The 133,646-nt window shown below is 36.7% G+C and overlaps 5 protein-coding genes across 5 annotated transcripts; 2 read left to right on the forward strand and 3 right to left on the reverse strand.

Annotated features, from left to right (window-relative positions):
* Positions 1-2,423: 2,423 nt before the first annotated feature.
* Positions 2,424-17,052, forward strand: LOC128246641 (uncharacterized). The gene is made up of 5 exons (XM_052964943.1): positions 2,424-2,515; positions 4,734-4,910; positions 6,152-6,618; positions 8,029-8,148; positions 10,646-17,052. The coding sequence occupies exons 2-5, from the start codon at positions 4,808-4,810 to the stop codon at positions 11,189-11,191; spliced, it is 1,236 nt and encodes a 411-aa protein (XP_052820903.1). The 5' UTR covers positions 2,424-2,515; positions 4,734-4,807; the 3' UTR covers positions 11,192-17,052.
* Positions 17,053-19,385: 2,333 nt separating this feature from the next.
* LOC128246643 (uncharacterized) lies at positions 19,386-27,270 on the reverse strand. The gene is made up of 4 exons (XM_052964948.1): positions 26,680-27,270; positions 26,280-26,318; positions 25,244-25,328; positions 19,386-21,253 (listed from the first exon to the last, which is right to left on the reverse strand). The coding sequence occupies exons 1-4, from the start codon at positions 27,104-27,106 to the stop codon at positions 20,743-20,745; spliced, it is 1,062 nt and encodes a 353-aa protein (XP_052820908.1). The 5' UTR covers positions 27,107-27,270; the 3' UTR covers positions 19,386-20,742.
* Positions 27,271-50,234: 22,964 nt separating this feature from the next.
* LOC128246059 (transmembrane protein 209-like) lies at positions 50,235-63,615 on the reverse strand. The gene is made up of 9 exons (XM_052964266.1): positions 63,480-63,615; positions 60,078-60,161; positions 59,238-59,395; positions 58,814-58,876; positions 58,245-58,327; positions 57,908-58,001; positions 56,336-56,450; positions 55,670-55,764; positions 50,235-50,346 (listed from the first exon to the last, which is right to left on the reverse strand). Exons 1-9 carry the CDS (start codon positions 63,613-63,615, stop codon positions 50,269-50,271), a joined length of 906 nt encoding a protein of 301 aa, XP_052820226.1. The 3' UTR covers positions 50,235-50,268.
* Positions 63,616-75,194: 11,579 nt separating this feature from the next.
* On the forward strand, positions 75,195-90,645 carry LOC128246060 (protein melted-like). The gene is made up of 11 exons (XM_052964267.1): positions 75,195-75,433; positions 84,070-84,153; positions 84,505-84,638; positions 85,780-85,968; positions 86,221-86,335; positions 86,670-86,787; positions 88,399-88,502; positions 88,714-88,848; positions 89,065-89,214; positions 89,415-89,519; positions 90,454-90,645. The coding sequence occupies exons 1-11, from the start codon at positions 75,383-75,385 to the stop codon at positions 90,643-90,645; spliced, it is 1,377 nt and encodes a 458-aa protein (XP_052820227.1). The 5' UTR covers positions 75,195-75,382.
* Positions 90,646-102,550: 11,905 nt separating this feature from the next.
* On the reverse strand, positions 102,551-117,748 carry LOC128246639 (uncharacterized). The gene is made up of 4 exons (XM_052964941.1): positions 117,152-117,748; positions 116,405-116,563; positions 108,882-108,939; positions 102,551-105,882 (listed from the first exon to the last, which is right to left on the reverse strand). Exons 1-4 carry the CDS (start codon positions 117,701-117,703, stop codon positions 103,583-103,585), a joined length of 3,069 nt encoding a protein of 1,022 aa, XP_052820901.1. The 5' UTR covers positions 117,704-117,748; the 3' UTR covers positions 102,551-103,582.
* Between the last annotated feature and the right edge of the window lie 15,898 nt (positions 117,749-133,646).

Consider the following 133,646-nt stretch of genomic DNA (forward strand, 5'->3'; position numbering starts at 1 on the left):
TAAATCATTTTTTCGGGCCAGTAACTAAAGAAAAGGGGACCCGTCATTTACTGGTCATATTTGTCAATTTTTAATTCTAATGCAGATGAAATAAAAATAAAACATTTCTTAAATAAATTATTTCTTAGCCAATATTTTAAATAAGAGTGTTATAAATATAATTGTGATACTATTGTAACATCCAAACAATTATGATTTTTTTGGTAATTCTAAATCCTACGTATAAAAGTGAACAGCACTGTTATATATTCAAACTGTAAATACAAAATCATTGTATCATTTATGATAAAAAAAAGTAAATGTGATTTAACAAAAGAAAAAATGCATGCGGTTGAAAAAAGATCTTGCCTTAATTAGAATAATTTAAAAATAGTAGCTCAAGCTATTTTTCAGATTTTTTTTACGTAACTATATTCACGATTTATTTCATTAACTTTCCATAAATAAACATCTTTAAAGCCTAGTTTTAGCATTTGATACTGAATATATCTATTTATCTTTTTCTATAAAAATAGCACAAAGGGAATTGTCCTACCAAATGGCCAACTAACCAGGCATTAAAATTAATTGAATATCAGCAAAATGATAAAATGCTTATTCATACTTTTGTAATGAGATTACCCATTGTAACAGTGTTAGCCCCAATAGGTCAGAGCCAATAAACAATACACAGGAAGTATCAGGAACCCTGCTGTGATAACATTCAAAATGGCAAAAGATGAAATTATCCTATGCATTCAAGCATTAACCAGGCATTACAATGAATATTATTTCATATTAAACTTGCTATTTGATGTTAAAATTCATGATATGCATGGTAAATATTAAATATCTCCACTCTTAATAATTTGATTAACAAATGATGAAAAGTGTCATTTAAGATGCAGAATAAGATTTACCAAAATTAATAATATTGTTTTAATATTCCAAAAAGGATGAATAAATGTCAAAAACAATGGTTCTTATAAGGGTACCGAATTTAATTTGAAAGAAATGAGCATAAAACACGCTATCTCTACCTTATGAGACTATTGTAGACTACAGTAGTGTACAGTAAATCTTTTAGCATTCACCAATCATTTAATATTTTTTGCGCTTTCTGCTGTTAAATTCACGGTTACAATCTTGTTATCAGTAGTTAATATTTTCCATTAATGCCTTATTTAGTAGGTAGTTAATGGTTTATCAGTCAAAATTTATGTTTGTTATTCATTCATTGATTTTGAATAAAAGTGTCACTTTAAGAAATAGTATTTTTATTTTATTATGCAGTTGCAACACAAAATATAATAAAAATTAACTATTTTCCATCTTTTATTAAAACATATTTGTTTGCATAGAACTCTTCTCTAAAACAAAATTCGTAAAAAATATATTGAGTTTCCTTCAAAGGCCTAGTTTTAGGAATGGTGTCATGTTAATTGTCTGCTGTGTATCCCTTGTTTATTGCACTAGTGTCATTGCAGGGGCCAATTTCCTGTGTATTTGTTTATTGGCTTGGCCATTTAGAGTTGACAACATTTAGAGTAGAAAATAGCATGAGCTCATTAATACACAACCACTTCTTGCATAAACATATATGCATAGCAAATGTATTAATTTGACTGATTGGGAGTAAATAATAAACAAAAAAATAAAAAGGGTTTTATTCCATTTAAGTTGTAAAATATAAATAATTTTAATGGGATATTATAAATAATACTACCCATATTCTTATTCTAAAGCATTTGATGGTTAGCAAGAGGCAATAAAGATAAAAATCAATACACAGTGTACTATGGGGGGGGGGGGGCTCTTAAAGAAGGCTTAAATTAGCCTTCAATGGATAGTATTTCATTAAATAATGGAGCAGCATAACCAATAATACAAAATGCCTAAAATATACGTTTATCTATTATGTGTATCAATAATATCTACAAAATTTAGTGACATTTTACCTAAAATAACCTAAAATATATATATTACTCTATAATACTCTATTTAGACAAATCGAGATTTTCTGAATAAATAGACAAATCGAGATTTTCTGACTTTGTAAAAGTGCCGTAATTCATAGTTATTTATGCTAGATAGTTGGTATGAGTGACCCTTTGATGAATCTGAAGAAAAAAATTATATATTTTAGGTTATTTTAGGTAAAATGTCACTAAAGTTTGTAGAGGTCAAAATTCAGCACATTCCCTTCAAGTCACTGTGCATCCGGCACATGTGTATATGATATAGTTTACTTCCGTGTAATAGAAAAAAACAAACAAGTTATGCATGAAAAAAAAGAAAGTAAGTAAATTATTAAAAAACTTGGTGTAGATCGATATTACCACCATCTTATAATTCAGTAACCATATTATTTCGTCGCCTATTTCAAGGTAAGAACACTGCGTAGGGGGTCGAATTTTTGTAACGAGCGCTACCAGTCACATTGATCATCAGAGTTACTTCCCCTGATAAATCGAGAAATTATTTTTTTCTGTATTTTCTTCCCTACTTTGATTCTATAGAGGATTAAATTTGCGAGGTATGGCCACGAGTATCTTAAGAACATGTTTGAGTATTTTGATTACCATTGCACGTGTCCATAACTGTGATTTAAATGCAATCGTATTTCTAATTTGTTTCGGACACGGAGCAATTCGGATAACACTTGATGTTAAAATTGTTAAGTAAATATAAAAGACACTATTTGCTATTGGTGGACTGTAACAGGGAAAACCCACATAACAATTCAGTAATACCTGTGACAACCAGACATTAGTCCAAATAATTGTATGTTGACTGCCTTTTTTTTACGATTTTTGATATGGCAAATCCTTCACATATAAATTGTTTTGTACCAAAAGCGGCTAGTTATTCCGATCAGGATTCCGGGTTAAAGCATATTGCCTCTATAAAATATTATATAAACAAGAAAAATTACGAGATAATGTTATTAAACATTAGTTCCGTAAATAAAAAAAAATAATATTCAACAAATAATAATGAGTTTGATGGGTTTTCTTCATTTCATTCTGTCATAAATTATGAAATATACTTAAAAGGCACCTGCAAGGCTGCAGTTAACAGTTTTAAAACAATCAGAACAATTCGCCCATGGCTGAGTTGTAGTCCAAATAATTGTATGTTGACAATATTTTTTTTACGATTTTCGATATGGCAAATCCTTCACATACAAATTGTTTTGTACCAAAAGTGGGTAGTAATTCCGATCGGGATTCCGGGTTAAAGCATATTGAGTCTATAAAATATCATAAAAACAAGAAATATTACAAGATAATGTTATTTTATATTAGTTCCGTACACAAAAACATAAATATCCAATGAGTACTATGAGTTTGATGGGTTTTTCTTCGTTTCATTCTGTCAAAACATAATGATATATACATGCAAGGCTGTAGTTCACAATTTTACATCAATCGGAACACTTTGGCCATGGTGCATGTATTTACGTGGTCTATCTCGAAGCTTGTCACAGGTGGCCGAGTTATTATGATAGTGTCGATTTGTTCTGCTTGGCATAATTGTTGTCTGTGTCAGTCAAGATTTGTTTTATTGGAAAGCTTTGCACTTAATATAGATATAAACCTTTATTATCCAGTTCAAACATAAAATACTTCACTAAATACAATTTCAATATTCTTCAAACCCCCTGGATTTTGCACAAACCCGTTAAGACTTAAGGGATTGGAAAAATTCCGTAAAACAAGTCTATTATTTTAGACTAAACCAGACCTCTGCTAAGAAAGCCTTTATCAGTTGAGCAAGCCTTGCATCAAATGTCAAAAAGTATCGGTATTGGTAGTAACAGGCATAGGCTAACTGGTTGAATGCCAGAATCTGAACATTTTTAAGACTATTGTCTTAAAGAGTTTTGTCAGGAAATTTATCCAATTTTAATTGAGATATTGTGCAAACAAACAGATATACAGAAAAACAACCTCGTGAAGTGTCCGATATTGCTTACACAACCTGTTAATACTTGCCCCTCGAAATCACATGTATATGAAATCATGATTAATACCAATATTAATTCAATTTAACAATTACCTATGGAGTTAGAGTTTGTTTCTCAAAAGTTCAATGCTGTTTTTCAAACACAGAATTCACAAAAGAAGTGAAGTGAAGTGAGATTTCTTATTATAAAAATGTTGAATGTAGGTCAACATAACGTTGAAGTGTCATTCCTGTATGATTGACCATGTATAAGGTCATGATGACTCATCTTATCCAGTGCTCCAGCCAGGTTTTGAAAAGGGCAAGGTGATACATCAGAAAGGGCACTTGAGATGCACATTGAATGAGCCTTAAATTGCGGCACTTGCATGGGCCAATGTTCAATTTTTATTTAATATGTGCTGTATCTACTTTAAATACTAAATAGTTTGTTATGAATATCTTAGCTGTTTTCTTACTTCAGTGTCAAAATTATGTACATTTATTTGTTTATACCTATTTCTGAAAACTTACTCTGTCAAACAAAAGGGCATAGCAGGGTGTAGTAAAAAGGCAGCAGAGTGCTGCAAAAGGGCAGCGGGGGTCCCTCATCCTGCTATTTAGACCGAGCCAGAGCGCTTATATCCTGTAAAAGTTTACAACTTTTGCAAAGACCATTCTCATTCATCAGAGGTTTGATAAATGAATGATAAATCTAAAGCATAAAGCATTTCTCGATTTATCACTCTGGTGTACGAGATTGGCAAAGACTGACTAAGATTTTATTTCAAATGTTTTTCTTTCAGGTTGCCTAACTTCCCAGTAGTTTTATTGCAATCAATGCAGTGGTTCTTCCTATCACACTGGCTAAAGAGAATGCATGTTGGAGGACACACAGCGACCCAGTGAGCAGAAGGGTTCGGTGCAGAGAGTTGGAGAATTCATGTTGAGGCAGGCAAAGGTGTTTTTTGGATCGTTCAGAGGTGAACATATCTTTTTTATATATTTAGGTGTACAATTGATAAACTGGTAAAAGGCTCTCCCAACAGCACTTTGTTTCTGAAAACAAAGTCCGGGTAGACATGGCTTGATGTGGGGATTCTACTAGAAGTCACTTGGTGAGAGGTCTGGGTTGTATTGTGGATGTTGTAAAACTCCAAGACTGTACTGCAGTCATCGGCATTAGTCTTTTTGGATGAATATAAGCCCGAATTCATATATATATATTTCTGCTTGGCATCACATTTTTGAACAAGCCCAGCTGTATAAAACCCAGAGTTTGAATTTGAATTTGCAGGCTTGTGCTAATTTTGACCACTGTTACTGTTGCAAATATTCCATAACTACAATAGTGCAGAGTAGTGTGTGGATGCAACAAGTTGACCCCAGCCACCCTGGAATGTTGGCACCCTGGGTCTTGTTATTATTGTGGTCCAGAACATTGATCTCTATAAAATATCATTATGCCTGTGGCACTCATGTGCTCTTGGACTTATACCGTAGCCATAAAAAATAGATGCATGGCAAGCCTGACACTTACGCTTCCATTATATTCACCAACACACAACGCAACATCGTGCCAACAAGAGTGACTTTGTATAAGTTATCATAATTTTCTTCAAAATTGTTGTAAAATATATAATGTTATTAATTGTATGCTTTACCTGTAACATGTGCACGAGGAAACCATGATTTCGCAGGTATGATGCCATTACTAATTAGTTTAACTATCCTTTCAGCCTTAACATATACATTTGGTTGAGGTTACCTGACCTTACCTACAAAATAGGCGTCAACTCTACCGTTTTTGTAGTCAGGTGGAAAAAAAAAAAAACTTTTTTAGTGTGTGTTTCAATTTGTTGTTGAAAACCTTTTAAGCTTCTGACCCCAATTTCTTGAAACTTCTTATGGTTAACAGGCTTAAGTACAATGTAGCTTTAATTTCAATAGGCCAAAAGACATACATGTACTTAAACTTGATTTGGATTAATAAAAAAAAAAAATTGTTATTATCATAAAGATAATTCCTATTTAAAGTCTAAAAAATCTTAAAGAATGGAAATATAACGCAAATTTTACAAAAACAAAATTAGTGAGCTTAGCTTAATCCTGTTATAGGAGACTTGAGAAGTTTCGAGAAATTGGGGTTAAAAGATCACTTTAACAACATTCCCAAAAGATGACAATATCATTGTTACATAAAGCCTTTGGTTTTTGCTTTCAGGAAAGTCATTCAGGGAACAGATGAAGACAAAGAACTTCTATGTTTTGGTGTTGTTTATCCTCGCAACATTAACAACATTATACATCCTTGTCGACCCGTCACCCAACCTCCACACCATCGTCACAGAAACACATCGTCAAATATCGAACATCCATATTCCAACAAACATACGTCAAACCAAGAAAGAACTGCTTGAAGTTGACAAAAAATATCTCGACATTTTGGATTTTCCATATTCAACGATTAAACCCCCTTTAACAGTTGTGCCAAAAAATGTCACAAGGGCTGTTAGAGCTAAAAGACTTCTGGATGCCGAAGTTCTAGCGAAAGATCCCGTGATTGTCGTTCCATTGTTATCTGGCTGTTATGACGAGGCAGTCAGGTTCCTTAATTCCGTAAAGAAGTATGTTCCGAAGAAGCTGGTTGTGTTCTACGATCTTGGGATCAGTGGCAAGGAAAATACTATGGTAAGGCTGTGTAGCTTAAAGATGCACTCTTTCTCCTAAATAAAGTTTACCACAATTAATATTTTTTTTTTGATATTCCAAAAAAGGAAGAATCAATGTCAGAAACAATGGTTCTTATAAAGGATATCAAGTTTAATTTGAAAGAAATTAGAATAAAACAAGCTATTTCTATTCCACCTTATGAGACTATAGTAGACTACAGTAAATCTTTTAGCATTCACCAGTCATTTAATATTTTTTGCACTCTCTGCTATTATTCACAGTTACAATTGTGTTACCAGTAGTTAATATTTTCCATAAATGCATAATTTAGTTAGTAGTTTAAGGTTTATCAGTCAAAATTTATGTTTGTAATTTACATGTGTAAGTATTGATTTCGAATAAGAGTGTCACTTTAAGGAAATCCATCCATCATTAATACTAAAAATATTGGTTAAGTTTTATTTTAATGTTACAATATGTTATGTTTGATAAATTTGAATTATTCCAGAGATCTTGTTATTTAAGGAACAAATTAATAAAATTACTATAAAATCATGGTAAATTAAAATAACTATATAATCCAGTGATTTTTTTGGAATTATTTTTACTGCCTGTGCCTTGCAAATTGGGAAAACAAGTCACTTTGGAAAAAATACAAAATGAGGCCAAAACAAATAATTGCAAATAAGCATGTTTTTAACTTTTTTATGTATACAATTACATTATGCTGTGAAATTCATTGCTTTTTTATTCATTAACGAAAATCTGCATTGATAAATTGGGAAAAAATTAGATCAAATAGGGAAAATATTATAAAATTTTGGGAAAAATGGACAGATTTTTGCAAGGGGAAACAGCCTTTAGAAGGCAGTAAATTGCACCAAAATAATCACTGTAATCATGGTAAAATTACTAAATAATAATGGTAAAATAACTATATAATCATGATAAAATTTTGTTCTAACACCTACATGTAGCCTATTTGTGGAAAACTTTTCCTTGTTTGAAGAAAACTTCTCCCTCTTTGTGGAGAACTTCTCCATGTTTGCAAAAATCCTTTCCCAGTTTGTGACAAACTTCTCCCTCTTTGTGGAAATATTCTCCCAGTTTGTAATTTTAAGACCTCTCACTGTTAGTGAAAAACTTCTCCCTGTTTGTGATCAATTCTCCCTGTCTATTGAAAACTTCGGTAATAAACTTCTCCATTGGTGGAAAACTTCTCCCTGTTTGTGGTTGGAACACTTCTTACTGTTTATGGAAAAAACTCCCTGTTTGTGGAAAATCTTCATGTTTGTGGTACACCTCTCTGTTTGTTGTTAGCATCTCATTGTTTGTAAAGGATTCTCCATGTTTTCAAAGTCGATCTGTTTTCCTTCCAGATAATATTTCAGTGGTTACTTTTTACATGTGTATGACCTTTATTTACAGCTATCAAAAGCGTGCAATGGTAGCGTATACAACTGTGAAGTGAAGACGTTTGTCTTCAACAGATACCCTTCACATGTACGCTCGAACAGTCTGGGGGCGTATGTACCTCTCCTTTTACAGGTAAAATATCAAATGATGTCAATTACTGCCTGAACAAATTATGTCTCCCCCTCTCTGGGGGAGACATATTGTTTTTGCCCTGTCCGTCAGTCCGGTAGTCCGGTAGTCCGTCAGTCCGTCAGTCCGTCCGTACGTCACACTTCGTTTCCGATCGATAACTGGAAAACCGCATGACCTAGGATCACCAAACTTGGTAGGGAGGTTGGTCATGAGGTGTAGAAGATCCCTATTGTTTTTGGGGTCACTAGGTCAAAGGTCAAGGTCGCGGCGACCCCCAATGTAAAAAACATTTCCGCTCAATATCTTGACAATGGTTTGACCTAGGTTCACCAAACTTGGTAGGGAGGTTGGTCATGAGGTGTAGAAGATCCCTATTGTTTTTGGGGTCACTAGGTCAAAGGTCAAGGTCGCGACGACCCCCAATGTAAAAAACATTTCCGCTCAATATCTTGACAATGGTTTGACCTAGGTTCACCAAACTTGGTAGGGAGGTTGGTCGTGAGGTGTAGAAGATCCCTATTGTTTTTGGGGTCACTAGGTCAAAGGTCAAGGTCGCGGCGACCCCCAATGTAAAAAACATTTCCGCTCAATATCTTGAGAATGGTTTGACCTAGGTTCACCAAACTTGGTAGGGAGGTTGGTCGTGAGGTGTAGAGGATCCCTATTGTTTTTGGGGTCACTAGGTCAAAGGTCAAGGTCGCGGCGACCCCCAATGTAAAAAACATTTCCGCTCAATATCTTGAGAATGGTTTGACCTAGGTTCACCAAACTTGGTAGGGAGGTTGGTCGTGAGGTGTAGAGGATCCCTGTTGTTTTTGGGGTCACTAGGTCAAAGGTCAAGGTCGCGGCGACCCCCAATGTAAAAAACATTTCCGCTCAATATCTTGAGAATGGTTTGACCTAGGTTCACCAAACTTGGTAGGGAGGTTGGTCGTGAGGTGTAGAGGATCCCTATTGTTTTTGGGGTCACTAGGTCAAAGGTCAAGGTCGCGGCGACCCCCAATATAAAAAACATTTCTGCTCAAAATCTTGAGAACGGTTTGACCTAGGTTCACCAAACTTGGTAGGGAGGTTGGTCATGAGGTGTAGAAGATCCCTATTGTTTTTGGGGTCACTAGGTCAAAGGTCAAGGTCGCGGCGACCCCCAATGTAAAAAACATTTCCGCTCAATATCTTGAGAATGGTTTGACCTAGGTTCACCAAACTTGGTAGGGAGGTTGATCATGAGGTTTAGAAAACTCCTATATTTTGGGGGTCACAAGGTCAAAGGTCAACGTCGCTGTGACCTCTAATGTAAAAAAATATTTCCGTGCAATATCAGGAGAATGCTTTGATCTAGGTTCACCAAACTTTGAAGTGAGGTTGGTCATGATGTCTAGTTGATTTTGCAATCAGTTGGTCAAAGGTCAAGGTCACTGACCTTGAGGTGAAGAACCGGTTTCTGCTCAATAACTCAAGAACGTTTACACCCAGGAACTTCATACTTGGTATGCCAGTTAGTCATGACTAGTTGATGGCCCCTATTGATTTTGGGATCCATCATTGATTATTTCTCACCTACGACCACACAATGGGGGAGACATGCGCTTTTTCAAAAAAGCAATCTCTAGTTGTATTTCTTTTGCATGCCAAATAAGAGGGTAACCTATTTATGAATAAAAATTAACCTTGGCCATAACTTAGATAATGTTCAAGATATTGTGATGAAACTCACATGTTGCCAGTTACAAGATGTACATTTATCGCAAGGCTCACTTTAATAATTATAGAGTTGTGCACCTTGTTTAGGAAAAAAGCAGACTAGCATTGGCGTTCACTCCACCGTTGTATAGTAAAATTTCGACAGGATCGAGTCATTTAGTGTGGATGCTGCTTGTATCAAATTAAATATTATACAGGGTACACATGCATCTATTGACATTTTGTGTTTTAAGAGTTTAATGTTTTTTTTATTGGCATGAAGGTAAATACTTATTTTTTTGAATATTTCAAATTCTTATATTTTCAAGAGCAGAATACCATGTGTTAATGAAATAATTAATTAAATTAAGCCCTTTCCAGAACTTAGGAGTCTGAATCAGTAATTAAGCTTATTAAAGCTGATCTCTCACAGATTTACCGTCTTGACAACTTTTTCAATTTTTGTCTTGTAATGAGCCAATTTTTGCTTAAATATCTGCAAACCAGTGATATAAGGCTGCTGACAAAAGATCAGATCGCAAATTTTCATTTCCTTTCGAAAATGAATGTTTTATGGCTTAAAGCGTTACTAACGGTTTAAGAAAAATGCATAAAACATCAAATTTTGAACTTAAATATGAAAATCTGCAATCTGTTTTTTTGCCAGCAGTCTTATATCATTTGTTCCCATGCGTTGTAGCATAAAAAAAGTTGTCAAAACATGCAAATTGTGAAAGTGCAGCTTTTAAGACCTGATATAAATCAGACAGATGATTTCGCATTCTACGGTTGAATACTGACCTTGTTTTCTTTCCAGGAGAGTCTAAACTCTTACCACGCTGTTATATGGTCCAACCCACAGGAATACTTCATCAATGGAATGCAAAGTATCGCCGGTGTGATTTCAAAGGCCAGGGAGATTGGAATAGTCGCGTGGTCAATCAAAGATACAACATCTAGTATAACTTATTTCAAGATGTACACATTTTTTGATGTCAAAAAGGAGCAGTATTATTTCCACAGGGCGGTGAAAACTAGCCATCTAGTTGTGTTTAATACCGAAAAGGTTCGGACGAAAATAATGCTGCCATGGATAAAATGTGCGTTAGTAGAGGAGTGTATTAGTCCTACCGGTTCGCAAAACTCTGGTGGATATTGTAGCGAAAAACGACCAAGGTATTTGTATTCGGGATGCCATCATTACGAACAGTCGGCGCTTAATTTGATCTTAGGGAAAGAGTTTAGCTTTGTGGAGACACCTTATATCGCTGATGAAGAAATATTCGGGGTGGAAAGCACCAACAAATCTGTGACTTCATCGATAATGGTGACGAAAGAGGATGATGCTCAAACCATATCTTAAATATCTGTTTGAATTAAGTTCTATTTTAATTGTAAAGTTTATACATGTATGTACGAACTCTGTTTGTACATGTATGTATCAACTCTGAGCTATGAGTTTTATTTGGCTCGCTTAACTTATTATGATTTGAAAGAGAAACACATTAAAGCTGCACTCTCACAGATTGAACCTTTTGACAACCTTTTTATTTTGTGTCTTGGAATGAGCCAATTTTTGCGAAAAATGCATGGAAACCAGTCATCTAAGACTACTGACAAAAAATTAGGTCGCAGGTTCTCATATTTATAATAAAAAATAGAGGTTTTATGCATTTTTCTTGAAGCGTTTAGTACTTACTTAGTAACGCTTTTAGCCATAAATAATTTCTTTTTGAACAAACATATGAAAAAAATGTGATCTAATCTTTTGTCAGCAGTCTTATAGTCTTATTTCACTGGTTTTTTAGATATTTACACAAAATTGGCTCATTCCAAGACAAAAAATAAAAAAGTTGTCAAAACGTTCAATATGTGAGAGTGCAGCTTTAAAGGCTGTCAGAAAATTTTGGGTGATGCCAAAATTGTCTTTTTGGATTTTAATGCATTATTTTGTTTACTTCATTTGAATGTATTAATCAAATAAAAAAAGCAGGGGATTGACTGATATAAAAATAAAGCGATATTTTGGCGCTTTTTTAACTTGGGACTTTGTGGCTTAATTCACAATTATCAAATATTACATTTATTTAAATTTTGTCATACTTTTTCCATGTATAAAGAGTGTAGTGGCGAGGCATATTCATAAGAGAACAGTATTTTTCTCGCCATTTTAGAACTGAGGCTGGGGCCTCTTTTATTGCAAAAAATGTGTCATTTTTACTGTTAGTGATTTTAACAATGGCAAAAAATGGTGTATAAATTATAGTTTGCAATAATTTATTATAAAACATAAATTATTTAAACAAGTTTTGTGAGTTGTAACTAATATTATAAGTTATGGGGTTGAAGAGTGACCTGATATGGGGTATTATTTTTTATGCAGATTTTTTTTTTTATGTCTGACCCTTTAAAAGATGACCATTTTCATTGATGTATGTGCATTTGCAGGATGAATTATTTTAAAATGAATATATATCCAAAATTCCATACCTTAAGGACTGATAGTTATTCCCTCAAAACCCATGGTTATGAAAAGAAAACAAATACCCTTGTATTCAAGGGTATGTATTCAAGTGGTGTTAAAAATGAATCACTGATTCAGAGCATAAAAAGAGACTATTTTATTTGTGTTTTAATATTAAAGACTGTATATATTTTATGTACTTTTGATGCCGATTGAGCTTAGATCAAAACTTTTTTTTATTCAATGGAGTAAAACATGTATCTAGTAGATGGATTTTCCTATTTTATGTCACTCTAGCATAATACAATACAGTCGAACCCTTTTGGCTCGAACTCACAGGGACTGGCGAAAATACCTCGAGCCTCGCAAAGTTCGAGCCAGACGTGAATGCTTACGTTGAGTATGAAGAAATTGGTCCTTCATATCAAGTTCAAGCCAATAAGGAGTATGAGCCAAGTGATTTCGAGCCAACGAGGATTGACTGTATTTCCATTTATCTCATTACATAACTGGTTTTGTGTGTAATTCAACCATTAAATATTTTCTTTGTATTATTGACATTTCGCCCTACTAATTTAGTGTCAAAATATTTACCAAAAATGAGTAAAATTTTCATTGGTGATGTGATCTAAAGAATGTTACATTTGTTGCCATTTAATGCAATACTATATGATACTTTTTTCAGTAAAATTGTACAGCTTGACAAAAACTAGCTTTTTATATGCCCGTATATATAATGAAATAATCAAGGCATAAAATCTTGGACAAGTTCGATAATCAGCCATTAAATATCACCCTGGTCACTTGAGAGTAATCACCCTTTTATGATAGAAACTACCTTTATATGAATCAGAATGTGTATGGGCGTAAGTATTGGACAAATTTGATAACTAGCCAATTGGTTCTGTAACTCAAGAGTTATTGCCCTTTAATTATTGAAAGTACCTTAAATTGGTCTTGTCAGATCAATAACTTTAGCCCTTGTCAAATCATCGCTTACTTTGGTACAAAATGTGTATGAATGTAATATTTCAAACAAGCTTGATAACCAGCCATATTTCTTGGTCATTCGAGAGTTATCGCCCTTTGATTGTAGAAAATACCTAAAATCAATGTTGTCTGATTAATAACTATAGACATCTTAATCCAATAATCACCAATTTTTGGCAGAATATGTATGGGCATAATATCTCAGACAAGTTCAATAACCAGCTATATTGTTCTAGTCAATTGAGAGTTATCACCCTTTGATTATAGAAATTGCCTTATATCAGTCTTGTATGATAAAAAAAAACTTGAGAATTAAGCTTTTAAGAAATGATCATCAAATTGGGTCAGAATGATGTGTATGGGCATAATGTCATGTTCTGTTATAATAAGCCATTTGTTCAGAATTTTGTTAAAGTTAACAGCATTGTTAACTTTAAAGTTGTTACTGCTCCGGAAGTTTAATTGCTACACTTTTGATCCGCTGTATTTCTAACAATACATTGTATTTGAGACATCGTTTCAGCAGTTGATGTTTATATTTAAATGTGTGAGCAAATCCTGAAATGATTCACGTTTAAAAAATGTCCAACGACGTGGTTAATCTAATCAGAAGGTCTGAACAATCAGTGCTTTGTGTAATAATAACTTTTAATTAATCAGTTCACAGTAATATTAATTAGTTTGTTTATGGAATCATTATATATATTAATTTCAATGATTTTTTGTTTATTAAGTAGATGTGTTCTTAATGTCTAGATTCAAGTTTGTAAACATTTTCTTACTGCTATTTCAACTAAGCCCATTAAATCCATGTTTGCCGGGAATTATTGACACTGAAAATCTGTTTTCTCTGGTTATAAATGATGTGTTATAAATGATATCATAGATTGAGTATATGAGCTATCATAACATTGCCATATTCAAATGTATATACACATGTATAAAAACATATATATATATATATATATATATATATATGTAACAGGACATTGTATGCTATTGATGGGAGTTTTTTTTGTTTTTATTCCATTATACATGTATTAGTATTTAAAAGGTATTTTCATAATTATCATATCATAAGCGTGTTAAAATTAAATTAATTTTTTTATGTTTAAAAAAGCATATTATATTTAGAATGATACCTTTGTTATAGCCATCACTTTGTATGTATATTATCAATGCCAAGAATAATCCAATGAGATAGATATTTAGTTCATTGTTTATTTGAAGAGAGAGGTTCATCTGTCAGAGCCTTGGTGTTGTTGTTGCTTTGGTGTTGTTATCGCCATTGTACACAAACTTTGACCTTACGCATAAAAAACGGTCAATATATTACAATGAAAGTTAGTACACATGTTGCTAGAAACAGTACAAATATAAAATTATGCACAGTTTTTTCCACTTTTTAAGGGAATGTTGGCAGTGCCATTTGATAGAAGAAAAATAGTGTCTTTTTGTCAAAAAGGGGAAAATTACTAACTTGATTCATATAATGTTCTTTTTACTTTGGCTTGGGAAAATATATACTTTTTATACGCCCATCTTACGATGGCCGTATTATGGGAACACTCATGGCGGCTCCACAATGTTGTCCGCTCTCTAACTTGAACATTTCTCATCCAATTTCCACCAAACTTCATGAAAGTGTTTGTTGGTGAAATATCTAGGTCAAGTTCAATAACCAGCCAAATCGCTTTAGGCACTCCAGAGTTATGGCCCCCTGAATTTGTCAAAATTGGCCATTTTAGCTTTGTCCGCTCTCTAACTTGATCATTTCTCATCCAATTTCCACCAAACGTCATGAAAGTGTTTGTTGGTGAAATATCTCGGTCAAGTTCAATAACCAGCCAAATCGCTTTAGGCACTCCAGAGTTATGGCCCCCTGAATTTGTCAAAATTGTCCATTTTAGCTTTGTCCGCTCTCTTACTTGAATATTTCTCATCCAATTTCCACCAAACTTCATGAAAGTGTTTGTTGGTGAAATATCTAGGTCAAGTTCGATAACCAGCCAAATCGCTTTAGGCACTCCAGAGTTATGGCCCCCTGAATTTGTCAAAATTGGCCATTTTAGCTTTGTCCGCTCTCTAACTTGATCACTTCTCATCCAATTTCCACCAAACATCATGAAAGTGTTTGTTGGTGAAATATCTCGGTCAAGTTCAATAACCAGCCAAATCGCTTTAGGCACTCCAGAGTTATGGCCCCCTGAATTTGTCAAAACTGTCCATTTTAGCTTTGTCCGCTCTCTAACTTGAACATCTCTCATCTAATTTCCACCAAACTTCATGAAAGTGTTTGTTGGTGAAATATCTAGGTCAAGTTCGATAACCAGCCTAATCGCTTTAGGCACTCCAGAGTTATGGCCCCCTGAATTTATCAAAATTGGCCATTTTAGCTTTGTCTACTCTCAAACTTTTTTTTTTTGAACAGTTTTTATCCGAATTTCACCAAACTTGCTACTATAAATGTTTGTTGGTATATATTCTTGGCAAAGTTCTATAACCAGCCAGGCTCTTCAGGATTATGGCCCTTGAATTGGTCAAAATTTGCCATTTTTGCTTTGTCCACTGTCTAATTTGAACAGTTATCATCTGATCTTCACCAAACTTGCTGAAAATATTTGTTGGTAAAATAAATCGGTCAAGTATGATAATCAGCCAAATGCCCCGAAGCACTTCAGGATTACTGCCCTTGCCATTTAAGCTTTGTCTACTCTCTAACTTGAACAATTCTCATCTGACCTTCACCAAACTTGCTGAAAATGTTTGTAGCTATAAAATCTTTACCAAGAATGTTGTTTGCCGGTATAAATGCTTTGCCAAGTACACACTGATTGTCTCTTGGGTACGATTAAGGATGAATCATCTCTTGGAGACGATTTTTACATGAATGTTGTTTTTCAAATCCCGAACACGTTGATCGTCTTTGGGAAATCATTTGCTTCTTGAAAAGCTTGCTTCTCAAAGGGCCAATGTGACAGTAAGTTGTCTTAGAATCCAAGAAATTATTGATGGGCGTATTTTGTGAGTGTCACTCTTGTTCAGGAGGGGAATCGGGCGGAATCTCGGGCTGAAAATATACTTCAAACATTAAAGGAATGAATTGTGGGGTTGGTGTCTTTATTTGGGTATGAACACAGTTGGTCTGTTTAAACTGTGTGGAGTCAGAAGCTGTACTGTTGTTATTAGCATTTCAATTTGAAGTTAAAAAGTGTTTTGTAGTGATTTTTTTCAAGCATTATTGTGACATCATATGATAAACTGTTTCCGGTTAAAGTCATGTTGCTCTATTTACAGAATAGGTGAAAAAAAATACTGTAAGCTTTTAAATGAAATAAATATTCTTTTAACAATTCTTGAATGAAATATTGGTGTAAATACAAGTTACGAATTGTGGATTGATGTCATTATATGGGAAATGAAGGCAGTTGGGTGTGGTTAAAGTACGGTGGAGGCCTTGACTCCACACGCATTAACCAGCCCAACTGCGTTCATACCCCGATAATGACACCAATCCCGCAATTCATTCCTTATATAAAGCTATGCCTTATGAAAACAAAAGCAGAGCATTGGCAATTGTGTAAGTAAGCTTTTAGCTACAAAACATCGAAATTAGACTCCAAAAGTTAGTGAATACGGGGCTGTTTGATATCTAGTGTACATGTGTTTTATCTCTTTACTGTCTGTTATCCATGTTTGTTATTTGAAACAAGTTTTTTATTTATAATAAATGTACTTAGGACAAAAGAATAAAGAAAAAACAACATGTAGTTTATGATGTTATTGACTGATTTCCCCTTAAACTTAAGGAAAACAACACGAAAAGAAATATCATTTCTGGTTAAGGTGTCTTAATTTATCTCAATGAACAACGGAAGGTCCCCTGCAAAATTTTGTCACAAAGCCCTTAAAAATGGCTAAACTAGTTGTAAGTAATCAAATTAATGAATATAACATATAAAGTACAAAACATGCATTTTAAACTCTCATTGCAAGAACAAAACAGCTATGATAGGGATCGGAAACAATATTAACATGTTGAATTTATGTGCAGTTGAATTCAAACCTTCAAACATAAAAATAAAGTTTATTAATCCCCCTCCACAGAGTGGGGAGGGGATCATAGGAATACACTTCGTCCGCCCGTCCGTTCGTCAGTCTGTCCGTCCGTCAGTCTGCCTGTCTGTCTGTCTGTCTGTCCTCATAGAGACGATGTCACGGTCATTGTCACGCGAGAAATTTAAAGGTCAGAGAACACATTTTCGTGTCTGCGCCATAATTTACTTATGCATTGATGGATTACAATATAACTTGGTACACACGTTGTCCTAATTGAGATGATGTACAGTGACCTCGACCCAGGTCTATACCTCAAAGGTCACCCCATACATTCAAAGGTCACAGTGAAAATGCTCGTGTCCGCCCTATAACTTACTTATGCATTGATTGATTACCGTATAACTTGGTACAAATGTTGTCCTCATTGAGACGATGTACAGTGACCTTGACCCGGGTCCATACCTCAAAGGTCAAGCTAACACGAGACATTTAAAGGTCAGAGTTCACATGCTCGTGTCCGCGCTATAACTTAATTATGCATTGATTGATTACTATTTAACTTACAACAAATGTTATCTAGATTGAGACAATGTGAAGTGACCTTGAACCGGGTCCATACCTCAAAGGTCAAGCGCCACGAGCCATTTTAGGTCAGAGTTCACACGCTCATGTCCGCGCTATAACTTACTTTTCTCATAGTTGGAGTACCATATAACTTGGTTCAAATAGATCTCATTGAGAGACCTACTTATTTGAAACTTTTTTATTACAACATAGACCATTCTCCTGGATCTCATCAGTTTCATTATGTTAGTATTTACAAAAATAAAATGTTCCTTCCTCTAAGTCAAAGGTCACACATGCGGTTTGTTTACTATGGAATGCTGCATACAGTATAGACATAGGGTAAAAGTGGTCATGTTTTGGCTGTAACCTTTTTCTTTTATGGAGATATTTTAATATACTTTGCCAAAAGTGTTTGAAATATCAAGATGACGTGTCGCGTGCAAGACCTGTGTCCTTACCTCTAAGGTCAAGGTCATCGTTACTGTTTGTCACAATTTAATGCTGCATATAAGGAAAAATGAGTATAGATGGTCGTGTCAAGGCTGTAACTTTCTCTTGTATGGGCAGATTATAATATAATGTTCGACATATCAAGATGATGTGTCGCTTGCACAAACCGTGTTCTTACCTCAAAGTCCAGTTCATACTTACTGTTCGTTAACGATTGAATGCTGCATATAAAGGCATAAGAGTAAAGGTGGTCGTGTTTGGGATATAACATTCTCCTGTATGGACAGATTCCAAAATTACTTGCCACAAGGGTTCGACATATCAAGATGAAGCGTCGTGTGAAAGGACATACCAAGACGAAAAGTCGCATGCACGACCCGTGTCCCTAATGCACCAGTCAATTGTAACCACGCCCCCAAGGTCCGGGGAATAGCGGGGACCTTGACTTTCGGTCCAGCCACTCCCAGGTAAAATTCCACCCTGCGGAGACAACTTCCTAGTAAAATCCCCGCCAAATGCCCCCACCCCCAGGGACTCTAGGTAAGGCCCATTCTCCGCTATTTTTGGCGTGAAGACAAAACCACCGCATTCACCCGGCACTGCGGGGACACCTGGAAGGTAAAAACACGGCCCATTTCCCCGGCTATCCCCGGTAATACCCCCGGACCTGAGGAGGGGGCCGTGGTTACAATTGGCTGGTGCATAACAGAAGGATTCACCTTTCAATGATTATAAATTAGTTTGGAAACAATTTTGTGTATATTTGTGCTTGTTTCAAAGATAGGTTTTATGCAAACCAGCCGTTTTTTTTTTAATTGAATTCATTAGCAATTTCAACAAAAAGTCAAACCTCGATGGATCGAGCTCCCAGGGACCGACAAGAAATTCCTTAATCCTCGGGAAATACGAGCCAAGCAGGAATGCTTACATTTAGTAGAAAGAAATCGGTCCTTTATATCCAGATCGAGCCAACAAGAAAATCGAGCCAAGCGAATTCGAGACAACGGGGTTCGACTGTAGTAACATATCCATTACAAACTATAGTTTAATTTTCTTATACATTTAAGGGTATTTCACAATACAAAAAGTTGTTCGGGAAGGTCATCATTCCAACAGTTGAAAGCGTCTTGAGTTACACTTTTTTAGGTAAAACATAATACATGATAAATACTTTGATACACAGTTTATAATTAAGCGCTTCAAACCATCTTTGTACTGAGGGGATCTCGTAAGTTAGTATTACATTAATTATGTTAGAATTATTTATACTTGTAGTATTTCTATTACACTACAGCTCAGTTTCATCACTACTGTCAAACTATTCTCGACGTCTGTCCGGTTTATAATTAAGCCCTTCAAACCATCTTTGTACTGAGGCGATCCTTTATGCTATTACATTAAGTATGTTTGAATTGTTTATACTTAAGATTTCTATATCACTACAGCTCAGTAACAACACTACTGTCAAACTATTCTCGACATGGCTCCGGTTTATAATTAAGTCCTTCAAATCATCTTTGTACTGAGGGGATCCCTTAAGCTAGTATTACATTATGTATGTTTGAACTATTTAAACTTAGATTTTAATTACACTAAAGCTCAGATACATCGCTAATGTCAAACTATTCTCCACATGGCTCCGGTTTATAATTAAGCCCTTCAAACCCTCTTTGTACTGAGGCGACCCCTTAAGCTAGTATTACATTAAGGACGTTTGAATTACTTTTATATTATATTTAATATTATGATTCCTATTACACTATAGCTCAATAATAACACTACTATAAAACTATTCTCGACGTGTCTCCGATTAATAATTAAGTCCTTCAAATCATATTTGTACTGAGGCAACCCCTTAAGCTATTATTGCATCAAGAATGTTTGATTTATTTATACGTGTAGTATTTCTATTACACTAGAGCTCAGTAAAACACTACTGTCAAACTATTCTCGACGTATCTCCGGGTTATAATTAAGCCATTTAAACCATCATTGTACTGAGGCGACCCCTTAAGCTATAATTAGATTAAGTACGTTTGAATTATTTATTTATTATATTTATTATTAAGATTTCTATTACACTACAGCTCAATAACAACGCTTCTGTCAAACTATTCTCGACGTATATCCGGTTTACTGTGTAGTCATTCAAGCCCCCTTTGTTTTGAGGCGATCCCTTAAGTTATGAAACTACATATGTTTGAAATATGTATACTTAAGATATCCCTTACACTAAATCTCAGTTACTATACTACTGTCAAACAATTCTCGACTTATCTCCGGATTATTTTTAAGTCCTTCAAACCCTTATTGTTTTGAAGCGACCCCTTAAGTTATGACACTACGTATGTTTGAATTATTTATACATATGATCTCTAATTACGCTAAAGCTCAGTAACAATACTACTGTCGACCTGTTCTCGGAGTATTTCTGCATCGATAGTTTCTTCTATTAACTCCTCATGACTCAATAACACGTGGCGATCAAGCTTATTCCTCTTCCCCGTGAAAGTTGACGCACGTGCTCGGTATTCTAGCGTTCTCGCATGCTCTGCGGACATAGTCATACCTTTATTACTAGTATTTTCTGACAGCGTTGCCATATCTAACCTCGCAAGACCATCAGGAGCACTATAGGTATTCCTTCTCAGTGTTCCGCTGTCAAATTCAAAATTATCGGGGTAAGCACCTTGTTCGAATTGTTCCCCTTGGCTAATTTGATTTGATTGGTCAGAAATTTTGGACGACTTCCGCCTGGTACGTAATCGACTGTTTCTAATATTGGCGGGAGAGGCAAGTTGGTAATCCATGAAGTTGTCGTTAATGATCGTGTTGCTGTAGGCTGTAGCCGACCACAGATCTGTAATTCTCTGCTCGTCTTTTATCTTTTCTATCCTGTAATTAATAAGAGTTAGTTATATGACAATTATGCTATTTCTTAATGTCGCACACAGCACTGTGAAGTTGTAATGTTGTTATCTGTATGTAAATGCAGGCGCGTAGCTAGGGCCAAATTGGGATTACGCAGAACGATGACAGACAAAATATTAACCTATTCATCCCTTAGCCCCCCCCCCCCTTCGGATTTAATTTCAAATTCGTTTTTTTGGGGGTGGTTTTGGTATGACAAAAACTTCGACCTGTCAAAATTTCAATACGCAACTGCGTATTTGCGTACAGTCAGCTACGCGCCTGAAATGTAACTACGCGCCTAAAATGTAAACTGTAACTAAAATATGTTCTATTCTTTGATATTCTGTTCGTTATTCAATATAAAACTGTACATGTTTATACATGAAAAGGAAGTTTTAAGTATGAACAGAAGGAAGAATAATGTAGGCGCAAATCTTCGATGTTTGCATTTGTAGTTGAATAGTTTTTTTTATTAATCCTTAAACAATTATTTTCAGATTGTTTGTATTTATAAATTTCCGTATAATTAAAAACTTTTCAACATCAGCTCTTACGTCTTTGATTTTGTTTTAGTATTGTGATAGACTTGGTGTATAACCGAAACACCGTTCAAGATATTCAGATGAAACTTGGTACACTTGTTCCCAGAGACTATAAGTGGCCGAGAGTGTAAGATAGGTTCCATGGCCGAGAGTGTAAGATAGGTTCATTCCGACCCGAGCGTAGGGTGTTTTGCGGAAACGAGGTTTACCGAGTTTCCGCAAAACACCCTGCGCGAGGGTCGGGATGAACCTATCTTATACGAGCGGCTATGGTAGATGCTTTTTCTTCCACCTCAGTTAAACAAAATTAAGTAAAAATGTATTTTTTGCTGGAACTCTTTTTTGCTTAGTGAAAATAATTGCGTATGGATATGCGCTAGCACGTGGTTGTCATGGATAAACGCGCAGTGATCCAGTTAATATTAATAGTCAAATCGGTCTTTTTAAATAGTTCTAAGGAGAATGAAGCATTATTTCTTGAATGGTGCATGAAAACTGTTTTATGGTGACATTTGAAACGAGAAATAATTAATTAGTGTTCTAAATATTACCATAAGACAAGATTTCCTTGATGCTACTGACGACAGTCTTCAACAAGGGAGGTAATTACAATGTGGTAAAAGGAGTTCCATACGGGCATTTTATCTTCGCCCGTGGGCAAGAAAAGAATATCTAGCATGGTTAAATGATTGGATCTACTTATCTGAGGTGGGAGAAAGTACGCACCTGTATAGCAAATCCCATAACTCTTACTTTAATCATTGCTCCGTTAGGCCCCTTTTTCTAAAATTGAAAAAAAAAAACAACACAAAAAGCGTTTTATAGCGTTTTTGCTCCGCTTGGCTCTTGTCTGAGGTGTATACACCGGCCTTAAAGCTGCACTCTCACAGATTTACCGATTTAACAACTTTTTTTATTTTTTGTCTTGGAGAGAGCATTTTATTGCGTAAATATCTGCAAACCAATGATAAAAGATTGCTGACAAAAGATCAGATCGCAGATTTTTATTTTTCCGTTCGAAAATTAATGTTTTATGACTTAAACCGTTACTAACGGTTTAAGAAAAATGCATTAAAACTTTATTTTTTCAACTTAAATTTAAAAATCTGCGATCTAATTTTTTGTCAGCAGTCTTATATAACTGGTTTCCATGCATTTTCGCAAAAAATGGCTCGTTCCATGACAAAAAAAAATAAAAAAAAGTTGTTAAAACGTTCAATCTGTAAGAGTGCAGCTTTAAATTCAATAAAAAATGAACAGCAATTTTTATGAAATTAGATAACAAAAATCTTGTTTGCTAGTGCTAGTAATTGCGTTTATATCGAATCATTCGGAATATCTCGGCCATTTTCCATAAAAAACAACTTCGGCTCTATATGGATGTCGGAATTCTTTACATTTAACCCCGCTGCAAGTAGATCGCGTTGTAATTTCAATTTAGCAGTTAAGGCTTTTAAGCAATTAACTCTAATGAATATTTATCATTGATGCAATAAAACACTTCACTGGGAATCAATTTGAATTTAATCATATACATTTCACGCTTAAACATAACAATTAATTAAAATTATAATCATTATTTTACGAACTACTTTTACTCATGCACCGACGAACATCCTAGGCTCGATGGAAAAGGGCCAAAGTGCTCCGATTGATACCGAATATGTACAGTAATTTATGTGAAACGACACGTGTACGTCTACATTAGGACTATTTTTTACGTTATCCAGGTCTGTGTTCATATTATAAGTCTAAAATGGCATGTTAAACACGAGGACAGAAATTAATGAGAATATCAGTTCACCTTTAAATACAAGATAATAGAGAGATTCCACGAACGACTGCAACTATTACATGTACATTTGGCGTAGCTTAGAGATGTACTCTTACTCCCAAATAAGATTTACCACAAATAATACAATTGTTTTATTATACCCAATATTAATAAATGTTGAAAACAATGGTTCTTATGAAGGATACCAAGTTTATTATGAAAGAAAGGTGCAGAAAACACTGTACTTCTACCTTATGAGACGATAGTAGATCACAGTAAATTTTTTAGCACTCACCAATCATTTAATATTTTTGCGTTTTCAGCTATTAAATACACGGTTACAACCTTATCATCAGTTATTATTATTTTCCATAAATGCATTATTTAGTAAGTAGTTGAAGGTTCATCATTCAAAATTTATGTTTGTTATACATGTGTATGTATTGATTTGGAATAAGAGTGTCACTTTAAAGCTTCCTACGCATCCTCTCTCAACTCGGCGAGGCTACAAGACTTAGTTTACAAACAACAATGGTGCATTGTCAATGTTATGAATAATGTTAGCTCAAATGTTAGCTTAAAGATGCACTCTTACTTACTAATAAGATTTACCACAATTAAGAATATTGTTTTAATATTCCAAAAAGGGTGAATAAATGTCAACAAAATTTGTTCTTGTGAAAGATACCGAGTTTAATTTGAAAGAAATGAGCATAAAACAGGGTATTTATACCTTATGAGACTATAGTATTATACCTTATGAGACTATAGTATTATACCTTATGAGACTATAGTATTATACCTTATGAGACTATAGTATTATACCTTATGAGACTATAGTATTATACCTTATGAGACTATAGTATTATACCTTATGAGACTATAGTAGAACACAGTAAATCTTTTAGCATTCACCAATCATTTAATAATTTTGCGCTTTCTGATATTCAATACACGGTTACAATCTTGTTATCAGTAAGTAATATTTTCCATAAATGTATCATATAGTAAGTTGTTAAAGGTTTTTCAGTCAAAATTTATGTTTGTTATACATTTGTATGTATTGATTTTGAATAAGAGTGTCACTTTAATTAGTGAAAGCGAAATACAAATTTAAAGCCAAATTTATAATATAACTTATAACTTTGAAGACATACTATAATATAACTACCGAACACCAACTGTCGCTACAACCGGTGGTATTCCTGCGCGAATATTATGTTTTAGCATAATGAATACTTATCACATTCTAAATGTATCCGGGTCCATAACCATTCGGAACTCCTCGGCCATTTTCTATCGAAACAACCTCGGATGTATATGGACGGTTTACAATGTCAAAAATCGGTACACTTTAACTACGCTGCAAGTAGATCGCGTAGTAATCTCATTTTAGCAGTTAAACTTAATGACTTAACTCTTTGTAATCTTTATTATGCTTGCATAGCACTTCACTGGCAATCAATTTAGACTTAGATCTACAAAAACAAGCTAAAACAATACATTTTATAAATGAAATTATTCAAAATATTACGAACTACTTCTACTGATGTACCGGCATACATCCGAGGTTGTTTTCGATAGAAAATGGCCGAGGAGTTCCGAATGTTTCATAATATGACACGATGTACAATGATAAATTCCCGTATTACATACCATTTTCGTCTCTTCAGTAGAAAACAAACTATAGACACCAGGATAACGGCCACTACGACGACCACACTAACTCCGACAGTGATGCCTGAAAGATATCACGCAACGGTGTTACCTATGGAAGCGCATATCGTATATACTGATAATGTGGTATTGTAATCTTGTCGACTTGGTTAAAGGAGACTTGATAAGTTATTATAAGTAACGGGGTATATCCCGTATCGGGTCACCTACTTACTCCGTAACGTATGTATCACGTCTACAACCTGTTTACATGTTTAAATGTTTCATTTATTTATCGGAATATTCATCGGAATCGGAAAATAGACGCCATTTTGGTACGATATAAATTTGGTGATATATGGAAAAATATGGGGTCACCGCGTGACCAGTGTTGGACCAATGGCGTTGCGTCATTCATGCTGGAGGCGTGATATAGCGATATATTTTTTTCAACAATAATGTCGACTTGTTCACTTATTAACTGAGTTTGTTAACTAGGTTTTTACATCCCAGTATGTTTTTTTGTAATATATAATATATTATACCTATAACGTCTGTTTAATATTGATAAATAATTTATAAGCAAGGTAGCCATAACGATTTCTAAAAATATACCAAAAGAGGAAACCCAAAACCGTGGTGCAATCGTCATCTTGTCACAAGACTTAAGCTATGGAAGCGTATACCGTTTATACTGATGATCTTATCAAGTAATCTTGTCGGGGTTTTTTTATGCCAGTATGACGAGTTCTATCACGACGCGTTGTCAAAATTATGTCGACTCTTTCACTTATTCACGTCAAGGTTTATATGCTTTCTGTTGACAAAACAAGTTGTCTTGACGAAAACAATGTCGACAAAACGTGTTGAACCTTTTTTGTCGACTGTCAATCGAAGCAACATAATTATTCAGTTGAGGAATTGAACAAATCGACATAATTTAACAACATATAATGTAATAACACGACAAGACAACAAGACGACACAGCCTCATATCCTTATTATATACGATATACGCTTCCATAACTGTACTTACCGATGTATATACTGCAGTTTCCGGTCTGTGAATGGCTATCTGCAGTTAAATAAGTATTACGGTAACTACTGTTCGCATTAATCACAACACAGTATTATTCGGATACTTTGTCTTATCTTTGAAATTGTTATCCAGTCATTGTAACACAATATTCAACGTTTTTGTTAAAATTGTTATTTTGTAACTTGATAACTGCATGCATTCTGTATGGAATGTTACTGTTTTAAAATGTTGTAATGGCCCATGGGGATGGCCCCGACCCCTAGGTCCCTATTACGAGGCAAATAAAAGGGGTCCTCGAGATCTCAAAAAGGAAAAAAAAGAATCAACGTTTTTTACTTTGTTTAAAACTGAACATTTTGCCAATTTAAATAATCATGTAATATAGCAACTGGAATACCTATTACTGATGTGCCTGTTGACGCAATCGTTGACGAAGAAGAGCTCACACCAAGCGTTGATGAATGTCTGCTTGATGGTTCAGATTTAGTCCGAGTAGAAGTGGAAGTTTTAATGTCTGTATTTGTCTCTGGCGACGGTGTCAATGTGTTGGTCCTTGTTGTAGTGGCACTGGCTGTTGCGTTGCTAAAAGATCGCCCGATGGTCGAAGCAGCATTTGTCTCCTTGACAAAAGTTGTGGATGTTGTCGTATTTTGCTCAGATACTTTATCTGTTGATGTAATTGTTGCACCTGCGGTTGAAGACCTAGCTGATGTTATTCGTTGGTTGTCTGTTGTTGTTGGTAGATGGGTAGATGCTGCTGTATGTTCTGATTGCCGTCTAGTAGTGTTCGTATTGTTGGAGTTGTCCATAATAGTGGCAGACATTTTGCACAATTACTCGTGATATTTCATAAATATCTAAATTAGTTATCCACATATGAATTCGACCTGTCCTTCAAATAAATTCATTTCTGAAACTGCTTTATCATTAAGTGCATACTTTATTTAATTAAAACGTAAAGTGAGAGCATGTATAAATATAACCAGAAAGCAAACATCCTGAATATCAAATGTGGAAAGGAAGTTTATCTTAAGTATATCAAAGTGTTTACATATTATCATAAATTTCGTTGTGGACGATGGTGGATTATGAAATAAAAAAATAATAATGATGACATTATTAATAACCACTTTTAATAAACAATTATTTACATTTATATTGCAGTTATCGGCAAATCCGTATATGCCGTTCATGAAAAGTACATGATTTATTTGTTCATTGGCTGTTTCTCTCAAGTTTCTGATATATGGGCCATTAAAATTTGTTTAAAGGCTTCTTAACGTCTGGGTTTTGCTACGATATAATTGAAACGTTATTTTAGTTTGTGACTGTAAAATTACACCACGCTTTTACACAAACAAACACGGTACGTTTACTTTCGTTTTTAATCGACGATAAATTCTATTATAATACAGTCGAACCCCGTTGGCTCGAACTCGCTTGGCTCGAATTCCCCGTTGACTCGAACTGGATGTAAAGACCCGATTTCTTTATACTGAAGGTAAGCATTCCTGCTTAGCTAGAATTTTCCGTGGCTCGAGGTATTTTCGCCGGTCCCTGGGAGTTCGAGCCAACGGGGTTCGACTGTACATGGCCGTATTGACATTTTCACTCCCTAAATTTGCATCCTCTGTGATGTTTAACTCTCATATCGATCATGCATACATGTTAATCCATTCATACTCGAATACTTTGTACTTAAAGTGCTTTTTCAAGTAATCAGTCACATCATATTTTTAAAAGTAACGTTTTTATGAGTATTTATTACGGATATTAGTAATTCCTAAAAATAACGAAAACAGCAACAATTGTTTTAAAGCTGAATAGAGCTGTTTTTGTACTAAAAAAACATCATCCTTTGACGTCATTGGCTTGCTCCGTCTTGCTCTACCATTCGGAACTCCTCGGCCATTTTCCATCAAAAACTATCTCGGATGAATATGGGCGGTTTACAATGTCAGATATCGTACATTTAACTACGCTGCTAGTAGATCGCGTAGTATTTTCATTTTAGCAGTTAACCTTAATGACTTTACTCTTGGAAATTTTTAATTGCTTATACAATTAAACACTTAACCGGCAATCAATTTAACCTTAGTAATAAAAATACACATTAAAACACTACCATTTATTAATACTGCTATTAAAATGTTCACGAAATACTTTCTCTGCTAACGGCATAAGCTTTATGCACCAGTCAATTGTAACCACGTCAAAGTCAAAGTCCCCGCTATTCCCCGGACCTGGGGGCCGTGGTTACAATTGACTGGTGCATTATTCCCTCGGGAATCTAAAAGTGACACTCTTATTCAAAATCAGTACATACTCATGTATAACAAACAAAATTTTGGTGATAAACCTTTAACTACTTACTAAATAATGCATTTATGGAAAATATTGATTACTGATAACAAGATTGACACCGTCTGTTTAATAGCTGACAACGCAAAAATATTACATGATTGGTGATTGCTAAAAGATTTACTGTGATTTACTATCGTGTCATTTTATAGATTTGCCGTGTTGCAGCATTATTTCCAATTAAACTCGGTATCCTTTATAAAAACTATTATTTGTGACTTTTTTCATCCTTTTAGGTATAATTAAACAAATCTATTAATTGTGATAAATCTTATTTTGGAGTACGAGTGCATCTTTAATGATTTATGCAAACTCTTCATTGGCAATCAATTTAAACATAAATATTCTAAATACATGTTAAAACACTTCAAATAATCATATTATTAAAAAATACGAACTACTTCTACTGATGTACCGGCATACATCCGAGGTTGTTTTCGATGGAAAATGACCATGGAGTTCCGAATGTTAGGAAAATAAGCAAATCGTTTAAATTTTCTTACTGAAAGCAGTATTGAAAGCATCGGTGGATTAAAAACATCCTACTTGCCATTCAATTGCTGATCTATTTAAGTAAATCCGCACCTTGGCCACTATTTCTAAATTTTCTTAACATTCGCTTTCTTTAAATATTCTTAGTCAAATTAAAAATTAAATTATAAGTACAGGTGATTTTAAAATAAAACATGTTTTATCAACAATAATAGTGACATTAAAATATTTCAAACATTATCTAGTTGTAAAATCAAAGGACCAGATATACAAAGCTTCGGACAATGACTTAAGTAAAGGAATGCCGTAACATGGCAAATAAATTTCGGTCCTGCTGTCAAATAAAGCCACAAGTCTGACCATCAGTATTTCGCTTTCATTATCTTACCGAGCAGCAATGGAACCGCCCCATCGACATTAGTTTAAACTTCAATAAATGTACAACGACTGTGGAAGCGAGTGCGCTGATAATCCCGCAACATTGGCTTCCCAGCAGTGTAGCAACAAGGTAACCTCACCAGAACATGTTACCCACCAGCAACCAAGTTCCCTCACCTTTCCGTCCCATAAACAGCAATGCACCCTAACCTGCCCATGTTACTGAGCTAGCAACCAAGTAGTTGCTTCTCAGGAGCAAACATGAACCGTCACATGCCCATGTTAATAGCGTTGCTCTTCTCACTACCAACACATTACCCTAACCTGTCCACCTTAACAGCGATGCTCTTCTGACCAGAAACCAATTACCCTCACCCGCCCGTGTAAACAGCGTTGCTCTTCCCACCAGCAACCAAATACCCTTATCGGTCCGTGTAAACAGCGCTGCTCTCCCATTAGAAGCCAAGTACCCTCGTCTGCCCTTGTTTACTATGTAGCTCTTCCCACCAGCAACCAAGTACCATCACCTTCCCATGTTAACAGCCGCGTTACTTCTCCCACCAACAACCAAATACCCTTATCGGTCCGTGTAAACAGCGTTGCTCTTCCCACCAGCAACCAAATACCCTTATCGGTCCGTGTAAACAGCGTTGCTCTTCCCACCAGCAATCAAGTACCCTTATCGGTCCGTGTAAACAGCGTTGCTCTTCCCACCAGCAACCAAATACCCTTATCGGTCCGTGTAAACAGCGTTGCCCTTCCCACCAGCAATCAACTACCCTTATCGGTCCGTGTCAACAGCGTTGCTCTTCCCACTAGCAACCAAATACCCTTATCGGTCCGTGTAAACAGCGTTGCTCCTCCCACCAGCAACCAAATACCCTTATCCGCCCGTGTAAACAGCGTTGCTCTTCCCACCAGCAACCAAGTACCCTTATCGGTTCTCGTAAACAGCGTTGCCCTTCCCACCAGCAACCAAATACCTTTATCAGTCCGTAAACACAGTGGCTCCTCCCCCGAGCCAAATGTCCAAACGCGTCATCTGTTGTAGTGCCAATGATGGGGAAAATGACCCAACGCTTCATCATCTGAAGTGCCAATAATAAGAAAATATTCCAAAGCGTCTACTGTTGTAGTGTCAATGATCGGAAAAAATGGTCCAACGTGTCGTCCTTGGTAGTGCAAATGATGGTGAAATGCCCCAACGCTTTATCGGCTATAGTACCAATGATGGGGAATATTGTACCAACGCTTAATCCGTTGTAGTGCCAAATATGGGAAAAATAACCCAATGCTTCATCCGCTGTAGTGCCAATGATGGGATAAATGACCCAACGCTTCATCATCTGTAATGCCAATGATAGGGGAAAATCCCCAACGCGTCATCCGTTGTAGTGCCAGTGATAGCGAAAATGTTCCAACACGTCATCCGTTGTTTTGCCAATAATTGAGAAAATGCCCAAATGCGTCACCCGTTATAGTGCCTATGATGGAAAAAATGTTCCAACGCGGCATCCGTTGTGGTGCCAATGATGAGGAAAATGTCCCAACACGTCATCCGTTGTAGTGCCATTGATAGGGAAAATGTTCCAACGCGTCATCCAATGTACTGCAATGATGGGAAAATGTACCAACGTGTCGTCCTTGGTAGTGCCAATGATGGGGGAACATGTTCCAACGCTTCATCGGCTGTAGTGCCAATGATGAGGAAAATGTTCGAACGCTTCATCGGTTGTAGTGCAAATGATTGGGAAAATGCCCCAACACGTTATCCGTTCTAGTGCCAATGATGGGGGAAAATGCCCCAACGCTTTATCCGCTGTAGTTTGTTAGGGACAACATGATCTGCTTGATCTGCTTGAGTACGACAATGATATTGTTTAGTGCAACGGTGAAAAAGTGTAGTGTTGTTGTTTTTTATCTTAGCAAGTGCCACTATGATAGTGTTGAGTGCTACAGTGATCTTGTTTAGTGACAATAAGGTCTCATAGAATGCCTCTTTGATCTAATTTTGTGTCATGATGATATACTGTAGTGCTAATATTGTGTTTAGTGCCACGATGATGAAGTGTATTGCAACTCTGATATTATTTTCGTACTACGATGATTTAGTGTCTTATGTCTTGTTTAGTACCACGATGATCTTGATTAGTACCACGGCGATGTAGTGTAGTGTCACTCTGTTTTAGATTCATGCTACGATGATCTAGTGTAGTGCTACTGCGATCTTGTTTAGTATTACCGTGACCTAGTGTTGAGGTACGATGATGTAGTGTCCTGTAACTGCGATCTTGTTTAGTACTACTGCCATCTTGTTTAGAGCGAAGATGATGTATCGTAGTGCCAAAGTGATTTCAATTCATGCTACGACAAGCTGGAATAGTGCTACTCCGATCCTGTTTAGTGCTTCTGTGATCTAGTGTTGTGGTAAATTATCAAGTGAAGTGTCACTGTGATCTTGTTTAGTGACAAGCTGATGTAGTTTAGTGCCACCATCAACTAGTTTATTGCACCCATGTTATAGTTTAATGCTACTGGGATCTAATATAGTGCCGCGATGATGTAGTGTAGTGCTAATGAGATCTTGTTTAGTGCCATAATGATCTATTGTAATGCCACAATGCTCTAGTGTAGTGTCACTGTGATATTGTTTAGTGCCACGATGATGTAGTGTAGTGCTAATGTGATTTTATTTAGTGCAACGATGATCTAGTGTACTGCCATAATGCTAAGTGTAATGCCACCATGTTCTAGTGTAATGATACAATGCTCTAGTGTAATGCAACAATGCTCTAGTGTTATGCCACAATGCTCTAGTGTAGTGCCACAATGATCCAGTGTAGTGCCACGATGCCCTAGTGTTGTGCCACAATGCTCAAGTGTAATGCCACAATGCTCTAGTGTAATGATACAATGCTCTAGTGTAGTGCCACGATGCCCTAGTGTTGTGCCACAATGTTCTAGTGTAGTGCCCCGATGCTCTAGTGTTGTTCCACAATGCTCAAGTGTAATGCCACAATGCTCTAGTGTAGAACCACAATGCTCTAGTGTAATGATACAATGCTCTAGTGTAGTCCCACGATGCCCTAGTGTTGTGCCATAATACTAAGTGTTATGCCACCATGTTCTAGTGTAATGATACAATGCTCTAGTGTAATGCTATAATGCTCTAGTGTTATGCCACAATGCTCTAGTGTTGTGCCACAATGCTTCAGTGTAGTGAAACGATGATGCAGTGTAATGCCACAATGCTCTAGTGTAGTGTCACGATGCTCTAGTGCTGTGCCACAATGCTCAAGTGTAATGCCACAATGCTCTAGTGTAGAACCACAATGCTCTAGTGTTGTGCCACAATGCTCGAGTGTAGTGCAACAATGATCGAGTGAAATGCCACAATGTTCAAATGTAATGCCACAATGCTCTAATGTATTGCCACAATGCTCTACTGTATTGCCACAATGCTCTAGTGTAGTGCCACGATGCTCTACTGTTGTGCCACAATGCTCAAGTGTAATGCCAAAATGCTCTTGTGTAGAACCACAATGCTCTAGTGTTGTGCCACAATGCTCGAGTGTAGTGCCACAATGCTCGAGTGAAATGCCACAATGTTCAAATGTAATGCCACAATGCTCTAGTGTATTGCCACAATGCTCTAGTGTAATTCCACAATGTTTTAGTGTAGTGCCACAATGCTCGGGTGTAATGACAATGTTTAAGTGTAGTGCTTCAATGCTCTAGTGTAATGCCAAAATGTTTTAGTTTTATTGCACAATGATCTAGTGCAATGCCACAATGTTTTAGTGAAGTGCCACTATGCTCTAATGTGAGCCACAATGCTCTAGTGTAATTCCACAGAGCTCTAGTGTAGTGCCACGATGCTCTAGTGTTATGCCACGATGCTCTAGTGTATTGACACAATGTTTAAGTGTAGTGCCACAATGCTCTAGTGTATTGACACAATGTTTAAGTGTAGTGCCACAATGCTCTAGTGTAATGCCACAATGTTTTAGTGTAGTGCCAAAATGACATACTGTAGTGCCACATTCCTCTAAAGTAGTGCCACAATGCTCTAGTGTGATGCCACAATGCCCTAGTGTAATGCCACAATGTTTTAGTGTAGTGCCACAATGCTCTAATGTAGTGCAACAATGCTCTAGTTTCATGCCACAATGCTCTAGTGTAATGCCACAATGTTCTAGTATTATGCAACAATGTTTTAGTGTAGTGCCACAATGCTCTACTGTTGTGCCAAAATGCTCTAGTGTAATTCCACAATGCTCTAGTGTAATGCCACAATGCTCTAGTGTAGTGACACAATGCTCTACTGTTGCGCCAAAATGCTCTAGTGTAATGCCACAATGCTCAAGTGTAATGCCTAAGTGCTCTAGTGTAGTGACAAAATGCTCTACTGTAGTGCCAAAATGTTCTAGTGTAATGCCACAATGCTCTAATGTAGTGACACAATGCTCTACTATAGTGCAACAATGCTCTAGTGTAATGCCACAATGCTCTAGTGTAGTGATACAATGCTCTACTGTAGTGCCAAAATGCTCTAGTGTAATGCCACAATGTTCTAGTGTAATGCCACAATGCTCTAGTGTAGTGACACAATGCTCTAGTGTAGTGACACAATGCTCTACTGTTGTGCCAAAATGCTCTAGTGTAATGCCATAATGCTCTAGTGTAATGCCTAAGTACTCTAGTGTAGTGACACAATGCTCTACTGTAGTGCCAAAATGTTCTAGTTTAATGCCACAATGCTCTAGTGTAGTGATACAATGCTCTACTGTAGTGCCAAAATGCTCTAGTGTAATGCCACAATGCTCTAGTGTAATGACACAATGCTCTAGTGTAATGCCACAATGCTCTACTGTAGTGACACAATGCTCTTGTGTAGTGACACAATGCTCTACTGTATTGGCAAAATGTTCTAGTGTAATTCCACAATGCTCTAGTGTAGTGACACAATGCTCTACTATAGTGCCACAATGCTCTACTATAGTGCCACAATGCTCTAGTGTAATGCCCAGTGCTCTAGTGTAATGCCACAATGCTCTACTGTAGTGCCACAATGCTCTAGTGTAATGCCACAATGCTCTAGTGTAGTGACACAATGCTCTACTGTAGTGCCACAATGTTCTAGTGTAATGCCCAGTGCTCTAGTGAAATTCCACAATTCTCTACTGTAGTGTCACAATGCTCTAGTGTAATGCCACATTGCTCTAATGTAGTGACACAATGCTCTACTATAGTGCCACAATGCTCTAGTGTTATGCCACAATGCTCTAGTGTAGTGATACAATGCTCTACTGTAGTGCCAAAATGCTCTAGTGTAATGCCACAATGCTCTAGAGTAATGCCACAATGCTCTAGTGTAGTGACACAATGCTCTTGTGTAGTGACACAATGCTCTACTGTATTGGCAAAATGTTCTAGTGTAATTCCACAATGCTCTAGTGTAGTGACACAATGCTCTACTATAGTGCCACAATGCTCTACTATAGTGCCACAATGCTCTAGTGTAATTCCCAGTGCTCTAGTGTAATGCCACAATGCTCTACTGTAGTGCCACAATGCTCTAGTGTAATGCCACAATGCTCTAGTGTAGTGACACAATGCTCTACTGTAGTGCCACAATGTTCTAGTGTAATGCCCAGTGCTCTAGTGAAATTCCACAATGCTCTACTGTAGTGTCACAATGCTCTAGTGTAATGCCACATTGCTCTAATGTAGTGACACAATGCTCTACTGTAGTGCCACAATGCTCTAGTGTAATGCCACAATGTTCTAGTGTAATGCCACAATGCTCTACTGTAGTGCCACAATGCTCTAGTGTAATGCCCAGTGCTCTAGTGTAATGCCAAAATGCTCTACTGTAGTGCCACAATGCTCTAGTGTAATGCCACAATGCTCTAATGTAGTGACACAATGCTCTACTATAGTGCCACAATGCTCTAGTGTAATGCCCAGTGCTCTAGTGAAATGCCACAATGCACTACTGTAGTGCCACAATGCTCTAGTGTAATGCGACAATGCTCTAGTGTAGTGACACAATGCTCTACTGTAGTGCCACGATGTTCTAGTGTAATGCCACAATGCTCTACTGTAGTGCCACAATGCTCTACTGTAGTACCACAATGTTCTAGTGTAATGCCACAATGCTCTAGTGTAGTGTCACAATGCTCTAGTGAAGTGACACAATGCTCTACTGTAGTGCCACAATGTTCTAGTGTAATGCCACAATGCTCTACTGTATTGCCACAATGCTCTAGTGTAATGCCACAATGCTCTAGTGTAGTGACACAATGCTCTAGTGTAGTGCCACAATGCTCTAGTGTAATGCCCAGTGCTCTAGTGTAATGCCACAATGCTCTACTGTAGTGCCACAATGCTCTAGTGTAATGCCCAGTGCTCTAGTGTAATGCCACAATGCTCTACTGTAGTGCCAAAATGTTCTAGTGTAATGCCACAATGCTCTAGTGTAGTGACACAATGCTCTAGCGTAATGCCAAAATGCACCAGTGTAATGCCACAATGCTCAAGTGTAATGCCACAATGTTTTAGTGTAGTGCCACAATGCTCTAGTGTAGTGCCGCAATGCTCTACTGTAGTGACACAATGCTCTAGTGTAATGTCGCAATGCTTTTGTGTAACGCCACAATGCTCTAGTGTAGTGACACAATGCTCTACTGTAGCGCCAAAATGCTCTAGTGTTATGACACAATGCTCTAGTGTAGTGACACAATGCTCTACTGTAGTGCCACAATGCTCTAGTGTAGTGCCACAATGCTCTACTGTAGTGACAAAATGCTCTACTGTAATTCCAAAATGCACCAGTGTAATGCCACCATGCTCAAGTGTAAATGCCACAATGTTTTAGTGTAGTGCCACAATGATCTAATGTAGTGACACAATGCTCTACTGTAGTGCCAAAATGCTCTAGTGTAATGCCACAATGCTCTAGTGTAGTGCCAAAACGCTGTGCTGTAGTGCCACAATGCTCTACTGTAGTGCCACAATGCTCTAGTGTAATGCCACAATGCTTTAGTGTAATGCCACAATGCTCTAGTGTAGTGACACAATGCTCTACTGTTGCGCCAAAATGCTCTAGTGTTATGACACAATGCTCTAGTGTAGTGACACAATGCTCTACTGTAGTGCCAAAATGCTCTAGTGTAATGCCACAATGCTCTAATGTAGTGCCAAAATGCTCTACTGTAGTGCCACAATGCTCTAGTGTAATGCCAAAATGCTCTAGTGTAATGCTACAACGCTCTAATGTAGTGCCACGATGCTCTAGTGTAGTGACACAATGCTCTAGTGTAATGCTACAATTCTCTAGTGTAATGTCACAATGTTTTAGTGTAATGCCACAATGCTCTAGTGTAGTGACACAATTCTCTAGTGTGATGCTACAATGCTCTACTGTAGTGCCACAATGCTTTCGTGTAATGCCACAATGCTCTACTGTAGTGCCACAGTGCTCTAGTGTTATGCCACAATGCTCTAGTGTAGTGACACAATGCTCTACTGTAGTGCCAAAATGCACCAGTGTAATGCCACAATGCTCAAGTGTAATGCCACAATGTTTTAGTGTAGTGCCACAATGGTAGCGCTAATGTGATATTGTTTAGTGCCACGATGATGTAGTGCAATGCTTTTGCGATGTTGTTGAGTGCAATGATGATGTAGTGTAGTGCCATTGTGATAGTGAACAGTGCCAGTACGATTTCTTTCAGTGCCGAGGTGATATTGATTTGTGACTCGATTATCAAGTGAGGTTCTATGATCTTCTGATGGTGTATAGTGCCACTGTGGTTTTAGTGACAATTTGATCTGTCTGATTGCCATTGTGATCTTGTGTAGAGCAAAGGTGATCTAGTGTTATGCTGTTGTGGTCTTTTTTAGTGCCAAGATGATGTAGCTTATTGCACTTCTCTGATCTTTTTTCGAATTAAGATGATCTAGTGTAAGGCTTCTGTGATCGTGTTTAGTGCCAAGATGATGTAGTGTATTGCAAATCTAATCTTTTTTCGTACAACGGTGCTCTAGTGTCATGCTACTTTTGTCTTGTTGTCTTGTAGAGTGCCACAATAATCAATAAGACAAGTATGATATGAAGTTTCAAGTCATAACCTCAAGGAGTTATGCTTCGAGCATAAAATAAGTAAACAAATCACAGGGCAATACTTATAAGCGATACTAAGAAGAATATGTTTCCTATGAATCGCACCCTCAATCACGCAAAAAACAAACCTTTGACGAATTAGAAAACTGATGCAAACTGATGCCTTCACCACTCGGCCACAAGGACTTATTGAGTAACTGATATATTTTTACCTTTATCGAGTACATTGGATTCATCACGTGACAGTATCAATCAACCAACCACTTGACAACAATTTGCAGAATTGCGTTACTAACAGTAACTGTGATATTCAAAGACAATATTGGAGTAAATTTTAACATTTGATGAAGGGTTCCAGTAGTCATTATTTTAGTTTAACGCTCCTGAAAATTTGTCATTCTTTATTTCGTAATAAATTACTTCTTTGTAAAAAATGCATTTTACAAACCATGAACGCCTGCCATAAATATATCCCCTTCGCCTTTCGGCAGAGGATCATACACTTATTTTGGAAACAACGCCGTATGGGTCTTTGAATTCAAGTTCCACAGTCCAAACTTTTGAAATCGTTGTAGCTTACTATCATGTGACACAATGAAATTATTATGCACGACCACAACGTTTCGTCTTTGCTCGCTGCTATACTTTTGAAAGTATTTCTGTCCGTCCGGAAAATACGCGCTGTCGAGACCTTTGATTCGTGTTGCGGTAAAGCCCTCCGATGCCAGCTCGTTAAAAATATTTGATCATTTTTTCCTCGTTTCAACCGTAAACGAGTGCCCCATTCTTTTATAAATCCTAAAGTTCTGTTTGTTTTCCAAAATGCTAAAACTCCTGCGCAAAAACCACCGCCGTCCATCTGAGCTAAAATGTCATAACTTTCTACGGAATCGTTAAGTGTAGATACGGAAGTGGATTTGACTTCCACACCGTATCAACATCGTTAAACGGCACATACGTTGATTCTTGTAATGGTGCTAAAATATGTCCAGGTCGTTCCCTCATAAGTTGTATTCATTGATATGTATTAAAATTCAGGGCCACTTTTAAATTGAAATCGCTTCTTCTGCTTAACCAGACTTTGATATTGTCCCTTGTTGTATTTTGTAGTTCATGAAACGCCTGTTTATCTTCGGCTATCACGCTTATGTTGTTCCGTAAAGTAAGTCTGTCGAATTGCCAAAGCCAATTGTAGAAAAAATCTAGAAATGCGTAATTCACAGTAACAACAATAATCTTTTTTAACTCCGTATTTTGCACTCACCGCAACTTCTTAAAATACTTTTATTTAAAAGTATCATGGAAAAGCCCAAAGTTCAACTGCTACGATTTCTACTACAATATTTTCATTCTGGAATGGAACAAGATATCAGATTATCAAATAAAATAACATATACGAAGAAATGAATTTGCAATTTTAAAGAATACAAATAACATTTTTAAAAGGCGAGGGACAGGATCACGATGGCCCTTAAATGATTCTTTACTGAATACTAACAAATGCCTGTTTCATTACAGATCTTTGGGCCTTAGGTTTAAGAGTTCTGTATTCTTTATTTCCAATTACTGAAGTTGATTAAAGTGACACTCTTATTTAGAATCAATACTATTACCTACACATATGAAACAAACGTAAATTTTGAGAGATACACCCTCAACTAATTACTAAATAATGCATTTATGGAAAATATTAATTACTATTAACAATATTATATCTGTGTATTTAATAGCAAAAACGCAAAAATATTAAACGATTGGTGAATGCTAAAGATTTACTGCGATTTCAAATGGTCTCATAAGGTAGACATACCCTGTTTTCTGCACATTTCTTTTAAATTAAACTCGGTATCCTTCATAAGAACCATTGTTTTCGACATTTGTTCATCCTTTTGGGTATATTAAAACACTTGTACTAAATATGTTAAATCTTATTTGGGAGTTATAGTGCATCTTTTAATTTATTTGCCATTTTTTGATGTTGAAAAAGTTGATGAAATTTAAAAAAACCCACCGTGTTGTCAACTGGGAAGCTTCTACAGATTTCAGATTTTCGTAGTATAACGACTAAGATCCTTGGATGAATCGGGCCGCTGATCTGGTAGGGAGGATAAGACGAAATTCAAAGTAATGGATGGAAACGGTGTACATACTGTCATGTTATCAGCCAACTTATTTTAAATACAATACGTAATTGACGTCAACATTATTTACACGCATTATTTTGTGACCAATCGTTATGCATGTATAACGTGCGAGCCAAACAAACACCAACAGATCCCTTCAGAGAAAAGCATGCTCGACCCTGAAGGGGTCTGCTGGTCTTTATATACACCAACTTCTCTATTCACACAGACCCCGGGCTTTGCTCATTTGCATATTACCAAGTCAACATACGTTCTAAGAACGTACTTCCGTTAATAACGGAATATTATTACGAACGCACATCCGCCGCCTACAGCGGACCGTTACACTATGAACGCACATCCGCCGCCTACCGCGGACCGTTACACTATGAACGCACATCCGCCGCCTACAGCGGACTGTTACACATGTTTATCCCTGTAAGTTACAATTTTATAACCAACAAAAATGAATAATATATTGCAACTATTATTTAAAAAAAAATACATTGCCCTCCTGTTCCATGTGCGTTTTTTTGTATTCTATGTCTTTGGCGTTTACACATTGCCATTGAACCGGATTTATGTTTAAACTTTTTGCTACTGATCTTGTTTCTGTAGCTTTCCGCATAAATATTTATGCGATTCCATCAAGACGTAATCGACTTCACCGGTCAAAGAGTATTTTCACTTGTATATTTGCATGTAGTATATGCATTGTTTGACTTGAAATAACACGTTGTTCTCCGTGCTAAATTGCATAAGTGGCAGATCTATCACATATAACCGTTGAAAGGGCAGTATTTAATGGTTCTAAAATAAGTGATACTATGGAGGAGACAAAAACACGGATATGTGAATCGAGAATGTATAAAGGGCGATAAAAGGCGAAGGCGGCATTTAACCATCTCTGTGCCAAGGGCCTATTTTGGGCCTATTTTTATATACTACGTTGAGTGCCACGGGCCTATTATGGTCCTACTTTGGGTGTGTCATTAAAGTTGCAAATATTATATACACGGCAACAATTACCAAGGAAACCGTCACAGTATATAAATTGTTTATTGTCCATTACGTCAGATCCGCCCGTGCTGAACCGCTCCAAGACGCACGCGACGTCATTTCGTTTCCCGCGTTTTTCGTTTCCCGCGTTTTTCGTCATTACTATTTTTGGTACCTTTAAACATATTATATTAACTACATGTTATGCTACATATAAATATAAATAATTTTATAAACTGTACGACGTCATTTTAGGCACTTATAAAGCACAAATACGCACACAGCAATCTCTTCGTAATAATAATAATAATAATAATAATAATAATAATAATAATAATAATAATAATAATAATAAAAATAAAAAAAAAAATAATAATAATAATAATAACAGTAATAACAGTAATAATATAATAATAATAAAAAATAATAAAAACAAGAATATCATAATTAAATGCAAAACCTTTTTCCTATTGAGCTATTTCGACATTATTACTAATAATCAGATATAAAAAGACATAGTTGGATAATGGTTAATTACTTGAGTTTCAGGTGTGGAAAAAAATGCTACTCAACAAAGTATTTCGAATGGCGCTGAATGCTTATTCACTGTTTCATCAAACAGTTCCGAGACCAGTAGACAGGCAACGTTTTTGGAATCATTAGTTGAAGAACTCGCGTATGCCCAAAAGGTCCACCGTCGCCGACATGGTGACCTGCTGCAGAACAGAGTGCGAGCTCGGCGAGTGGTGCTTCTTGGTGGGTAAATCAAACGTTATCATGATTCGCCATTATAAATAAGAATGTGTATACGATATAAACTAACTAAGTCAGTACAAAAAAACTACAGTTCGTAGAAATTCACTTTAGATTTGAAACCAGGGGATAGTAAAACTATATATGTAAAGCAGATTAAAATATATATCAAATGTTCGATATAATTTCAGACCGAAAACGACATGTTGTGTATGCAGCAATAGGAGATCGGACAGGCGGCGGTTTGTATGTGGCACAGATAGACGGGGTTGCCACAAACAGTGTTTCCTTATGCATGTTTGCCAAGAAGTGACCGCTCATTCGTTCGCTCGTTCGTTCGTTCGTTAATCCATCCATTCATTCTTCATAAAAACTCTTATTAAATTGTTGAACACGTCACCCGTTTGTTGTTGACAAGTAACTTATCAGTATAATTTATGGCGTTTCTAGTGGTCTATATATATATATATATATATATATATATATATATATATATATATATATATATATATATATATGAATGGGGATGGGAATATGATCATTCTGGCCCAAAAAAGACATTTTGAGATATTGTAATCTTTGTGATGCCAAGTATTTCTATAACAGAAGTCCAAACTTTCGAGTTAAAATTCACAAAACGTAAAAAATAAAGTACTTTTCGTAAAAGAGGTGTAGAAATCAAAATGAACAGAATGTCTGGTCAAATGTGTTTATTTGGAATGAAATATCCATGACAGATGAGTACCATGTATAGAGTGATTAACATGTAACATATAAGTTTTAGCATAAAAACATAGGGTTGACCAAATCGTTGTCTCACAAAATACAGAAGTAATACATGACCCTGAGGTAAAGACGGAATAAGGCTACAAACAACCAATTTACATAGTTCCACAGGCAATGATTTCTCCAATTTTTACTCTGAAAACTATCAGTTTTTGCAATACAGTGTCAAATTATGTTAAGCTCTATGCAAAAAGGCCACCAGAATCTTCTCTTTTATTCAACTTAAATAAAATATTGATATTTGAACATAAACACGTTTTTTTCTATATTCACATCCAGATCTTGGGCAACGGTGGGAGATGAGGTCAACGGGGTGCAGATTATTGTGGTCTTGAGCCATCGACTACATCACTGATACCCACTGAGGTGAATATATAATGAGTTCACTTTACATCGAAAGAGGTAAACCAAATGACTCAACACTGATTATACAGTGCTCTATAAGGTCGTTCGACTGATTGCACATATCAGGGATATTGGAAATACTTCAAGCATATTCGCTAAAAATCATATCAGTAACTTATAATTTCAAGAATGGCGTTGTGTGAATTATTTAAATAATGTTTTCTGCGTCGTATGATTATTACATTTTAAATCCCATCTTGCAGGCTTCATGGGCTGTATCTAGTCCCCAATATGTCCACGCTTTTCGCATTGGGTAGAACTTTGATAAGTGTGCAGAAAACATGGTCTTTCTACCTTACGAGATCACAGTAGATCACAGTAAATCTTTTAACACTCACCAATATTTTTTTTTTTGGCGTTTTCACCTATTAAAGCTGCACTCTCAAAGATTTACCATTTTTACAACTTTTTATATTTTTTTTGCGTAAATATCTGCGCACCAGTGATATAAGATAGCGGACAAAAATTCAGATCGTACTTTTTCATATTTCCAATCGAACATTAATGATTAATGGCACAAACCGTTACTAACGGTTTAAGAAAAATACATAAAACTACAATTTTGAGCATAAAAATCTGCAATCTAAGTTTTTGTCTTAACTGGTTTCCATGTTTTTTAGTAAAAATTAGCTCGTTCCAAGACAAAAAAAATATCAAAACGTTCAATCTGTGAGAGTGCAGCTTTAGATGAACGGTTACAATCTTGTTATCAGTTACTTATAGTTTCCATAAATGCATTATTTAGTAAGTCGTTAAAGGTTTATCAGTCAAAACTTATGATGGTTATACATGTGTATTTTGAATAAGAGTGCCACTACAAGGTCCATGTCGGCTTTCTTAAAATGAGGTAACTTTCCTTGCTAGATAGTGGTTGCACGCAAACATCTCTCCTGTAGGGTAACCAATCACATTTGTACCTTACTCAATACCTTAACTTGGTTTTCCCCAAAACTGAAATATTAGTTCAAAGAATTAGACATAACGAAACAATATTTTTAATATTTATTGCGTTCAAACAAAAATCAATATAGTTTGATACAATAAAATACTGTAAAAGATAGTCTAAACGTCCCTGCGCACAAAAGACAAACACATGTTTAAATGGGGCAAGAGTTCGATATTTATTTTGGCACATTTTGACACACAAACGCATACAAACAATTTTCTTTTAAAGCAAATTTTCTACATAAATACTTTAACAACAGTGAAAAGCTCGAACATACTTTTTCATTCTGTCTAAATCGGCACATGCCCTGATCAAACCTGTATACTACCAGTCGTCCAAAAAATAATAATAAAGTTTCAAAGAGTCTTAATTACGCCTCTTAATGCTTACTAACGGTGATACAGATTTGATCATATATCCTTCATAGGAATGAAAGCCGCCCACGAAAAACACCCGGTGGATGAAACGTGTTACCGTAGCGATGCACGCAGGGCTTAAAGGCCTAGTTTAAACCTTCTATAAAGCATTCTCCACCCCCTTAAAAAACGTGTATTTATACACAACCTCTGTTAGTTAATCTTAATCTTATTGCCTTATTGTCTTATCAGATCTCCAATCTGAGTATCCTGCAGTGCAGTTTTCGATGTTTCAAAAAAATGGACCCTAAATGGCCCTGAGCCAATAAACGAATATACAGGAAATTGGCCCCTACTGCGACACCAGTGCAATTAGCAGAAGCTGCACAGCAGGGAATTATCATGCAAAACATTCCCAAAACTAGGCCTTTAATTTAAACAGATAACCCCTAATTCATTCCTCAGAATATAGGAACTACGGAATCCATCCGGGCACACATGCATGTATGAACACATATCAATCATATGTATACAAACATCTTTTTTTTCGAATTTGAAATGAAATCGAAGTTCTCTGTTAGAAGTCAAGACTAGAACTGATTTGCCCGCCATTGTAACCGACTACCCTAGCTCGAAAACCACGTGACCATCACGCTCAAATGACCCGCGCATTTGCGCCCACAAAACACGTTAAGATACTCGTTCTGCCCTATGCTTTGTAACACCCAACTATCAATTCCAATTAGGTTTTAAGTTGTTAAGTCGGGTCTCATTTGCTGAATAACTTGATAAAAACAATGCACAATATCATAAATAAGGGTGTATATAGCATGAAGTCGAATGACAACATAATAATTTACACCTGTTTCTTAAAGAACTCGCGCAATAACTTACTGTTAAAGTGCCAATGGGACAATGGGAGAATGTCACATCACAATTAGAAGGTTACATTATTGTATGGCTGAACCATCAACACTAGAACGTCACATCGATATAAGAATGTCTCATCAATATGAGAATGTCACGTCGATATAAGAATGTCACATCAACACCTTAATGTCACATCAATATAAGAATGTCACATCAATATACTAATGTCACATAAATATTAAAATGTCACATCAATTTAAGAATTCACATAACATTAAAATGTAACATAAGAACGTCAAATCAACATATATAAATTATTTCGGTCACTTCTGCATAAGAATGTAACAGAACCATTATAGTGTCACATCAATATAAGCTGGTCACATAAATGTAAAATTCTTATCGATCAGCACAAGGCCCAAAAATAGAGCGTCAATGTATTGAATATTTCATTTTCCATTGTGTTTCCCGCGAAAAGGCCTGATCCAGTTTAGCAACCAAGCCATTGTGTCATCAGTGAGGTGTTATCCATTGTGTCATCACTAAGTTGGAAGACAGGCATGTGCGGCCTTCGGGCTGAAATCGTATAAAAACAACTAACTATTAATCATGTTTAGGTATCTTGATGACAAAATCATTATCATAACAAGATCAGCATCATCCACAACAGCACCACAATCATCGTTTTAACCATCTTCATTATAATTATATAATTAAAGTTTATATCTTTGTTGTACGAATGCAATTCGCACGAACTAGAGTGATATTTCAATTAATTATTATCTTTATTTAAGTTCTAAAACTCCAACAGGCAATGTTTCGTACCATTGCAAATGCCACTGATGAAGCATAGTTCAGGTTGCAAGAGGTATCACTTCGAGTTGCAAGGTGGGTTACTTCCGGTTCCCGGGCCACTGAAATATTGAACAACATATGCGTCAAGTGATGGTTAATTTAAAAATCATCATCATGATTGAAAATAAAGCCGATCAAGGGTAATAATTTGTATTTAGGATAATATGGAATTATGTAATCTTATTGTTAGATTGCCGATTACAACTGTTAAGAATGAAATCCATTCAATGATCGTTATTTCATATCTTAGTAAAAACCCAAAAGTTCTAAGGCGATAACATGGAGGAATGTAACGTTATTGTTTGATGGCCATAAACAGTTGTATCAAGTCAACTGAATGAAGAGTATAAAAGTTATTTGTGAAAATCCGAATTTCTCTTAAACATAAACAAGAAAACACTGTACCCAAAACATAAACCCAATGTTGATCTATAGTCTATCTGGGGTCATAAGTTGTATTTAGTATGCTATTGAGGTATGTCATCTGATTCAGTGATAGTTCTGAACAACGCTGTAAAGTATAAACACTGACAACAATGATAATACGATAAGTATAACCCTCCTAACTCTTCGAAAGGTCAAGCTAGAATCTATACCATTATTTTGCAAGACCGAATTGACAATCAATAACATTAGTATCCCCTGTACAGTGACTGTAATCATTTTTCATCAATATTACAATTGGCCATGTATAACCGAATCATTATAATATCATTTATATCAAACTCAAGTTTTATACACATTGCTCACCTGCTCCGGTCCAAGTACCAAACGTTAAACGTCATCTTAAGCTTAATGCATGGAACATCGATTCCAAACCGGATGGTGGGACACACACTGAAAAAATGAACGAACGTAGTCACGTCGTTAAGCAAGATTCAATGTGTTGTAAGCGATGTGAGACGTCGTTAAGCAAGATTCAATGTGTTGTAAGCGATGTGAAACGTCGTTAAGCAAGATTCAATGTGTTGTAAGCGATGTGAAACGTCGTTAAGCAAGATTCAATGTGTTGTAAACAAACAAACAGAAGTATTTTCACCGGTCCCTGTGAGTTCGAGCCAACGGAGTTCGACTGAAATTGACAATTTTCATTAAAGGGACTAGACACCAGATGGTCCGATTGCAAGAAAAAAAAGAAAATTATCAAAATCTTACTTACAATTAATACCGTTGAGTACAACACATTGAATCTTGCTTAAGGACGTCTCACAGCGCTTACAACACATTGAATCTTGCTTAAGGACGTCTCACAGCGCTTACAACACATTGAATCTTGCTTAAGGACGTCTCGCGGCGCTTACAACACATTGAATCTTGCTTAAGGACGTCTCACAGCGCTTACAACACATTGAATCTTGCTTAAGGACGTCTCACAGCGCTTACAACACATTGAATCTTGCTTAAGGACGTCTCACAGCGCTTACAACACATTGAATCTTGCTTAAGGACGTCTCACAGCGCTTACAACACATTGAATCTTGCTTAATGACGTCTCACATCGCTTACAACACATTGAATCTTGCTTAAGGAAGTCTCACATCGCTTACAACACATTGAATCTTGCTTAATGAAGTCTCACATCGCTTACAACACATTGAATCTTGTTTAACGACGTCTCACATCGCTTACAACACATTGAATCTTGCTTAACGACGTCTCACATCGCTTACAACACATTGAATCTTGCTTAACGACGTCTCACATCGCTTACAACACATTGAATCTTGCTTAACGACGTCTCACATCGCTTACAACACATTGAATCTTGCTTAACGACGTCTCACATCGCTTACAACACATTGAATCTTGCTTAAGGACGTCTCACATCGCTTACAACACATGTACCTTTTGCAGTTTTTGCCTATTTTTTAAAATTGGAAATTTACTTGGGTTGTCTATCACGTAAATCTCAGTAAATCTAAAATTAACGTCGGTATATACATCTGTTCCAATCACGTGTTTTAAGCTAATAATGTATTTGCTGAATTTTTGTGACCATCTGGTGTCTAGTCCCTTTAAAACTGATGTTTACCAGAAGAGACAAGTGCCTCTGTGACCTTACCCAAGAGGTTTAAACATGCCAGTCAAATATTTATTTCTAGCTATATCTAGAAAATTGTTCAACCACAGTGTCCCGAAAATGTTGATTTAACGGAAGATACAAGAACGTTCTATAGCACAATTATCATCGCTTCAGTTGCATTTAACGGTGGCAGAATACCCCTCAAGTTATTCTAAGTCAATCTCGTTGGCACGATATTACACAGGAGTTTGATATTGAGGGGATAACCAGAGCCCACGAATATAGGGGGACAAAGAGATGAGATAGTGGGATGGTTCCTGTTTTTTATTACAAATAGTTTTATTCAAGTTTAAAGCTGCACTCTCACAGATATACCATACAACTTTTTTATTTTCAAGTTTAAGATAAAAAAAACACAAAATGAAGTCAATGATACAATGTTGCATAATTTAAAATAATATAATAACATATTTAAACTTACTGTTTCTGAAGCAACTAAGTATCAATTCTTATTTACAAAAACATTTGTACATTTTAACGACAAATAAGACAATTTTCTACTTTACTTAACTAAAGCTAATCTTTTTCCAACAAAGACATTACACTCTGTACATGTATATCTCTCTTGGATATTCATCATTTAATTATTCTTGTATTTTTTCCATATATTGTAGTCTTTCCTACAAAGTACTGTATTTCTGTCTTTTCTACACCATGATTTTCTTGTTTTGCTACCAAAATATTTGGTTATATTATTTTCACTCTTCTGAGCATTGAAGTCCATTTAATTGTGTTAAAACTTGTTCACGAATGTCTCACGAGTTCCCCCTTTTCTAAACACTTTTTCACAATATCTCATAAGTCCAGTCATCATAAATGATGGTATATAACTTTAACCACCATTAAACAGGCAAACACCACTACCATGTCGAGAGTTATCCCCATTATCCAAGTAGAGTTATCACCCTTAAAGGCCAATGATCGTAAGCACCCAACGTTCATTTGTTCAGGACACATAGTAGGTTGACCCCCGACATTCCAAAATTCACTCTCTTGAAAAAAGAGGGAGTAACAAACGTTACTAAGGCAACTATGATCAATTGACAAAGCTAGTCTGAAGTTACTAAGGCAACTATGATCAATTGACAAAGCTAGTTTGAAGTAACTATGGCAACTATGATCAATTGACAAAGCTAGTTTGAAGTTACTAAGGCAACTATGATCAATTGACAAAGCTAGTCTGAAGTTACTAAGGCAACTATGATCAATTGACAAAGCTAGTCTGAAGTTATTAAGGCAACTATGATCAATTGACAAAGCTAGTTTGAAGTTACTAAGGCAACTATGATCAATTGACAAAGCTAGTCTGAAGTTACTAAGGCAACTATGATTAATTGACAAAGCTAGTCTGAAGTTATTAAGGTAACTATGATCAATTGACAAAGCTAGTCTGAAGTTATTAAGGCAACTATGATTAATTGACAAAGCTAGTCTGAAGTTATTAAGGCAACTATGATTAATTGACAAAGCTAGTCTGAAGTTATTAAGGCAACTATGATTAATTGACAAAGCTAGTCTGAAGTTATTAAGGCAACTATGATTAATTGACAAAGCTAGTCTGAAGTTACTAAGGGAACAATGATCAATTGACAAAACTAGTTTGATGTTTTTTAGGTAACTATGATCAATTGACAAAGCTAGTCTACTTTTCTTGATTGATCAGGGGACAAAACTTAGTAGGGATATTTAACAAGGTAAAACAGCGTCCAACGTCAAGTGTATCTATAATGTTAATATTAACATTTGCACTATTTTCTTTAAGCAAGAGTGCAGCAGGATAAATGCTGACACAGGGGCATAAATCATCAATAATTGTTGCCAGAGTTACGTACCTTGCTACTCATTTTGCCTGTCAACATGTGTATTAAGTTTCATTTGAATATCTTGAATGGTTTAAGAGTTTTGCGTTTTTGCACAACGATGACTCGTCCAATAATACTAAGGCTACCACAATACAGTGAAATTTTCTTGAGCTTTAAACTTATATACTTCCTAAATGCTTATTTTTGTCTTAAAATACTTTACCATTGACAAGATTGTTCAATACATTGTTAAAGTTAACAACGTGATTAACGACTTCATTGTTAACGTTCAAACATTAACTATTTGATGATTGGTTATATGATTATAAACAAGAACAGCGGAAACAGTTGTCTCAAATCTTCTTAGAAATTCAGCAGATCACAAGTGTATCCATTACACTTCATGAGCAGTAATTTTGAAAGTTAACAACAATGTTAACGTTAATTTAAAAAAAAATAATCTAACAATCGCGGGAAAAACGATTTCTGAACAGTCATTAAAAGATAGACAATAGGATGAACAATTTAAGACCTATTTATGAAAAGAAAATCAAGCCTATGTCAATAATGTAATTGAGTTTCATATCACATACTTATTATTGAAATTACCTTTAAATGAAGCACATTAAAAATCAACAGCCAAGTAAGCCTACTCTAACATTCCATTTTCCTTGTGCTGTATGTGGTACAGGAAAAACAGGATGGCATGGAACATGTTGTTTCTACCCTGAAAACATACAACTGAGATTTACAAATTGTAGATTACTCTTATTGGTGAAGGTTATTCATCACAATTTTTATGTTGGGCAATATTAATAGTTTTAAAGATAGGATGGCGAGACGCCTCTATTGTATCTGGAACACGTACCTGGAACACGCCTCTATTGTACCTGGAACACATACCTGGACACGCCTCTATTGTACCTGGAACACGTACCTGGAACACGCCTCTATTGTACCTGGAACACATACCTGGAACACGCCTCTATTGTACCGGGAACACGCCCTGAAACACGCCTCTATTGTACCTGGAACACGTACCTGGAACACGCCTCTATTGTACCTTGAACACATACCAGAAACACGCCTCTATTGTACCTGGAACACGTACCTGGAACACGCCTCTATTGTATCTGGAACACGTACCTGGAACACGCCTCTATTGTATCTGGAACACGTACCTGGAACACGCCTCTATTGTACCTGAAACACGTACCTGGAACACGCCTCTATTGTACCTGGAACACGTCTCTATTATACCTGGAACACGTACCTGAAACACGGCTCTATTGTACCTGGAACACGTACCTGAAACACGGCTCTATTGTACCTGGAACACGTACCTGAAACACGCCTCTATTGTACCTGAAACACGTACCTGGAACACGCCTCTATTGTACCTGGAACACGTCTCTATTATACCTGAAACACGTACTTGGAACACGCCTCTATTGTACCTGGAACACGGCTTTATTGTACCTGAAACACGTACTTGGAACACGCCTCTATTGTAACTGGAACACGCCTCTATTGTACCTGGAACACGTAACTGGAACACGCCTCTATTGTACCTGGATCAAGCCTCAATTGTACCTGAAACACGTACCTGGAACACGCCTCTATTGTACCTGGAACACGTCTCTATTATACCTGAAACACGTACTTGGAACACGCCTCTATTGTAACTGGAACACGTACCTGGAACACGCCTCTATTGTACCTGGAACATGTACCTTGAACACGCCTCTATTGTACCTGGAACATGTACCTGGAACACGCCTTTATTGTACCTGAAACACGTTCTTGGAACACGCCTCTATTGTAACTGGAACACGTCTCTATTGTACCTGAAACACGTACTTGGAACACGCCTCTATTGTACCTGGAACACGCCTCTATTGTATCTGGAACATGTACCTTGAACACGCCTCTATTGTATCTGGAACATGTACCTGGAACACGCCTTTATTGTACCTGAAACACGTTCTTGGAACACGCCTCTATTGTTACTGGAACACGCCTCTATTGTAACTGGAACACGTACCTGGAACACGCCTCTATTGTACCTGGAACATGTAACTGGAACACGCCTCTATTGTACCTGGAACATGTACCTGGAACACGCCTCTATTGTACCTGAAACACGTACCTGGAACACGCCTCTATTGTACCTGGACCACGTACCTGGAACACGCCTCTATTGTACCTGGAACACATACCTGGAACACGCCTCTATTGTATCTGGAACACGTACCTGGAACACGCCTCTATTGTACCTGGAACACATACCTGGAACACCCCTTTATTGTACCTGAAACACGTACCTGGAACACGCCTCTAGTGTACCTGGAACAAGCAACTGGAACACACCTCTATTGTACCTGAAACACGTACCTGGAACACGGCTTTATTGTACCTGAAACACGTAACTGGAACACGGCTTTATTGTACCTGAAACACGTACCTGGAACACGACTTTATTGTACCTGAAACACGTACCTGGAACACGCCTCTAGTGTACCTGGAACAAGTAACTGGAACACGCCTCTATTGTACCTGAAACACGTACCTGGAACACGGCTTTATTGTACCTGAAACACGTACCTGGAACACGCCTCTATTGTACCTGGAACACGTCTCTATTATACCTGAAACACATACCTGGAACACGCCTCTATTGTACCTGGTACAGATACCTGGAACACGCCTCTATTGTACCTGAAACACGCCTGTATTGTACCTGGAACACGTACCTGGAATACGCCTCTATTGTACCTGGAACACGCCTCTATTGTACCTGGAACACGTACCTGGAATACGCTTCTAGTGTACCTGGAACACGTACCTGGAACACGATTCTATTGTACCTGGAACATGTACCTGAAACACGCCTCTATTGTACCTGGAACACGCCTCTATTGTATCTGGAACACGTACCTGGAACACGCCCCTTTTGTACCTGGAACACGTACCTGGAACACGCCTCTATTGTACCTGAAACACGTACCTGGAACACGCCTCTATTGTACCTGGAACACGTACCTGGAACACGGCTCTATTGTACCTGATCCACATACCTGGTACACGCCTCTATTGTACCTGGAACACGTACCTGGAACACGCCTCTATTGTATCTGGAACACGTACCTGGAACAGGCCTCTATTGTTCCTGAAACACATACCTGGAACACGCTCTATTGTACCTGGAACATGCCTCTATTGTATCTGGAACACGTACCTGGAACACGCCTCTATTGTATCTGGAACACGCCTCTATTGTACCTGGAACACGCCTCTATTGTATCTGGAACATGTACCTGGAACACGCCTCTATTGTACCTGGAACACGTACCTGGAACACGCCTCTATTGTACCTGGAACACGTACCTGGAACACGCCTCTATTGTATCTGGAACACGTACCTGGTACACGCCTCTATTGTACCTGGAACACGTACCTGGTACACGCCTCTATTGTACCTGGAACACGTACCTGGAACACGCCTCTATTGTATTTGGAACATGTACCTGGAACACGCCTCTATTGTACCTGGAACACATACCTGGTACACGCCTCTATTGTACCTGGAGCACGCCTCTATTGTATCTGGAACACTTACCTGGAACACGCCTCTAATGTACCTGGAACACGCCTCTATTGTACCTGGAACACGCCTCTGTTTTACCTGGAACACGTACCTGGAACACGCCTCTATTGTACCTGGAACACGTACCTGGAACACGCCTCTATTGTACCTGGAACACGTACCTGGAACACGCCTTTATTGTACCTGGAACACATACCTGGTACACGCCTCTATTGTACCTGGAACACGTACCTGGTACACGACTCTTTGTACCTGGAACACGTACCTGGAACACGCCTCTATTGTATCTGGACCACGTACCTGGAACACGCCTCTATTGTACCTGGAACACATACCTGGAACACGCCTCTATTGTATCTGGAACACGTACCTGGAACACGCCTCTAATGTACCTGGAACACGCCTCTATTGTATCTGGAACACGTACCTGGAACACGCCTCTATTGTACCTGGAACACGTACCTGGAACACGCCTCTATTGTACCTGGAACACGCCTCTATTGTAACTGGAACACTCCTCTATTGTACCTGGAACACGTACCTGGAACACGTACCTGGAACACGCCTCTACTGTACCTGGAACATGTACCTGGAACACGCCTCAATTGTACCTGGAACACGTACCTCGAACACGCTTCTATTGTACCTGGAACACGTACCTGGAACATGCCTCTATTGTACCTGGAACATGCCTCTATTGTACCTGGAACATGCCTCTATTGTACCTGGAACACGTACCTGGAACACGCCTCTATTGTACCTGGAACACGTACCTGGAACACGCCTCTATTGTACCTGGAACACATACCTGGTACACGCCTCTATTGTACCTGGAACATGCCTCTATTGTACCTGGAACACGCCTCTATTGTACCTGGAACATGCCTCTATTGTACCTGGAACACGCTCTATTGTACCTGGAACATGCCTCTATTGTACCTGGAACATGCCTCTATTGTACCTGGAACACGCCTCTATTGTACCTGGAACATGCCTCTATTGTATCTGGACCACGTACCTGGAACACGCCTCTATTGTACCTGGAACACGTACCTGGTACATGCCTCTATTGTACCTGGAACACGCCTCTATTGTATCTGGAACACGTACCTGGAACACGCCTCTATTGTACCTGGAACACGCCCTGAAACACGCCTCTATTGTACCTGGAACACGCCTCTATTGTACCTGGAACATGCCTCTATTGTACCTGGAACATGCCTCTATTGTACCTGGAACACGTACCTGGAACACACTTCTATTGTACCTGGAACATGCCTCTAGTATACCTTCAATACTGAACAGGTATCAGTAACAATCATTAAAAATTGTAGATTATTCTTATTGTTGTCAGAAGGTCCTTTATCACATTTTTTATGTTAAGCAAATTTCACTTAGTTTTAAAGATACATGTACATGTTGGATAGCCAGACACTAATATTTTATCATACACACTGGATATAGATATATAAGCTATCAATATTTCGCGAAGTTTAAAACTCCAAATCTAACAATTTGTGGAAATTGTGAATATTATACAATGTACCTCAGGGAAATTGAAGTAAAAAAATGATCTGAATAAACAAAGGGAAGTAACTCTCAAAACATTAAGAAACTTGTAAGACTAGAGGATCACCTCTGCCTCACAAATTATACGTCAGGCCCCTGTTATTCCCAAACCCTTGTGTGTGCCTAATTTCAGGACAACCTGTTCCCTCCACAAAACAGAAAGAGCTTATATGTTTACATAAAGTGAAAGGGCACATACATTTTTAACAAGTCACAATGGCTAATGGTAAAATATGTTAAGCACTGAAATAAAACATTTTGATCCACATTCCCAACAACCCAACAACTCTAGAGCCTGACATTTCTACTAGGCATGAACAATTGCACCAGGGGCTCCTGTGTGAATTCAGATTTTGAACACTGAATGTGTAAAAAGTTTCAGAACATTTCATCTTAAATTGTCAACTATTTTGAGCCAAACATTTTACAACAGACCCTCTGAATAACCAACAGCATGATTCCATTATATCTCCTCCAAACTTATAATGACATTACCAGGACTAGCAGTAGCTGAACTGTACCAGTAAATATCTCTTTTATACACATGGCCTTTCACCTCCAAAAAGGTGTATAAATATGGGGAATTATTTAAATATTAAACAAGAGTGCAGCGGAGCGGACACCAATGCTGGCCTGTTACTGTTTATTAGTGAAAAAGGTGGCAAATTACATATAGCTCTACAAATAATTGAGTCAGAGTTATGGACCTTGCAATACAAGCTATCTTTTGCAGCATGTGTACCAAGTTTCATTTGAATATCAAGTATACAAAATTGAAAATTACACCAAATCAAGAACAAAACTATTTTTTCCTTCGAAACAAGATGATGTAAATAAAAAATATAATAGGACGTAATAGTAAGCAATAGAATACCTTGGGCAGGTTGAACACAGTGTCTTTATTAACCACTTGGAAATGTGGTGGGTTAATGCTGGTCTGGTATAGCAGTAAGTTTTCCTTCTCCATGTCTGAAATAATGGGCACCATGGCATTTTAACAACATATTTCATTTCACCATAGAAAATAGTATCTTTTTAATTGTTTTCATAATAACCAACAAAACTACTTTTATATAGAAAATGAGCAAGGTTTAGCAATCAATCATTTGATCTGAGAAACACTTAATATATAACTGACATTAATAACCATTGGAAACCACAATCCACAAAGGATGGGTATTGATGGGAAAACAGCACTGCGATATATCACAATATTTCCGTAGCGTACTGTTTGAATAACAAAACGAAGAACTTGTGATGAATTTATACAATTGTATGCTAATTTTCATCATTATTTCTCACTTGGATAATTTCCTTCATATTTGCCAATGGATAGAAATGATGAAAAAAAAAATGTTTGCCTTTTAACTATATTGACTTTTTTATGCTTTTCTAACTTTGACAACCAAAATTGATGAAACAAAAACAAATCAGATACTTCTATCATATTATACAAGTGGAAAAGGATGACTTGTTCAAAACTCATTGATGAATCTGGTGGTCAAGTGTTATTAAAACATCTAAGGCTACATATCCTTACTAGGTTTGTCTGGAGTCTTAAGGAAGTGTTGGCTGGTGAACGTTTTCCCATCGGGGTACCTTAGGTCTGGGGGAAGCCGGGAATCCAGGTACGTGCAGAACATGTGCATCACCAACTGGAGAGAAACCAAAGTGTAAATCAATGACAATGCTTGTCGGTGTCAAAACTGGGCAGCACAGAACAAATATATGACTGTCAAAAGTGGCCATAACTGATCAATTATAAGAGTGTCAAAACTGGGCATAACTGAACAAATATTAGAGTTAGTGTTATACGCCTCATTGTACAAACAATGGGTTTTAAATTAAGAGATATAGGATGGTAATGCAGCCTGTCCTTCTTTGGTATCACGATTCTGCACACATGGAGACCAGCATGGGTACCCTTCTGTCTGGCCTTTAAATGCTATGGATAACTAAGTATTTGCTTTATTCGGTTCTAAAGTTTATTTTATGTAAATAAATATATTCACACTTGGTATCTATGGTAATTGGAACCTGAAACTGTTCAAGTAAACACATTTCTGTTTTTGTCAAATTCTTAATATTCAGGTTCATCACAGCCCGGTACAATGTACCCTTTCCACCCTAAGCGCCCTGTCCCTTCATACAGCACACTGCCCTTTTTAAAACCAGGTAAAAACCATAATATGTATATTGCCTCTGGCAATATGTGTACCAAGTTTTATTTGAATATCTTGAATGAAAAAAAAACAGAAGAGCATGAAAATGTAGCCAATATTCAAAATTGACCAAGACACAGTGCAGATGGTCTGAGCATGTTTCATGAGAAATGATTTAAACAGTTAGCTTCCAGAGTGTTCATAATGATTTTCTTAAATTTGACCACCAAGATTTTGACCACCGTCTTAAGCTAGACATACATTTCTCTAAATTTCTCACCTGAGTGAATGTTTCACTGAGTGAATGTTTCATAATACCACTGAAATATCTCATCCTAATGAAAGTTTTCACCCAAGTCAAGGTTTACATTTGGGTGAACGTTCTAACCCAAGTGAAGATACTTTTTCGAGATAAAGTTCTCACCCAAGTGAAGGTTCTAATCAGAGTGAAGGTTTCCCACCCAAGTGAAGGGTCTAATCAGAGTAAAGTTTCCCACCCAAGTGAAGAGTCTAATCAGAGTGAAGTTTCTCACCCAAGTAAAAAATTCATCCCAGTGAAGTTTCTCACCCAAGTGAAGTTTTCATCCCAGTGAAGTTTCTCACCCAAGTGAAGTTTTCATCCCAGTAAAGTTTCTCGCCCAAGTGAAGTTTTCATCCCAGTGTAGTTTCTCACCCAAGTGAAGTTTTCATCCCAGTGAAGTTTCTCATCCAAGTGAAGTTTTCATCCCAGTGAAGTTTCCCGCCCAAGAGAAGTTTCTCACCCAAGTGAAATTTCTCACCCAAGTGAAAGTTTTCATCCCAGTGAAGGTTCTCACCCAAGTGACATTTCTCAACTTCTCACTGGAGTGAATGCATTTATCGAAGTGAAAGTTCTCTCCAAAGTTAATTTTTTTATCCGAGGGAACCAGACCAAGTCAATGTTCTAACCTCAATGGAGTTGAAGTTCTCACCTGAGTATCTGTGGGCAAGTGTTCGCTCCATGGTTTCCCGTACTGGCCCCCACCACCGCCTTGAGTCCACAAGAACTCGCTGACACACCCATCACTGCCCAAAATGTACAATGGTATTGATCCATTACAATGCGTTTGGTGAATTTATTTTTCTTATTGTTGCCCACTGAGCTACTAGAATTTAACGCAGGTAAAACAGAAGAATATAATAATATTATGTCTACCCTTAATCCTCTTGATAAGGTCTTCCTGGTTGGACATACAATCTAAAAAAGTCTCCATCATACTGAGGTAAGGTATATATACCACTATGGCCAACAGTAGAATAGATGACTACCCTTCTTCCTCTTGTCCAGGTACTCCTTGTTGGACGTACAATCTAGAGGGGATACTGGCTGGAACACTGTTTGCATCTTGTTTCTGGCAACATTTTTACCAAGTTTCATTTGAGAATCTTGAAAGTTAAATGTTTTGACACAAAAACACTGACAATAACTAGGCTGACAGCGACAACATTAGGCTAAACCAGACAACCTTATAAAACCCACATCTCTAGGTCTACAACAGTGTTTCAGTACTTTTAAAGGCAACGATGTTGTTCACAGTGATTAAATGAATACAATTGGTTTGTTTTTCTACTCTCTTTCTGTGATGATTGAGCTATTTATGAGTCTGTGATTTCGAATGAGGATTTTTTTATTTCTTAAATAAATGCAAACATGAAGGTCAGGAGGAATTAATCTACCTTAAAACAGAATGGTCCAAGCCTCAGATTAAGAAGCAACGTATATATATGCCTCTCATAATATATGTTTTATGTTAATATTTGTATCCTTGGCTAGTGACCTTGAATTTTTTTAAATGATGGTCAATATAAAGAAGAATCTTTGCACATGTCATACAGACCTTTCTGAGGCGCTCAATCCAGAGGAACAGGTCGTCATCTGTCACTCCCAGAGGCCTCCAGACCTGAAACATGCAACTAGTACATTTTAAGCAATTAAAACATACCTTTTTGTGCATTTTTCAATTAGTTTCGGAGAGGAGAAAAATTACATTTACACAAATTCACCACTTTTATTGACTATTAATAGTTGAAGGGAAGTAATTCTATTTAATATTTATGTATAATATGCTTGTACTGATGCTTTCCCCTGATTCAAGTTTTCATGCATTTATGATGTATTCTATGTATTTTGGATTGGTGGCCTTTTATAATAAACTAAACAATTGGCTTTAGATTGACTTGACAGCTCTTTGTTTACAAAAGCTTATAATCCTTCATAAACGATTGACCCCACTAAAACCCTGTCTCGATATTGTATATTACCTCTTCTCCCATATTATCGCTATCATCCGTCCGTGACTTATGGCTCTGTGAGGATCGACTGGCGAGCTTGTACTGGTTTTTACGGATCAGATCCAGGCTGGGACGGCCGTAACTCCAGAATGATGAACTGTTCAGTGACATAGTGATCAAGTGAATATCTTATCAACCAATGCAACTTCATTTGATTTTTAGAATCAATTGTTTTTATATATTTTTAAATAATTATTTTCCTAAAACTAGATTTGTTAGAATTTGCAAGTTTAAATCTCAATTCAGAGGTTTTAATTTTCATTTGATTATAGACAACCAAATAGGAGTTTTCATTAAAATCAAAAAATGCTTATCCTCAATAATATGAAGAATATACATAATACAGGCTTTCAAGTGCCCTAAAACAACAATGCTTTTTAAAAAAGAAAAAGAGAAAAAGTAGTGGATTTAAGGGCAGCTTTGGTAGGGAACATATCGGTCTTTATTTAACTTTTTTCAAAATAAATAAATGAATACTGAACATTTCTACCAGTATTATATTGAGAAACATATACATGTTTTCAGGATTCTAAAGATGTTTGTGTTGTACTTGCACAAATGTAAAAGTAATTGGGCAACTAGGGGGATTTGGTTTCAAGCCAATATTTTAAAATTGAGTGCTGTATTTCCCGCATTTTCAGCCATTCTAAGAGCATTTTATAAAACACTTGTATTCTATTATTTAACCAAAAAAGAAGAAAAAGTAGGTATTTTCCCTGACGAAGGTTAAAGTGACCCCACTTGAAAGCCTGATTTAATACGGAAACAGCTAAACAACAATTATAGATATTACATAACTCGCGGACTTACTGAGAGCTGCCTTGTAGTATTTCTCATCCTGCTCCTTTAGGTACGTTGACAGGGACTGTAAGTCTGTCATCTTGTCAGAGGGGGCTGAAAATTTGATTTTGTTGGTTAAACAAGATAAAAAACTTCAATAAGAAAACACCAAGAGCATTGCAAGTCTATGACAACACCAAGAACAATGCAAGTCCATGACAACACCAAGAGCAATGCAAGTCCATGACCACTCCAAGAGCATTGCAAGTCCATGACAACGCCAAGAGCATTGCAAGTCCATGACAACGCAAAGAGCATTGCAAGTCCAAAACAACGCCAGGAGCATTGCAAGTCCATGACAACACCAAGAGTATTGCAAGTCCATGACAACACCAAGAGCATTGCAAGTCCATGACAACGCCAAGAGCATTGCAAGTCCGGAAGCAAACTTTGGTTTAGTCATACAGTCAAACCTGGTTGAACGGTCACCTGCTTTAAATGGCCACCTGCCTTAACGGGCCACTCCAAATTCCCCCCGTACGTTTTTACTATATAATGTACATGTATTAAGCGGCAAACTGTCTAACGGGGCACGGCCACTAAAATTTACCCTTAAAACAGGTTTGACTGTAGTTTATAGCCAAAATCTTTATTGATCGGTCAAAATTTATACAATTTTTTATTAACCAATCAAATAATTCAAATATACAAACAAGCTTTAAGATGATCTGTGAACAACTTATGCAAGTTTTGTAAAATTTATAGCATGAAAACAAACACTTTTAACATGAATCAATTACTGCAATTTACAGGTACGCTAAGTGCAAGTAATCACAATAAAGCCACTACTTTTATATAAATTGGTTTACAAAACCGGCGGGTGTAATTTTCCGAAAAGTACAAAAAAAATAAAAAATGAATTTCACTATTTTTTCAAAATTGTTTTCCCGACCGTATTGATCTTGGTGCGAAACGAAAGAAAAACGCTCAGATAAGCGTACGAATGCAGTATATCTCGACTGGTTTGTTGTTCCGTGGCCGTATTTGCCAATTTATAGTGATAGCATGTGAGCCAGTCAACTGTTATGGCAGCGCCGATGGCAATGGCGGAGTTGACGATAGCAGTCATTCTTTGTATGAAATTAATTAATTAAAATATGCAGGAGTTGTTAAAATAACAAGAGCAATAAACAATGGCAAATTTAACAGCCGACTCAAACAATAACTGTCACGTGATTGTTGTTATTACCCGCCAATTTAGGTCATGAAAATATTGTTGTTTATAGATAAAAAATAAAATTGTCAGCGGCTGCCATCGAATTAGTAGACACAAATATCTGTAAATTATGTGTGAGAATTTTTTTTATAACATTTTATGGTTAAATATCAAATAACAGTGCACTGAGTGGTGAAATAGAAAGTAAAATTTCTAAGTTGACACCGGTGACCTAGTTTCACAAGTTCGGTCGATGGTGTTTATGGTTTGAAATCACAAAATGGTTTGGAAATACTTGTTATTGAATCAATGTAAAGCTTGTGTTTATTCTAGATTACATGTTTATTCATGTTTGGGTTAATAGTAGAGTAAAAACAATGAAAGAGTTGAACACATGTCTCAATGACATTTTAATACTAATGCCAGGAGTTGTGTGCAAAACATTTAGATAAAACAACACGGAAAACTATTTTGAATAAGTCCATTTCAATTTGTAATGAACTTGATATTTCACTATAAATGAGATTTGTTGTTGTAACCAAGGAATACTCTTTAAAATGAAAAATAAACAAGCATGAAGTATAGATACCCTGTGAACTCATGTATACACAAAATGGCGGAATTGGGAGAAGATGAAAATATCCGATACATAATTATGGATTTCTCTGTTACTATCATTGGTACATAAAGTTAAGTCACATGCTAGATTTATTATTTTGTTATGTGATTTTTATGTACTGATGTGGTAATTTGCTGCAAGATTTGAATTTGAAATGGATTTGGTGAACATCCCATGGTAAATATCCCGGTCCGAAAATATCCGAACTAAGCATGGATCGGGTTACAGGTTACACACCACCATTGTTATTCCCTATATAATTCAATGTAAAATTATAATTTTTAGACAACATTTAAAGGCACTTCGAGCGAATGCAGGCTATGATAACCACATATATTCTTAAAGTACAAGCTTTAAATTACCTTTTAAGCCAATAAAAAAGGGGGGTCAAGTTATTCCTAAGAAAAATCACACCACTTGAAAAACAAACTCTAAAAATTGCACCGTCCGCCATGACAGATCTTCCAAAATGACCTTTCGACTATAGGGCAGCGGTTTATGCTTTAATCTCTACTCTAAATGATAAATCAAGCAAGAATAGATACTTAAGGTATAAAAGTTTCAGGAATAATGATAGTTTTGATTTACAGTGTATTGAGCATGTGAAAACATGTCTATGAATCATAAGAACATTTTTTTTTATTGAGAATTTTCCACACAACGGAAGTACATATGACGTAATGGTGACGTCATTCCTAAACACAACTAGGACCCACCATGGTAAAGGGTATTAAAACTCAAATCTAGGTCTAGTTTGGTTTTTAGTTTTTCAGGAATTGCTTTCACAATGTTAAAGCTCAAATGTCTTCATAAAATGTTACTTCCTTATTTACAAAATTGGTAATTATTTCACTTTATTGGCATTTTCCAATATTGAAATAACTGAAACAATGTTTAGAAAATATTATGTATTGTTTTAATACAGTGCAATTTTTTTGTATTTTGATGCGTAAAATTGCCTTCTCTTTTTTCAATTTAATATTGTTCAGTTTTTAAGTGCTCTGCATTCACTTTTGCTTTAGCATACCCTTGAAGCTTAACAAATGTCTTGCTGAGTGATATTCAATGTATCTTTGATAAAAAGTATAGTTTATACATGTAAACATGTTTTATAGTCAATTTCATTGATGTTTTATATGCACAGTATGTAAGATTTAAACTGTGTGTTTAATTAGAACTTTGAAACTTTGAGTGTATTAAAACATGCATTAATAGCAGTTTAAAAATTTAAATGTCATGTAAATGATATAAATTTTCAATGTTTTTATGTTTTTCTCTGATTTTTACCCTTTAAGAGTATGCTTTGTGACTGTTTTCCTTTTTTTTCTTTTTTTTTCGACCGCCCGGTGGACATAGTCCCCAAAATTTCTTGTAAACCAAAAAATAAAAAAGGAGTGGCCTTAGTGAAAGAAGCAAGAATGAAGCATCTAGCCGTCACGTTTGCCAAGGTATACAGGACAAACAAGATGGCTGGTACTTACAAGGGGATCTAAATGATGATGAGAGTGAAAGTCTGGATTGAAGTCCACTGCCATCCAGACTTGACAGTGACGCACCGGGCGAGTACGAAGGAAATGAAGAATCGGAAAATCCTGACAAGTGACTACCACTGGCTTGGAAGCCACTATGGTCTGTTCCCGCACACAGTTTGCAGCCCGCTTCAACAGACCTTTTGGTCGTGCCACGTTGTCCTGTCCATGGTGCTGGGGTAGAATATCTTCTGCAATTGTCATCGCTGGTTGGAACACGGTATCGCATGATGCCTATTTTACCTGTTTAATGTTATAACCTTTTATCTGACTTTTATCTGACTTACTGTGGAGTGCACTATGTAAATACTGTAAATTTAATTCTTGTGAAACACACTATACTCACATAACAAATTACCTTGGAGTACACCTGTATGTGAGTTTTTGGTCTGGCACACTTGGATGCATGTGCTTGTGCAACTGGGCAAAGGCGTCCCCAACCTGCCTGACCAGCACCTTGCACTGGATGATTTTCATAGTCAATCAGGGGCCATGATTTGTATAAAAGATAATATGGAGTTATCTAACCTCATTATGTGATGGCTCTGAACATCTGTGTGAAGTATTAAGTCAAGTGAATGAATGGTATTGGAGTTTTAAGTGAAAATCCCAACTTGCCTTAAAACTTTAACCTGCCCTAAAACTTTAACCTAAGTCAATCATGGGCCATAACTTGAATTTAGGATAATATGGAGTTATGTAACCTCATTACGTGATGGTCTTGAAAAAATGTGTGAAGTATAAAGTCAATTGAACAAAGGATATAGAAGTTATTAATAAATATTCCAACTTGCCCTTAAACTTTAACCTAAGTTCCATAGTCAATCAGGGGCCATAATCTGTGTAAAGAATAATATGGAGTTATCTAACCTCATCATGCGATGGCCCTGAACAACTGTGTGAAGTATTAAGTCAATTGAATGTAGGGTATTGGACTTATAAGTGAAAATCCCAACTTGCCCTAAAACATAACCGGACGCTGACGCTGGGGCGAGTAGTATAGCCCACCTATTCTTCGAATAGTCGAGCTAAAAAATGCATATCACATATATCATGTCAAAGAAATTCTGATCGAAGCGGTTCGGATGTGGATGGAGTCAAAATATCAAAAACATCTTCAATGTCATCACCAGATCGTTTCTTCGTCACCAATGGTGTTCTTTTGTACCCTTTGGCTCTTGGAGAAATTATCTTCGAACACGTAGCACACTGCATTTTTTAAATATTATCCATTCAATATATTTCTTGCAATATTCCGATTCTAAGAAATCTTAAAGGAACATGAAAAAATAAATAATGTTCAATGTGATCACCAAGATGAAAACTATCGGTGCAGGTATCAGCATCAAACAATTTTGGCATGTGAAGCGAATACTCTCCAGTGTTCATTTTTTGGCGGCTGCTTCTTTAATCAATAGGTACCACTCGGCCATTTGTAGTGGCCAATCTTTTTGTATGATAAGCCCGCCGCTGGCTAACAGTTGCATGTATGTTGATAGTTCAGTTATTGATTGGATTCAAGATCATGTGCGTATGAGTATGAATGTAATAAAGCTATATTAAACTATCCCGTTTTGGGTCTGTTAAATACATTACACTGACAACATTACACCATTTGCCATGGAAACCGTTCGCGGCTCCCGCTTTGATCACCCCGGGCCCTTTCGTGGACAACTTATGTTATTTCATTATCATTGCGATTGCTGATACTGTTAAAATATTGTACAATTCTGTTAGGTAAAAGTTTAACTTTGAACTTAAGAACGAACAAGTAAATATTATTACGGCATTGTTGAAAAACAGTGATGTGACTGCTTTGCTGCCAACTGGATATGGAAAATCCATGTGCTACATTATTACAAGACCAGCAGGTTATCATTACAAATAGATATGTACATTATTATTATTATTATTATTATTAGTAGTAGTAGTAGTAGTAGTAGTAGTAGTAGTAGTAGTAGTAGTAGTAGTAGTAGTAGTAGTAGTAGTATCAATAAATTAATTAATTACAAATTGACATAAAACTATGTTAAAAGAAACATGCGTGTTCTCGTTGAAGTCATTAATTTTCACTGCGTATTTGCACAAAATCATATTGATAATCCGATATGTTTCACATAACGTGTTATCCATTTCTTATATTAAGTTTGAATATATTGTATAATACTAGACATAGTAAAGTAGTAACCTGCAGGGTTCGAATTTAGGCTCGCATACTCGCAAAATGCGAGCGACATTTGCAAATTGCGAGTGACTTTTATTCAAGCTCGCGAAATTCTGCGAGTGGCTTTTTCTAGACGACTAAATGTCAAAACGAAAGTAGAATAAACATAAACTTTACTCCGCTACGTAGCTTGGTGTAAACAGCTTATAAATAGCATGTTTACACTACCAATATGTAAACGCAGCATGAAGTCGCGCTTGAATAATTATTGGCGCCGCACTGAAGTGCGCGCCTATTATGGAATGGGAATTTATTTTAGTTAGTGGTAGGAGCGGTTTTTAAGTTGATTGACAGTTGGGTTTTACTGTTATTTTATTATGATTAAAAAATGCAAATGGGTGGCTATTTATGGTTGAATAGATTGTCTTCAATTTATCTTCAAAACATTATATCGGAAGAACGACAAATAAGTTTAATAACTGTTCCCGATTCGTTTACGTTTTCCGATTGGTTACCTGTAATATCATGTGCCGGAAATGTAAACATTCGGAGGAGTTCCGAATGAAATGTAAATATGTGGACCGGTAATTATGTGAATGGGAATAATTATATTTTATGTTGTTTTGTTATGTTTACTGCATTGATAAACCATGAGGCAAGCTGTTTTCTTTAATTTAATCGATATTGGAATTTTTATGTTCACCTAACTTTATTTGTTAATGTGTTGAAGGTGGCAATAGTAAAATTTTATTACGATTGCCCCCGAGTTGTTTTATTTTTATAACACTACACATATCTGGATGTTGCTATTTTTAGAACCAGAAGGTATTTCCCCGCTATTCATAGGTCAATAATGGAATTTCTACATCGTCGTTTAATAGTTGGAAACTAGGTGATGTTTTTTCATGAATATACGTTTAAAATAAGTAAACACTAAAAGTGCACACTGGCAGTTGATTACGATACATCTAACAATTTGAGTCATTACAATAAAACATGGATTATAAGTGAATTATACGCGTAAGAGAAGATTTCCTGTCGAAAAAACGAATGTCAAAAAACAGCATGGAACTGGGATATTCGTATCAAAGGGCTATTCATGTAAGTATCCTTGAGTAGTTGTGTACGTGTATGTGTTAAAAAATGTTTGTTTTTTAATTTATCTTTGGAATTCTTAATTCATTTTTATTTGCTAAATGTTACGACAGCGTGTTAATATTTTTACATGTACTATAAATATACACATTCGGTCCAGCCAACCCCGGATAAAATCCTCGTCCTGCGGGGACGAACTGATGGTCAAATCCCCGCCATATATTTTGCTCAAAGACAAAACCACCGCATTCACCCGGCACTGCGAGGCCACCTGTAAGGTAAAAACACAGCCCATTTCCCCGGCTATCCCCGGCATATCCCCAGACCTGGGGGCCGTGGTTACAATTGACTGGTGCATTATGTACATGTTAAATATTTTTAAATGTACTTATGTACATCATTTATGTATATGATATGAGTATGTAATCTTTTATTTGATTGTTTTATCTTAGAAAAATATTAGACTTAAAATTTTGTTTAAAAATGATGAGTTTTGGTATGTGACCTATTTCTAACATACCATAATACATGAACATACCGAATATTTTTTTACAAACTGCATATTTTCAAAATAAACCTGTAAGAAAAGATGTACATGGTTTCGGGCTGGAAGCCACTACAGCTTGGACACTAGCGACATTCATTTGCTTGGTGTAGGTCTCGTTGAACCCCATACGGTTGTGAATCATTATCAACCATATGCACAACAACTACACATTTGTGCCTACCAACCCTTACTCTTGGCTAAAATGGATATTAGTGCAGAATGTATAATTAATACATGTGCATTTGTATTTTATGGTTGTAGTTTCTGTTGGTTGATAATCAGAAGTCTATATTTCTTTCAGGCAGGAAAATGACTGAATATTACTAAGTTAACAAATCGGGGTTATATGAAGAATTCCAGCCTGCATTAAATACTTGGTTGGATCATTGAGACAGATTTGACATCCATGTCTATCCACAAGGCAGTCACATCTGATAGAGATGATGTGAGTATTTCATATAAAACATATTTAAGTTGGTGTTTGTTGTTTTATAAACTCACTGTATTCAATAATCCGGTGGTGGTGCTGGTGGTGGTGGTGGTGATGGTGATGATGATGATGAATTTTATTGATAAATTTAGTAATTTTCTTGATATTATATACATGTATGTATCAGCTTGTTGTTGTTGTTTTTTAAAATAATGTTGAGAAATATTAAACTGTTTATATTTTATTTTGTATAGGTATGGCAGTATTATTATCCATACTAATTAGTTAGAAAGTGCTTTTTTACAGCACTAAACATTCTAGATGGGTAAAGAACCTAAAGGGTCATGCAAACCAAATCAGCATTGACTCAGCATTGAGTAATTATCATCTGTGCACACACTACAAGTACAAACGCATGGGAACAAACCAAACTGACAAAATGTTGAAGAGTGAAGAATTATTGTGAAAATTTCTAAATGTAAGAATACCATTCACTAAATAAAACAAATTGACATCGATTACCCACAGAGACTGTTTACATGTTATAATATTAAAAAAAACATTAGTTGAGAACTCTGACATTTTCTGAGTTAGTATCATAAGTAAAATTCATTTATTTGAATGATTACATTTTATGAATAAGTCCAATTAAGCTTTATCAATTTTTACAAGAAAAAGGTTGGTTTTTAAGCATTATATTAGCTATAAAAATGTATAGTTACATGACATTATGTATATTTTCGTCAAAACTGAACGGTAAACTATCATAAATTGTCTTTTAAATTGTTCATTAGACATCATAGAAAATATTCAAAATGATTTCAGCAGGTTGTCTTTTTATAAACTATTTTTTATGAATTGATAAAACTGCTATATATTTTCAAACATCGAAATACTGCTCTGTTCCGAAGACTCACAAGATCAATCAAAATGATTTTTTTCCATGTGTATCAATAATATGTTTGGTTGAACTTAAGTTTTCTGTTAACTGAAGTTTATTTTACCAGAAACTGTTGTGTTTATTTCATAATTTCTGATAATGTGAAAAAAAAATCAAATATAGACAAAATATTTTTAATTCACATTAAAAAATCTTTAAAATTTGGATATAAGTCCCATAGTGTACCATGATAATAACTTTGGCCGGGTAAAAGCTTTATAAAAGTGTGTATTACTTATAAATACCTTAATTCAGTTTAAATAATTTTTGTTTTCATATAGATTTCCTGTTATATTGAGCTTTGTCAATTTTTGTTTTTGTTTTGTATTATGTACAATTACTACTTCTATTTCCTTACTTATTTTTTTTTGTCTCATTTGTCAAATTGAATTGTTACATATTTAAGTGAAAAAATAACACACTATTTTTAAAGATGCACTCTTACTCCCAAATAAGACTTATCACAATTAATATTATTGTTTTGATTTTTTTTTAAATGGGTTGATAGATGTCAACAACAATGTTTCTAATGAATTAAGGAACTTGAGTTCAATTTGCTAATAAGAATGAACATAAAACATGGTATTCCTGCCTTGTGATACTATAGTAGACCACAGTAAATCGTTAAGCAATCACCAATCATTTAATATTTGTCATGCTTTCTGTTATTATAAACAGGGTCACAAGCTTGTTATCAGTAAACAATATTTCAGTAAATGCATTATTTAGTAAGAAGTTATTGTTTTATCAGTCACTTTGATGTGTGTTATAAATACAATTATATGTATTGATTTCAAATAAGAGTTTCACTTTAAAGATGCTCATTTAAAGATAATGAACAGACACACAAAAACTAGACACATTTGATACTAATTATATGAATGATTATTGTTTAGGTGATCTCTGATTTGTTTTGGAGATATTCATAAATGGGTGTTATTCTTGGTTGTCTTCAGTTTCTTATACATTTAAGGATTTTTATAATTGCTTTTCTGGTATATATTACAATGTAATTTAATGCAAATGAAAACACACTTTAAACTAGACACATTTGATACTAATGATATAAATGATTATTGTTTACATCTACTCTGATTTGTTATGAAGATATTCATAAAGGGGTGTTCTTCAAGTTATTATACATTTTGGACTTGATTTAGTATTGCTTTCCTGGTATATATTCATTTAATGCACAAAGAAATTATTTTAAGTGTTCAGTATCACTTTCACACATTATTTACTATTATTTTTTTGAGTATTAGGCCTATTTATGCTTATATGTGCATTGTTGTATTTCAAAACCTTTGTGAAAAATAGAAACAGTATTATTTCTTTCATACATATTCAGTTTGAATGCGTTATTTTTATCATATTTGAAAAATTTGCCATTGTCCAATAAGACACATGCTGTTTTTGTGTTAATATCATTATCAACTAAAATCATCCATTTTCAACTCTTCTTTACCATGTAAATGAAGAAGTTAACATTATAACTCCATTGACCAGATTTTTATGCAATTTTACATTAAATTTTAGTATTATTAAACAGCTTAAAAAAGGCATGTTATGTTATAAATGCATTTCATCTAGTAAACAATGTTCACTTTTTATGTAACAGTTCAATAATTATGTTCAATTTATGTTTGCAACTTTCAGACGAAATGATAATGTTTATTAAAGTACTACAAAAATTGTTATTTTAAATTGTTTTTTTTTTAAATCACTTCTGTATGATGAATGAGGAAACTTATTCTGCCCTACACGTTGTCATTCCAGCATGGTGACGTTGCCCCCTCCCCCTATATGATTAGAACTGCAGTGTACATGAACAATAACTCTATTTCAGTGTATTGCAAGAGTTATTCCCTTTGTACCTTTTCCTGTCCGGAGCATAACTAGAAAACTACTTTTTTGGAATTTCATTAAACATCATTCAATGGTATTTAGCACAACGAACGGAAGTGCAGTGCACAATGACTATAGCTGTATTTCAGCGAATTACATAATTATTGCCCTTTGCCGCTTTTTCTTGACCAGAGCATTACTTTAAAACTACTTATGGTATTGAAATAAAACTTGGTATATGGATAGGTGGCAATGACAAAAAGTACAGTGCACAAGTACCCTAATGCTGTCGTGTTCATTAATGTACCACACCCCTAATGAAATGTTCAACTTGAAACTCTTCAATTTCAATGCTTTTGCCTATGTTGTCAAGCAGAATACTACAAACATTTTGAGAATTTCATGGATGCGGTTCGATGCACCATGATATGCTTGTTGGCCTTGACATTCCTTTTTTTTCAACATATAACAAATGCATAAACTATTAAACGGCGCCCTTTGATGCTTTGCATCAATGGTCTTTCTTGTTTTAAAAATAGAACGAATACGGAAAAGGTGACGTAATCACCTAGCTCAGTCATTGGCTAAAATTAGTGCCTTCGCACACAATATGTAAACCCTATCAACATTTAATATTTCCGCCCAACTGTCAAAGTTAACAATGTCAATGGACAGCTTCGTCATAAAAAGGCGACCAGCCGCATCTGATGAGTCATCAGAAACACCCAAAAAGAACTAGCCTTCCACCAGTACTAGTATTGGAATCACTTATGCTAGTAAATATGCCGCTAGTGAAAAAACCGTTCGAAAGTGGATGCTTGAATTTAATATAGATTTGGAGCTTGCGATCGATAAAGGCATGGTAAACTGCATGACCTGCAAGCTTTGAAGCATGCCTTCGAATGTAAGAGCCATTCCCAGTTTTGCAAAGTTTATTTAACATAACAACATTTTTAGTATTACAATAATTTTCTAACAATCGGCACGAAACAGGTTTTTATTTTCACTATTTATTGTACCAATATTTACACCTCAACTTCCATTCCTTAAATGAACTGCCTTTCGGCAATTGCGTCATCAATCGATAAACGCAACATCTTCGGATAGGTTCGGATCGTAATTCATTGCATAACAATATACATGAAGCTATTGATCTTGTTATTGGTTGTATTGTGTCTGAGGTCCCTTAAAATATAGAGCAACATTTTTAAAAGTGTTTGTTTATTATATTTTAAATATATTGGTACCAGAAGTGTTTCAATTTTACGTTTTAAAGTGATTTCAAGTAGTTCATCTTTTCCCGCGTTATTGTGACGTCATTTGAAAAAAATGTTTACGGTTATAGTCGGGTCGTTCTATTTACAGAATGGGTAAGAACGGATTACTGAAGGGTTTTCTACAATGAAATGAAGTATTTTTTTAACAATTCTTGAATGAAATAATGAACTATTGGTGTAAATATAAGGAATGAATTGGGGGGTTGATGTCATTATCGGGGATATGAACGCAATTGGGTTGGTCAAAGTACGCGTGGAGTCCTTCGGACTCCACACACATTGACCAATCAAATTGCGTTCATACCCCGATAATGACATCAACCCCGCAATTCATTCCTTAAATACTACCCAAAGTCTTACTCCATTTAGACTGTATCAAAGTATTATGACGTATTGGAAATTCCCACAGTGATAAAATCAAGAGGCTAAATATGATAACGCTAAGTTGTTTTTGTAAACATTCGGCAGGCCCACTGGCACCGGATTTTCAAACTCAAACATTTTTTTTTTAAATAAAAAAAAATCTTATAATTCCTCACTAAAAATTATAATACTGAATATGTAAATAAATATTTTTTTGAATTTTTTTTTTGAATATGCACTTTGTACGGTATAATATACTAAGTATAATATACAGTAGAAAGTGCATATCTAAAAAAATATTTTTCAATATTTTTTCACATATTCGGTATTATGATTTTTAGTGAGGAATTATAAGATTTTTCGTGATTTTAAGAAAATGCTTGAGCTTGAAAATCCGGTGCCAGTGGGCAGGCCTTCTTAATATTACGACTGTTTATAAACTTATCATGAGAAGTGGTCATTTTCTCATGGTCAGAATAAAATAAATGTATTATCAAATGATGTAGATTAATTTTGCAGAGGAAATAAAAAAAGTGTTTTTTCAGTTTATCACTGATAATAAAACTGTGAAGAGGCAGTCTGTGGTGTACCATGTCAAGTCGGAAATGCACACGAGAGCGTTAAGTGTTAAGGCTGCATGTGACACGCAAAAAAGGGGTGAACCTGGAGACCTAGAAAAAGGGTTTAAAAACATAGAAATGAAAAACTCTGATACACTTAACAAACTTTTTAAAACTGCCTATTATGTTGCAGCTGAGGAGAGGCCATTTTCTGATTTCCCTAGTCTGTTGCAACTGCAGGAGAGCAATGGGCTTTCACTGGGGGACACCTATCACAATGATTAAAGTGCCAAATTTTTAATTGAAAATATTAGGGGTATTTTCCATGATCAAGTAGTGTCATTACTGGATAAAGCAGATTATTTTAGCATATTTTGTGATGGCTCTACAGACCGGTCTGATTCTGAAAAGAAGGTCATAATGATCAAAGTCTTGGAAGACTTCTATCCGAAACTAAAATATTTTAAACTCGAGGAACCTGAAAATACAAAGGTGAATGGAAAACAAAACACCGTAGGATTCTGTTCCGATGGGGCTAGTGTCATGATGGGGGCCAGAAGAGGAGTGATTCAACTAATGAGAGAAGAGGGGAATGCAGGGTGGATCTTGCCTGTGTGGACCTCTCCAGAGATTTTTCACCTTCTTTGCTAGGGGCCGAAATTAGGCTACTTCACAATAGGGAAAAATGGCATATATTCCCAATTTCCAGATATTTCTTTCACAATTCCCACATATTTTTCCAAAAAAGGAAGATCTTACTTCAAAAAATTACAATGAAAGTTTGTTTGTACACATTTCATAATAAAAAGGTCATAATTGAAAAAAAAATCAGTTAGAAGTAGACTCACTTGTAAGATATGAGCCTGTTTTTTGTAACATGAGTTTTAAGTTTCATATGGATACCTTGACTGGTGTTTAAAAGGTGTCTTCAATCCTCATATGTGGAATTTCCCATTTTGAGATGTTTACGCATTTTAATTTCCCAATTTGCAGAATTTCACACGTTTAAATCTCACAAAGTGAAAAGGCTAGGCCTCTTCACAATATTTGGTGAAAAAGCCCTGGTCTCGAGTCTGCCAAAGTCTAAAAATCGTCAAAAGACTCTTTGACTGCCATTAAGGTGGACTAGTTCCCTTCTGGACCGGGCCTTTCTGGTACTGGGGCTTTTTGACCCGCCGCCCTTACAAACGCATGTTCAGTTAAACAAACTAGTTTGTGGAATATAAAAGTACAACGCATGACTTCGTCTTGTTCTGCAGTGAAAATTTTGTGAAAGAAATGTGAATATGGATTAACCACTTAGTACTGGGAATACATATATATATAGGACCTGGGCTCATCGTATGGCAGTGGGATAGAGACAAGCAGCACAAAATAAGGTAATATTTATTATTTAGAGTTACTTTGTTAAAAATTACATTTAAAAGAACCTCGAAAATGCATGACAGACTTCATCAAAGTTGAGACATTGTCAAGAAGGGTATCTTACAACTCATGAGACCAAATGGAAGCTTTAGATATAAAGAAAAAATACAATACAATACAATAATCGATTTTCCTCACATGACCTATTAATTGAAACGGGAAGACATCATAACATCCCAAGAACAGATAGAATATGTACCTTTTGTAATATGAATGCCATCGAAAATGAATATCATTTTCTTTTAGTATGTCCAAAATATCATAATCTTCGAAAACAATTCTTTAAACCATACTTTTGCCATTGGCCAACAAACAAAAATTTATTACCCTTTTGTCCTCAGACAGCGGAAAAACTATGCACTGTGTTAGTAAGTATTTATATCATGCATTTTTGTTACGGTCGAGAACCTAATTATGTTGAGAATTGATATGATACATGTATATAGTATACTTCTCTATTGACTATGTCTTTGCTCTTCACGATGATTTGTTTTATATGATTTATTTCAGATGTTTTGCATTTTGGCTATAGATGATATGCCATTTAATGCTGAATAAATGTTATGTTATGTTATGTTATGTTATGTTATGTTATGTTATATAGTGTAACTTTTTAACTCAACAATTAAAACATAAAGTTAAACACAAATAATAATGATAACAATGAATAACAAATACACCAAAAGTGCAAAAACTAACCTGTATTGCACGTGCGGTGCTGACATCTCCCGCACTGCTCGCATTCCACTCCATGCTGCCTATGCACCTCCTTCTCACATTCTACACAGGGATAGTCCATTTTTCAACCAAACACTCACAATTAATAGAAATGATATGACTTAATAAAAATGAAAAAAATCCAATATATACACTTAAAAATTGTCAATACGACTTAGGCCACACCAAATTGATTTCTAGGTCATCGGATTTCCCGCACGATTTTTTTCAATATCAAAAAAAATATATTTCAATTTGCCTTCCGCCCGCATCATTAAAAATATGTCAAAATGTATTTTTTGGAGCGGGCATTTTTCCGTCGTATCGAACACAAATCGCCGACGTTTTTCACATTTTAGTGCTTTGTAACCCATAATCGATTAGCCGTACATCGGTCAATCGAATGTATCCAGAAGAAAGATGGCAGCCTCCATGAAAACTGTTATCGCGTGCATAAATCCCGGAAAAGTGGGGAGCAGGCGGCTTGCGGTACAAACAGCAAAGATTGATAAATTTATTGACATATATACGAAAGCGAACACACTTGCCAAGTTAAACTATACCCCTGAATCGCTTACCTCAATAAGAATCCAGTACGTAATGTGACGATGTACGAAAAGCTGTCGTTCTTGCAGGAGGCAACACTAGTCCAAATAATTGTACGTTGACGGATTTTTTTTAGATTTTTGATATGGCAAATCCTTCACGTACAAATTGTTAAGTATCAAAAGTGGGTAGTTGTTCCGATCAGGATTCCGGGTTAAAGCATATAGCGTCTATAAAATATCATAAAAACAAGAAATATTACCAGATAATGTTATTTGATATTAGTTCCGTACACAAAAAATAAATATCCAACTTATAATTATGAGTTTGACGGCTTTTCTTCATTTCATTCTGTCAAAACATAACGATATATACATGAAGGGCACCTGCAAGGCTCTAGGGCACAGTTTTAAATCGCTCGGAACATTTCGGCAATGGCCGAGTTGTTACGATTGTATAACGAGGTCTATCTCGAAGCTTTGTCGGAGGAGGCCGAGTTATTACGATTGTATCGAGTTGTTCCCCTTCGTATAAGTGTTGTCTGTGTCAGTCAACTTTCGTTTTATAAGAGAGGTAAACAACTTGTTTTAATGCATTAAATGCTTGTTTAGTGCAAAATAACATTTCACTTACATGGTGAAATATGAATATAACTCTTTATGATCAATTTCAACCATAAAATACTTCATTTAAAACAATTTCAATATTTTTAAAACACCCCCCTTTTTTTGCACATTCCCGTTTAGACGTTAGGGATTGGAAGAATCCCGTATAACACGTCTATTATTTTAGACTAGACTAGAGCCAACACCAGATGCAAGTGGGGCACATTATTTGCCATTTAAGGAGGTAAAATGTTTTGTAAAACATTACTCTATAATAGTCTAAATAGTAACAGGGAATATTTTTTCATTGTTGAAAATAATCTTTCACATTAAGTTTAAAATGTGTGGTTAAAGAAAGAAAAATAGCATTGTTTATTTGTTTAATTTACACATGCTTTTAAGGTTTTAGTTTTATGTACCACAGCTCATTGTGTAGGCTCTTAGAATTTGATTTTGGAGCAACTATAGTAAAACTTGAGCATTGTAGATAATGAGACACATAAAAAGCCTTAATAAATGGGAGACAATAGCAATATTTCAGTACCTATACTATCTGAAGAAGTTTGAAATTCTAACAGTTTTTGTATTGTCACAAGTGTTTTACTGAGAAAGTATTTGACTTATTCTAACTTGTTTATTGTTAAAGGTGTACGGAAAACCTTTGACTGTTAATAATTCCGTCCCTCGGCTAGAAGCACGGACTTCGATGATGAAGTTGTTGAACAGGACAAGAAGAATAGAGAAATTCTAAAGGTATTTTACCAGTAGTAGCAACTGACAAGAAACTTGTTTGGCTGTAAAGGGAAACTACAATGTAAAACTTGTCCATAAAAGTGTATCATGTCATATGTTACAATATATATCACTGACTGTAAAGTTATTGAGGTTTGAAAGGCATTAATTTTTATGCATGCCTTGTTTTGAGTTCACCGGTTTAAGATCCTCATGTATAAAATATTCACTTTTTCTTTATGCTTTAGAATAACAGAAATGAATTTCATTTACAAACAAAACTGTTGTATTTATGAAACCATGCAATTCCATTCCCTAAATTCTAAAGGTGTTTTACAGTTTTATTTTTCAAGCAAAATACTTGTATGTTGTCTTTAACCAAATGGTTGTTTCTTATTGCCTGAAGGAAAACAAGTCATTAACATGTGTTTATATTGATGTCCAGGCTCCTAAGGTTCGTGATGTGGTCAGGTGTGCCGAATGCCGTAAACCCAGGGTTGTGTACAGTCCAAGTAAAACAGACAGAGAACAGGTAACCATAGTAAAGAAAAATGTGTTTATACTGGTTAGTTCATTGGAATGGATTTACATAAGAACAATTTTGTATACCTGTTAAAAAAATTGAAAACAACATTTGTAAAGTTATAAATGTGTACTTGTTTTTGTTATGCCCCTTTTGGACCTGGCTGTATTAATACTGACTGACCCACTGACTTATAGTTTTATTTATTGAGATTTAGTACATAATTATACTAAGTCACTAAGTTGGAACGATGTTGCGCAACAAGAGTGTGGATTGTGATGTGTTTTTGGAAAACCAGAGTACCTGGAGAAAACCCACTTTTCTGACTTGGTTACCACCAACAAAACACATGCGCCCAGGCCAGTAATCGAACCCGGGTCGTCTTGTATGTAGTGTTCGACACTAACGGGGTCCCGAGGACACCAATTTTTCAGGAGGGGCACATGAACTTCAAAGCCCGGTAATTTCGGACACTTAAATTTATGACTGATAAACGCTAAATATCAATAAATAAGTAGCATTTAATTAATTTATTACCTAAATTCGGGCTCCCCTAAATTTCTTGACAGCACATGTCAAAACGATATTAATAATTATCATTATCGGACTCATCAAAGCGAAAGTATAGCTGACTATTTGACTATAGTTACGTCATGAATCTATAAATAAACGATTTATTATTGGTAAAATACTTATGTGGAATTGTTTTGCTAATGTGTCAGAACCGCCCAAAAAAGATGCCAACTCTGGTGATACCTTCTATATAATATGATACGACCTTTGAGTATTTACAGTAACATTTACGACACAAAAGAACAGCATCCTACATTCAGCATTCTTTGTTAATTGGCATTCAACTTATCAATATTCTTTGTTAATTTTAAAGACATATATTTGATGCTTTGATGAAAAAATAATAGAAATAAAATTTGCAGGGTTTTATTCATTAATTCAATCAATTTTTTTTTTTTTTTTTTACTTTTTGGCACGAAAATTAACATGTATACACAATTTTTGGCCGTCTGCTCTTCCAGTATGCACTACGACTGTTAGGCAGTCTGATTGATTTATCAACAGCTCGACTAAATATTGATTGGAGTTTTCACAAGCCAGATGTAATATTCCTACAGTTTCTTAATGAAAAGCATTTGACAAGACCCTGAACCATGATGTATTTTATGCGTATTTTCCAAAAATCTAAAAATAGTAACAACATCAAGTTTTTGTTTACATTGTATCCATCTCTGTTTATGACTGAAAACAAAAGGGACTTAGACATTCTCCCGCTTGTGAACCCAATCTACCAACTTAGAGACCAAAATATACCTCACTGCCATTCAGTGATACTAACCTGTCATTACATGCTGCTAAAAACATGTATAATATGGTGGTGTATACTTGCATTACAAATTGAAAAGTAAAAGGATGCTGAATTTAATATTAAAACAGGCTCAACAATGAAAAAAATGTAAAAAGTGGAAGGGACTCCTAATTTCAGGAAGAGACACCTGATTTCAAATGTTGGTGTCCCTTCGGGATCCCTTGGGAAAATAGTTAGTGTCGACCCCTGTGTATGGTAAGCATAGATTTACCAGGAGTATGTGGTTGTGACAGGTGACAATATAGTGACATTATTCTGCTGGTTTCTGTTAGATCCAGGTCTTTTTTCTAAGTTGTTATTGTTCTCATGCAGGATGCTCTACTTCGAAGGATGAAAGAGGAGAATCTGTACGTATGTGGTGATCCCATGGCAGATGATTCAGGTCTGGTCACACTGAGGGAGAGTAACTGCACGTCAGATGTTGAAATTGCGTATTACAGTTCAGGCTTCAGCAAAGTTGTGCCACCAGTATGTTGTTATTGTGGAACTGAAGATGAACTATTGGATGACAATCATGTCTACATTCAGGATATGTACACAAAATTCTCCAAAGTGCGTCCACTATGTAAATTATGCCATGAAAATGGCCGTGTTGCAAAAACTTGGGGAAAGAAATTCATTAAGAAGAGAAGGATGTAAAAACATTTAACTCAACTGCAGTGTAATTAATTACTTCACATTCTTGATTGTGTACAACAGTTAAATTTAATTCTGACAGATTGTATTGTAATTGTCATTGCTTAGTTTTTAGTCATCTGTTGATACAATGTTTTACGTTTGTGAGCATATCTTGCTCTGTGGCATTCATTTTATGTATAATGGTTCTAGTCATGAGGCTCTAGTCAATGATTAAGTTTTGATGTTGAACAGGATTATTATGTTTAGGTTTATTGAAAATCTAGTCCCCTTAGTTTTATAAATGTTTGGTGTTAAGAGGTGAAACATTTTACAAACTTGTCAAGTATTAAAACAATAGATCAGTGATACATGTATATGTTTAGCTCAAAACATTTTAGTGACTTAAAAATGTGCAGCTCATTCAAGTTCTATTTTTTCCAGCAGAGTCTGGATTTTTATTATCTCAATTTTGGTGATTTCATTTAAATTTTGTGGAATTTAAACTTAAATACTGGAATTTAAGATGATTTTCTTTCAAAGTTTGTCATTAATGTTCTATATTTTCCAGGAGTCTCTCGATTTGTATGATTCCAATTTTGGTGATTTTATTTAAATCTTTTTGGTCTTAGACTAAAATACTGGAATTTCAGATGATTTTCTTTCAAAGAGTGTTTATTGTTTAACTAATCTCCTGGTGCCAATTTCTCAAAACTACATAAGTCTGTTATAACAGGATCAAGCTATTCTGACTATTTTTATTCGTCTATATTTTGTGTAATATTTACGTCTTTAAAAGTTTTTATACAGTTTATGGAAGTTATATGTCTGATAATAAGGAAAAACTAAGTTTTATTCAATAATTAATATTGCTGTACAAAATAAGCTTCTTAAGCCTGTTAAGCTTAAGTTGTTTCGAGAAATTGGGGTCAGATTTTTAAAGGCAGATTTCCTTGAAATGCATTTTAAAAAACTTAGCATGTATGGTGATTGGGCAAGTTTCATTCACTTTTTTTAAGAAAATGTGCACATATTTGGGTTATGTTTGGAGAATTGGCATAAATTGGATGATCAGATTGTTTGAATAAAATGTTTTTATTCTAAAATGTCAATTTTGTTACTTGCAAGTCAGCATTTATTATACTGCATTCAATCATAAAGATAGACGATTAAAGAAAATTGATCGAACAAAATGTACATTGACTTGCTTTAATAGTTGAACATCAAAACTTACATGAGCTATACAAGCTAAGCAGTAGCTCGTTTGGAAGGACCTTTGGTGTATTGGTCAAGTCTCTGACATTCATTTTTTATGAATTTTTGCTTTCATTTAAGCATTAAGTTTTTATTCAGGAATAAAGTAATGGCATTGTATAGACATATCTTTTTTATGTTCATGTTGCATTTGTACTATGTTTAGGTGCAAAAATATATTTTTTTTACCAGATCGCCTGTCGCTCGCTCCAATTATGAAGGAAAATCTTGTGCAAACTCAATTATTTGAAGCCAGTTATTAAGCTAAGTGTGAACCCATAGGTGATAATTTAGATGCCCTATTTTCTCTAATTAATAAGTCTTTAATATGTGCAAGTTATTTTTATATGTTTAAGCATTCTTAATATCAACAGATGTAATTGTTTGGTTAGCAATTATGTAAATGCAATGGATCTTAAAAATATTACATCTTACCTTCATATGTATATATATATACAAAAATCATGAAAATATTACAACATACCTTCAAATATACATTCAAATATCTTAAAAAATAATACAAATTACATTAAAATATTTTAAAAATATTACAAGTTGCCTTCAAATTTAATTTCAAATAAAAAAATAGTGGGGGCTATTTGACCAAAATGGGGGCGTTTTGACCACATTTTTCGTAGTGGGGGCCATTTGACCAAAAGTGTGGGGGCTATTTGACCAAAATGGGGGCTATTTGACTTGGGGGCTATTTGACCAGGTACCTTTGGAGTTCCTTCCCCTAACACTATCGTTATCGGGACGTACTGTATGGAATATCAGTAAGCAGGGAACCAGACTACAGGACTACAATAATGTCGGAGAAAATCATCTGATGCAGCACATTGACTGCAAAAAGTGGAAACATTATAATTTTACGGAGCTTCCACCAAATCAATTATACATTTACCAATCTACCAACAGATGGGATTCACGCAAAGCAATTTAAGATGATATTTTTCTATCAATAATATAAGGTACTAAATTTAATAAAAAAAATATAACATCTTTAATATCATTTAGGCTCACTATAATAGTCCTAAATGGTACATTCTGGTTTAATTGATGCATGTTTTTCTGCTACATGATTGTATTTTAATATGCAAACTTCACTTGGTTAATTTTATGGGGTGGGGGCGTAGGAAATTATGATGATTGTGGTGGTGGTGGTGATGGTGGTTGTGGTGGTGGTGGTGGTAGTGATGATGACGATGTGTGTGCTGATGTTGTCTTTTCATGCCTGATGCAGATAGCTCGCGTTGGCCAAGTATCGCGAGGCGCGCGTTCATTACATACTCATCAGTGCTTTAGTTACACGTTAAAGCTGGGTTTATAGCGGTTGCGACACACTACTTGTAAGGGTTCGTATACCTATGGGGTATTTTGTGCACTACGTCATCAATATATGTGTACATTGTATAAGCTTGGAATGACCTGTCTGACGTACGACGCAAGAGGGAAGTGATTTATTCGAGTACCAGCGATGTTATCAGTAAAATGAACTGCAACCTTTACATCTACGTGTACCCACACGTACAAGTACACGTGCACTTTGAGTTTTCTGCAACCTCTCTATTATGGGTACATTATTGTGACAAATTTATGATTGATGAATTTCCGAAATTTATGGCTTGTGTCTCGGCTTTTTTCATGACAATACAATGTTACCAGTAGAGTACGTACTTATCAAACATGCACTGGGTTGAGTTATTTTTGAATCCCGGCTCGGGTGTTGGGTTACCAGTAAACGTACGTTAGGACGTATTCGTTTTTCACCTTCAAATATGTACGAACCAATCGCACGTTAATATTTCTGATGGCTGTTGACGTCAATTTCACACGTTATTAAAGGTGTTAAAGCTGCACTCTCACAGATTGAACGTTTTGACAACATTTCATTTTTTGTCTTGGAATGAGCAAAATTTTGCTTAAATTTCTGAAAACTGGTGATATAAGACTGCTGATAAAATCAGATCGCAGTTTTTAATATTTATGCTCTAAAATTGATATTTTATGACTAAGGGCGTTACTAACGCTTTTAAACAAAAAGGAAATTTCGGCAGTTTCCCAAACAATTGAGATATTTCATATTGTGTGTTATCCTAGCTTACTGATTTGAAAACACTGACGTCAAAATCAGCTAATTCCGAGATAAAAAATGATAAAGTTGTCAAATTTGTCAATCTGTGAGAGTGCAGCTTTAATACCTACGTCTACATGTGACATACTTCGCGCGTCCCCTCTAAACTGTTTCAAGATTACCTTTTAATTTACAATGGGAGGAAAAAAGTTATTATATACGTTAAAAATGCACCATTTCTAAATACGAATGATAATAAATTGCTTGAGGGAGTAACCCCAAGCCCCTATTCAAACAGTTTATGCAATGAATAATCGTTTCCGAGGGAGGGGTGCATGACAAAGAGTTATGCCCTAAGTAACGCCCCCTTTAAAGTAAATTCCTTAAACCGCCCCTGTATCATGTGTTCCAAATTCCAGTTAAATACAAGCAGTGCTAAAGCAGTAGGTGCAAAGTCTCATTGTAATGTTTAGTAGTTTCCATGGCAACCAGTTAAATACAAACAGTGCTAAAGCAGTCGGTTCACTGTCTCATTGGAAGGTATAGTAGTTACCATGGCAACCAGTTAAATACAAGCAGTGCTAAAGCAGTCGGTGCAAAGTCTCATTGGAAGGTTTAGTAGTTTCCATGGCGACCAGTTAAATACAAGCAGTGCTAAAGAAGTCGGTTTACTTGGAAAGTTTAGTAGTTACATGGTAAGAGATCAAATACAGGCAATGCTTTATGTGTCAGCTCTGTCTCAATGGTAGGTTTAATTGTACCAATGGCTACTGGTTAGATAGCAAAAAAGCAGTGCTTCAGTTGTTGGCATTGTCTCAATTGTTGGGTTTAATGGCTACCATGGCAACCAGTTAAATACAATTGCTTAAGGTGTTGGCACTGTCTCAGTGGAAGGTTTAGTAGTTATCATGGCAACACTTTAATTACAAGCAGTGCTTACTGAATCGGCGCCATCTCAATGGATGTATTGGTTACCATGGCAACAGGTTGAATTGAGGCAGTGCTTGGGGTGCAGGTGCACTGTTTTAATGCTGGGTTTACTATGGCAACTGGATTCAAAATCATATGTTTAAGTAGTGTTGACACTGTCTTGAGGTTAAGTAGTTTCCATGGCAAATGGTTTGATATTCATTTGTTTACCAATATATTGTCAAGTTATGCAGTAATGCACATTCGGCAGAATCGGCACTGTGCTCACAGGTTAAGTAGTTGATTTTTCAGCATAAGCAGTTGCAATTGTACATGCATATTGTGGGAGCTAATGGTTGGTTCAATTATAGCTGAACATGAGACGACATTTGTATGTCATGTTTGTAGATATTCATTAAGTGTTACACATTCAATGTTGATCACGTTGTAATCAGTTATGACAGTTACATTGGCAGACTGTTAATTACCATAAAAAACTATTTTAAATTTAGAATTGTTAAAAGGAGTGGAAACAGCTTGATTTCACGTGCGCTTCAACTTTAAACAAAGCTATTCTGTTGGTCATTACAGGTTTCATACCAATAAATATTGTAATCCTGCGTCACATTGTTAATTATATTATTCTTTTATTTCAGCCACACGCCGTGAGGACAAAGGGTTATCTGGTCAGCCTGTTGTCTGGTTTGTCTGACCAGGCCTCTCTTGTGGTCTTCCTGCAGGTAACACACAACTAAATTCTGCTTGGCTTTGTTTCATTATATTATATAACACTATGTCAACTGCAACAAGAAAATATAGGTCTCATCTGAACCGTTTTCATCACCTTGCATTTTATAGAAAAATAAAAAAATGAATATTCATTTATCTTTATGACCTTCAATACATGTGAAGGCATGGGGGGCTTCATTATGACATCATTTACTGCATACGTCATATTTAAATATAAGACCATTTTAAATTACAACCATTCTTTTGTGTATGTGAGATGATGATACACAAACTGGTGGGATGGTTACAACCTCAGGTATACATTTCCAATGGTTTACAGACAAAGCGTCATGTATTTTCAGGAGATAAAGGCCCTGGGCTTGATACACCACAGTCTATTGGCTGACCACATGCAGGAGATCAGTCGCCTGTCCCAGAGTGGATCTAGCAGTGTGCGAATCCTTGTCCATCAACTGAAGGATGACAGTAAAAAGTAGTATGTGTACCGAATTTTATTAATTCAGCTTGAAACTTAAGTCAAAACTTAAGTCAAAAGCTTTCCAGACCTGGGGCTATGATTACAAACAGTCTAAATTGTAAGTCAAGACATGTGTTCTGGATATATTAAGTCAGCCTGATATTTTAGTCCAAAGCTTTACTGGCCATGATTATGAACAGTCTGAAGTGTAAGTCAAGACATGTGTTCTGGATATATTAAGTCAGCCTGATATTTTAGTCCAAAGCTTTACTGGCCATGATTATGAACAGTCTGAAGTGTAAGTCAAGACATGTGTATCAGATATATTAAGTCAGCCTGATATTTTAGTCCAAAGCTTTACTGGCCATGATTCTGAGCAGTCTGAAGTGCATGTCAACTTATATTGTATCCTTTTAACAACCTATAGTATGCCCTCAATCAATATTATTTATATATATATATATATATATATATATTTATGTAGTGTGCCCCTTTATATTTTATAGTTTGCCACTTTATTAACATATATTCTGACCTTCAACCTATAGGGTGTCCCTACATCAACAAATAGTGTGCCCCTTTATCAGCCTATAGTGTGTCCCTTAATCAACCTATAGTGTGTCCCTTTATCAACCTATAGTGTGTCCCTTTATCAACCTATAGTGTGTCCCTTTATCAACCTATGGTGTGTCCCTTTATCAACCTATAGTGTGTCCCTTTATCAACCTATAGTGTGTCCCTTTATCAACCTATAGTGTGTCCCTTTATCAACCTATGGTGTGTCCCTTAATCAACCTATAGTGTGTCCCTTTATCAACCTATAGTGTGTCCCTTTATCAACCTATAGTGTGTCCCTTTATCAACCTATAGTGTGTCCCTCTATCAACCTATGGTGTGTCCCTTTATCAACCTATTGTGTGCCCCTTTATCAACCTATAGTGTACCCCTTTATCAACCTATAGTGTGTCCCCTTTTCTACCTATAGTGAATATTATAGTGCCCCTTTATCAACCTATAGTGAATATATAGTGCCCCTTTATCAACTTATAGGGTGTCCCTTTATCAGCCTATAGGGCGCCCCTTTATCAACTTATAGGTTGCCCCTTTATCAACCTAAAGTTTGCCCCTAAATTGTCAACCTCACATATTTCTACTCTAGCTCGGGTCAAAAGGAGATGCGGTCCGTATCCAGCCAGACGGAAGGGACAGTGACCATTATCACTGTTGGCAACCCAGCCTACCCCAATAATGTCGTCGGTGTGAGACAGCAACAGCAGCAGCAGCAGCAACAACAACAAGTCCCACACAGCAACACATCCAGTCAGCTTAGTCTCACACCATCATCAAGGTTGGTACCTTTCTTATCGTATGCGAAAGGAGGACACATGCCTTTGAAAATAACTTATTAACATTTAAACTATATTTTAGTATAATGTATTATCGCTGACAAGGATAGCGTTCACTAAAAAGAGTGAAGTTAAGACAAAAATAAAGAAAACACTTTTATACAACAAGATACAAGTAAATTTCTGGCATTTAAAAAGCATTATTCAATTATAAACCTGTATGTGCATACCACAAATGTTTTTGATTACATTAGAACGAGTATCGCCAACTCGAGATCACTGAGTGACCGATTTGTCAGCCCGACATCAACCCTGGATAGAGCATTTTTAAACAGCGCACTCACACTGAACAGCAGTTCAGGACTTCCGGTATGGGCCACAATTATCTAGAAAGTGCTAATGCATAACAAGCTGAAGTGGATTATTTCATTAAACCAAATTTAATACTTAATTTTGATTTTAATTAACAAAATTAATTTATCATGATTTTCTAAAAGATATTTTTCTTTCAAACTCCGAAACTCTTCAAATTCAAATAATACACAATATGCAAATGAGAAGCAAGATTGATAACTCTGCTTTTAATGATTGTGGCATTTATTGCCCTTTGTTTGGATGAACGAATAACAACCAACACAAGACACCCATTGGTCTCTTGTTTACAGTTCAGTAAAAGCTAACACTAGGCAAACTCCTTTTCCAGCCTGAGCCACTTCGAGATGGTGTTCAGCACTTCTGCGAGAAACACATGGACACAATCAGGAAGTTTATCAGCAGTCTTTCCGCTAGGATTCCCCTACCAGCCAAATGCAGCATTGTGGGTAAGGCAGGACAAGTTCGTAGATGTTGAACATGTACGCCATATGCACTTATTAAGGATTGTAGTTACACTTAAGCAAAATCACAAATTGTGATAAAGTATAAGTAAGACACGGTAAATTGTCTTATAGGAAGTAATTAGATGGAATAGCCTCGGATAGGACCCATCCTTGTACAAAATATGGCATTGTGGGTAAAATTGGATATGTTGTATGGCCATACACCTCCATGGACAAAGAACAAGTCCACCAATTTCTCCAATGACCTACAAAGTCAAGGTTGTAGGTAATCAATCTATTAAGTTGTTTGTGAGTAGGAATGTGAACATCTAAATATAGTACAAGTTATGCAATAAATGTTAACATATTGGGGTGGTGGAGAACTTAATGGTGGGGGGAATTTGTCCACCTTTGAAATATTGGTGGTGGAGTATATATCTACCTATGCACATATTGGTGGTGGAGAGATTTGACGGTCCATGCAAATATTTGTGGTGGGGGAGTTTTGTCTGCCTATGCAAAATTTTGGTAATGGTGGGAATTTTGTCTGCCTATTTACCAATATTGCTGGTGAGGGCATTTTGTCTGTCTTTGCAAATATTGGTGGGGGGGGGTATTTTGTCTGTCTATGTAAATATTGGTGGTGGGGGATTTGACCGTCTATGCAAATATTGGTGGTGGGGGGATTTGACGTCTATGTAAATATTGGTGGTGGGGGTATTTGACTGTAAATGCAAATATTGGTGGATAGGGATTTGACCATCTATGCAAATATTGGTGGTGGGGGATTTGACCATCTATGTAAATATTGGTGATGGGGGATTTGACCATCTATGCAAATATTGGTGGTGGGGGATTTGACCATCTATGCAAATATTGGTGGTGGGGGATTTGACCATCTATGCAAATATTGGTGGGGAGGGATTTGACCATCTATGCAAATATTGGTGGTGGGGGATTTGACCATCTATGCAAATATTGGTGGTGGGGGGATTTGACCATCTATGCAAATATTAGTGGATGGGGATTTGACCATCTATGCAAATATTGGTGGATGGGGATTTGACCATCTATGCAAATATTGGTGGTGAGGGAATTTTGTCTGTCTTTGCAAATATTGGTGGGGGGTATTGTGTCTGTCTATGTAAATATTGGTGGTGGGGGATTTGACCGTCTATGCAAATATTGGTGGTGGGGGTATTTGACTGTAAATGCAAATATTGGTGGATGGGGATTTGACCATCTATGCAAATATTGGTGGTGGGGGGATTTGACCGTCTATGCAAATATTGGTGGTGGGGGTATTTGACTGTAAATGCAAATATTGGTGGATGGGGATTTGACCATCTATGCAAATATTGGTGGTGGGGGGATTTGACAGTCTATGCAAATATTGATGGTGGGGGAATTTGACAGTCTATGCAAATAGTGATGGAGGGGACTTTGTCTGTCGCTTGTTGTACACAATTAATCATGCCCCCAAATATAACTCCATCAACAGGAATCAAATAAACAACACAACTAACGCCCAGAAGTTGGAAATAGATATTTTGTAAAATGAATCCAAATTGTATTTTATTGCAAAATTTAAGTGTTTAAATTATGTATTTTCAGACGGCAGACATAAGCGCTATTTTCGTCTCAATTTCCAGTGTGGAATAAAGGGCACAAATTGTTTATATGGGAAGCAGTTAGCAACACTGTTTGATATCCTATCTGTTTATAGACCGAGTCAGCGTCAACCCTGGGCCAGCAGGATTTAAGCTCTATAGATAGCAACACTGCATGACTTCCTATCTATTTATAGGCCCAGTCAGCCTCAGCTAAGAGTCGGAAGGATTTATGTATGAGCAGCTGTTAACATTGCTTGGCAGAAAGGAAATGGTGGCTATAAATAGAAATACTGTATGACATTCTATCTATTTATAGGCCCAGTCAGCCTCGGCGTTAAGCCAGCAGGATTTAAGTGTGAGCAGCCTTAAACATTGCTGGGATGCGCTCTACCCGGAGAAAGGAAACAGTGGCTATATCACACTTGTCACCTCATCCTTCCCATCAGCAAAGGTAACATCCCTAATGATCATGTATTGGCGGTAAATAAAGTAAATATATGTGAATGTCTTTGGTTTGCATATATATGCATGTTATTTAAATCCAATTAGAATTTATCAAAAGTGTTTATATCTGTTACTGCTAAAAATATATGTGTCCAAAACGTATTCTAAATTATACATAAAAGTTCTCTCCATTTGAATGCAGTCTTATCCAAACATTTTCCAGGACCAGGATGCCTTGCTTCAGGAGCTCCATGGTGACCGATACTTTGATGTGTTCGAGTTTAACGCCCCTCGCAAGTACTGGGCCTGCTTCATGTGTAACCACCCGGAGAAAATGTCTGAGCTGATGCCTGATGGAAGTCCAGTCATTGCTGTATGTTAACAGTTTTTTAAATATTTGAATTTTTAAATCATACTTTAATTGTACTGGTGATTGATGCACGATAGCAATCCAGGCATGATCGTTTGTGAACACTTGAATCTTGCCCGATTTTACTGCCCGCTGGCAGCCCAGTCACGGCTCAGCTGTTTATAATTTGAAATATATAATATTTACTATTCTCTATTGGATAGGGTCAGTTGAAGGAGAAGAAAGGGCGCTGGAAGTTTCTGAAGCGGTGGAAGACCCGATACTTCACTCTCTCCGGCAGCCAGATAACCTACAGCAAAAGTGATTCGGTATGTTACACTTTATATTCACTGTATTTTACCACACATTAGACCTACAGGTAAGTAATTCCATATGTAACACTTCACATAACCTAAATTTAACTGACATTAGAAATTATTCCTATGTGACTTCAAAGTCTAACTGGAATTAGATTGTGTTAGCTGAAGGTAAGGGCATGGTGAAACATATATCACTTTGAGATTTTATTCCACTCTGTATTTGTTGTGTCTGCTTGAAGTGAGATAGACATAGTTACCACAACGGCGGTCAACCAGGTGTATGTTAGTGCGTCCGGTTGTATGTCCATCAGTAAGTACAACTTGATAATGCACTTGGTAAATTTTAAGTGATTTGTCACAAATGTTCATCATGTGAAGCTGGCATGTTAAGTGCAAGACCAATGACTTTTCGTCAAAGGTCAATGTCACAAGTTAAGGTCATTGGTCAAAAATTCCATGTCAAGGTCTTATTTAAGGTGAAAATACCTTCATTTTGTCTTGGTCTTGCTGGGGGTTTTATGATAACACAAATGTTCTCCACATATGAGAAGGAGGCATTTCAACGCATTTTGTTTGGTCAAATGTCAAGGTCACACCGTGCGGATTTTGTTCAAACATTCGCTTGTTTGACATCCCTGTAAATAGAGTGCTAATCAAACATGCAGTGCCAAGTAGATATCTGATTATGAATGTCAATGTGATAACTTACATGTTCTTGTATAAGGAATCAAAAACAATATTCATCTTAAAATATTCACCTCCAATTTAATTACATTTACAAATTAAAAGGATGTGAATGTTACAAATATACCGATGGTCTTGTTCATCTATGTGTGGTGCGGTGGCAAGCAATTTTACTATCAATGTAAGTTAAGGCTTAGTTTAATAAAAATAAATCTGCGTAAACCATCTATAATATCATGAAATTAATTTGTTTTTATAGAGAAACGAAACGTTACCAGTGCGAGAAATACAGAGTGTGAAAGCTGTACGCAAAGGCATTCGTGATATTCCAAAGGCTTTTGAAATCGTCACAACAGACCAGAACTATGTGTTAAAAGCAAAAGGCCAACAAAACATTGAGCCCTGGGTACAGTGCATCCATCCATCTAGCTGTGGCCAAGGCTCAGAATGATGGAGAGTGTAATGTTGTGGAAAACGTCACCATACCAACCATTCCAACCAGACCTCGATCTGCTGTACGCGATACAAAGTTATAGCATTTGTGACACAGTGCACACGCTGTGATAGACAGTGATATTAAGATCTTCATAACTTTAGATGTAGAATTGCTTTAATTATAACAAAATGTACATATCTGAATGAATAAAAATGTTAGCATTTTGACAAAGTGCATATACTGTGATACAACAATTTGTAGTTTGTAACCAAGTACAAACATTATTGATGAAAGATGGTGGAGCATTTGTGTCCACTTTCCATTTTTGGTGTCTTAACTGCTGGTGTATTTTGATGGCTCAGCCTGTTTCTCTTTTGTTTTATTGTAGTTTATATTTGTTGTTCTATGTTTATTCATTTAAATACATTTATGGATATATTTATGTGAATGTTTTTGAAAGTGAATTTTATAATGGTGATATGGCCATGCATTTATTAATGTTAATAGGTAAGTCAGTATTGTATATGTCAACATTAATGAACTGATAATTGCATTTGAAAAAAACATACATGTACAAAACCTTTTTCCAAAAAATGATAATTACTTCAAAGCTGTATTTTCTTATTTCAACAAAACGTGGCGCTTATGGCGCAAATGGATTATCATAGTAAAAACCCATTGTAAGTTATTTTTATGAAGACAATTTAAAATTAGTATTAATTGATCATGGTAGAATGGAAACATTGTTACACATTTATCAGAAAAGTGGTGTTTACATGTATATATGTGTTTTGTTAAAGTATACATTATTTGTTTTATTCGTATTCGTTTATATACACAATTATCAAATGTGTAAATAAAAGCATACATTGAGGCAGTAATAACAATATTGATGTCAGATTCAGTTTTGATTAATTTATAATAAACAAAAGGCAAATGTTATCACCCGAAAACCACAATATGTTGACATTCATGTCATGTTAAGAAATGAAAATATTGAATATTCAAGTGCATAATGTTACATTAAAATCATCTCCAGCATTGTATTACACCTACTTTCATGAAACATCATTGAAATGTTGGTTAGCATGGGAAATTATGCATCTGCGATTTTTATGAATTTTCACTTCGTTTAATAGGAGTTAGTGCCCTTTAATTAGTAAAACAGTGTATGAAGTACATATCTTGTGTTGAATTAAGCTTCAACAGTATTGTACCTTCACTCATAAGACTTCATAGGAATGTTGGTCATCCATGCTGTTGGCACTTCTGTCTCATTTTGCTCTGTCTAACAAAAGTTTAGTGCCCTTTAATTAGTAAAACAGTGTATTAGTGTCTAATCGTAATTTAAAATACTTTTAAGATAATATTTGATAGGAAATTGTCATGAATGCATAAGTGACCATCTGCTAACATGTCAATGTATTTTTCTTGTTTACATCAAGTTTGTAGCCAGTTATTATCATAAGAATTAAATAAAAACAAACTGATTATACGAAATGTCCAATGGCGTTTTAAGTATTAAGTGTTGTTTCTATTAAAGACAAGACCATTTGCCTATGTTTTCATAATTACAGTTAATTATTTCGATTGCTGTATTAATTTTTAGTAGAACAGGGGCTGTATTGCAGAAATTTCTTAACATTGTTTAGAATCTTATAACTAACATGTGAAATTCTAAATTGTTAAATTTCTTTCAAAACCTAACACTTTCTATAGTTTTTTTTAGTTTTAAAACTTCAGTTTCCATAAATTAATGCCAGAATATACATTAAGCATATAAGCATCTTTTAGAGTGCAACACAACAAATTAGGAAATTCTTGACTCTAAGGTAAAGGCACATTCTTTATTAAAAAAATAAATAATTCTGTAATAGGGCTCCAGTATGGGTCGTCCTGTATTGGTCTTCTGTATGGGTCTTTGGTGTTCATATAGACATTTTTCTGTTGTTAACCTTTTCAAATAGAGGTGCAATATATAACGTTTGTAGACGTAGTATTAAAATGAATCAAGAATGTTTTAAAGCATTTGAGAGTACTGCAGCCATATTTAACACACAATGCTATCACTATGAGGTTTGACTGTCAGGGGTGTAGCTAGCCTTATATTCGCGTGGATTCATTATTGGTCTAGGCGGTTCGGGAGCATGCTCCCTCGGAAATATTTGATAACCAGAGTGCATTCTGGGCATTCTGAGGTGTGTTTTTAGTGCTGGAAAATGGACAGTTTTAGGATCAAGTAGTCAAGTACGCATAGTGCAACTTTGGCTGACTTTTTGTCAAAATCATGTGGATTCAGCCGCGTACTCGCGTATAGTCAGCTACGCGCCTGACTTTCAACTATTACCCTAGAACACCTGTGTCATTGTTACAATCCATACCTTTGTCGTTTTTTGTTAATCCTTATACTAACTATATTGGTTATGGAGCCTGACATTTATTTTGGTATTTTTATCTGTCACCAATGTCAACAGATTTTCTTGACATAATAATTGTGATGACGTGTTTTCATAATAAAAAAGCATATTCAAAAGTCGTGTTTGTAATTGATTGGTCTTAGATGTAAGAATTTTTTATATCACAAATGTTATAATATCAATCAAAAAGATATGACGTTACATCATCAAAAAATATTTTAAGCGATATTTTTGTTTTATTTTAGCGCTGTAAATTGTCTATAAGAACTTATGACATAAATGACCCAATATTCGGGGCCATCAATTTAGGAAGCTCGTTTAAAAAACCCGTATTAAATGACAACGAATGTGAACTGCATTAAGATTGTGCTTGCTGAAGGTTTAACCTCAAAACTAAATAAACAAAATTGTAACATAGAACCATATTAAGCAAAGGCCCTTAAAACCAACTTTGTTTTAGCCTATAACTTTATCATTTTGTTTATAAAAGCCAACCTATCAAAATTAGTATTTAAATTTTGTGTTTAACCTATTTATATTGAAACTCATCAACTTGTTTATAATGACTCACACAAATTAACTCCAAAGCAAAACGTATGCTTGAGTAGTTGTTAAGAAACAAGGATTGTACCTAAATACATCTTTGACTGTAAAAAAGTATTCCCTTGGGATCTTGACCAAAGTCATACTTCAACATATTCTATGATAAAATTCCTTTTCAAAGGTGTAAACTCATATGTTATTTTCAATAACTTCTGATACTGGTAAAATGAGCTGAGATTGAGATTTGACTGAAGTGATTTCGTGTTATTGGGGCCTGGTGTGATCTCACTTCTTCTCAAAATAGGCACCGAACCATTGTAAACAACGTTTATATCTCTTTGGCCATTTGTTGAAGATGATATCCCGAATGTACTCTGCCGGGTACTGGTGTATCGATGCGTTTGCAGCTGTTTTTAGCTCTCGTTAACTTTGAGGTGGGACTTGAACTCCGGGAAAATAGCAAAGTCAAACGGGGCCAGGTCAGGTGAGAACGGCGGATATGGGAAAACCTCCAGCGATAGGACGCTAATCTCATGCTGAGTGGTCGCCGCAGTATGAAGTAGGGCATTATCCTGATGGAGGATTATAAGTATATATAATATGTTTCCGGTATGGATAGAAAAATCTCACCCGAGGGCACGCGCGTAAGCCGGTAACGACGCTTGCCACGCAGCGTGTCCGAGTGTCGGATTTTTCGATCCGGACCAAAAATATATAATTGATATTTTCTTGCATATCTAAAATAATGAATTTGTGGAAAAAATGACTAAAAACGCCCTTTTGAAGATTTCACAAAAAGCGCGTGCGACGTAGGGTACCCAGGGTACTGACGTCAAAAAGCGCAGGATTTTAAAATCACTATTGACGTCAAATAGTTCCTCTTAAATCGGTTTTACGATTATCTATTTTCAATTTTTGGACTAGGGCGCGCGCACTTGTGGCCTAGTTCATAGCCATAAACCCGCTATCTGCATTCTCAAGCCGCATCTGGGGGTTCACTGACGTAATGTATTCATATGCTGTATTTTGATTGGATTGCCGTTAGAGAATTTGAATAATCAAAGTAGTACCAGAACTGATTACAATGAAAACATCCAATAAAAATGGTTCTCCTAACAATTCAAGCTAACTGTATGTTCTTTTAATGAAGCACAAGAAATTCATACGTAGCGAGTGAGTTAATCGGGTTAACTACATGAATGTTCTTGCATACGGTCAGATTATATGCAATAAGAATATGAACATATTGGAAAAGTACGCATCGAATTTTTTCCGTTCAATGCTCTGTATTGATAGACTAGTACCCTCTTTCTCTTTTATCCGAAAAGAAACCAGTATCAGCTAACCGCGGTGCCCGTCGCGCATTCGAAATATCTTGTGAACTCATACGTAAAGCGAATAAAGCGTGCGGTCTTAGTAGAAAACAACCAGGAAAGTTGGTTAAAAAAAAGTAGTGTTATCCTTTGTATACAATGCTGGTATTCCGAAGTCGACATGATTTGCATGTCTCCGTGATAGTTTAAAGCTACCCTCTCACAGATTTACCGTTTTAACAACTTTTTTTTTGTGTTCGAAAGAGCAAATATTTGCGTTAACATCTTCAAACCAATGATATCAGATTGCTGACAAACAATCAGCTCGTACTTTGTCATATTTCCGTTCCGAAATTAATGTTTTATGGCTTAAACCGTTACTAACAGTTTAAGAAAAATGCTTAAAACATCATTTTTTTAACTTAAGTATAAAAACCTGCCATCTAAATTTTGGTCAGTAGTCTTATATAACTGGTTTCTATGGATTTTCGCAAAAATTGGCTCGTTCCAAGACAAAAGTTGTCAAAATGAGAGTGCAGCATTAAACTCATACCGTAATAAAATTTCACTTTTTAAATAGAAACTACTTCATAATAGCATTGTGTATGCAGTCTGACATAGGTGTACAATGTAGATGTCTTTTACAAAGATTGTTCAAAGTATGGCTCTGCATTTGGTTTAAAGCTCCCCTAAAAAAGAGGTGACAGGTTTTCTATATAATATATAATTACATCATTGAAAATCTTCTCTGAAACTGCAAATAACAGACCTTTGATATAAAAGGATTTGATCAAATTAATGAAGTATGTGTGCCGACCACGTAAATTAATTTGTACAAGTCTTATTTAACGACTTTTCAGAAATTCAAAAGAACTATGAGTTTATCTGATTTAACGCTTTAGCCCCCCCCCCCACCCCTCTCACTCTACACACACTTAACTAGATTTTTAGCAGTTTTAGTCTAAAGTTTAAGCTAGCCCATTAAACAGTGACCCCTTGTGATGTGAGCCGATTTTTTCAATGCTTAGAACATGGTTGTCAACATTCCCCTGAATGAAGCCCTAGTCCATCAGTGCTTTCAGCACTTTGATAATTAAAAGTATTGCATACTTATATTTCTGATTGCGCTGTTTTGAAATGGCATGATATACTTTTTACCAACCGTTGTTGCGCGTGACTCATTTTACATGGGGGCGTAAGACGACTTTTTCTGGCTAAGCATTTCCGGTGAATTCAGCCATATAGCACCCCCCCCCCCCCATTGCCAGATGAGTCACGCGCTGTGACGTATTATTGTAAATTTCTTTTATTACACACTTTATGTAACCATTAATATGATATTTCAATAGATGAGGTTCTTTAACATGAACTTTTCAAAAAATATTCATCGAAAAGAAAACAAAATAACCGTTAAAAGACGTGAAACTGACGGGACTTCTTCACATAAGCAGTGAATAAAAAATACGGCGCGTCATGACGTCAGTAAACATCATCACACGCGCTTTTTGGGTGAAATGTACCAAAATGCGCTTTTCAAGATGTGCTAGAAAAAAATCAATTATGAGTTTCTGTTCCAGAAAAATTCGACCCTCGGGCACGTTGCGTAGCCGGTAACTAGGCTAGCCTCGTTACCTGGCAACACAGGTGCCCTCAGGTTGACCGGGATGTCACTCCTCTTCTCTTCTAAGCGCCCGGATGAGATCACGGCCGAGTACCTGTTCACAATGTTAAAAATGTTTTAGGAGTCATACTGTTACCTTATATATTTAGAAAAATGGTCGGTGGTCAGATTTCTGTGTGCGGTTCCACAGCCGTCATTGGCTGCCTCTGACAGCTCTGTAACGCCGCATAGCGGCATCGCCGCATAAACGTGTTTTTATTTCGTTTATGAGGTGATTTTCAACGCATCCGTTTATGCGGCGACGCTCAACGCATAAAGCAGAAATTGCTTATATGGGGTGCAACTGTGCCTTTTTGCCACATAAAGAGGATTAACCTAACCATTAATTATAAAGCTAAAAAATATTTCAACAAAACGATGGTGATGACGATGATGATGATGATGATGATGATGATGGTGATGATGATGATGATGATGATGATGATGATGATGATCAAGATGATGATGATCAAGATGATGATGATAATATTTATGATAGTTATGATGATGCTAGCGTTAGTAATAATGATGATGGTGGGGATGATGATGATGATGGTGGTGGTTGTGATTGTGGAGATAATGGTGGTGGTTGTGATTGTGGAGATGATGATGGTGGTTGTGATGATGATGATGATGATGATGATGATTATGATGATGATGATGATTGTGGGGATGATGATGGTGGTAGTGGTTGTGATTGTGGTGATGATGATAGTGGTTGTGATGATGTTGTTGATTATGATGATGATTAAGATTAAAGAAAATATGAGAAAAGTTGGCATGCAAGTTGAGCCAAAATGGAAGTTGAAAATAAACCCTTAGAGTGTTCAAATGACTTGTGCATTAAAACACAATCAATAAAAGAAAGAAGTCCATGATGAACCTATTATTAGTTTAAAATGACGTAGAAACTATGTAGTTAGCGCCTCTTCTTCTATTTTTTTCATATATTTACTGTGTTTATGCCCCAATTATCACTCTTAAGCAATTATAAACCTTTTTTAAAAAAAATGTCGATCGAGCACTTCCGCGGCCTAGCGGCGTGAAGTTAGCGGCCTAGCAGCCTAAAATGGTATGTATACATGCGTTTTCTTCCAAAACAATGATAAATCTATGGCTTAACAATTTTGCTTAATACAAAAAATAAAAACGCTGATATTCGCTATAATAGATTTTTTAGGCAGCTTGGTCGAGTTTTAGGCGAAATGCAGACATTCGTTAAAGGATGGTGATTTGTGATAGAAACCATAACTTTGTCGAAGGCATGCATAAATAGTTTATATTAGAAACCAATTTTAGGCCGCTAGGCCGCTAGGCCGCTGAACTGCTTGATCGACTATTTTGAAAAAGAAAGTTAGTTGCTTAAGTCTGATTATTTGTGCACAATACAGTAAATATATCATTGTTTTAGAAGAACATGCATGTGTATGCTTTAAACTAGCTGACTACTTTATCGACATTTTCGTCAGTCTGACTATAAGGCAAGAATATATGTTACGACATAGGACGATTCAGTTTTCTGAATGTCCCTAATGACGGTGTTGTGCTTTGTCGTAACATTTATTCCATCCATTAGTCGGGTTAAACGTCATTTCAAACGTTTTCGCAGAAAGATCAATTGGTTTGGTTCACATTTAAACCGATCTTACTAAATCTTTGTCAAAAATTACGTCTCTAAAAGTCTAGTTCAAAGCTTGTTAAGTGGACATAAAAAACTAAGACCGATCTTGCTGAAACTTTATCAACCACTATTGTACTAGTATGTGTTTTAATTGCTTTTTATGTGGCGAAAGTGTGCCTTTTTGCCCCATAAAGAAATCCTTTTTTATGCGTGAAATCACCGCATAAACGAAAAAAAACACGTTTATGCGGCGATGCCGCTATGCGGCGTTGCACAGCTCCCGTACAGTCACTGTGCAGTCCGCTTTCAGTTTCTCTTCAATTGACGTCACGACTAACCAAGCGCACGGAAACGCAGTTTTCTCCCCGTGTCAGCTTTAGTAGCTTATACGTTTCGGATCGTGTTTTCCATATTTCTTTGAAAATTAAATGTTTGAGCGAATTTAAAAACGTTCTTGTGACGATATATTTCATAGCAAGCCAATCTCATTAAAATCAGATCCCCAATACACGCTTGACGACGTTACATAACGTAATGAAATAAAGTGAACGTCACGATATGATTTTAATGAGATTGATAGCAAGCTTGACAGTCTAAGAGCAGACGTCCCGTTGTTTATTTCAAAATGCAACGGCCGATCGACGTCAAATGTTAAGAAGACGTCGCGCAAACGTCGTCAAACAAAATCGCGGAGTTTTTAAGATTTTCTGCAGCTGATATTTATTTCATTAAGTTTTTAAATTCAGCATGCGTAGAACAAAACGTCACATGGGCCGGTAGCGCGTTACTATGGTTGCATTATAAAAATATTACTGTGTTGTTTCGTGCTCTGCTATGTGATGCTACTCTTATCGAGGCAGTAAGGAGAATATTACTATCTTTTATGTGTTTCCGGTACGGATAGAAAAATCCGACCCGAGGGCACAGGCGTAACGAGGCTTGCCGAGTTACCGGTCACGCAGCGTGCCCGAGGGTCAGATTTTTCGATCCGGACCGGAAAATCGTGATTGATATTTTTTCTTGCATACCTAAAGTTATGAATTTGTGGAAAACTTGACGATGAAAACGCAATTTTGTACATTTCATCAAAAAGCGCGTGCGACGAACTATCGCATAGATTATTGCCTCAGCCAAGCACCTTTGAGTTTTATCTCATGTGTCACTGAACATCCAATCGCGGTACCATGTAGCCATTACTGATATATTTTTAGCGTTGGCGAAAGCGTGGGCATTTTATTTTCACAAAATCCACCACCACCATCTCCACCACCTACCGTTTAATTATCCGTCAGTATAAAAAGTTGGAGAAATGAGCCGATCTAACTGTTTTCGTGTCAATATTGGATGGTGAACACATCGTTAATGTCCATGTTTTTCTCAATACTTTCTTACCATAAGTAGTGTTACAGTTCTTTGTTTCTTTTCCATTTTCCACTTTTGTCTGGCACTATTTACAAAATCATATTTTTCTAGTAGGGTTGACTGTCCACCCTGATATGTATTTCGGGAAATGTTATTATACACATGCTATTGACTCTTTATATGTTTTGGTTTACGATATTTCGTAAAAATACTTTTATGGCATTCAATAGTGTCGTATTTTCATTCAAAGCTTGTTTTACGTTTTCCCTATATCCATACGAGTTAGACCCGGCTTGTGACTAAGTACCTTGACCTTGGGCAATACATATATATACAAAGTCGAACCCCGTTGGCTGGAACTCCCAGGGACCGGCGAAAATACCTCGAGCCTCGGGAAATTCGAGCCAAGCGTAAATGCTTACATTAAGTAGAAAGAAATCGGTCCTTTACCTACAGTTCAAGCCAACGATGAGTTCGAGCCAATGGGTTTCGACTATAAACACTATTTTTAAAATAACTGGTATTAATGTGGAAGACCAACCCAGTAAATTTAAAATTGGAAAAATACGTCATCACTGCGAAAGCTACATATCTATATACGTGTATATAGTGTCGTAAGCGATGGGATATCTGCAGTAAGGAAGATTCAATGCGTTGTATTAAAAAATCAATATTAAGATTTTGACATTTTGAAATTCTCCTCTTCTTGCAAATGTATTATATAGTGTCTTTATAAATATCTGATCTCTGATTTTTATACATTTGATTATCTGTTAAGTATCCCTACCAATGCATCACATTTATCCAACACGAGCGGCGCAACAAAAACGATGCACGGCGAACGCCAACAACTGTGTTTGTATTTCTAAAAACGGGCATAACTCAAGAAAAATCAATACTTGTAGGCCTTATGGCTGTCGAGAGTTTTATTTGAATATCTTGAGCGATGTTCAGTAACGGCACAAAGGTTACGAATACGCAACGACGCAGATGCCGTCCGCATCAGCACTACGACATTACAACCGCCGTACAGTGAGGAATCGGCTTATAGAGCGGGGGATACGCTGCACGAGACCTATCGTGACATGATTCTCACGTGGCGTCACCGTCAAGTTTGTCGTCAGGGGACGGTCGACAATCGTGCTCGTCGATGGCGTTTCGTGACATTTAGTGATGTATCACGACTTAATATCACCAATGCTGACAAGGGACTGCGTTTATACAGGCGGCGTCATGAACGCAACGAACGTTACTGCATATTACAATATATCCGTTTGGGTGGCGGCAATCAATTTAAATTAAATTTCACCTTACAACATTATGATTAATTTGCGACTTTCTGCATAATTTGATTTCCACAGGATTGTTGTTTCATATTTTATTCATTTGTGGTTTGGTTATTAAATACAGCCTTAATTAAACCACTGTAGCGTTTTTATTTACATCCGTTTAGTAGTTAGGATTTGCGAAAGTGCGATGAGGCCAAATATTAATTGTTCACGGAAGATCATGCAAAGAGCTTACTTTTCCTCCTAGACTGCGAATAATCCCACTCAATATATTAAGTTAACTTCATCATAATCATCATCATCATCATCATCATCATCGCCGTCGTTACCACGGCTACCACCATCATTATCGACATCGTCTCAAGCTATACCACCACCATCATCATCATCATCATCGACGTCGTGGTTGTAGTCATTATTTTCTTGCATATCGGACGTATGTTTCCGGTCATGTGACCGGTGCTGGAAAAACTCATCTTACACCCCCATGTAAGATGAGTCACGCGCAACAGCGCGCAACCTCTTATTTCTTTTAATGTATGGTTTATGAAAAGTATATGATGCAATTTCAATAAAGCGGAATCATAAATATAAGAATACAATACTTTTAATTAAAATTGAAAATACATACTCGTAAAAGCGCGATTTTTAAAGGAACTATTTGACGTCGATAGTGATTTAAAATTACTGCGCTTTATGACGTCAGTACACAACGTAGCACGCGCTTTTTGGTGAAATGTACAAAAGTGCGTTTTGTACGTCAATTTTCAACAAATTCATAATTTTAGGTATGCAAGAAAAAATATCAATCATGTTTTTTTCCGGTCCGGATCGAAAAATCCGACCCTCGGACACGCTGCGTGACCGGTAACTCGGCAAGCCTCGTTACCGGCTTACACGCGTGCCCTCGGGTCGGATTTTTCTATCCTTACCGGAAACACATGATAGATACTTATAATCTTACTTATACTCATCATTCTAACACATTTTCATACTATCGTATTAACCACCACAACCACCACCATCATCATCATCATAATCGCCGTCGTTACCACGGCTACCACCATCATCATCATCGACGTCGTCGACATCGTCTCAACCACAACCACCATCATCATCATCATCATCATCATCGACATCGTCTCAACCCCAACCACCACCACCACCAGAATCATCATCATAATCATCATCATCATCGACGTCGGCGTCGTGGTTGTAGTCATCATCATCATACTTATACTCATCATTCTAACACATTTTCATACTCATCGTATTAACCAACACAACCACCATCATCATCATCATCATCATCATAGCCGTCGTTACCACGGCTACCGCCATCATCATCATCATCGACGTCGTCGTCATTGTCTCAACCACAACCATCACCATCATCATCATCATCATCATCGACATCGTCTCAACCACAACCACCACCACAACCATCAGAATCAGAATCATCATCACCATCATCATAATCATCTCATCATCATCGACGTCGTGGTTGTAGTCATCATCATCATACTTATACTCATAATTCTAACACATTTTCATCCTCATCGTATTAACCACCACCACCATCATCATCATCATCATCGTCGTCGTTACCACCACCGCCATCACCACAATCATCATCATCATTCTAACACATCCTCACCCTCATTGTATTAAATACAAATCAAATAATACTTTCAACGTTTAATCATATATTCTTCAATTATAATCAAATTGTGCGATATGTTAAATAATAGGCAATTATATATTCTATTATTTAGGTTACTAAATCTACTCAATGTTTGGTTATTTCTTTTGTAGTATTTGTTGATACATAATATCATTTTGTAGATTTCATAATAATGTGAAATTTATGTAATCGATAATAAACATAAAAAAACAACGTGTTATTGGTATACTCCTCTAATACAGAATATAAAATACAGCTGAGCAAGGATGCCATTGTAAATAAAGAAATAACTAAATATTTCCCATTAATTCATAATCCATAAGCGAAGTAAATACCTAACATTTATCAAATGATATCACATTAAACTAGGAAATGAGTTGCTTTATTAAGAGATTCTTATAAAAAATGTCGATCAAGTTAAACCGACTATTGCACGTGTTGATTACGGACTGTTGTGTTATAATTAAAAAAGAAAGTTTTCATCCCCATCAGATATATTTAACGTCTGCCACAACGACATTGCTGTGTCCAGTTAAATCTATTTTAGGCCTAAAAAAAATACATTTGGTTCGGGTCACCCGACCCTACCTACGGAATAGGCGCCGACCCTACCGTTTTTATAGTCAGTTTGAAAAAAAAAATGAAAAACTAAAAATAAAAATAAATGTTTTTTTTTTGTTTTTGCTTTTCAATATGTAGTTTAAAACCTTAATTGCTTATATAGAAGATAACTTAAACAACATTCTCCAATGATGAAAATGACATTCTTATATAAAGCCAAATAAAAAAGATAAATAAAAAAAAATAAAAAGCCTACCTACCCTACCTATTTCTGAAAAGGATGTAACCCTAACCAAACAATTTTTTAAGGACTTAGGATGCATGCAAATACACAACATAAATCAAATTAACTTTGAATACACATAAAAAGTGGTGATAATAATTAGTTCCGGGAAAAGTAACATATATTTCTATAAATAGAATGACACTTCCCCATTGATTGTTTCACTGTTTTTCATCAAATATGAATTCCCATAATCGATGCGAACTTTTAACTTATTGTTCACATTTTGGTGAATTTGAAATAAAGCCGTTCACTCGTAATGTAAAAAAGCCATCCACTCGTATTGTGAAAGCTGAGAACCTTGAATGACGGCGAACTGTCCATATGTTCTCGGATGTCTTTCATCTCACTGGCAGGTTTCACCGTGCAGCCCCGCATGTCGCATGTAATGGTGTGTGGTATGTTCTTCATCGTCTCTATCAGACTCCGCACCGCCTCCGCTGTCATTGTCACACGCCATAGTGTAATATCGGTGATGGAGGCTGGAGGGAGGAGGTGGAGCTCACCTAGATCTGTATCCCCTATGTAAAGGCTTTGTAACGGAGGGAGACTTGGTAGTGTATCCACAAGTAACTGGACATTCTTAACGCTACATAAATCAACACGTTGTAGTTTACTCCACCTTTGATCGTGTTTAAATAATCTAAATATGTACATTTCAACATTCGATGATACTCTCCATAAGTTACATGTTGTAATATGTGTTGGATCAACCTGCACACGTGTTGTATTGCCTCCCGCTATATGCAGATATTCCAGCCTGTGACACTGGGACAGGTCATACTGCCCATCACGGCTCCACAGTGACACTGCTTTGAGGGAGTCGGAGGAGGATGTGATCACCTCCTGCAGCTCTTCCCCATTAATTTGATCATTGCATTCATCGATGTCTAGTAACTGAATACGTTCCTTGTTTATCATCATCAGCTTTTTTAACACTACGACATCCTCGTCACTACGAATCCTGAAGCGTGCGAGATAGAGCGGTATGTCACCATAGTTGTTCGCCCTGGCTTCACGGTGTCCGGAGAGAATCAGGCGCTGAAGTAGTCCAGCCTCACTATCGTAGCGTGATGGTTGGTTTGGTGGTCTAGAACTATTGATCCATGAAGACATTTGTACACCGAGCTCGGGCTTCATTCCACATATGAAAATAAATGTCTGAGAAACATCTCCCAAGATATTTTCCTTATTATCTTGTTCGTACTTGTTTGATAGCTGACTGAAGTCGTTTTCATTTAAACATAAATGAAGAGCCGCTAAAAACTCTTGAAGTGTTTTATGAAAGAATGAAAAGTGAGATGATCTCTTGATCAAAGAGTTGGATTTCTTCTCAGTGAGTAAGCCAGACTTCAATGCAAATTCAACCTGCTCCCTGCTTAACAAAGCGTTGACTGTTTTGTTGCTGAAAACAACAGACGAATCTCTGCACTCTGAATACAAAGTTGTGTATGCCAACTTTGCCAGCGCAAGGTAAACCGTGGGATTTTGCACGAAGCATTCGTGTTCCTTTAATACAGATGGCAGTTCAATTTCCGGAATGTTAATCCCGCTTTGCATATAACTAAGTCTACATGATAGCATGTTTATCACGCCAGCATAAATATCACATTTTGAATCGGTTAACGATTTGCCCTCGAACCACAGGCACACGAGCTGGGTGATACTGATAGGTGCTGACAATAATCCTTCAAGATCCTTCGCTGACACCATTTTCATGAAAGCCTCTGGTGTTCGTTCATCCTTATTTCCCTCCTTAAGAATGTTGATGATATTTTCCACGAGTTGCTTTGTGTCTGCTGCTCCTTCTATTTCAAGATATTTGTCGATCTTTGAATCCTGCACTCTAAACTGTGACAGTCGCCAGGGACGCGTTGTCGTGAGGAGTGTGGCCTTGTTGGCCGAATTTCGGAAAGGAATGACTTTTTCCTCAGTTTTGCAGGTACAGTTTACGTTTTCCGGATGGGTCCATTCGTCGAGGCCGTCAGCTATGATTAAACATGTTTCACTTTCCAGCACCGTCTGTAATAGCCGGTAACCATCATCGGCATCCTTCTCGTGGTAGATTTTACGTATAAGTTGATCCTTGATCATTTGTGCTAGATCACACGTTTTACCTGAATCTCGTAGGGTGACATGGAACAAAAATGCAAACTCTTTGAAGAATTCTGGGTCGGCAAAGCTTGTTTTAATACCGACGTTTTCCTCCGCTGGTAAATATTGGTGAGTCCAATCCAGGGCACACATTACGGAGAATGTAGATTTGCCATTGCCCGGTTCTCCAACAAGGAAAACATTTCTGAGCAACTGATCTTCTTTTATGAAAACATCTGAAAATTTTGCAATTTTTTGACCGCTTTCTTGGTTGTCAATTTTGCCGATTTTTCGATGATCTTTCTCCACAATTTTCGGTGCCACGTAGAATTTCCTGAGTTTGGCGTTCTTTTCTCCGAGAATGGGAGATATCGGCATGTCGGCCAAAGTGGTTCGGTAATGGTTTGCCAAACGTAGTCGTAATCCTGAAGTAAATGTAAAGATATATCATTAAAAACATAGAAATAAGAACATATACGTTTGCATTATCACAAAACACTTGGTGAGAAAACAGGAATCAGTTTTGTGACAAGACGCTCGGTACAAAAGATATTAAGCAATATCACAAGACCTTTGATGCAGACGATAAGTAATATCAACAGACGCTTGTTAAGAAGATTAGAAGCAGAATTATCAAAAGACGTCTGTTGCAAAAAATAAGTAGCAGCCTTTAACAAGAGGCCCGGGACCAAAGATAAGAAGCAGCATTATCACAAGATGCTTGTTACAGAAGATAAGTAGCAGCCTTTACCAAGACATTTGGTCCAGAAGATAAGTAACAGCATTATTACAAGACGCTTGGTACATAAGATAAGTAGCAGCCTTTACCAAGACATTTGGTCCAGAAGATAAGTTACAGCATTATTACAAGACGCTTGGTACATAAGATAAGAGGCAGAATTATTACAAGACGCTTGTTACAGAAGATAAGAAGCAGCATTATCACAAGACGCTTGTTCCAGATGATAAGAAGTAGCATTATCACAAGACGCTTGTTACAGACAATAAAAAGCAGCATTGTCACAAGACGCTCAGTACAGAAGATAAGAAGTAGCATTATCACAAGACGCTTAGTACAGAAGATAAGTAGCAGCAATATCACAAGACGCTTGTTGCAGAATATACGTAGCAGCATTATCATAAGACGATTAGAAGCAACATTATAAGTACATATCACAAGTTTCCGGTACGGATAGAAAAGTCCGACCCGGGGGCACGCGCGTAAACTGGTAACGAGGCTTGCCGAGTTACCGGCCACGCAACGTGCCCGAGGGTCGGATTTTCCTATTCGGACCGGAAAAACATGATTGATATTTTTTCTTGCACATCTAAAATTATCAAATTGTGGTAAAACTGATATAGAAAACGCACTTATGTACATTTTACGAACCAGCGCGTGCGACATCGTTTACTGACGTCATAAACCGCAATTATTTTAGTTTAGTTTAAACATATTTATTTTACAACGATTGTGAAACAAGTAATTACAACATTATATTAATCACTCTCGTTGGCACGATATTACGCGAGAGTGTGGTCTTGTGTTTTGGAGGAAACCGGAGAACCCGGAGGAAACCCACTTGTCCGGCTTGGTGACCACAAACCAAACTCACATGCGCCCAAGCCGGGAATCGAACCCGGTCGCTTAGGTGAGAAGCGAGTGCGCTAACCACTGCGCTAACCGGACAACCAATTATTTTAAAGAACTATTGATGTCAAATAGTTACTCTGAAAATCGCGTTTTTAATGATTATTTATTTCCAATTTTAATCAAAAGTCTTGCATACTTATATATTTGATTGCGCTTTACTGAAATGGTTAAATATACTTTTCATAAACCAAACAATAAAAGAAATAAAAAGTGACACGTGGATGCGCGTGACTCATCTAACATAGGGGGTGTAAGACGGGGGTTTCCAGCACTGGTGACATAACCGGAAACACACGTCCGGTATGCAAAAATATCATATTTCTTGCATACCTAAAATTATGACTTAGTGGGAAAATTGACGTAGAAAACGTACTTTAGTACATTTCAGCAAAAAGCGCGTGCGACGTTGTGTACTGACTTCATAAAGCGCAGTCATTTTAAATCACTATCGACGTCAAAGAGTTCCTTTAAAAATCGCGATTTTACGATTATTTCTTTTCAATTTTAATTAAAAGTATTGTATACTTATATTTATGATTCCGCTTTACTGAAATTGCATACTATACTTTTCATAAACCATACAATAAAAGAAATCAAAAATGGCGCGTTGTTGCGCGTGACTCATCTTACATGGGGGGTGTAAGATGAGTTTTTCCAGCACCGGTCACATGACCGGAAACACACGTCCGGATAGAAAAAAACCCCGACTCGATGGCACCTGCGTTGCCAGGTAACGAAGCTTGCCGAATTACCGGCTGCGCAGCATGCCCGAGAGTCGGATTTTTCGATCTCGAACCGAGGAACCGACACATATGCTAGACATTTTTCTAGCATACCTTGAATTACAATATTTTGTGAAAAAATACATGAAAAAGCGCATGTTTGTACATTTTACCAAAAAGGGCGTGCGATGATGTTTACTCACGGCATGACGCGCAGTAAGTTTTATTCACGGCATACGTCAAGAAGTTTCTGAGTATCACGTCTTTTAAGGGTTACTTTTTGTTTTGAAGGCATATTTTAGTAAAGTTTATGTTTATCGCACTCATCTATTGAAATCTCATAATTATAGTTACATAACGAGTATAATAAAAGAAATAGAAAGTATTACGTCACAGCGCGTGACTCATCTGGCATGGCAGGGGTGCCAGATGGAATTTTCTTGCATACCGGACGTGTGTTTCCGGTCCCCATGTAAGAGGAGTCACGCGCAACAACGCGCCACTTCTTATTTCTTTTCTTGTATGGAATATGAAAAGTAAATTATGCCATTTCAATAAAGCGCAATTAAATATGTAAGTATTCGCGCGCTTTGGTGAAATGCACAAAAGTGCGTTTTCTACGTCAATTTTTCCACAAACTGATAATTTAAGATATGCAAAAAAAAAATAATCATGTGTTTCCGGTCCGGATCGAAAATTCCGACCCTCGGGCACGCTGCGTGTCCGATAACTCGGAAAGCCTCGTTACCGCGTTTACGCGCGTGCCGTCGGGTCGGATTTTTCTATCCGTACCGGAAACACATGATACTTATATTCCAGCACGGCTGACGTCACCGGAAATGCCTATCAGGTGTGCTAGAAATGCAGAGTTTCAACACAATCTTATCTTTCTTAACGAAAGTTAGTGGGCGGAAACCATTTTTCTTTCTTAGAAACAGTGACCTACACCCTACTACTCATCACAGCCCCAAGCTAGCTTTTTACATAAGCCGCCATACACACAGTTTCATCCATATCCATATACGTCAATTTGATCAAAAGCGTCTCTTACCTTCCTTCAATATCTCCCCTTCGTTCTCAGCACTGATCTTGAAATCGTCTGTTTGCAGCTGTCAACAAAACAGATCAAGACATTAAGCATCCAATAATTCAAAGGCTATTTTACAAAATAATATAAACTATAAACTTATATTATAAAGACAAATTTGAACAGAAAACAGTTTTACTACATCAGAAAGTGTATGTACGTTGTCATAAAGGTGACATGTGTAAATAAAACAATTTTTTATCTCGGGATCTCAACTAAATTACTCGTTCCCACGACTTGCATGTTGTTGCCACGACTTAATAATTTCGAGGCCACCACTTCGTACGTTTAAGACGTGGGAGGGTTCAGATCAGTTGACGATTTGTGTCATGGGTCTGTCAAGGGTCGTGACCCATCGGTACGCAACCTTGGTTTGGCCTCGCTTCTAATAAGGTCAAATAGGGACTCCCACCTACACTTAAGTCCGTTGGTCTGATTAGATGCAAGGTCAAATAGGGTCCCCGACCATCACTTAATTCCGGTGATCTACTAGTAATTAGGTACATGGTCAATTAGGGATTCCCACCTATACTAAAGTCATGTGATCTAATTAGATACATGGTCAAATACGGACCCACACCTAAACTTAAGTCCGGTGATCTAATTACGTGCAAGGTCAAATACGGACCCCACCTACACTAAAGTCCCGTGATCTAATCAGGTGCAAGGTCAAATACGGACCCGCACCTACACTAAAGTCAGTTGATCTAATTAGGTGCACAGTCAAATAGGGACCCCCACCTACACTAAAGTCCGGTGATCTAATCAGGTGCAAGGTCAAATACGGACCCCACCTACACTAAAGTCCCGTGATCTAATCAGGTGCAAGGTCAAATACGGACCCGCACCTACACTAAAGTCAGTTGATCTAATTAGGTGCACAGTCAAATAGGGACCCCCATCTTCACTGAAGTCCGCAGTGTTCGAAATTCGCGGTAGCCCGATAGTCCGAGGCTACCAAATTTCAGCTGGGGCTAACGATTTTCCACAGAAACTAGCCCGACCGGGCTACCGTTTTTTCCTTATGTGAGTTAAAAAAGACCATGCCAATTAAATGCGTAACACATCGTTTTTTTGTTGTTGTTTTTTCGCCATGCCTTATTATTTAAGAATGCGTCCTTTAAGGCGACTGGAGCGACTAAGTCGCCTTGACAACGGCGAAGTCGGATTCGCCGGAATTTATGATGATCAAAAAGCTAAATGCTCTGCGATTCAGGGCTCAAGCCATGTGCTGAATGTTTGTTTATTTAATCAATGAATATAAACACATGTAAAAATTAATAATGCCCGAAGTGACAAGTAATTATCGATCAGTTTTTAACCAGTAACTGTGTCTGTTAGCAGCAGTCAAACTCTATGACGTCAATAACTCCGCCCATTAATGTATGTAAATTAACGGATGACATCGGCAGTTTTCGACAACTACGATGGCTATGAAAATCAACAATGCCAAAATAGAAATATCAACATTGATATTTTATTTATTTTGTTTAAATATATTTTATTTTTTATTAGCTAAAATAAAAAGAAAGATATTTAAGTTTCTAATGCGAACAGAAATAAATCATTCTACAAGCATCGTCTTAAATGCGCAGGAAACAGGTGCCCGTTTACCTCATGACAAATTTAATCAAAGTGAAAGGAGAACTGTCGGATATAGTTAAATCGTTGTCAGTGTACAGTATAGTAAGGTTCTATTTTATACCTTTGAATTGCTTTGCCATTTATTTTAAAGAACAATTATAGTAATATTGGCAATATAAACATCGATATATTTTTGTTGTTTCTTCCGAAACTTGAAAGTGAAACTGAAAGTTGAAAAGAGAAAAATGTCATTGCACAATCGCTGGGGCATATCGGATTTGACAAGGATGCATTGGATAACAGAACTAAAAGTACATAATTCTTTCCATTGAATAAATGATATGTCCAGAAAACATGTTTCTCTTTTTATTACCTTTTTGAAAACTTTATTATGCATCAGTCAATTGTAACCACGGCCCCTCCAGGTCCGGGAAATAGCGGGGACTTTGACTTTCGGTCCAGCCAAGCCCAGGTAAACCCCCCGAACTGATAAGTAAAATCCCCGCCAAATGCCCCCGCACCACAGAGACCCTAAGTAAGGCACATTCCCCGCTATATTTGGCGCGAATACAAAACCACCGCATTCACCCGGCACTGCGGGGCCACCGGGAAGTTAAAAACACGGCCCATTTCCCCGGTATAACCCCGGACCTTGGGGGGCCGTGGTTACAATTGACTGGTGCATTAGTTATGCTACGTTTACACTATGTTTCCGGTGGCCACGGCAGCCCCGTTTGCCCGAAACGTATTGCGCCGTGGGATTTTGGCCATTTTTGTCGCCATAAACAATTTTTGTTAGGTTGTGCTAAGTTTCCTCACGTTTTATCGTGGTAACCGTGACAAGCCGTAGGGGCGAAAAAGTGGTTCGTCCAAGGTGCACTTAGGTCCGGGCGCGGTTTACCAGGGATGCATGTACGTTGCGTCCCGGTCTGATACGTTCTGATAGGATCCCTCATGTTGTTCACGTCTTGATCAAGGTCTGATGCGTTTTCCACGTTTTGTCAAGGCCTCCTATGCATCGAACGCGAACACCGCAGAGCTTTGGATTACGTTTGTGTCCACGGTATAAAGAAAATCCCCCAGGCAACAGCAATTACTGTATCAGAATACTTCGACAAGTAAACATGAATTCCCAAGATGAAAACGATTTTGTGTTTTCACCGCAAATGAAACGTAACGAAACGGCTATCGTCCACCTTGGCTTGCCGTGAAAACCGTGACAAAACGAAGCACGACGTAACAAAACTAGAAAGGAACTTCAGATGCCGGGGATTACATATTATTCCCGCCCCCCTACGGACGATTTATAAGTTGTGTAACGGCCTATTACGTACTGTCACGTGTCATTGCGTTTACCCCGTTTTACTACGACCTACTACGTTTCTCATCCACACCGTGGCTGCCGTGGCAATTTTTTTGACAGTTTGAAATTCTGGCCCGGCATGCACGACAATAACGGTCTGTCACGTTTGCATATCCCGTTCCCCCCGCGCTGTCTCATGTTTATCCCGTTTTCTCCACGGTTGTCTGAAACGGGGCTGCCGTGGCCACCGGGAACATAGTGTAAACGTAGCATTACTGAACTAATGATGACTACACTATTATATGTATGACTATAATTTATTATTGACGCATTGTTCAGATTGGGGAACATTTATTGAAACTGTATGGGCGTGCTTGATTAGATGATCAGAATCGTTGTGGAATCATATTCAAACTTCCAAAAATTATTCCGATCGAGTGATACTTTATAGTGTTTAAGTTTGGGCTAGTGAAATTGGTTTCGGGCTAGTAAAATTTCCTATCTGGTAGCCCGAATGGGCTAGTAGATTCAAATCCGAATTTCGTACACTGTAAGTCCGGTGATCTAATTAGGCGCACGGTCAAATAGGGGCCCTCACGTACACAAAAGTCCGGTGATCTAATTAGGTGAAAGGTCAAGTAGGGGCCCTCACGTACACGAAAGTCCGGTGATCTAATTAGGCGCACGGTCAAATAGGGGCCCTCACGTACACGAAAGTCCGGTGATCTTATTAGGTACACGGTCAAATACGGGCCCTCACGTACAAGAAAGTCCGGTGATCTAATTAGGCGCACGGTCAAATAGGGGCCCTCACGTACAAGAAAGTCCGGTGATCTAATTAGGCGCACGGTCAAATAGGGGCCCTCACGTACAAGAAAGTCCGGTGATCTCATTAGGTGCAAGGTCAAGTAGGGGCCCTCACGTACACGAAAGTCCGGTGATCTAATTAGGCACACGGTCAAATAGGGGCCCTCACGTACACGAAAGTCCGGTGATCTAATAAGGTGCAAGGCCATATAAGGGACGCCCACTTACACTAAAGTCCGGTGATCTAAATAAGTGCAAGGTAAAATGAGGACCCGCACCTACACTAAAAATCCGGTGATCTAAATAAGTGCAAGGTAAAATAAGGACCCGCACCTTCACTAAAGTCCGGTGATCTAATTAGGTGCAATGTCAAATAGGTACGCCCACTTACACTAAAGTCCGCTGATCTAATTAAGTGCAAGGTAAAATAGGGACCCGCACCTACTTCCAGTGTTTACCTGTCGCAATGTCCTGTGAAGGAAAAAATGTTTTCGCTTTGTCTGTAGGTGGATCAAATAGGGCCCTGACCTACACTAAAGTTTGTTGATCTAATTAAGTGGAAGGTCAAATAGGGACCCCCACCTACAGTAAAGTCCGTTAATATTATTAAGTGCAAGGTCGAATAGGGGCCCCACCTACACTTCAGTCCGTTGATCTGATTAGGTGCACAGTCAAATAGGGAACCCCACCTACACTAAAGTCCGGTGACCTAATTAAGTGGAAGGTCAAATAGGGCCCCCACCCATACTAAAGTCCGGTGATCTGATCAAGTGAAAGGTCAAATAGGAACCCCCCCCCCCGCCTACAGTAAAGTCCGTTGATATAATTAAGTGCAAGGTCGAATAGAGGCCCCCACCTACACTAAAGTCCGTTGATCTGATTAGGTGCATGGTCAAGTAGGGCCTAAAGTCCGGTGACGAGGTCAAACCATACTATTCTAAATTGTATTCAATAAACGCATACCTGATCCGCACTAAAAGGTAGTCCACTCGATATAATTCCCAATCGCTCCTCTTACACAAGAGTACAGAAATATCTTTGCACGAGTATCGAATCTGATATAAAACAAGAGCTGTCACAGAGACAGCGCGCTCGACTATTCCGCCGCTTTTCAGTGTAAGGATTGAAAAGTTTTGGCGAAACATGCATGGATCACTGTTAGATTAGATTTCAATGCAATACATGATGTGCGGAGATATTAACATCAATGTGGTTACATGCAAAATTTTAACCAGAATTTTTAAGTGTAATAATAAAGGGCCATTATTTGCAAAACACAGTTATCTAACTTGATTATTCAATTAGGTTGGGTGGTTGAATACCATTGTATAAAGTCTCAATGCGATACATTAAGTAGTTGCTAAGATATTATCCTACATTAAGTAGTTGCTAAGATATTATCCTACGTCACAAAGGATAATATCTCAGCAACTACTATGTGTGCTAAGGCCTAAAAAAAATTGTTTGGTTAGGGTTACATCCTCTTCAAAAATAGGTAGGGTAGGTAGGCTTTTTACTTTTTTTATTTTATTTTTTTATTAGACTTTATATAAGAATGTCATTTTCATCATTGGAGAATGGTGTTAAAGTTGTCGTCTATATAAGCATCTAAGGTTTTAAACTACATATTCAAAAGCACCAAAAAAAAAGATTTTTTTTTTTTTAAGTTTTTCATTTTTTTTTCCAACCGACTATAAAAACGGTAGGGTCGGCGCCTATTCCGTAGGTAGGGTCGGGTAACCCGAACCAAATGTATTTTTTTTAGGCCTAACAAGACCTTAACCAGAATTTCTAAGAAGCATAATAAAGGGGCAAAAATTATATAATATGAAAGATAGAGTTATCTTACTTGATTAAATAAGAAGGTTAAATGGTTGGGAGCCTGTGTGTAAAGTTTCAATGCAATACATGATGTATTTGCTGAAGCATTGACTTAAAAGTGGTTACATGCAAAACCTTAACCAGAATTTCTATGTTGAATAAAAAGGGGCCATTATTTGAATTTAATGCAAACTAGAGTTATCTTACTTGGTTATTTAAGTAGATTGGATGGTTGAGTACCATTTTATAAAGTCTCAATGCAATACATCAAGTAGTTGCTGAGATATGTGTGCTTACATGCAAAACCTTAACCAGTATTTCTGAGTCGAATAATTAAGGGCAATTATATGCATTAAATGCAAACTAGAGTTATCTAATTTCGTAAATCAAGTAGCTTGGATGGTTGAGTACCATTGTATCAAGTCTCAATGCAATACCTCAAGCAGTTGCTGAGATATTAACCTATGTGTGCTTGCACGCAAAACCTTAACCAGAATTTCTCAGTCAAATAATAAAGGCCTATTATTTGCATTAAATGCAAACTAGAGTTATCTAACTTCATAAATTAAGTAGGTTGGATGGTTGAGTACCATTGTATCAAGTCTCAATGCAATACCTCAAGTAGTTGCTGAGATATTAACCTATATGTGCTTGCACGCAAAACCTTAACCAGAATTTCTAAGTCAAATAATAAAGGCCTATTATTGGCATTAAATGCAAAGTAGAGTTATCAAACTTGGTTAATTACGTAGGTTGGATGGTTGAGTACCATTGTATTAAGTCTCAATGCAATACCTCAAGTAGTTGCTGAGATATTAACCTATGTGTGCTTGCACGCAAAACCTTAACCAGAATTTCTAAGTCAAATAATAAAGGCCTATTATTTGCATTAAATGCAAACTAGAGTTATCTAACTTGGTTAATTGAGTAGGTTGGATGGTTGAGTACCATTGTATCAAGTCTCAATGCAATACCTCAAGTAGTTGCTGAGATATTAACCTATGTGTGCTTGCACGCAAAACCTTAACCAGTATTTCTAAGTCAAATAATAAAGGCGTATTGTTGGCTTTAAATGCAAAGTAGAGTTATCAAACTTGGTTAATTAAGTAAGTTGGATGGTTGAGTACCATTGTATAAAGTCTCAATGCAATACCTGAAGTAGTTGCTGAGATATTAACCTATGTGTGCTTGCACGCAAAACCTTAACCAAGGGGTGACGCAGACGCTTGGGTGAGTAGTATAGCTCTCCTTATTCTTCGAATAGTCGAGCTAAAAAGGACACTTGCAATCATACCTTTTTTCAGCTGTTTCACGGCCGCGCACCCTCGAGTCGGTATAATAGTTTCGTTATGTCCTCTAGTATCTATATAAGTTCATACCTGTTGAAGCATTTCTACGGTTTTTTGTGCTTAGTTCAGTTGTGGTTTTTATCATGTACAAGCATACCTATTTAATCTGTTTCATGGGATATTGTGCCTTGAGTCGGAATACTAGTTCAGTTGTGTCATCTATCATGGAAAGCCATACCTTTTTATTCTGTTCCACGGCGTGTCGTACCTAGGGCCAGTATGCTAGTTCAGTTGTGTCATCTATCATGGAAAGCCATACCTTTTTATTCTGTTCCACGGCGTGTCGTACCTAGGGCCAGTATGCTAGTTCAGATGTGTCATCTATCATGGAAAGCCATACCTTTTTATTCTGTTCCACGGCGTGTCGTACCTAGGGCCAGTATGCTAGTTCAGTTGTGTCATCTATCATGGAAAGCCATACCTTTTTATTCTGTTCCACGGCGTGTCGTACCTAGGGCCAGTATGCTAGTTCAGTTGTGTCATCTATCATGGAAAGCCATACCTGCTTAATCTGTTTCGCGGCTTGTTGTGCCTGGGGACGGTATGCTAGTTCAATTTTGCCATCTCTCTTGTAAAATCATACCTGTATAATATGTTTAGTCCGCTATCATGTAAATTTGTACCTTCTTAAGCTGTTCCACAGCGTGTTGTGCTTCGGGTCTGCTGGCTAGTTCAGTCTTATCCTCCAGCAGGGTGCGGAGCTTGAACAGGAAGTCCACTAGTTCTGTGTCCTTGACCCTCTGGTCATGGGAATGGCGTACGCGTCGACCAATGTCCCGAACCTTAAATGTTATGTTTGAAATAAGTATTGTCTAACATATAGCTTGTTGTTGTGGTGAACATGGCCCAAATGGAAATGCATACTATCATGCAATATGTAGTAACTAAACTATATATGCACTTTAAGACTTCTTGGTTGTTTGGATTAGAGTAACGAATGTACAAAATAATCAGAGCAACTTCAAGTGAATACTGAAACATTCTACATTTATTATGAACATTCTTAAAAGCTGAACTCTCACAGATTGACCGTTTAGGCCACGTTTTTATGTTTTGTCTGGGAATGAGCCAATGTTTGTGTTAATGTCTGGAAACCAGTGATATAATGATAATACAGTGAGATGGAAACCAGTGATATAATGATAATACAGTGAGATGTTGTATGGAAAAAAGCGTTAGTAAAAAATTAGTTTCTCGGCAGTTCTTAAGTAAGTTGTCTTATATGATTGAATTAAATGTATTGATGTGCGAAATCAGCTGAATTTGAGATAAAAATATAATAAACGTCATAACTGTCAATCTGTGAGAGTGCAGCTTTAAAAAGTCAACGGAATCATATAATATGATCATAGTGTGATTAATATGTTTACCTCTGTTAATAAATTTTGCTGTGTCGCAACGTTAAACGACAGTTTGGTTTTGAAATCCTCGCAATTTATCATGACGCTGATCACTCCGTTAAAGTCAGTGTCTTTGATGGAGGACACGGTCTTGTAGCCATCAGGAGGCAGGAAACACTTGCCTATCTCCCAGGGAATGGTGCTCCATTTGTCGGCATTCGTATTCTTCCATGATGGTCCCGAAAACCTGTGATGTTTGACTATTTCATCACGGACGCCTTCACAAATCTCATATGGACAAGGAGCGTACAGTTTTTGAGGATGAAATCTACAGTTTCTAGTACTGGTGCATATCCCACGAGTTGGGCACTTCAACACGTTTTCTGTGAAACAATGTGCGCATGTTGCCCCGGATCGAGGACCCTTGGATGTTCTAGCGGTGCTATAGATGTCCTGGTGAACGCATGTCAGCACATCCTCCAGAAAATCTTGTAATCCGTCCTTGGTGATGTTGAGGGCGAAGGCGGCCTTTACCCAGTTCTGGGCTTCCTTCTCCTTTAATAATTCTCTATATGAGGCCATTGTTTTGCCATTAGATCTTATTCAATACCTGGTAAAAGAAACAAGTCACTGAGTATTACTTACATTACAAAAGTCCCCTCGGATTCTTAAACAAATTGAAATTACTAGCATTAAAATAAGAGCTGCACTATCACAAAGTTACTGTTTGCCAACTTATTTATTATTGTCTTGGTATGAGCCATTTTTTTGCATAAATATCTGCAAACTAGTGGTATTAGACTGCTGACAAAAGATCAGATTGCAGATTTTCATATTTCCATCGAAAATTGATCTTTAATGGCTAAAAGAGTTACTAACGGTTTAAGAAAAACGCATAAAACGTCAATTTTTTTAACTAAACTATGAAAATCTGCGATCTGATTTTTGTTAGCAGTCGTAGACGTATATCACTGGTTTCCATTCATTTCATATAAATTGGGTCGTTCCAAGACAATAAAAAAAATTAAAAGTTGTCAAAACGTTTAAACTGTGAGAGTGCAGCTTTAAAAGTGTTGAAATAGCAACCTCATTTTTCATGACGTAAATTAAAAACATTATTGGCCAGCATAATATCCTGATTTCCCTCTATCCGCATTTAACACTACATGAACCAAGTTTTAATACTTCATTAGGCCTAAAAAAATAAATTGTTTGGTTAGGGTTACATCCTTTTCAAAAATAGGTAGGGTAGGTAGGCTTTTTTTTTTTATTTTTTTTTTTTATTAGGCTTTATATAAGAATGTCATTTTCATCATTGGAGAATGGTGTTAAAGTTATCTTCTATATAAGCAATTAAGGTTTTAAACTACATATTGAAAAGCAAAAAAAAAAAGAAAAAAAAAATGTTTTTTTTGTTGTTTTTTTTTTAGTTTTTCATTTTTTTTTTCAAACTGACTATAAAAACGTTAGGGTCGGCGCCTATTCCGTAGGTAGGGTCGGGTAACCCGAACCAAATGTATTTTTTTTTTAGGCCTTATACATGGTAAAGATCCAGTTAAGAGATTGGTGTATTCACTGCCATAGCAGCCAAATGTATCATAGGTGCTATACAAAGCAGATTTTATAATCTTTGGATGACATTTTTGCTGTTATAATAGGACCCTTTTGTTTTTCATGTGTAGTAAATTAATTCTTTATGTTGCCATGGCAACCACATTTTTGTCTGGCGCGTTCGACATATCAAGTTTCTAAACACTTTTTAGTTACATATGTAAAGATTGATTCTAATTAACATTTTCACTATTTGTCGAACAATAAAATAAAATGATGTGCACGATGTTCGGACGGATATCCCCTACGGTGAAATCGGTAATAACCTTTGTAATGGTTCACGGTTATAATACTGTTTACCAAAATAATCAATTTAATGCGATGCAGTCGCATAGCTCTTTATTTTGGTAACAAAATATATACATAATGACATAACCGTTAAAGCTGCACTCTCACAGATTAACCATTTTTACAACTTTTTTATTTTTTGTCTTGGATACAGCATTTTTTTGCGTAAATATCTGCAAACCAATGATTTAAGATTGCTGACAAAAATCAGATCGTAGATTTTTATATTTCCGCTCGAAAACTAATGTTTTATGACTTAAACCATTACTAACAGTTTAAAAATCATTTTTTGAACTTAAATATAAAAATCTATGATCTATTTTTTTGTCAGCCGTCTTTTATACCTGGTTTTTATGCAGTTCCGCAAATACTGGCTCATTCCAAGACAACGAATAAAAAAGTTGACAAAACGTTCAATCTGTGAGAGTGCAGATTAAAACAGCTTATTATTCGAGAGAATATTTTGTCTACTGATTTAGCCACTATAAGGCCAAAAAAAATAATAGATGTGTTTCTGGTGGCATGGTAAAAAAAAGAGGGTCGGTAGGTAGGGATTTTTTTTTTTTTAAATCTTTTATCGGATCATAACTATCAGCGAGTAGTATCTTTTCCACTGCTATATAGGGTTAATGTTTGAATTATCAATTTTGTCATGTTTTGCCATATTGAAGCACAGATTTTATTTTGTTTGCAGTTCATGTATTTGTTGTATGTTGTGTTTATGTACTATTTTGATATTGAATATTAAAAATGGAAAATCATTGTGATATTATCTTTTTTATTGACCAGAGTGATGGCTCTATATCGACATTCGTGAATCTGTTGGAAACAGCAGTATTCAGCGACACATCAAACATTCATTGTCGCTAAATATCATGTTTTAGAGGAAGACATTCCACGATTTCACCCTTATGATTGCTCTATAGTTAATGGCCCAGTTGTTCGAAACTTAACAGTCTGTTAAACTAACAGTCTGTTAAATTTCAAGACAAGGTACTTTCTTTTATGAAACAAAATTATGAAATATACTTTTAAATGAGAAGAATTATACATAATCTTTCTCCTTTTGGTATAATTTAGTGACATTACGTCATAGAACACTTGTATTAAATACAACCTTGAAATAAAATATTAATAAGAAATTACAGAAGATCCCTTAATTTTGGAAATTCTAATCTAGGGGAATACGGACACATCTGCCCCCTCCCCCACTGACTAGGTACATTATTTATTTTAATATTTATTCACATGGGGGTTACAGCAAACCAACACTATATGTAGGTATAAATATATGGCGTCATACAGGACTGAAAATTTTGGTTCTTCATCTCATTTATACATCCAGATAAAATATGAGGTGTAAAATCAAAACTTGCACACCTGCTGGAATCACAGGGATACTGCAAACCAATTGAATTAAGTACGCCCTTGGCTGATGTATAATAATATGTTCATATGAAAGGAGAGTGTCTAAAACATCCCACAAATTGCAAGTTGCATTGCTTCAGAATGCAGACTACTTTTCACGTTTCACTGAATCATCAAAGACTCGAGACACTTTTAGTTTTTTTTCTTACCGAAACTTGTGCGTCGATTTTCCCTTTTTCTTGACCATGGATTTCTTCAAAAATATTTCGGATAGTAGCATTTGTTGGGACTTTTTTGATTTGTTTTGATCCCGGCTTGTGTTCGCAAGCCGCAAGCTCTATAGCGATCAAAAAAGATGAGATATTATTGTTATCATCCGTTAACGCCGCCATTTTGACGCTAAGCTAAAGTATCGGCGAATAGTTTGTGTCGTCGCCGTCTAACATTTACAAATTTTAATATTGTTGTCGTCTTAATTATCATTTGAACCCGAGAACATCGTCGGCGTGGGTCGAAGGGTCATAAAAAAAAAACGGTCGGTCGGGCCACCAGAAACACATCTATTTTTTTTTTTGGCCTAACAGCTGACTGCTCATTTTTTTAAGTGAATGTATTGCAGATTTTAAAAATACTGTCATCCCATTGGGCAAAAATATAATTTCGATCTCCAATCAAAGGTTCGATGAGTATATACAAATTTATTTTAGCTCGATAATGTGAAGAAAGTTAAGCTTATAGAATCACACCGAGTCCGTTTCCTGGGCAGAAACCAGTACTGTGTCCATTTTGAGAGGCCATGAGAAAGTACCCCTGATGGGGATTGAACCCCTTGGGTGAGAGGCGGGCACCTAAACCACTAGACCACTCTCACCCTGATGGGGATCAAACCCAAAACCTCTTGGATGAGAGGCGGACACCTATACCACTAGACAACTCTCACCCCTATCGTGATAAATCCAATCTATGGAACCCATAGCACAATCACTCTGGTGAACGAGAATGATTAAATTGATGCTGATCCGTGGTCTAGTGGTAACTAACACACTTGACTGGCACTCCAGGGGTAGAAGGTTCGACTCCCATGCAGGCCCACAGCCTATATATTAGTATCAGGTATCACCAGATAAGGTAAATGAAATTATAAAACTATGCTTCATTCATTATTTTTCAGTACAGTCAAGTTACCCTTAGCGGATCATAACCAATAGCTGATCACTCTCTTGTTGAATACACGCTATATAATTTATTTCATTGTATTTTTTTCTGAAAATTGGCAGTTATGTACTTTAAAGTGATTGTGAAAATCACAACAAATATTTTTTAATCGAACTTCAAAATCATCTGTATCATACGAACGATCGATGCAACTGTTTACGTGACCCAGTTGTTCCGGCCTCAATTTGATTGCAACATGTGCTTTTTCTGAGAACTTTTCGTCCGACTACAATGTGTAAGTGAACAATTTACAATTTATTCATTTTATGAAAGGCCAATATATAACCTGATATATAATCAGTTAATTCATATGTCTTGTATTTAGAATTTAATTGGCATAGTTTTGTTTTCAACAAATCTAGTGATAATTTGTTGCTCATTATTTCTCACCTGCAATAGAACTGCTTGATGTTATTGATCATAGAATCTCCAAATTACAATTTTGATTGTATTAAATAAGTACTTTATATGGGTTGTGGTTTTGTTTAGTTGTTTAATGTTTTTACTCAAAGTAGCTTGAATTTTAATTCAAATTGTTGCATCTTTTGCCATCAATCTTGTTCACTCCAGTTTTCGTGATGTCTGTGTATTTCGTTCAGGTTTAAGAAATCGGTTTACCTCTGAGGCTCATACTATTTCTAACAGCTTTTAACCTGTTACCTCATATCAATGCATAGGTTAGTACCATAATATCAACACCTAGCTCAGGCTAGCTGGTCAAAATTTCTAGTCAACTTGTTATGTGTTTATATATATTTGTTCATATTTTACTTTTTAAAATGTCTGTGATTTAATTCTTGATTATAATGTGATTTACTGTGATTTTATGATTCTGTTATCCTCAATCATTGTCAAATTATTTTTAAATGAAAATAAATGAGCTCAATCAAAATGAGTTTATTCTATGCATAGAATTAGTAAATCATATTCATAAAAAGTTCACATATTTACTAGCACATACACAGTTATTATTCATATCCATTTTGAAAAATTTATACAGTTATAAAAAGTCCAAAAGCTCTCAAAATTAACTGGACCCGAGTGTTTTCAGCTGAAAATTTGTTGAAATTATTAAACAAATCGCACATCTTTAAATACATATATGCGATCTCTAGGGACTTGACGTGATACAGACCACCAAAGAAGCATCCTATCATGATATCACCTATAAAATGCATAAAAGAGGGACTAAATATATTTAACAGAAAAGATAAACAAACTGATTGTCAGTTTTGACAGCTAAAATCTCGCATGAGAGAACCCCCAATATCGGAATGTCACGTGATCCGTTATTGGTAAATTTGATTCGCTAATGCCTCATTTACTCGTACATGCAAACAACGGTCAGTTAATCTGTTTCTGCACTGAAATTGAATTATTTTATGTCAATCAAAAGAGGAAATATTTTTCTTTTCAACTGTAAATGTTGCAATCTCAGAATGTAAAACGTTTGTTTAATGCACAGCATTGTTTCCATACTGATCCGCTAAGGGTAACTTAACTGTACTTGTGTAGATGCATTGTTATTATACAGTATTATTCATTGTATTTATAGTTATCATTCTTACCTGATTTATATGTTTGTTGTATAACATTTACATAAAGTTTTATTCTATAAGACTGTATGTTTCTTTGTATATGTTCTGATTATCATGTGTCATGTCTCTTCATATCGGAGGAAATAAAGAATCTCTTTACTTTTTGACATGACATTTTAGAATAATTAATGCGCTTGTGTTAAAAATAAGGTACAGTACAGTGATAATATTTAAATAATCATACACAAAATTGATGATTATGTGTTACTATGATTCACAGCCTAAATAATAAGTGAGGTCGGACAAAAAATTTGTTTTGGGGAATACTGTATTGTGATACATCATTTTAAAGATATTTTATAGTAGAATAAGAGAAGTATGCTCCAGAACTTTTATTGACACATCTGTATCAGACAATCGGATACTTGAAAATGCACCATTGCTGCATTCTCTCTGTCAGATTTTGCAGTTATTGCACCAGTAATGTGCCCTGCTCAAAATTGTCTATATGAATGCATGTTTTGACTGAAGTTAAACTAACTGATACCTTTAAACAAGTATTTCAAGTTCTACTGCCTCTAAATCTCTGCCAAGCTGATGGGTATACCGATTTCCAGGACACATGCAAATACCTTCATAGAAATTTCTTCCGCAAATGTTTCGCGGATTTTTTTAATCAGAAACCAGAAATAAACAAATTAAACAGTTATACATGGATCTTGTAATTCAATGGACCTTGCATTTACCTCCCACGTTAACAATAACCTAAATCTAAACTCTTGACAAGGGCTCATTATTTAATTTCCCACTTAAGCTTTTCGTAGCCAAGCGTGTTTTTAGATAACCGCCATATTAAAGTATTCCCTATTATTACTTAGACCAAACCTAGCTTACCATTAACTTTAGGGAAAGCACACGTGAGGTCTTTTATTAAGCAGTATATCAAAGTACGTCTTGCTTCTTCTACAGCTGATCTCGAACTCTCCGAGATGTGCTCACAGACCAGTGACGTCAGCACTTCATGTGTCAACAGGTCAAAGAGTGCACTCGCACTACACTCTCCCCCTGTTTCTTTTGTTGGGACGGCACCGGGGTCTGTAGAAGGCTGATCAAGTCAAAAGTATCTGACAAGATCACTGCTAGGGCTGGTCCAACCAGTAAGTTGAACGAGCCACTGATGACTACCAAAATATCTACATCAGTAAATATTTACTTCCAGCACTTCTGGTTGAGGCTACTTGAAGTAACCAACTGCAACTAGGTGTTATGGGCTTCAACTTTTGTAAACCCATCTACTTCACCTTCCCCCTCCCACCTAGAAGAAAAGGAAGGCAGCTAATCCTGTATTTCAGGATACTGCTTACAGCCGCTGACTATAAGCGTTGGCTGTCATTGATACTTCATTCCCCCCTGGATCCCATGTCCTGCTTTCTGCTGTTGTCGGAGAAGCCTCAGTATCAGGCTCAGTTGAAACGGCTACTTCAGAGACATCTATTTGCGGAGAACCCCCTTGGTCCACCGGCTTGCCACTATTGTCACAGACATGGTGTTGTTGCTCTGTAATGTATTGAGCACTCGCTGATCCCCTGTGCACAATCTCACTCTGTATCGTTGAGCCCTCCGGCCACGATATACTATGTGCCCGTTGTGTACTACCCAATGTGGCTGTAGCCCCCACTCCCTGACAGACGCTCCCGGATGCTGGGTTCTCGAAGGCGCAACCTTCCCCAACCTCAGCCTTCTGCGCTGCCACCGGAACTACATCTACCTTCCGGGAAAATGAACCACATTGGTTGTCAGCCCTCACACAATAATTACAACCACCGCAAGGAAGATCTTCAACTGCAACTCCAGCTACATATGAATTGCAGTGACCAGGATGTGACTTCTTTCCTGATCGGCACTCCAAGACCATGTTGAACTGAGCCAGTTCCTCAATCCAACAAGCTAAATGATCCTGCGGTTCTTTGTAATTCAACAACCAAGTCAAACTTGAGTGGTCGGTCCGGACCTTAAAAGGTCTACCGAGCAAATAATGTCTATATTGCCGAGTAAATCTTACAACTGCTAACAGCTCTTTTCTCGTAGTGCAGTATTTCTGCACTTCTTCCGTTAGGATGTAACTGCCATAGGCAATGACACGTTCTGTACCATTCTGAATTTGCAAGAGCTTCGCACTGACAACATTGTCCGACACGTCGCAATTCAGAACAACCTCGCATACCGGTTTTGCTAATGCTGATATGGATTTCAACAAACAAACCTTGACAGGAGGGGCAAGTACTGTACCATCAGCTGGCAGAGTACCTGGTGTCAAACAAGGAGAAGGTGTTTCGCCTTGTTCTTCTGACTGTATGTCATTTGTGGTCTCATTTAATGAAACAATGACTGCAGACGGGGCATCTGGTAGTGAATTGGATGGTACGGTCTCATTAGAAACAAGTTTGCTACATACCTCGTTTCGCTGTTCTGGGTTTGAGCTGGAGTATTCTTGGGTCAAGGATTGGCTCCCTATCCTGACCCTTTTGCGTTTAAAACAAACGCCTTAAAGTCCTTCTTGTGGGGACATTCAGCGATCAAGTGCGAATTACTATCACAAATGTAACAGCCATACGTACCTCGCGGACGGTTGAAACGCTGCTGTCTGCTACGCGGTTGAGTGGGCCTAGCTTCTCCAAGCCGCTTCACCTCTTCTCGCAGACTCTGTAGTTCTCTCTAGAGAACGCTCATGTCTAACGCAGGTCCAGAAGGATTCTGAACGGCGTAAACATTTGCAATATACTCGTCATAATCTACTACTGTATGAATAGATTTACTCTTACTCATAGCACTCTTGGAATGCTGAAACAACCTTATGTTGTTCATGGACTCTTCGATGGTTGTATACTTACGCATGAAGGTGCTATGACCCGCTTCTCGATCTTGCAGGCCTTGACAGAAGTGGTCTACCGCCTGCTGGTTTGTGAAGGTCTCCGGCAGTGACCGGAAAGCTTCAGCCGCTAACTCTTGTACCCTATCTGCCCAGTCTTCCATACACTCACCTTTTTCCTGGGAAGCGTCAGCGAACTTGGCTTGCGCAGAGGCGGGAAACTCTGAGCCGAACCGCTCCTTAAGTTTGCTGAATAAAGAACGGTAAGGTATTTTTGGACTGCATTGAAGCAATCGAGCACATTTGTCGAGTGCCTTCCCTGACAAACAATGTACTAAGCAGAGTTTACAATCATCTGTACTCCAGCCAAATGACTGCGCACACTGCTGAAACTTCATTTCAAATGAATGCCAGCTCGATTTACCATCATATACCAGAGATTTAGGTATATCCTTCAATGCATGACTACCCTTGCGCATAGAGTGGCCATGAGGGGACGCCTGTACTACCTCTTGGGGGTATTCCGCATGTTTTTGCGAAATATGGTCCTTATCAGGTAAGGAGGAGTGTAACTTGACTTGCTCACTCTTTATCATTGGGGCTTGTCTAGTGTCGGACTCATCAGTAGATGAATCAAGACGGTGAAGGGATAGGAGTTTGGAGTGAGGTAACCGACTGCTTTTATGCATACGTACCTTTTTCTGTCGGGTACTGTATGAGCGAGGGATACCAGACTTGAGACGCTGACTGGACATCCTCGTCACTGTCGCTTTCTCGCAGTCTACCCAGGTCCAGCCTTTGTTGAACGGGGTACTGGGGTTTCAGCTGTTGTAGTGTTGGCATATAGTGGTGGGCCATTGGAACAGGGGCATTTGTCTGATTGTAAACACTGGGGCGTGGCAATACATGATCAGATTTATAGTGCTGTGGGACACTAGGTAGCATTGATGTAAGTTGATCAATGCGGTCATTCAACTGCTTTTGTGCAGAGGCAACCAAGGTCTCAAACCCGTCAACCTCTGTCTCAATTTTTGAAACAAGAGGGGTGGTATGGGATGTTTGTACACCTAGTGGAGGTGGGCAGGTGTTGCCGACCAAGTCTCTGTTTGGGGTGAAATCCAACTCTTGCATGACAGTGTCCGGCAGTTTATGCCGAAGCATTGTCTGCAAACTTTCTGGTGTGAGATTGCTATAATGCTCACGCAAATCCACAATAGTAGATGCTAACCTTGGGCCAATATTTGGAATTGTCTGCAAGTCTTCAACAGACAAGAAGTTTACAAGCACTTTATTACTGGCCATGCATACAAATCAAATGCTCCTGAGTAGAAGATTAACTTGATTGTACAACCACCGACCTTGTTTGTCTTCTGTCCGGCTACTCTTCCCGTCCGAAAAGTGGCTAAGGACGCTGAAAAGGCCTCAAAAAACAAACAAAAGCAAACGAAGGGGCTGGGTTAGTGGCAGTCCATGGAGACTACGACGTAGAATCAAATAATCAACTGGTAAGACCAGAAGAAAATTAACAATGGCCAAAAAATGACGAATAAATTAGGCTTCAAACGCGGGAAAATTCTCGAGGAAAATTTGCCAACAAAAGTTGCAGAATTTCAGCAACAATTGCACTGGAACGGCTTAATAAAACACCGCTGCCACCATTAAAGTATTCCCTATTATTACTTAGACCAAACCTAGCTTACCATTAACTTTAGGGAAAGCACACGTGAGGTCTTTTATTAAGCAGTATATCAAAGTACGTCTTGCTTCTTCTACAGCTGATCTCGAACTCTCCGAGATGTGCTCACAGACCAGTGACGTCAGCACTTCATGTGTCAACAGGTCAAAGAGTGCACTCGCACTACACTATTGCTTTCTCATAGAGAGTAGTAAAGGGAAGCAACCGCTGGTAGTCATGATTCACGAATTGAGAGGTGGGTCAAAAGATTTCCCTTGCGCCAGTTTGCGCCATCGTTTTGGACTATTCTATTTCCCGAAAAATACAAACAAATGATTTTACAAATGGACTAAACTGTTCACCAGTATTTATATTTAGATGTCCAGATGGCTTGTCAAAGTTGAGGCTTTTCATTTTGGCTTCAAAGTCATATTTTCGAAATGTAATCGGACCATACCATCATATCCCCTTATGAAGCCTCTTACATTGACAAAAGGTTTGTTGCACTAGTGTCATTGCATGGGCCAATTTCCTGTGTATTTGTTTATTGGCTTGGGGCCATTTAGAGTTGACAACATTTAGAGTAGAAAATAGCATTAGCTCATTAATACACAACCACTTCTTGCATAAACATATATGCATAGCAAATGTATTAATTTGACTGATTGGGAGTAAATAATAAACAAAAAAAGTAAAAAGGGTTTTATTCCATTTAAGTTGTAAAATATAAATAATTTTAATATGATATTATAAATAATACTACTCATATTCTTATTCTAAAGCATTTGATAGTTAGCAGGAGGCAATAAAGATAAAAATCAATACACAGTGTACTATGGGGGGGGGGGCTCTTAAAGAAGGCTTAAATTAGCCTTCAATGGATAGTATTTCATTAAATAATGGAGCAGCATAACCAATAAAACAAAATGCCTAAATATACGTTTATCTATTATGTGTATCAAATTAGAAATGCAATTAATAAATCTGGGTACAATGTAGAAAATATACTATAATATTTAATGGTGTACTTATTTGATGATGATTGCTGTCAGGCTGTCACTCATATCCGAACACATTTGTTAAACAAGAATAAACATAAAATTGAAAGTTTCAGAAGAGTTGGAAGAAAATCTTTGTTAATATATCCTTTGAATGAATCAACAATGGCACAACAATTTCACAGTTTGAGCTTGGAACAATATATAAGGCGTGAACTTTGATAATTAACTATTACAAATAACGAACAACGTGTAATTATCACCTTGTGAAACTTTAAAGAAAGGCTCATGAACTCCTTTGAATGTTATGTCATAAAAGTATTTGAAGATGAAACCCTTTTATTTAGATCCAAAGTTATATAATTAAAGCTATCAATTAATATGAAAATAACGCAATGCATATTTATAAAGAAAACAAAAACATTTAAATGTCTAAATGTTTGACAAATTAACTTTATTTTATAAAACAACATCAATCATATAATTCTATATTGTTAAAATGAAAGGTCAAAATTGATTATAATAATTCTATAAAATATTATTTTCACCCTCTTAACCAGTATGTATATACATATGTACTTGTTACTTGAAGGTATCAATGGGAAAATGACTTTCAAAGTTGAAATAATACGTGAAATGAAACATGATTTTCAAATATTAAACTCAATTAATATGGTTTTGTATTTCCTAATGTCTCTGATTACACATATAATGTGATGCTGATCTAAAAAGCTGTTAAATTATGTTTAAAAAATCAAAACTCACATTCACGTCCGCTATCCTAGTAACCGAATACGTGACGAATATTAAACAAAGCGCATGCGCGAATACACATGGGCGTCAACCCTTACAACTCGGCTTTCTCCGGCAAGATTCAAAATAGACCACATACACACTCAAAATTGGCCGTCGGTCGCTTTCATTGGGTGGCTGGGTGAGCCGTAGGGTTTACATCGTTTCTGCCTGGCTTCTCGAAACTTATTGAAGACATTCCGAACAAATCGTAACAACTCGGCCTACTCCGGCAAGTTACGAGATAGACATCCTAAATAGTTGTAAGGATACACGAAATGTGATGAGTTCGCCGGCGAATAACACCGTTTTTAATCCGCGTAAAGAAGGCTCGCTGTGCTATCAAAACAACAAGGAAATGGATTTGGGTTGTTATTACTTGTTTCAGAAAAGATATTTATTTAAATATCAAAGTATTTCCGCATCTTAATGTTTAGAAGTTCTTAAACTTCTTTACAAAGAGCACTGTAAGACCTTATTATTCCTAGATCATATTCTTCACAAGTCTGTGAAAAATAGGATCTTCTTCTTTACAGTTTCAAACTGTGACATTTATGATTGACCAAAATGGTGTTAAGCAAGAGAAACATATTCTTCACAGCTTGTGTCGATGACATTGCTGTTTGGTAAAATAATAATAATAATAATAAAATAACATGATGACATTGCTGTTTGATAAAATAATGCACCAGTCTATTGTAACCACGGCCCCCCAGGTCCGGGGGTATACCAGGGATAGCCGGGGAAATGGGCCGTGTTTTTACCTTACAGGTGGCCCCGCATTGCCGGGTGAATGCGGTGGATTTGTCTTTACGCCAAATATAGCGGGGAATGGGCCTTATCTTTCCATAGTCCCTTGGGTGCGGGGGCATTTGGCAGGGGTTTCACGAGCAGTTCGTCCCCGCAGGGCAGGGACTTTGCCCGGGCTTGGCTGGACCGAAAGTCAAAGTCCCCGCTATTCCCCGGACCTGGGGGGGGGGGCGTGGTTACAATTGACTGGTGCATAACAATACTAATTATAATAATAATAATAATAGCTTGATAAAAGAAATAATAATAGAAGAAGATGCTTGGCCATATCAGGCAAGCTCGGAACAGAACCATCTTAAAACATTAAAAAAAACGTGGCTGGGGACGAGGGTGCTGGTGAGCTAGCCGCCCAGTTAGCTATCAGATGATTGCCTTTCATGCCTCTATGTCAACGTTGTGTAGGGGAAGGCTAGCCACGGGCGCCAAGTTAGCTATCCGTTGATAGCCTATCATGCCTTGGTATCAAGGTTGTGGAGGGGGGAGGGGGCGAACCATCCAGTTACCTATCAGTTGATTGCATTTCATGCCTTTGTTTTAATGTTGTGGCGGGGGAGGAGAATAGCCGCCCAGCAAGCTATCATTTGATTGCCTTTCATGCCTTTCTCGGACTGGGTGTAAAGGACCGAATTCTTTATACTGTCCCCGAGTGTAAGCCTTCCTGCTTGGCTCGAAATTTTCGAGGCCCGAGGTATCTTCGCTGGTCCATTGGAGTTCGAGCCAACGAGGTTCGACTGTACTAAATGTTGTGGCTGCATGCTTATTAACTACAAACAAGAGGCCCAAAAGGGCCTATGCTCTACTGGCTGGGTTTGTGTGGTCAACATCACTGTTTTCGTAAAGAACCAACCTCTTATGGATATCTGAATACTGTACAAGTTTCATCGAGATACAATCAAAACTGAAGACTGTATCATGTTCGCAAGCATTTTTGTACGCAATAGCATTTTTTTATACTATCAAGGCCCATAATCTAATCATTTCAAGGCCCATAATCTAGGCATGCATGGGCAGATCTAGCTAGTTTTCGAAAGGAACCGAGCAGATAATGGATATGTAGATACTGTACAAGTTTCATTGAGATACAATTAAAACTGAAGACTGTATCATGTTAACAAGGAATTGTTTACAGGCACACTGATTTTTTATACTATCAAGGCCCATAATCTAGGCATGCATGGGCGATCTGGCTGGTTTTCGAAAGGAACCGAGCTCTAATGAATATGTAGATACTGTACAAGTTTCATCAAGATACAATCAAAACTGAAGGCTGTATCATGTTAACAAGGAATTGTTTACAGACGCACGGACGCACATACTACGTACACATTACCATCGCATAAGCTCTTCTGGCCTTTGGCCAGTAGAGCTAAAAATGATAAATTTGTTTATTTAAACAGCTGTTTATTTACCAATTCCAATACACATCCGAGTGTTGACACTTTCTTAAATGTATTAAAATATTACATAAAACCCTCTAAACACTACACGGTGTAATGTACATGGTATATGATCCCAGTCTACAGACCCAGTCACAGGTTTGATTCATGCTGCTGGCATTTTTATTCATGTTTAAATTACTTCATCATTAAACTATATTCATAAAACTAACATTTATGTTTGTAAATTGTCACCTCGGTTAATTGAACATTTTAGATTTTGTTACAATTGATTTAATACTTTAAAAAAGCTATTGTGCCTTTAAGTTTAACATTAAGTGTACATATACATGTAAGTGCATTATTCATACACCTATGATACACAGGGTAGTGATTCTTTCCAAATAGATGATTCTTTCCAAATAAATGTTTAGGTAGTCGATATTATTAACCTGAAGGGAGAGAGGGGGTGGTTCCTGTTTCATCACAAGTAGTTTTATTGTGTCGCCTGAAAAGACGACATATAGGGGTTACTTTTGTCGGCGGCGGCGGAGGTGTCGGCGGTGTCGGTGGCGTCCGCGTCCCATTTTCGCTTGTCCGGGGTATATCTCCTAAACTATTAGTGGTATCAACTTGAAACTTCATATGTACATAGATCTAATTAAGGGCAAGTGCAGTGCACAAGAACTGTTACTCTTGCTTCCATATTTTTAGAGTTTTGCCCTTTGTTATTTTTCATGCTTAAAGTTTTGTCCGGGGCATATCTTGAAGAATATAAGAGGTATCAACTTGAAACTTCATAGCTAGACAGATCTCATTGAGGGCAAGTGCAGTGCACAATAACAGTAACTCTTGCTTTCTTAGTTTTAAAGTTATTGCCCTTTGTTAATTTTCATGCTTAAAGTTTTGTCCGGGGCATATCTTGAAGAATATAAGAGGTATCAACTTGAAACTTTATCGCTAGATATATCTCATTGAGGGCAAGTGCAGTGCACAATAACAGTAACTCTTGCTTTCTTAGTTTTAAAGTTATTGCCCTTTGTTAATTTTCATGCTTAAAGTTTTGTCCGGGGCATATCTTGAAGAATATAAGAGGTATCAACTTGAAACTTTATCGCTAGATATATCTCATTGAGGGCAAGTGTAGTGCACAATAACAGTAACTCTTGCTTTCTTAGTTTTAAAGTTATTGCCCTTTGTTAATTTTCATGCTTAAAGTTTTGTCCGGGGCATATCTTGAAGAATATAAGAGGTATCAACTTGAAACTTCATAGCTAGATATATCTCATTGAGGGCAAGTGCAGTGCACAATAACAGTAACTCTTGCTTTCTTAGTTTTAAAGTTATTGCCCTTTGTTAATTTTCATGTTTAAAGTTTTGTCCGGGGCATATCTTGAAGAATATAAGAGGTATCAACTTGAAACTTCATAGCTAGATATATCTCATTGAGGGCAAGTGCAGTGCACAAGAACCGTTACTCTTGCTGCCATATTTTTATAGTTATTGCCCTTTGTTAATTTTCTTGCTTAGGTTTTGTCCGTGGCATATCTCGTAAACTATAGGAGGTTTCAACCTGAAACTTATTCCGTAGGTATATCTGATTGAGGGTTCAAATGCCACCTACACTTGAAAGTTAAATGGCAACATCATTGTCTATAAATGAATAAAATGCCAATCTAACAGCTATAATGTCGACAGTAAATAATTCGTCAGGCGACACATCCGACTCGCGGAGTTCTAGTGTCAGTTTAAAATCACAGAAAGAGGAGGGCGAGGGAGGGAGGACGGTTACTGTTTTATCACACAATTTTATTCAAGATTACAGTCATAAAACACTAAATGATGACTATGATACAATGTAGCATAATAATATAAACTTATCCTTTCTGAAAGAAGCTGAACATTCTTTTTTTATCTCATTCATTTTTACACAGAGTACAAATCAATGCACATACATTAAGGCAATACTGTCAAAATAACATTTC

The sequence above is a fragment of the Mya arenaria genome, chromosome 9 (assembly GCF_026914265.1).
Source record: "Mya arenaria isolate MELC-2E11 chromosome 9, ASM2691426v1".
Lineage (NCBI taxonomy): Eukaryota > Metazoa > Mollusca > Bivalvia > Myida > Myidae > Mya > Mya arenaria.

What these genes read in the sequence shown, in the direction of transcription:
- LOC128246059 (XM_052964266.1), bottom strand. Translation starts at nt 63,615, where the DNA reads ATGACAATTGCAGAAGATATTCTACCCCAGCACCATGGACAGGACAAC. An exon ending in GGATTGAGCGCCTCAGAAAG is followed by an intron (nt 58,328 to 58,813) that starts GTCTGTATGACA and finishes AAATGTTGCCAG; the next exon opens with AAACAAGATGCAAACAGTGT. An exon ending in ACTTGCCCACAGATACTCAG is followed by an intron (nt 56,451 to 57,907) that starts GTGAGAACTTCA and finishes GTTTCTCTCCAG; the next exon opens with TTGGTGATGCACATGTTCTG.
- LOC128246643 (XM_052964948.1), bottom strand. Translation starts at nt 27,106, where the DNA reads ATGTCTGCCACTATTATGGACAACTCCAACAATACGAACACTACTAGA. An exon ending in AAACTGCAGTATATACATCG is followed by an intron (nt 25,329 to 26,279) that starts GTAAGTACAGTT and finishes GATATCTTTCAG; the next exon opens with GCATCACTGTCGGAGTTAGT. An exon ending in CTACTGAAGAGACGAAAATG is followed by an intron (nt 21,254 to 25,243) that starts GTATGTAATACG and finishes TATTAATTACAG; the next exon opens with GATAGAAAAGATAAAAGACG.
- LOC128246060 (XM_052964267.1), top strand. Translation starts at nt 75,383, where the DNA reads ATGTACGAAAAGCTGTCGTTCTTGCAGGAGGCAACACTAGTCCAAATA. An exon ending in AGTCTCACACCATCATCAAG is followed by an intron (nt 85,969 to 86,220) that starts GTTGGTACCTTT and finishes TGATTACATTAG; the next exon opens with AACGAGTATCGCCAACTCGA. An exon ending in CCTACAGCAAAAGTGATTCG is followed by an intron (nt 89,520 to 90,453) that starts GTATGTTACACT and finishes TTGTTTTTATAG; the next exon opens with AGAAACGAAACGTTACCAGT.
- LOC128246639 (XM_052964941.1), bottom strand. Translation starts at nt 117,703, where the DNA reads ATGGCCTCATATAGAGAATTATTAAAGGAGAAGGAAGCCCAGAACTGG. An exon ending in CTGTGGAACAGCTTAAGAAG is followed by an intron (nt 108,940 to 116,404) that starts GTACAAATTTAC and finishes TTTTGTTGACAG; the next exon opens with CTGCAAACAGACGATTTCAA. An exon ending in AGGGGAGATATTGAAGGAAG is followed by an intron (nt 105,883 to 108,881) that starts GTAAGAGACGCT and finishes CATTTACTTCAG; the next exon opens with GATTACGACTACGTTTGGCA.
- LOC128246641 (XM_052964943.1), top strand. Translation starts at nt 4,808, where the DNA reads ATGTTGGAGGACACACAGCGACCCAGTGAGCAGAAGGGTTCGGTGCAG. An exon ending in GTTTTTTGGATCGTTCAGAG is followed by an intron (nt 4,911 to 6,151) that starts GTGAACATATCT and finishes TTTTGCTTTCAG; the next exon opens with GAAAGTCATTCAGGGAACAG. An exon ending in GTGGCAAGGAAAATACTATG is followed by an intron (nt 6,619 to 8,028) that starts GTAAGGCTGTGT and finishes CTTTATTTACAG; the next exon opens with CTATCAAAAGCGTGCAATGG.